At 45.8% G+C, this 144179-nt stretch overlaps 2 protein-coding genes across 2 annotated transcripts; both read right to left on the reverse strand.

Moving 5' to 3' along the window:
* Positions 1-34219: 34219 nt before the first annotated feature.
* TRIT1 (tRNA isopentenyltransferase 1) lies at positions 34220-80765 on the reverse strand (the record flags this gene model as incomplete). The annotated part of the gene is made up of 11 exons (XM_080692497.1): positions 34220-34389; positions 36408-36525; positions 36839-36948; positions 40222-40299; positions 40542-40654; positions 41127-41238; positions 45245-45387; positions 48443-48588; positions 49307-49405; positions 53237-53377; positions 80592-80765. 11 exons carry the CDS (start codon positions 80763-80765, stop codon positions 34220-34222), a joined length of 1404 nt encoding a protein of 467 aa, XP_080548623.1.
* Positions 80766-97612: 16847 nt separating this feature from the next.
* On the reverse strand, positions 97613-102358 carry MYCL (MYCL proto-oncogene, bHLH transcription factor; the record flags this gene model as incomplete). Its single annotated transcript, XM_080692666.1, has 3 exons — positions 97613-98211; positions 101411-101915; positions 102278-102358. The coding sequence occupies 3 exons, from the start codon at positions 102356-102358 to the stop codon at positions 97613-97615; spliced, it is 1185 nt and encodes a 394-aa protein (XP_080548792.1).
* Positions 102359-144179: the final 41821 nt, after the last annotated feature.

Genomic DNA, 144179 nt, shown 5'->3' on the forward strand with positions numbered 1-144179 from the left:
GGATTGTAATTGCACCTGCCCAGAGAGCCTCCCCGCATTCACCTTCTGCTTCACAGGGAGGAGGGGCAGCGCTGACTCCCCAGACAGGAAGACAACAGCCTCCCGCGGCTGCTGGGCGGCTCGCTATTAGCCAGAGAGGCAGCAGCAGCAACGCAGCTGCCACTCCCCGGCAACTTCTCTGTCTGGCGCTCTCCTCCCGACGGTCCCGAGAAAGCCACTCTCCCGTGGCGCTGGCCACTCGGTCTTGATGCGCCTTGCCCAGGAGGTGGAGCTGGACCTTCTAGTGTGCGAGGCAGTGTGGGTTGCATGGAGCCTCCGCGTCTATGGGGTTCGCGATTGGGCTCCAAGCGTTTGCATTCGCATGTCCAGGGGAAGCTGAGTCCAGGCTGGAGGCCTGGGCTTTGGCCACATTTCTTCCCTTGGACTGGTTCTGCCACCTGGGCCAACCACGATCCATCCATGGGCCTCAGTTTACCCTATGCAAAAGTGAGAACTAGAGGGTTAAACCCCTTGATCAAGATCTCTCACCACAAAAGAAAAGGCTAAGTAAGGGAAGTTTAGGAAAATGTGGGGCGGCCAGAATTCTCAGCCTCCCTCTGCCCCCTGGTGGACACCGGCAGCCTAGCAGCCGGCGGCGGTGATCCGCAGAACAGCGACGGACTGACTCCCAGGGACTTGGAGGTTCGCTGTGGTGACCTCTGCCAAGGCTCCCACGCCCTGAGCCCCAGTCTCCATCTGATAAACACCAACGATAATAATATTGGCCTCTTTGGGCTGTTGTGAGACTACAAAGAGATAGTACACGCAGTGGGCTTGGACGGGGCGGGTCCGGCCTGGCCAGTCTGCACAGGCTGATAGATCCCAGACCCGGCTCAAGCACGGTCATCAGCAAAGAATGTAATGACTATGAGCTTAGCAGACACGTTTGTTGTTGGAAACCACAGCTGTTTACACAAGCCGCAAATGGACTCATTGTCTCTGGGATGATCAACCCACCCCTGGATAAACAAACTCACTAGCCTTCTGTATTTTATTAATTTTCTTTGAATACCTAATTTTAATATATTTTCCTTCTTTTGTTTATTCTCTTTCTTGATTAGTCTCTGCCTTTATTGTTCCCTTCCTTCTCATTTTAGGGGTTTGTATAATTGCTTTTTCATCATTCTTAAATGGGACACTTGCCTTATTTATTTATTTATTTATTTATTTATTAAGGTACTGGGGGTCAAACCCAGGGCCTCGTGCATGCTAGGCAAGCACTTTACCACTGAGCCACATCCCTGAATCTTGTCTTTTTTATTTATTTATTTATTTATTTATTTATTTATTGGTATTGGATTGAACCCAGTGGCATTCTACTGCTGGGCTGCACCCCCAGCCCTATTTTATTTTTATTTTGAAACAGGGTCTTGCTAGATTGATGAGAGTCTCACTACTTGCTGAGACTGTCCTGGAACCTGTGATCCTTCTGCCTCAGCCTCCCAAGTACTAGGATTACAGGCATGTACCACCACGCCTGGCCTGCTTTATTTATTTTAAACAGTTTTATTTGGGTATAATTTATCAAAATTACATATTATTTGACTGTCTGACAAGTGATACTATTTGCAGGTACTAATCTATTCATCATTCTAATGACTTCCAAATCATAATGTTGATTTTTATAAATTATCAACATGCTATTTGGATAATGCAGTTGTCATTAGCTAAATGATACCCTTGTCTGAGCCATGGTTTGACATTAAGCCATTCTAACATCTCCATTAAATGAATCGTCTTTATTTGACTTGTACTCACAATGAGTAGAGAATTTTTTTCTTAAAAGCAGTGACATTGTTGATGGTGCTGAAACTTTCCTTAGATTCTGCTGAATTAATTGCAACTGTGTTAAAAGTTCTTCTAACCATTATAATATAGTGTGAGACATTTTTATATTCTGGAGTTATTTATTGGGGTAAATAACATGAGAAGCTCTCCCATCTTTATATCAAACCATTAAAATTATACAGAAAAGTTATCTGTATGGTGGATGAAATTGAGTATTCCTCGAGAAAATTTACTCCATATATTCTCCAGTTTGGTCCATGTGTGTGAGTTTTGTACACAGAGTAGCTCTATTATCAACCAAGTCTGAAGATCGTGAATTCTCGTGTTATCTTGAATTGTTGGTTCTGTTTTATTGATTCTTCTTTCACCTTCAACACAGAGAACTTTGCAAGCATAATTTGGCTACATACCAGGAATCAATAACGACTTGGAAATATTTAAAAGATCATTTTATTTTTTTGTCTTGTTGTCAAGTAACCATATGTTTCATAGAATTTACTAGACGACCCAATCATTTTTATTTTCATTCTTCTCCGTTTCCCCCTCCAGACCCTTTATTTATGATTCTCCCCTCTGCTCTGTGTTCTTGGAAGCCAAGCTCTGTAGACTGCAGGAAGGGGGCCTCCCTCTTCTCTGGTTCTCATTGAATTTGGCCAAGAGAAGGCAATGGAAGAAGACTGGAGTATGGGATAGAAAAGAGTTCAGGATATGTATACCCCTAGGTCCCTCCCTGCCTGTCAGAGGCTGCATTCCACCACCCTCCACCCATCCATCCATCCATCCATCCATCCATCCATCCATCCATCCATCCACCCACCCATTTTTGTGGTACTGCAGACTGGACCCAGGGGCACTCCACCTCTGAGCTACATCTCCAGCCCCATTTCACTTTGTTTTTTTTAGGTTGAAACAGGGTCTCACTCAGTTGCTGAGGCCCTTGCTAAGTTGCTGAGGCTGGTCTTGAACAGTACTGGGATTACAGGCATGTGCCATCAAGCCCAACATATTTCTTTTCATACTTAAGGCCAGAACACCATATAGGTGCCATCTCTTTTTTTTTTTTTTTTTTTTCAGGTCTGAGGATGGAACCCAGGGAGGGGCATTTGACCTCCGAGCTACACCCCCGGCCCTACTTTTTAGTCTTTATTTTGAAACTGTGTCTCACTAAGTTGCGGAGGGCCTCACTAAGTAGCTGAGGCTGTCTGCGAACCGCGATCCTCTAGTCTCAGCCTCCCAAATGCTGGGATTACAAGCGTGCGCCACCACCACGCCCGGCTAGGTGCCGTCTCTTATGTAAGGTTCTGGCAACTCTCCTCAGCTCCTTCAAGATTTGAAGTAATAAGAGTTTTCCACTTCTGCTAGTCCTGAGGATAATTGCTCTGCCATCCTGTGGGTTTCCACAACTTCAAATATCAAAGGCTCCCCCCCGCCCCCCGCCCAGATTGAACTCAGGGACAATCTACCTCTGAGCTACACCCTCTAGCCCTTTTTATTCATTTTGAAACAGGGTCTTGCTAGGTTGCTGATAGTCTTGCTAAACTGCTGAGGCTGGCTGCAAACCTGTGATCCCCCTGTCTTAGCCTCCCAAATACTGGTATACATTCCAGGTATATACCACCCCACCCAACTTCTATTATCTTCTTGAGTTAGATGCTTAACTTACTGACCTTCAGTCTTCTTCTTTTTAAATATACTATTTTTTTTCGGCCGGGCGTGGTGGCGCACGCTTGTAATCCCCGCGCTTGGGAGGCAGAGACAGGAGGATCGCGCAGGTTCGAAGCCAGCCGCGCGCTGGCTTAGGAGACCCTGTTTCCAAATATAAAATGTAAAAAGAGGTCTGGGAGTGTAGCCCGGAGGTAGAAGGGCTTCCAGGAACCCCAGTACCACCAAAAAAAATAAATAAATAAAATAAATATACTATTTTTTTTCCAGTACTGGAGATGGAACCCAGGGGCATTTTACCTCCAAGCTACACCCCTAGCCCTTTTTTGTTTTATTCTTTATGTTGAAACAGGGTCTCACTGAGTTGCAAAGAGCCTCATTAAGTAACTGAGGCTGTCCTTGAACCGTAATCCTCCTGTCTCAGCCTCCCAAATGCTGGTATTACAAGCATGCACCATCATGCCTGGCTTACTAATTTTTTAAGAAGTCTTAAAAAACAGGTATATGAATTTAAAGATTTCTGCATCTCACAAGTATTAACAGCATTTTCCTTTTCATGCGGTAAGAATATTTTCTAGTTTTTATTGTGAGCTTTGCTTTTCCCTGCTTGTAGATTATTTAGAAGTAAATTTAATAATATTCAAGCAATGAGATTTGTAGTAAAGTTTAAAATTAAAGGTCCTCACTAAGGCTGGCCACAAACCGCCATTCTCCTGTCTCAGCCTCCCAAATGCTGAGATTACAAGCCTGCGCCACCACGCCCGGTTCACAATGGCCTTATTTTTAAATAAGGTCACATGCTTAGGGATAGAGGGCTAGGACTTCCATTTTTTCCATGAGGACACAATTCCACCTGTGAGGACCCCGCTGCTCGCCATCATTTCACTTGATTCTCTTTATCAGAAGCAAGTCATGAAGTCCAGCTCACACCAAAAAAAAAGGGGAATTAAACTCGATCTCTCTCTCTCTCTCTTTTTTTTTTTTCAGTATCAGGTATTGAACCCAGGGGCATTGTACCTCCAAGCCACACCCCCAGTCCTAGTTTTTAGTCTATTTATTTTGTGTGTGTGTGTGTGTGTGTGTGTGTGTGTGTGTGTGTGTGTGTGGTACTGGGGTGGAACCCAGAGGCTTTCTACCTCCGGGCTATACTCCCAGACCTATTTTTATACTTTATTTGGAAACAGGGTCTCACTAAGTTGCTGAGAGCCTCACTAAGTAGCTGAGGCTGGCTTCGAACCTGTGCGATCCTCCTGTCTCAGCTTTCCATAGTCTTTTTATTTTTGAAACAGGGTCTCACTGAGTTGCAAAGGGCCTTGCCAAGTAGCTGAGGCTATCTGCGAACTACAATACTCCCGAATACTGGGATTATAAGCGTGTGCTACCATGCCCGGCAACTCTATCTCTTGAAAAGAGGAGTATCAATGAATTTGGGGATATATTTTATGCCCTCAACAACTGTTAAAGAGGATGATATGATTTTTTGTGTGTGTACTGGGGACTGAATCCAGGGGCACTTTTTATTTTGAAACAGGTTTCTCGAAGTTGCTGAGGCTTTTGCTAAGTTGCTAAGGCTGGTCTTGAACAGGACCAATATTAGACAGGATCCTCCTGTCTCAGACTACCAAGTACTTGGATTACAGGTGTGTGCCATCACTCCTGGATAAGCAGGATACTTTTTATTTTGTCTAAGTTGAGCGTGGTGGCACACACTTGTAATCCCAGCATTTGGGAGGTTGAGACAGGAGGATTGCAGTTCATGGACAGTCTCAACTACTTAGAGAGGCCCTTTGCAACTCAGAGAGACCCTGTTTCTAAATAAAGAATAAAAAATAGGGCTGGGGGTATAGCTCGGAGATAGAATGACCCTGAGTTCCGTCCCCGGTAACAAAAAAAATAATAAAAATAAATAAATAAATAAATAAATAAATAAATAATTTTGTCCAGCTTTTCTAGTCAATCACTACCTGAAGGAAAGTCTATACTTTTTTCTTTTCTATTTATTTATTTTTTATTATAAAAAATAAATTGGAACTGGGGTGGAACCCAGGGGCATTCTACCTCTGAGCTACACTCCCAGCCCTATTTTTTATTTTTTATTTTGAAATAAGATCTCACTAAGATATGGAGGGCTGCACTAAGTAACTGAGACTGGCTTCAAATCTGTGATCCTTCTGTTTCAGCCTCCCAAGTACTAGTATTACAAAGCATACACCACCATGCCTGGAACATTTTAAAAATTTCAGACATACAAATAATTTATTTTATACTGATTCTTCTATCAATAAATGTTGGGGCCGGGATGTAGCTCAGTGGCAAAGTACCTGCTTTGCAGGTGTGGTGCTCTGGGTTCAATCCCCGGTTCCAAAAAGACAAAAAAAAGAACCCCTCGCCGGGCGTGGTGGCGCACGCTTGTAATCCCCGCACCTCGGAGGCGGAGACAGGAGGATTGCGCAGGTTCGAAGCCAGCCACGCTGGCTTAAGAGACCCTGTTTCCAAATAAAAATATAAAATATAGGTCTGGGAGTGTAGCCCGGAGTAAGAAGGGCTTCCAGGAACCCCAGTACCACCCCCCCAAAAAAAAAGAACCCCTTTAATAAACGTTCCAGGATCTTCAGACTTTTGGCACAATAATAAAAGATGTTCCAGGCTATAATTCATTATTATTGTTTTATTATTATTATTATTATTATTATTATTATTTCCTTCTCTTCCTACAAGAAAGAAAAGATTCACATTTATAATTTGTTGGTGTTATTGTTGTACTGGGGGTTGAACCCAGGGCATTCTACTTCCAAGCTACACCTTCAATACTATTTTCTTTTCTTTCTTTCTTTCTTTCTTTCTTTCTTTCTTTCTTTCTTTCTTTCTTTCTTTCTTTTCAGAACTAGGGATGGAACCCAGGGGCATTGTACCTCTGAGCTACATCCTCAGCCCTATTTCTTTTTAGTATTTTTATTTTACTTACTTACTTACTTATTTACAGGTCTGGGGATGGAACCCAGGGGTATTCAACCTCCAAGCTACACCCACTGCCCTATTTTTTTATTCTTTTTTTTTTTTTTTTTGCAGGTCTGGGGATTGAACCCAGAGGCATTTGACTTCCGAGCTACATCTGCTGCCCTGTTTTATTCTTTATTTTGAAACAGGGTCTCACTAAGTTGTAGAGGGCCTCACTAAGTAGTAGCTGAGGCTGTCCAGCTGTCCACAAACCGGGATCCTCTGGTCTCAGCCTCCGGAATGCTGGGATTACAAGTGGGCACGCCCAGCTAGTCTTTTTATTTTTTGAAACAGGGTCTCACTGAGTTGTGAAGAGCCTTGCTAAGTAGCTGAGGCTGTCCACAAACCGTGATCTTCCTGTCTCTGCCTCTAGAATGCTGGGATTACAAGCGTGCGCCACCACGACCGGCCCTATTTTATTTTCTATTTTGAAACAGGGTCTCACTAAGTTGCTGGGAGTCTCACTGAGTTGCTGAGGCTGGCCTTAAACCTAGAATTCTCCTGTCTTAGCCTCCCAAATACTAGGATTACAGGCATGTGCTACCATGACCAGATCATATTTATGATTTTTATATTTACTTTATTTATTTATTTATTTATTTATTTATTTATTTTTGGTGGTACTGGGGAGGGAACCCTTCTACCTGCAGGCTACACTCCCAGACCTATTTTATATTTTTATTTGGAAACAGGGTCTCTTAAGCCAGTGAGGCTGGCTTCGAACCTGCGGGATCCTCCTGTCTCTGCCTCCCAAGTGTGGGGATTACAAGCATGCACCACCACGCCTGGCATATTTATGATTTAAAAAAAAAACTTATCACAACTAGTTATGTCTTTATTCTATATTTTAAAAAATTTTTTGTGGTACTAGAGATAGAACCCAGAGGCATTCTACCTCAGAGTTACACTCTATTTTTTTATTCTTTATTTTGAACAGGGTCTCACTGAGTTGCAAAGGGTCTCACTAAATAGCTGAGGCTGAAGCCGGGCATGGTGGCTTGTAATCCAAGCATTCGGGAGGCTGAGATTGGTGGATTGGATTGGGGTTCGCAGACAGTCTCAGCTACTTAATGAGGCTCTGCAACTCAGTGAAACCCTGTTTCCAAATAAAGTATAAAATAGGTCTAGGAGTATAGCCCAGAGGTAGAAAAGCCCCTGGTTTCTACCCCCAGTACCACCAAAAAAAAAAAAAAAGAATAAAAAATAGGGCAGGGGGTATAGTTTGGAGGTAGAATGCCCCTAGGTTCCATCCCCAGACCTGGAAAAAAAAAAAAAAGCCGAGGCTGTCTACAAACCAGGATCCTCCTATCTCAGCCTCCCAAATGCTGGGATTACAAGCATGAACCACCAAGCCTGGCTTGTTTTTAAAGTTTTATTATAAAACTTAAAGGTATGAATATCAAAAACTGCATTCATTGTACTTAAGAATAAAAACAGCTGGGCATGATGACGCACATATGTAATCCCAGTACTAGAAAGACTGAAACAGGAGGACTGTAGGACAACCTCAATAAGTAGCAAGATTTTTAGCAACCTAGAGAGACCATGTTACAAAACCAATTTTTTTAAAGGGCTAGAGAGAGCCAGGCGTGGTGGCATATACTTGTAATCCCAGCATTTGGGAGGCTGAGACAGGAGGATTGCACAGGTTTGAAGCCAGCCTCAGCTACTTAGTGAGGCTCTCAACAATTTAGTGAGACCCAGGTTCCAAATAAAGTATAAAATAGGTCTGGGAGTATAGCCTGGAGGTAGAAAAGCCCCTGGGTTCCACTCCTGGTAGCACACACACACACACACACACACACACACACACACAAAACAAGGGCTACAGATGTTGAGGATGTAGCTGAGAGGTAGAATGTCCCTGGAGTTCAATCCTCATTACCATATAGGAAGAAGAAAAAAAAAATAGATTCTTGGGCTGGGGTGCAGCTGGGCATAGTACGCTTACTCACATGCAAGACCCTGTGATGTAGCCTTCAATTGAGCTTTCCCGGAGGCCGAGACCTGAGTGGAGGGGAGGCTCAGGCAGAGTGTGGTCAGACTCCAGGGAGCAGAAAGGCACAAGGTGATGCAAGCTGGGGCCGTGGAGGGCTCGGGTGGCCATCTGAGATGGGCATTTGCAGGACTGGTCTGGTCGAGCCGCAAGCTGGGTGACCAGTGGAGTCTTGGGATGCTGGAGGGACTGGGGAGAAGGTGGTGCAGCTAGGAGGAGAGAGATGGTGGCATTTCTACCTCAAGCCGGGTGGAGGATAGGTGAGAGGAGTGAGACCCAGCAGGGCTGAATGATGCTTGGACTGGGGGTACAGAGAGAAGGGCTATGGTGGTAACACTTGCTGGGCACTGTCTACACTGTGGCTCAGTACCAAGTGGTTCACATTTGTAAGAGTCATTGACCCTCTTGGCATCTGATGATGTTGCTACTACTATCATCTCCATATAACAGAGGGTTGGGAGCCTTGGCTTAAGTCACAACCAGCTCCCAAGTCCCTGGGAGTCAGTCACTGTTCAGCGCATCAGGGCCCCCAGGCTGCTAGGCTGCCGATGTCCACCAGGGGGCAGAAGGAGGCTGGGAATTCTGGCCGACTCACGTTTTTCTGAACTTCCCTTGGCCTTTCTTTGTGGTGAGCGATCTTGATCAAGGGGTTTAACACTCTAGTTCTCACTTTTCTATAGACTAAACTGAGGCCCAGGGATGGATCGTGGCTGGCCCAGGTGGCAGAGCCAGTCCAGGGCAGAAATGTGGCCAGAACCCAGGCCTCCAGCCTGCTGGCAGCTCTGCCTCCAGCCTCCCCTGGAGGCTCGGAACCCAGCCACGAACCCCACAGATGCTGAGGCTCCACGCAACCCACGCACACGAGAGGGTCCAGCTTCACCTCCTGGGCAAGGTGCAACATGACGGAGTCTCCTTGGGACAGGAGGGGACCATCTGGAGGAGAGACGAGTTCAAGTGTGCCTTCCCATCAGCTTCACAGGGAGGAGGGGCGGCGCTGAGTCCCCCGGCAAAGCTGGGGGTCAGGGGTCAGGGAGCCCAGCCTGCCTCAGGAGGGCCTCCCTCCTGCTCTGGACCTTCCTCCCCCTGCCCCTGGGATAAGCGGCTGGCTGTAAGGCTGGGCTTTGAGCCTGGTCCTGTGGTGGGCGCAGTGCCATGGTCTGGGCCACCCAGGTGAACGAGAGGGAGTGGGATGAACAGAAATGGAGGCCTACAAGCCCACAGAGTCCCTGGATCTGGCCACCCAGCAGTGACCCCAGGGCACTGAGGCCAGGCCTGAGGGTATGGCTTGTGGTGCTCCTGCGTAACCAGGGCACCCCTGGGGAGCAGCCCGCCCTCAGGATAGCCTTGAGGCAGCCCCAGGGATGAGCACTCCCTTCCGCCAGGGGTTCGCTGGGCTGAAGGCGTCCACTGATGATGCTGGGAACGCCTCTCAGGGACACCTCCTGACTTGCTGTCTAAAGTTGTTTGGTCCAGGAGAGAGGAGCCACTTCCAGACTGACCTTTTGTCTGGCTCTGGGAATATGCAAGTCAGGGGCCAGGCTTGATGGGGGAGCTTGGGCCTGAGGTCATGTCTTAGGGCCCCTGCCCCTGCATGGGACCATACAGGATGGGTGCACACAGCACCATTCAGATGAGAAGCAAGTGCAGGGCAAAGTACAGCTCCACGCTGCCCTGCTGAGGGCCCTGGAATGGGGCTGTGGCCACCCAGGAAACCATGGCTGCCTCGAGTCAAGGTGGGCCCCGCACAGGCCCCAGTGGTGCAGTCAGTCCCTGCTGTGCAGGGCTGGAGCAGGGCTTGAGGCTGGTCTGAGCTGCAGTGAAATGGCTCCTGTGTAGACCCAAGCCCCAGAGGCCTTGCTCAGACAGAGGGAAGGGAGCAGGGAGAGGTCACTCCCTCGGGAGGCTGGGTGACCCTCAGTGGAGCTTCTTGTGCTCTGTTCCTAATACAGCCATGGGGAACATTCTAAACTTCCCAAGTCCCAGAGGCCTCCCCCTTTTCATTGTCCCATGTCCCTGGTCCTAAATGCCCACCTGTGATCAAGTCAGCTTCCTCTGCAAAGCCTTTGCTTTTCCACCACTGGCCCACATCTGTCCCATCTACACCTTGGCCAGCTCATTGCTACTAGGTGGGCATCCTGCCAGGGGGACTCCAGGCCCCAGAGCTGAGAATCCACGAGACCTGGATGCCCTAGGGGAGGATGGCAGTGATTGGAAGCCCCAGAGAGTTACCAGGTAGAAACCAGCCTGGAACCTGTGTAGTGTGGGGTGACATCAGGGCCTCCCTCTGAGATGCTGGCCCAGAGCCGCCAGGAAGGCGGTCCAGGCTGGCATCACACCGAGGGCTCTCTGTAGCCTCCTGAGGCCATGTAAGGACCTGGCCTGGCCTGGCCTGGAGGTCAGATTCCTCAGCCGAGGAGCTGTGAGGACAAGAAGAGGCGGCCAGTGTGGCGGGACGACTCCTTTGTACCAGGTATTTTCTCAACGGCGGAGCTGGGCTGCCTGCCAGGTGCCAGGGCGCGGCTCTGGCCTCCCGCCACACCAGTAGCTTTGCCGCCAAGCCCTGTACCTGGCTCAGCTGCTCCTTCCCGCGCTTCCTCTGCCAGGCCCGGCAAAGCCAGGGGCAGGACCTGCGGGGCAGCCAGAGTCGCCCAGGGCTCTGGCAGGGTTCCTGAGCCTGGACAGAAGGGACGCAACCAAGATTCCTCATGATGTCTGGTATTCAAAACTGCATTCCTGCGGGGGAATGGGTTAAAAATACAAAGTCTTACTCCACAAAATGTGATGAAACTGCTGTACTGGATGTGAGTTTTATCTAGCACTGAGTTCCAGCTTCACCGTAGACAGGTCATGCCGCTCTCTCTGCCGTGTTTCCACACCTGAAAAGTGGGGGTGATAGTTGAATCTGCCTCATAGGACTGTTTGAGGACTCAACAATTATCCCATGCAAAGCTCTCAGAACCAAACCTTGGGACACAGTAAGAGCGGTGAAGTGTGTGCTGTGACCGCGATAGTGAGGGAGGAGAACGTTAATCAAGACTCTTGGTTGTCCAGGGGTGGTGCCCACGCCTGTGATCCCAGTACTTGGGTAGCTGAGACAAGAGGATCACAGGTTCGAGGCCAGCCTCAGCAACTTAGAGAGACCCTCCACAATTTAGTGAGACTCTGTTTCAAAAATAAAAAATAAGCCAGGCGTGGTGGCGCACGCTTGTAATCCCAGCATTCAGGAGGTAGCGACAGGAGGATCATGGTTTCTGGACAGCCTCAGCTACTTAGTGAGGCCTTTCACAACTCAGTGAGACCCTGTTTCAAAAATAAAAAAAAAAGACTAAAAAATAGGACTGGGGTGTCGCTCAGAGGTAGAGTGCGAGGACTTGAGTGTCACTCAGAGGTAGAGTGCTCCTGGGTTCCATCCCCAGTGCCGCAAAAAAAAATTTTAATTAAAAAATAAAGCCGGGTGTGGTGGCACATGCTTGTATCTCAGCACTTGGGAGGCTAAGACAGGAGGATCACACAGGTTCAAATCCAGCCTCAGCTACTTAGTGAGGCTCTCAGCAACTTAGTGAGACCCTGTTTCTAAATAAAGTATAAAATAGGTCTGGGAGTATAGCCAGAGGTAGAAAAGCCCCTGGGTTCCATCCCCAGTACCACAAAAATAAATAAATAAATAAATAAATAAATAAATAAATAAGACTGGGGTGTAACTCAGAGGTAAAATGCCCCAGGTTCAATCCTGAGTACACATAGACTCTTGGTCGCACAGAACAGAAATTCACTCAGAGAAGCTCTAGCAAAAAAGGGAATTTAATAATAAGTCTTCAGGGGTGTCACATGGAACTTAAGAGTAGGGTACAATCAGGCCTCAAGAGGAATGAGAACCAGGATCTCAAAAGCCATTGAACCAGGATCTTGGCCGGCCTCTCCCTCCCTGGGCCTCGCTGCCTCCTGTTCCCCTTCATCCACATTTCTGCTTCACTTTTGTCCCTCTCCACTTCCTCCACTTCTATCAACACGTGACAAAACACAGCCAGCTCCCAGCTGTCAGGTCAGGGGACCGGCAAGAATGGGCCCTGCTATAGTTGAATGTCCCCGAGTGTTCAGGTGCTGAGAGCTTGGCCCCCTGTGGCAGCGTGCTTGGGCCTAGCGCCTAGCAGTTGGGCCACTGGGAGCGCTGTCCTCCGAAGGAACTGATGTGCTTCTCATGGGGCTTGCTCAGTGCTCGCCAGAGGAGTGTGAGAAAGCCGCAGGACTGGCCTCTCCAGCTCTCGGGCTTCCTATCTTGCCATGCGAGCTCTTCTTCACATGCTCTGGTCCCTGTGATGCCATCTTCCACTAGTCCTTCACCAAAGCCAAGAGCTCCAGAACTGTGAGAGCTAAAGAAACCTTTCTTTAGCCAGGCGTGGTGGCACACACTTGTAATCCCCGCGCTTGGGAGGCTGAGACAGGAGGATCACACAGGTTCGAAGCCAGCTTCAGCTACTTAGTGAGGTTCTCAGCAACTTAGTGAGACCCTGTCTCCAAATAAAATATTAAAAAGGTCTGGGAGTATAGCCCGGAGGTAGAAAGCCTCTGGGTTCCACCCCCAGTACCACTAAAAAAAAAAAAAAAAAAAAAAAAAAAGAAAAGAAAAAAGAAAAGAAAAGAAAGAAACCTTTCTTTAGAAATTACTCGGCCTCAGCTGGGCATGGTGGTGCATGCTTGTGATCCCAGTACTTGGGAGGCTGAGACAGGAGGATTGCAGGTTTGCAGCCAGCCTCAGCTACTTAGTGAGACCCTCCACAATGTAGTGAGAACCTGTTTCAAAATAAAGAATAAAAAACAGGGCTGGGATGTAGCTCAGAGGTAGAATGCCCCTAGGTTCAATCCCTAGTACTGCAAAAAGAAAAAATACTCAGCCTCAAGTATTATGTTATAGTAATGGAAAACAGACGAATACAGACTGACATATCTGAATCTTAACAGCAAGATTATGGGAGGAAGAACCCACTGGCTTATTATTGAAATCACGCGTTGAGAGCACATCACCTACAGGGGACTCTGAGGAGAAGTACCGGCCAGGCAGGCATCCCCCGAGCACCTGTCCCCATGGCGCTCTGGAGTGGGAGTCGAGAGCCTGGTGCGTCGGTCTTGGCATTGCTGTGGAAGTCCCTTTTTTGCTCCTGTTCACACACTGATCTCCATGGCCTTTTATCACAGCACTTAGGTTGCATTGTAATTATTTATGTACCTATCTTCCTGACCAGGTGGTACTGGGGATTAAGCCCAGGGAAATTCTACCTCCGAGATATACTCCCAGCTCGATTTTTTGTTATTTTGAAACAGGGTCTCACTAAGTTGTGGAGGGCCTCACTAAGTAGCTGAGGCTGGTCACAAAACCAGATCCTTCTGTCTCAGCCTCCCGAGTACTGGGATTACAAGTGTGTACCACCATGCCAGCTTCATTCATTCTTTCAGTATAGTAATTATCCACAGAGCGCCAGCCTTGTACATGAGCAGAGGTGACCCCCAATCCAGGCTCCCTCCCAGGCCTTGCTGTGGTCTTGTGAAATGAACCCGTCTCACTGCCCAGTTCCTCCCAAATCAGGTGCAGGGGACTTTTCCAGGTTGGCAGTGTCCAGCCCCACGCTGTGTGTGATGAGGCTTCCCAGGTTCTAAAATGCTAGGAAAAGCTGGTATCCTTAAGATGCAGCTCCCAGGGGGCTCCGGTGGGCTTCACTTGCGCTGGGTGACTCCAGGGCGGTGACAGGCAGCTGGGAAAATGTAACCTCCTACACTGTTGGCGAGGAGCTCAACAGTGACTTGTGGTCCCTCAGTGGAGGTGACAGAGGTACCTGGAGGCCACAGCTGGTTGCCCACATGCATCTGGCCTGCGGCTGGGCAGCCTTGATGCTCACTTCGCTCCTTCACAACATTTTGGCTTCCATCTCAGACTACTGCTCTGACCACTTCCAAAACCAACTCCTGAGGCTGGGCGTGGTGACGCACGCTTATCATCCCAGTGCTTGGGAGGCTGAGACCGGAGGATCACCGATTCAAGACCAACCTCAGCAATTTAGGGAGACCCTGTCTCAAAGTAAAAAGGGCTGGGGCTGTAGCTTGAATGGCCCTTGGTTCAATCTCTAGTACTAAAACAAAACAACAACAACCAAAACCCAACTCCTGTCCCTATTCCCAGCCTGGTCTCCTAGACCAGCTTCCCTGCACACATGATTGACCAGGTACTTTTCCAGGACTATTATGCTCTACTAAGTCATAAAATGGACACTGCTTTTTACTGAGACCTCTCTTTTGTCCATAAAGTCTTGTACTTGGCTTTCAAAGCTATTCATTAGTGGGGGCCATATTAAACCTAGTTTGTGCCAGGCATGGTACAGCACACCAGCAATGCCAGTACTTGGGAAGCTGAGATAGAATCACAGATTGGAGACCAACCTCAACAGGTTGGCAGACTCTAAGCAACCTAGTGAGACTGATTCAAAACAAAATTAAGAAAAGGGCTGGAGGTGTCGTTTGAAAGTAGAATGCCCCTGGGTTCAATCCCATGTACCTCATACACATTAAAACAAACAAACAAAAAACAAAAAGCACCCACTTTGGAAGCTGAAAAACTAAACATAGTCGTCCTTCCTTCCTTCTTTTCTTTCTCTTTCTCCTTTCCTTCTTTTTTTTTTTTTCAGTACTGGGGATGGAACTCAGGAGCATTCTACCTCCGAGCGACACCATCAGCCCTATTTTTTATTCTTTATTTTGAAACAGGGTCTCACTGAGTTGCAAAGGGCCTCACTAAGTAGCTGAGGCTGGCTTCGAACCTGCGCAATCCTCCTGTCTCACCTCCTGAATGCTGGGATTACAAGTGTGTGCCACCACAGCTGGCTCCTTTCCATATATATATATATATATATATATATATATATATATATATATATTTTTTTTTTTTTTTTTTTTTTTGCTATAAAAATGCTACATCTTAGCCAGGCATAGTGGTGCATGCTTGTAATACCAGCATTTAAGAGGCTGAGACAGGAGGATAATGGTTCATGGACAGTCTCATCTACTTAATCCCTTTGCAATTCACTGAGACCCTGTTTCAAAATAAAAAATAAAAGCCGGCCGTGGTGGCGCATGCTTGTAATCCCAGTATTCGGGAGGCTGAGACCTGGAGGATTGCGGTTCGCAGACAGCCTCAGCTATTTAGTGAGGCCCTCTGCAACTCAGTGAGACCCAGTTTCAAACTAAAGAATAAAAAATAGGGCAGGGGGTGTAGCTCGGAGGTCAAATGTCCCTGGGTTCCATCCCCAGACCCATAAATAAATAAATAAATAATAGGGCAAACAAATGTGAATCCCAGCATTCAGGAGGCTGAGACAGGAGAATCTGGGTTCGCAGCCCCCTTTAGCTACTTAGCGAGGCCCTCTGCAACTTAGTGAGACCCTGTTTCAAAAATAAAGAATGAAGCCGGGTGTGGTGGCACATACTTGTAATCCCAGCGTTCGGGAGGCTGAGACCAGAGGATTGCGGCTCACGGACAGCCTCAGCTACTTAGTGAGGCCCTCTGCAACTTAGTGAGACTTTGTTTAAAAAAAAAAAAAGAATAAAATATAGGGCAGGGGTGTAGCTTGGAGGTCAAATGACCCTGGGTTCCATCCCCAGACCCCCCAAAAAAAAATGAAAAATGAAAAATAGGCCAAGGGTATAGCTCAGAGGTGGAATGACCCTGGCTTCCATCTCCAGTAACACACACACACACACACACACACACACACACACACACACACACACAGCAATGTGAATGCCTCTGGCTGACTGAGGGGGTTAGGCACATACAAGGAAGTATTGAAAAGAAAAAGCACAAATATTAAATTTTTTTTTTTTTTTTTGGCGGTACTGGGGTTCCTGGAAGCCCTTCTACCTTCAGGCTACACTCCCAGACCTACTTTTTTATATATTTTTATTTGGAAACAGGGACTCTTAAGCCAGCGAGGCTGGCTTTGAACCAGCGCGATCCTCCTGTCTCCGCCTCCCAAGCATGGGGATTACAAGCGTGTGCCACCACGCCTGGCTGTATTTTTTTAAATGTTTTCCTTCTTCACACATAACTGATTGTAAATACAATGTCTAGGGTCTCGTTGGGCTAGACACAGAGGTCCCACAGTTGGAGAGCCACAGAGAAGAAAGCCACCAACTGGGCTAAGAGGATGGCAGGGAGGGGACACATGCGCCTGGAATGGATGGATCAGAAAGCCCAAGGAAGCAGGGCTGTGGGGCGAGCATCCCGGACAGCAACACAGGCTGACAGAACAGGGAGTGAGGTAGGAAGAGCTAAGTGCCAAGCACTGCCTCAGTAAGTACAGAGAAGTAAGCCACATTTCCAACATGCTGAAAGTAAGGCACAGTGATATAGTAAAAGTAAGTTACCTGGCCCAAAGATTCCTCCCAGGTGCGCGGTAGAGCCAGGACCCAAGCCTGAGAGGTGTGGCCTCAGAAGTCCTAGAACCCACACTGCCTTGGCTGTGGTGGGGCACATCTGTGACCCCAGGGGCCCAGGAGGCTGAGGCAGGAGAGTGCAGTTTTGAGGCCAGCCTGAAAAACTTAGTGAGATCCTATCTCAAAATAATTTTTTTTAAAAAAGGGGCAAGGATGTAGCCCAGTGGTAAAGCATCCTAGGTTCAAAAAGTTGGTACCCCAGTATCAATGGATGGTGGATGGATGGATGGATGGATGGATGGATGGATGGATGACACAATGCCCCATCTTGAGGCCTTAACATATCTTTGTGTGGCTGGCTGGTGGGAGATGCAACTGAAGAAATAAGCAGAAGAGAGAACTCAGAAGAATGTGCAAGACATTTCAAGAGTGCCTGCAGGCTCTGGATAGCAAAGGGGAGTTAGGAAAAACTCATCCATATAGAGAAGATGCAGTCGGAGGACCATGGATGGGAGGGGCAGGAGGCTGTTGGAATAGCCCAGGTGAGAGGTGACCGTTCTGAGGCACAGTGGCCAGAGGAACAGATGTATCCCTGGAAGGTAACGCAAGTAGATGGAGTGAAGGTGTCCTCAAAGATATCCACATCCTAATCCCCAGGGTCCGTGAGTGTTGTTTTATATGAGAAAAAGGACCTTGCAGGCATGACTAAGGACCCTGAAATGAGATTATTTTAGGGATGTAGAGTTGGCCTATGTAATTACAAGGGTCCTTAACAGAGACAGAAAATCAGAGGGAAGAGAAATGTCTCAGACAATGGGAGCTTAGGTAGAAACAATAAAACTCTAAGCAAGAAATGCAGAGGCCTCTAGAAGTTGGAAGAGACAGGAACAGATCCTGCCCTCAGGCCTCCAGAAGGAACCAGCGCTCCCAATACCCATGTTGGCTCCATCAAACTTCTTTCAGGTTTTTTTTTTTTTTTTTTTTTTTTGGTGGTACTGAAAATTGAACCCAGGGGCATTCTACCTCTGAGTTACACCCTTATTTTTTATTCTTTATTTTTGTTTTTTTATTTTTTTTATTTTTTGGTGGTACTGGGGTTCCTGGAAGCCCTTCTACCTCCGGGCTACACTCCCAGACCTACTTTTACATTTTTGTTTGGAAACAGGGTCTCCTAAGTCAGCGTGCGCGGCTGGCTTCGAACCTGCGCGATCCTCCTGTCTCTGCCTCCCAAGCGCGGGGATTACAAGCGTGCGCCACCACGCCCGGCTTTATTCTTTGTTTTGAAACAGGGTCTCACTAAGTTGTCAAGCACCTCACTGAATTGCTGAGGCTGGCTGTGAACCTGCAATCTTCCTGTTTCTGCTTCCTAAGTACTGGGATTACAAGTGTAAATCACAACACCTGGCTCCTTTTAGATTTTTTTTGTGTGTGTGGGTCTGGGGATGGAACCCCAAGGCATTTGACCTCTGAGCTACACCCCCTGCCCAATTTTTTTTTTTTTTTTTTTTTTTTTTTTTTTTTTTGGTGGTACTGGGGTTTCTGGAAGCCCTTCTACCTCCGGGCTACACTCCCAGACCTATTTTATACTTTTTTTAAAATTGGGAAACAGGGTCTCTTAAGCCAGTGCGGCTGGCTTCGAACCTGCGCGATCCTCCTGTCTCCACCTCCCAAGCACGGGGCTTATAAGCATGAGCCACCACGCCCAGCTTTTTTATTCTTTATTTTGAAACAGGGTCTCACTGAATTGTGGAGGGCCTCACTAAGTAGCTGAGGCTGTCTGCAAACCGCGATCCTCCTGTCTCAGCCTCCAAAATGCTGAGATTACAAGCGTGCCACCATGCCTGGCTCCTTTTAGATTTCTAACCTCCCAAACTGGAAATTAATAAATAAGTTTATGCTGTTTTAAGCACAAAATGATTATTTGTTGCCTAGCCAATACACAACTAATACAGTTAGTTAAGATCTTGTGACCAGGTATTTATTAAAGGAGAGGAAGAGGTCACAGAGTGAGGATGATGACCAGGATTCTGGCTTGGGTGATGAGACTGTTATACGCAGGACCGGGAATAATGTGGAGAGGGACAATGTGGGGAACGGTGCGTCTTGGACTCAGAGCCTGACAGAGCTTGGATGCGGCTGGAGTGCACAGGCTCTCATTTGAAAACTGATGAGATGCCTCTGTGGCCAGGAACATGGGTTGTCCTTTTAGCTCAATATGTGACTGGATGGCAGAGAGTAGAAAGTCTCTCTTAAATATAGTGGGGGGGCACCTAAGCCTCAGTCCTAGCTACACATCCCTCTGTGGCTGTGGATAGGAGACTTATTCCATATAGTAGAAGCCAGATGGGCTCTTCCAAGGAGGTACCTAGTGCATCTCACTAGCCTAAGCCAGTTAGTGAGACCCAGTTTCAAAATAAAAAGGGCTGGGGGTGTAGCTCAGTGGTAGAGCACTCCTGAGTTCAATCTTTAGTACCTGCCAAGAATTTGGCAAGAAAAATAAACCTTATGGGCCCATAAAACTAGACACAAAAAGAGGTAACTAAGCCCAAGTTGGCTGTGGCAAGAGAGGGCACCCCCAGCCCCGGAGGACAGCAGTGAGCCATGAGGGAGGGAGGGAGAGACGGGAGCTCTACATGTGCACACCCAGGAACCCGGTCCTGGGGAAGCAAGAAAGGAAATCCACTTGGACAAAATGGGAGTGTTTTGTAAAGAAACAGAGGTATCTCAGAAACCCCGGGAAGCCCGCTGGGCCTCAGGAGGCAAAGCGGGAGCTGGCGTCAACAGGAAGCTCTTTATCTCCCTCTCTTCCTTTGTCTGGGCTTCACTCCCACATCTGCTTTGTTTCTCCTCTGCAGAGCAGTCTTCTCTGTTTTGCAGGACTGTATTCATATGACAAATATTTATTTTGTGTATATGCCCAATACGCCCAAACACGGTTGGTTCAAGGGGTAGCTTAGACTAAGTTGCAATCAGCAGCTCCTGGGGGAGGGAGTCCACTCGCCGCCTTTGGTCCTCTCCTGCTGGTCTAACATGCTAAGACGCAAGGAAGCCTGTGCTCTAAGGGCTTTCAGCAAACTCCACCAACTCCCATCCCCTTTTTCACAGAAAGACCCTTCATCTCTATGTAAGTTAGTGAATGTGCTTAAAATAAACTGAGGAGAGAGCGCCCCAAGGCAGAGAAACCATTAACATTAACCATGCAAAACTTCTGAGCTCTAGGCCCCGGTTCCAGCCAGAACTTCCTGTTAAACTTTTTCTGGCTCCCACATTCCACATGCTTATTATACCTTTTTAATTTTTTATTTGTTTATTTATTTTGCAGTGCTAGTGACTGAACCCAGAGCCTTGTACAGGCTCAGCAAATGCTCTACCACTGAGCAAGATCCCAGCCCTCCCTTTTATACATTTACAGCCCATTTTCCATGTAACATCCAGACTCTTCTTGTTCTTGTAAGGGAGATCATATTCTTCTACCAGGCAAATACAAGAACTAAAAAAATTCTTCAACTCTTTCTGTTGCAATGAGAATAAAATCCCCAATCCTTACTACAGCCAGCCAGGCTCCCGCTGTGCCAGCTCCAAGCTACTTTGCAGTCTTGGCTTTTGTAGTCCCCCCCATCCACTCTGCAGCCACCCTGGTCTTCTTTCTAGTTCTTGACTATGCCAAGGTGGCTCCCACCTCGGCGCCTCCGCACCTGCAGTTTCCTCCCTCCTTCCTGTTGTACGGCTGACGCCACAGAATGCTCAACGCAAGCCAGGCGTGGTGGCATATGCCTGAAATCCTAGTGCGTGGGAGGCTAAGACAAGAGGATCGCAGGTTCAAGGCCAGCCTCAGCAACTTAGTGAGACTCTCAACAACTTAGTGACACCCTGGTTCAAAATAAAAAATAAAAGGCTGGGGCTGTAGCTCAGAGGTCCCTAGCAATCCGTCCCTAGTACCAGCAGAGCGTGGTGGCACATACCTATAACCAATACTTGGGAGGCTGAGAAAGGAGGATCACAGGTCCAAAGCCAGCCTCAGCAACGTAGTGAGGCTGTCAGCAACTTAGCAAGACCTTGCTTCTAAATAAAAAATAAAATAGGGCTAGGGGTGTAGCTTGGAGGTAGAATGCCCTGGGTTCAACCCTAAACACCATAAAAAAATTCCCAATACCAAAAATAAAAAGAAACCCCAGAAAATGATCCGCCTCCTCTGAGGGTCTTCTCCGACTTTCCGTCTGAAGTAGCAACGAACCACAATACACACACATGCTAACCACTCCCCACCCCACTGCTATTCCCCCCAAGGACGTCCTAAACTCTTTTGTTTGTTTACAGGCATATTTCCCCTCTCTCCCTATTAGAACATAAGCTCCAATTCAAGCAGGGACCTAGTCTGGGTCGCTCTTTGATATTTTCCCAGCAACAGAACTAGTCAGGCACTTGGGAGACAACAGAAAACACTGCGCTGCGAATTTCTTGAGAAGGAACTCGGCGTTTCCTTACCGGGTTCTTGTCTACGGTGAGCGAAGAATGACACCCGCAGACTGCAGAAAGGGGAATAAATGGTTTATTGGAAGCAGCAGGGAATAAGGAAAGATGGCTGAATACCCCAAAGGGGCGGTTGGAACTCTGGGGTCCAGCAGCTGCCTTCAGGACAATACTTGGGAGTAGCCCAAGCCGAATGCAGTCTGCCTTCTTCCAGAGTCCACGTGATCTGCCAGAAAGGAATAGGGAAAGTGGCAGAACACCTCTAGGGTTGTCAGGGCTCCGCCTTCAGGTCACTACCTGAGTGTCGCCCGAGCCAGGGTCCACATGATCTGCCAGAAAAGAGGTGCAGGTCACCTGTAGGAGCCCTGGTCGGCTTTGATGTCCAGCAGAGGCCTCAGGTCACTACCCAAGGGCTGCCCGAGCCAAATGCCTTCATTGCACTCCACCTTCTCTCAAGGCTAACATGACCTGCGAGAGAGAGAAAAGCTCCCCAAAAGGGGAGGGGGTCCCCAAGAGGGAAAAAACCTGATTTGGTGGCCAGTCTGAGCTTTTGCCGATGTCTGCATGTTCTCTTTTGTTTGTGGTGAGTTTGGGATCCCAGGAATTCTGGGAAGCAGCTCTCAGAATTTGCATAGGGTAATTGCAAGTCCTTTGAAGGGTCTCCTTTCAGAAGTGTCAGACTTGCTCCAGTGATGTCTCCTGGGTTTGTTGATTAGTAACCAGATGGTTTTGTGAAGCTTTGGTCCTTCTTATCTTTGAATCTTGGCCCCTCGCCCCTCAGGAAATTAGTTTTTTCTACCAAGGCTTCTTCCCTATCTGCTTATTTCCTTTCTATCTCCTCACCAGCCTGAAGGATGAGCACGGCTTCCCCACCTCCGGCCTCTGTGAACCTGCGCATGCGGGTCCACTTCTCTGGGTCTCTTTCACCATATGCAAAACTGGGGGGATATGAGTACCTGTCCTATGGTCGTTACAATTGAGTAAGTTCACCCACGTAAGGGGCTCAGAAAGGACTTGCGACACAGCATGCCCTCGGCATATGTCTTTACTCTTAATATTCATTATTAATCAAGACTCCATTCATACCCAGGCAGGGTGGCCCAGTAATTTCAGTACTTGAAAGACTGAGACAGGAGGATCAAGGGTTGGAGGCTAGCCTCAGCAATTTAGCAAGACCCTCAGTAAGTTAGCAAGACTCTGTTACGAAAAAATAAAATCAGGCTAGGTGTTTAACTCAGGGGTTACACACCTGCTCTTGGGCTCAATCCCCAGACACACACACACACACACACACACACACACACACACACACACTGTTCTTATTTTGAATTCCTAAAATCAACTCATTCTTCTGCCCTCGACCCTCCTCTTTCCTATGTATGTATGTATGTATGTATGTATGTATGTATTTTATTAGGGGTTGAACCCAGAGGCATCCTACCTCTGGCCTACACCTCCAGCCTTTAAATTTTTTTTTTCTTATGTGGCAATAGGGCCTTGCTAAGTTACTGAGGCTGGTCTTGAGCCTGTGATCCTCTTCTCAACCTCACAAGTACTGGGATTACAGGCGTGCGCCCCTTTTCTCTTATTCTTACATGGGCTTCCTGTTCTGGGAGACCGTGTGAAGTGCATTTTCTTCACTAAATTGCTCTACTGTGTTGGACCTGGCATTTTCTATTCCATGTGGGTTTTATTGAGCAGCCACATCTTTAATCTCCTCCTAAACCCCTCTCATCTCAGGTTATTCTGTTTGTAGGACGGCTGTACTTCTCTAAGCTAATTATGTGCCATCTGAGCTCTATTAATGTCTCAATCAACCATCACTCACATTTCCTTCTGTTCCTGTAGCAGGCATTATTCTGAGGTAGGCAGCCCCTCCAAATCTTTAGAAAAGTCGCCCTCTCTGGATTTTTCCCTTATGCAGTCTATACTTTGAGTGACCAATCATCTCAGTTTGCACGCATGCGTGCGCGCGCGCGCGCACACACACACACACACATTTTTCATACTGGAGATTGAACCAGGGCATTTTACCTCCAAGCTGCACCCCCAGTCATTCATTTATTAATTTATTTATTTTTACTTTGAAACAGAGCCTCACTAGGTTGCCGAGACTGGCCTCAAACCTCCAATTGTTTGCCCCTTTTGAAGGGTTTCCCAGGACATGGGGCTTTCAGTGCTTAAGCCCAGAAAGTAAGTCCCAGGCAAAATGGGATGAACTGGTCTCCCTAGCTCCACCTGTAGACAACATGGAGGAAAGCTCTGCTGCTATGTGTGGTGGTGCACACCTGTAATCCCAGTACTCGGGAGGCTGAGGCAGGAAGATTGCAGATTAGAGGCCAGCCCCAGCAATTTAGCAAGACTCTCAGCAACCTAGCAATACCCTAATTCAAAACAAAAAAAATAAGCCGAGCGTGGTGATGCACGCTTGTAATCCCAGCATTTGGGAGGCTGAGACAGGAGGAACTGGGTTTGCGGCCAGCTTCAGCTACTTAGTGAGGCCCTTTGCAACTCATTGAGACCCTGTTTCAAAATAAAGAATTAGAGCCGGGCGTGGTGGCTCATGCTTGTAATCCCCGCGCTTGGGAGGCTAAGACAGGAGGATCGCACAGGTTCGAAGCCAGCCTCAGCTGGCTTAAGAGACCCTGTTTCCAAATAAAATATAAAATAGATCTGGGAATGTAGCCCGGAGGTAGAAGGCCCCTGAGTTCTATCCCCAGTACCACCAAAAAGAAAAAAGAAAAAAATAAATAAAGAATTAAAAAATAGGACTGGGAGTGTAGTTTGGAGGTAGAATGTCCCTGAGTTCCATCCCTAGTACCGCAAAAATAAATAAATAAATAAAATAAAAAGGACTGGTGGTGTAGTTTAGAGGTAAAAAGCCCATGTTCAATCCCCAGAAACACACACACACACACACACACACACACACACACACACACACACACCCTTCTCATTCCTTTTAGTTCCGGCCCACATGGCCTCCCTCCCACATCCTCCCTGCTGACCTCTCGGACGTTGTCTGTGTTCCTCAAGGTTCTGCTCTGGACTGATTGTCTTCTCATTACACCTCCTGCTTCAAATGACCTCATCTTCCACAGCTTCACATACTCTCAACGCTGATGGCTTAGAGATCCTATCTTCAGCCCAGAGTGCAATCCAGGCTCGACCTGAATATCCAGTTCCTGACTGTACTTCCACTAGAATTCTCTGCAGACACCTCCGTTTCAGCAAGTCCTGAACCAAACGCATCCTCTGCACAAACCTGTTCTCCCACCCAGTGTTCCCAGTTAAGTCCAAGGATGTGGTCCTGTCCTCCCAACTGCTCAAGTCTAAGACCAGGGCCTCATTTTGACCCCTTCCTCTCTTTCAGCACCATTTTATCAAGTCCTCTAAATTCTACCTGCTAGCTGGGCGTGGTGGCGCACACTTGTAATTCCCGCACTTGGGAGGCTGAGACAGGAGGATCGCATAGGTTCGAAGCCAGCCTCAGCTACTTAGTGAGGCTCTCAGCAACTTAGTGAGACCCTGTTTCTGGGAGTATAGACCGGAGGTAGAAAAGCCCCTGGGTTCCACCCCCAGTACCACCAAAAAATAAAAAAATAAAAAAAATAAAAAATAAATAAATTATACCTGCTAGCCGGGCATGGCAGTACATGCCTATAAATCCCTTGGGAGGCTGAGATAGGAAGATCAGAGGTTAGAGGCCAGCCTCAGCAACTTAGTGAGAGCCTTGGCAACTTAGTGACACCTTGTTTCAAAAAAAAAAAAAAAAAGATTGGGGGTATAATTGGAGGTAGAACGCCCCTGGATTTAACCCCCAGTGAAACACACACACATTCACACACACATTCTACCTGCTAAATATGTTAACTGTCCTTCTGCCTCTAGGGTGTCTCCAGTGAATCCATTCTCCAAACTACAGGGTGATCTCACCAGTACACACATGTGATGTTGTTATCTCTGGATTAATGGTTTACAGGGTGCTCTATGACCTGCTTCCTACACACCAGTTTTCTCTGCTAACACTCTACTCCTGGCTCATTCCCATTACGCTTTCTGATGTTTTCCTAGATGCCTTGCCAGACTCCTCTGAATGGCTCAGGTAAAGTCATGTGTGTTCCCTGAACACCTTCATTAGAGCATCGATCGCCTTCCCTGAAGCAGCATGGAAGGCTTGAACTCTTTGAAGACAGGGACCATCTTGTTCTCTGATCTCTAGAACCTAGGATGGCAAAGAGCAAGCACTTGAGTCTGCTGAACACATTAACAAACAGACGTTCCTAATTACAACGCTCTTATCTGTTTATTACATTAGGCTCCCAAAGTGCTCTATGCCTTTATGTTAGTCCAGTTCAAATTACCATGTACCTGAAGAAAAACACACCACTTTTGCTTTTAATGGCTAGAAGCAGCACTTTATAGTAAGAAGAGTGCTCACCAACCAGATAACAGTTCCAGTACAGCTCTGCTACTAACTCTGTGCTGTGGTGGGTGCCTCAACCTCTCTGAAACTCAGTTCAGCCACCCACTGCTATATAATGTGGCTAATCCAGGTTAGCGGTTTATTTTTTTCTTTTTGGTGGTGCTGGATATGGAACCCAGGGGCATTCTACCTCAGAGCTAAGCCCTCAGCCCTATTTATTTTATTTAATTAATTATTTATTTTGCAGTACTAGAGATGAAATCCAGGGGCATTCTACCTCTGAGCTCCACTCCCAGCCCTATTTTTTATTCTTTATTTTGAAACAGGGTCTCACTGAGTTGCAAAGGGCCTCACTAAGTAGCTCAGGTTGTCTGTGATCCTCCTGTCTCAGCCTCCCAAATGCTGGGATTATAAGTGTGTGCCACCATGCTCAGCTACTATTTTTCATTTTGAAACAGGGTCTCACTAGGTTGCTGAGAGCTTCACTAAGTTGCTGAGGTCGGCCTTGAACCTGCAATCCTCCTGTCTCAGCCTCCTAAGTACTGGAATTACAATCATGAACCACCAACACCCAGCTAGATTCATTATTTTCAGTGTGTCCCACAAGGGAGGAGTCTGATCAGAGGGACCCAAGGTTGTGCACCCCAAAGCTGCTCTACTTTGATTTATATTATATATTGGAATTTATGTACGGTTTTATTTGAAGGAAGAAAAGGGAGAGCCATAGCTAAAACAAGTTTGAAACAAACCACTAGCTCACGGAATGCACCTTTTATTTACATTCTGACATTTAAAACAGAGAGCCATGAATGCCACCAGGTTCACTTCTGAAATGTACATAGGTTCTTATTGCAAGCCAGACACATGGCACATGCCTGTGGTCCCCAGCTACTTAGGAGGCTGAGGTGGAGGATCTCTGGAGCCCAGCTTGGGCAACAGAGCAAGACCCCATCTCAATTACAACAACAACAACAACAACAACAACAAATTGTGATTGCAAAAGTTTGGAGAGGGTGGGTCACCATTTTTGTCTGCCATCAAGACCTGACCAGTTCGTGTGCAACCCTACCTAATTACGCAGATCTAGCAGGACACAGACTTTTTTTAACCTACAAATAACCCCTCTGTGAAACTAATGAGGAAGCTTGGGCAGAAGGCACCAGCCCACGTGGCTTTCCTAAGGGCCTTGCCTTCAGGTGGTGCTCACCCAGACCTGGGACCGGGCCCAGCCTCACGCCTGACCACATGCCTTCCTGGGGGCCTTGCAGAGGGAACATGTGCTCAGTAGTTTGCCTGGAGTTCTAAAGACTGGAGCAGAAGACCTGGCTTTCCTGAACTGCACCTACTTACCCTGCATCGCTGCTGTGGACATCTAACCATTTAATCTACTTGGCATTAATCCAATCCCCGCCAGCTTTCGAAAATGCTTTTCCCCAGTTTCACCGTGGCCCTCCATTTCTACCGGAGCGATGGGCTCACCTGCTAACCTGTGGTGAACAACGGAATTCAGTGCCACGCCATCTTTCCCCAGGGTGTTAACCTGGCCCTCAGGTCCAGTGCTTTGCAGTGGAGGAGAGCTGTGAGATGCAAAGGTGTGGAAGCTTGCTATGACCAGCTGAAGAAAGCTAGTTTGAGCTGGGTGTAATCCCAGTACCTGGGAAACTGACAAAGAGCAGACCCTGGTTTTTTGTGTGTTTTTATTTTTATTTATTTTTTTATTTGTGTGTGTGTGTGTGTGTGTGTGTGTGTGTGTGTGTGTGTGTTTGCAGTACTCTTGGGATGAAACCCAGGGGCATTCTACCTCCAAGCTACATCCTCAGCCCTATTCAGCCCAATTTTTTATTCTTTATTTTGAAATGGTCTGAGTGGCAGAGGGCCTCACTAAGTAGCTGAGGCTGTCCGTGAACCACGATCCTCCTATCTCAGCCTCCCAAGTACTGGGATTACAAGTGTGTGCTAGCATGCCCAGCTCAGACCCTGTTTTGAAATAAAAAAAAATAAAAAGGTATAGCTCAGAGGTAGAATGCCCCTGGGTTCAATTCCCAGTACCAGACTCAAAAAATAAAGAAAAAAAAAAGCTGTTTTACACAGAGAGAAGTGCAAAGTCAGCATGCAGAGAAACAGGCAGACAGTGCTGCAGTGTCCAGAGCCCTTGGTGATGGCTGTTCCGAGACCCAGCTGCGCCCTGGCTGCCCTTTGGGGGAGGGGAGGATGCTCAGATGTTTGACTCTTCTTTGGATTCCATGAGCCAATAAATCCTCTTTTATACCTAAATGAATTCAAACCAGCTTTTGGTCCCTTACAAATGAAATAATACCAACCTTGCATTAAATTACTTAAATTCTATGAGTCTGTTTCTTTATTTGTACAAACTACTTGAACATTTTTTTTTTGCAAGAACCCACGAGATATGTAGCTTTGTAAAATTCCTGAGCTATAAATATGTAAGGAGTAATTGTTACGGATATCTGACAATGAAGAAAGTGGCGAGCGTGACCTATATGGAGTTTGGAATTAGCTTCAGCTCAGCCCTGCTGCTAGGAAAACTAGCGCCTGCTGCCCCACAGGCAGCCTCTCTGCAGTGGCCCTGTCTACTTGCCCTCCCCTCTGTCCAGTTGCCCTCCCCTCTGTCCACTTGCCCTCCCCTCTGTCCACTTGCCCTCCCCTCTGTCCAGTTGCCCTCCCCTCTGTCCAGTTGCCCTCCCCTCTGTCCACTTGCCCTCCCCTCTGTCCACTTGCCCTCCCCTCTGTCCAGCTGCCCTCCCCTCGGGCCAAGCCACACGCCCTCCTGGGAGCCACTCCGCCTCTACGCCAACCATTTGGCTTCCGTGGACACTGCTCTGTCTTTTCAGGAATCCACCCAGCCTGGCTGGTGGGTCTCAGGGTAAGCACTGGGCCCAAGCTGCACTAATGAATCACTTTCCTGAAATTTTGTAAAAATTGTAGTAAATACATAAAACTTACATCTTAATTGTGTGTATGTGTTAGTGGGGATTGAACCCAGGGGCAAACTATCACTGAGCTATGCCCCCTAGCCCTTTTTATTTTGAAACAGGGTCTAAATTACTGTGCACTGGCCTTCAACTTGCGATCCTCCTGTCTCAGTCACTCAAGGGACTGCAGGCATGCACCTCCATGCCAGGCTCATCTTAACCATCTTTTAAGTGTACATCCCTTCTTCCCTCAGACCCTGGAAACCATTATACTATCTTGTTTCCAATTTGATAACTCTAAATGTCTTTCATAGATAAAATCATACCATATTTATCTTATGACAGGCTTATTTCACTTGGCAGATGTCCTCAAGTTGATCCACATCATAACATGTATGAGAACGTCTCTTCCTAAGGCTGAGTGGGCCCATCTTACTGTATGCCACATTCTGTCTATCCATGCATCCCCCGAGGGCTGTTTGAGTAACTTCTATTTGGCTATCATGAAGGCTCCTGCTATGAAAACGCTGTGTAACTATCTCTCTGATTCTGCTCTGTTCTGTTTGAGATGTACTTTTTTTTTTTTTTTTTTTTTTGTGGTACTGGGGATAGAACCCAGGGGCATTCTATTTCCGAGCTACACCCACAGCCCGATTTTTTATTCTTTGTGTGTGTCTGTGGGAGGGGGGTGGTACTGGGGGTAGAACCCAGAGGCTTTCTACCTCTGGGCTATACTCCCAGACCTATTTTAAACTTTATTTGGAAATAGGGTCTCACTGAGTTGTTGAGAGCTTCACTAAGTAGCTGAGGCTGCCTTCGAATCTGTGCGATCCTCCTGTCTCAGCCTCCCAAGTGCTGGGATTACAAGGGTGCATACCAGCCAGGATTTTGTCAAGCTTTACTGCTTGAAACATTTTAGAGGTCAGTTCATACAACTCACTAATTTCACATATGGGAAAATAGAGATTTGCCCCTAGCAAACGAACAGAGCTAATTAGTTAAATGAGGCTGAAATTCAGCATTCCTTCCTCAGTAGCAATTCAGTGGAGACTGCAAGTTGTCTACCAAAATCTGTTCTCCCATTCTTTCTCGGCATATGGCTTGACTCCATTTCTCAGCCTCCCTAACAGGTAGGTGTGACCATACGACCAGGCTTTGACCAATGGGAGTGAGCAGACATGGGCCAGCCACTGCAGGGTCTAGGCCATCGGCTGGCAGGTGTGCCTCCTCCCTCTCCCCTCCTACCAGCTGGGGCTATGATGTCCCAGCTTCAAGTACAGACAAGCACAATCCTCCAGAAGATGGAGAAGCAACATGATACAAGGAACTTGTGTCCCCAAATGACCATCTGGAGCAGAGCTGCCCCACTGACCTGGACTGCTCTCTTTAGAAAGGCTAACTCCCCAGAGCTGGTATATGGAAAGAATCAACTGCTTTGTTCTTAAAGCCACTGTATTAAGTCTTTTTTTTTTTTTTTTGTAGCAGCTTAGCCTTTTACCCTAACGAATACAAACTTGCACCTTCCTTTGTACCAAATATTGAGACTAGCTTTATAAATGACCAGTTAGTCAACATTGTAGAAAACAGCCCTAACTGCCCCAGTAAGTGATAACCAAATAATGAAAATTCCTGCCTCGGGCTACTAGCCCAAGACTTCTTCCTGGTTAAAGGGTACTTAATGATAGAAACAGAATACTTAAGAGATCCATTTAGCTTTTATGCTTTTGCAACTAACTCACCAAACTTCTTTACTTTCTCAGGGCTGGGAGACATCACCACTGCATTGATAAAAGCGTGTGTGTGTGTGTGTGTGTGTGTGTGTGTGTGTGTGTGTGTTTTGTTTTGGGGTTTTTTGGGGTTTTTTTTGGTGGTACTGGGGGTGGAACCCAGAGGCTTTCTACCTCCGGGCTATACTCCCAGACCCATTTTATATTTTATTTGGAAACAGGGTCTCACTAAGTTGCTGAGAGCCTCACTAAGTAGCTGAGGCTGGCTTCGAACCTGTGCGATCCTCCTGTCTCAGCCTCCCAAGCACTGGGATTACAAGCGTGCACCACCACGCCCGGCTGTTTTGTTTTTGTTTATAGTGCTGGGGATCGAACCCATGGCCCACATTTTGGGCCTCAGTTTCCCCACCTGTACAAGAAGGTGCAAAGGATTCTCTGATCTCTACACCGATGGTAATTGAAAGGCGCACAAAGCCATTTAGAGTGCAGCAGTCAGAGGGAAGGCCAGGCAGGGCAATGCCACGGACCTGGGTGCGCAGCAACTTCCTAGTGCGGGCCCCGCCCTCCCCAGGCTATCTGCTGCCCGTGATGGACTTCCATCTTGCCAAGTGTGTAGCCAGGAATATGAACACTGGGCTCAAACACAATGTCTTGAACTCAGCAGATGCTTCATAAATATTAGACACTTTGATTTATTTTTTTCCTTTTGGGAGAGAGGGTAAAAAAAATTCCTGAATTCCAATTGCTGTAGAGATAGTAATAAGTTCAATGAGAAGTTACTGCTGCAGGTATTCCAGATGGAAGGAGTAAAGGCTTTTTGAAGTAGGATTATTATGAAAACTAGTTTTTCTTGCTTGTCCATTGAGGTTTTTCAAACTTTAAAATGTATTTAGCAACTCGAGTGAAGAGCATTTCAGAGACTAAGCTTCTTCCCTAAAAGCAGCCAGCGTCACACAGCACTTCACGGCTCACGCATACCAGCCTCACCTCCATTCCAGCCCTCTCTCTTGCCAGCAGCGCCCCTTGGCTGGCTTCATCTCCTCTGGGCCTGCGCCAGTGGGGCCACCTCTCCTCCCCAGGCTGTGAGGAGGCAATGGGCTCAAGGCCCGGCACCACTCGGTTCACAGCAAGCACCCGTCTCCAGGCACAGGAATGGAAGCCGTCAATAAACAGAATATCGCCAGGCGTGGTGGTGCACACTTGTAATCCTAGTACTTAGGAGGCTAAGACAGAAGAATCACAGGTTTGAGGACAGCCTCAGCAATTTAGTGAGGCTCTCAGCAACCTAGTAAGACCCTGTTTCCAAATAAGAAATAAAATTGGTCTGGGGATGTAGCTCGGAGGTAGAATGCATCTGGGTTCAATTCCCAGTACCCCCCATACACAAATAAAAATAAAAAATAAAAATAAAAACCAGAACAGCTAAGAACAAGATAGGGTGGAGACAAGGGTGGTTTCTTCTTTGGTCAGAGAACAAACTTCTGAGAGTCAAATCAGTGAAAGACAGTGAGGCTCTGAAATCCAGCACTGACAAAAGGTCAATCGAGTTACACAGTGCTTTCATCCTACCTTCTTTTCTATGTAGTCTTCTGTGCACAGGTAACAACTCATTTACCAAAAAATGCTTCGGAACGTCCAGCAGAAATGCTTCTTCTAGCCAGATGTGGGGGTGCACACCTGTAATCCCAACATTTGGGAGACAGAGACAGGAGGACCATAGGTTCAAGACCAGCCTCAGCAATTTAGCGAGTCCATGTTTCAAAAAAGAAAAAATGCTCCTCCTTCAATGATTCCTTCCTCTCTACTCTAACCAAAATCTGAGCTTTTACAACATTTAATACTATCACCTAGACTGGTTGCTTATATATACATATGATACATATAAGCTCCTTGTTTTCTTATATATACATATAATACATACAAACTCCTTGAAAATAAGAACCATATAGCCAGGTGTGGTGGTACACACTTGTAATCCCAGTACTTGGGAGGCTGAGATGGGAGGATCACAGGTTTGCAGCCAGCCTCAGCAATTTGTAAGGCCCTCTGCAATTTAGTGAGACCCTGTTTCAAAGATAAAACAGTAAGCCGGGTGTGGTGGTGCATGTTTGTAATCTTAGTACTTGGAAGACTGAGACAGAAAGATCGCAGGTTCACAGCCAGTCTGTCTCTTAGTGAGGCCCTCTGCAACTTAGTTGAGACCCTGTTTCAAAATAAAGAATAAAATACAGCTGTGGATGTAGCTCAGAAGTAGAATGTCCCTGGGTTCAATTCCTGGTAACACTAACACACACACACACACACACACACACACACACACACACACACACTTTTATTTCTTTTCTGTATTCCCTTAAGCCTAGTCGAGGCCATCATATAACAGAATCCTAACAAATACACCTGAGTAAGAATTATTGCTTAATGGGTACAGAGTTCTGTTTGGAATAATTTGGAATAATGAAAGACTTTGCAAATAGTGGTGATGACTGCACAACACCATGAGTGTCATAGTGCTACTGAACTTTACATCTAAAACTGCTTAAATTTATGTTTTATAAGCCAAATGTGGTGGCACACACCTCTAATTCTAGTACTTAGGAGGCTGAAACAGGAGGAGCACAGGTTCCCATGCAGCCTCAGCTACTTAGTGAGGTCCTCCACAGCTTAGTGAGACCCTGTTTCAAAATTAAGAATAAAAAACAGGACTGGGGGTGTAGCTTGGAAGTAGAATGTCCCTGGATTCAATCTCTAGTTGAATAAAATAAAAATAAAAACAGGGCTGGGGATGTAGCTCAGAGGCAGAATACCCCTGAGTTCAATCCCCAGTACCACACAAAAAAATTATGTTTTACATATAAATATTTATTCAATACTACTGGTAGCTTAAGTCACTACAGAAAGAGGGCTTCAACTGGAAATAACAAATCTCCAAAAAAAAAAAAAAAAAAAAACACCTCTCCATTTGGGAATATATTATGTGTCCAATATATATGTTACATAAATTAATAGATGACCCATGAAAAATGTCAAATTTGAGAAAATGCTACCAACTTGATAACGCAGCATACTGTATATAAACTAGATATCAAAAGGGCTCTTGTAAATGTTTTATTTGATTTGCAATAAAAATATAGATCTCTAACTCAATAGAAAGAGTGATAGCAATTATCACAGAGGAGCAGCTCAACAGTCCAAAGTCTTCAGTCTTCAAGTCCCGGTCATGACCATCAGTCGGATTCCCTCCTTCTCGTGGGATGCCAAGAAGTGGTTTGGCTCACTTACTCATCTTACTGGGGCTGGTCCTTCCCTGCTGTTCCTCAAGTCTAGAACTCCTGATTTGTGGCTCACAATATCTCAGTCATCTACAAAAGCATCTGGAGATTAGATATTTTTAGCCAGTGTCAGAGATAAAAAACTTCTTTTAAGGGATGTAGTGAATCCTGGTATTCACCACTAAAAAGATCCTTACGTACAAAAATGTGCAATCTGTGCTTCTCTTTAAAATAGAACCTTTAAGGTTCAAAGAAAAAAAAATCCCACTCTGAACTACTTCATTACCAGACACAACAGCCACACAAGGAGCTGAAAGACCTGCTGTTTCCATTACAGAGAATACGAGCCTTTAAAACCACACACACCACTGTATGGAAGAAAACGGTGGGCTTCCCACACAGCCCTCCTCAGCCCAGCCATGGAGACAGACGTACCCCTCCCTCCTGAACTGGCCCGCCACTTTTGCAAAGGCCACTGGCCATGTCTCTTAAATGCTGGATTCCAGCTCTTCATCATTCTGTCCTGGGGATTCCTTCTCTTTTTGTTCTTTGTCGCAGCCTGGGGAAATACTCTGGCTTTGTATGGTACTGGCAGCATCTAAATCCAATCTTCTTCTTTTCTTCAGTTGGTACAAGTGGGTTTTAGATTTTGTATGTGCTGATAAGAAAAAAACAACCAAACAAACAAACAAAACTCATTAGGATTTTCTAGAATAAACCCTTAAAAGCAACTAAATTTAATTACATAATTTTTGTCTTTAATAATAACAGGTTTGACACATGCATTGGTACAGCTGCTTAGCATCTTTAAGGGAAGAATAAGTCATACAGCTAGCTGGTTTAACAAGCAAGAATGAGCTGCCTACCATCTATCCAGAACTTCCTGCTAGGTGGACCACATCACTAATCCTCACAATAATCTTGCAGGATGGTCTACTCTGCTCATTTTATATTGAGGGAAACGGAAGTTCAGAGATGTCTCACATTTTGTCCATGGCTGCACAGCAGGCAAACTCTTCTCTTAGACCAATAGGCCCCAAAAGAAACCCCTCTTCCCCAAATCAGGTCTCTATGATAAAAGGCTTCATGCAGGAGATACATTTCAACTACCTAGACTAGAAGATTAGAAATTCAAATCTTGTCTGTGCTTCACCAGTGCTACAGGTGGCTCACCCACTCCTGCCCTGGTTTAACACCCCTAGGCCAGGTCACAGAGGCCACGTGAAGGACTAATCCACAGGGCTCCCATCAGGCGAGCATACAGTGCTCGAGAGGGACGGCAAGGGACACCATCTCTGACCACCTCGGCCAGGGTGATATCAGTTGCTGACCTCTTACCCCTAAGACCATTCTCACCTTCTGACTAAACCATACAGGCTCATTTTTACTATTCTGTTCTTTTCCAGGAAAACCTTATCTGGGAACACTTAGAGTGAGAAAGATGAGATTAAATTCTTATATATATATATTTAAAACATCCTTCTTAAGGGTTCAGAAGCAAGCAAAAGTAGGGAAGAGGCTACAAGTCAGAGAACAGTTTACTTGGGGAGAAAAGTCAGCTTTGTTCTCCAGTTAGAGCCTAAGGCAAAAATGGGGCTCTGGCCTGGCTCTCCACCGCAGCAAGGGAGCGGAGTGAGGCCTGGACAGATGGCACTATAGAAGGGCTTACACAGCTAAGCTCACAAAGGCTCTCCCTGAAGGACATTCGACAAATCGAACCACTAAGTTTCCTTTACAAAACAATCAGACACTCTCTTTCCCTTCCCCTTTCATCATTATAAACCAACGACAATCAAGGCTTCTTCTGCTGGCTGGGCGATCACAGCCGTCCCCAGCCTCCGACAATGGAGTCCATTTTGCCAGTTACCAGTTAATAGACCTAATCATTCTATTAGCTGATAGGGGTAGAAAAATCTACTTCTCTGAGAAACCAAGCAAAGCAGTGCTCTGAACAGAAGGGTTCTAGCCGATGGGTAAACTGCAAGACCCACTCTGCCTAACACGTGTTGCTAAAGTCCACATAAAATCAAGGCCATGCGACCGTGGCAGGACAGAACCAGGCTCTAGAGCAGAGGCGCAGAGCCTCAGGGTGGGTGGACCTGGGGTGGTGGGCACTACGGTCTTCATACAGATCTGACAGGCTGCTCTCACAGTTGCTGTTCCATCTTTCATTACAGTTGAAGCCGCCACCAACAGCTTGACAAGTTACCATGAGAAATACCGAGGAGACACCGCTGCTGAAGAATGTGCTCGGGAGGGTAATCACATCTGGCTCCCGCCCAGGTACACTTCTGCCTCTGGTCTCTTGGATGAGTTGCCTGGATTCCCTTACAATCCCACCTTAACTCCACTGAGTTCTAAACATCAAAGGCGAAGAAGCTCCTCTCAGGCAGAATTATGAAGTCAAAGGAAGTCTAGGAAGTTAACTGCAGACCTCTGGGTATAAGTGGTCTATTCCAGCTGGAGCTGGAGGGCGACGGCCTTCCTTTGCATTTCAGAATACAGAGACAACTCCTTGGTTTGGTAACGCCTCCAAGGAATGTGAGCACAGGCCCTTAGAGGAATCTGACTTTACCAATAAGCAAGCTCTAGCACTAACCTCCCCAAGACCTTACATTTCAGGAAGCTGGCACAGCCTAACTTTACCAACTTCTCCAGGCCCTTTGCCATCCCTACCTGCCCATTCGCGGTCTCCAATGATGATTCGATCACACAGCTCACACATATGGTAACTTCTCTTGTTCTCAGTTTCACTGAATGGCATCTTTACTGGAGCGACGGCAGGCTTGTGGCCCTAAACATGGAGTGGGGATGAGGAGGACCGTTCAATTCAAAGCCATGTGAGCATAATTCTCTGATATTATTGGAATGGGGTTTTCCCAAGTGTCCTTTTGCACACCCTGGGGAGCAGGTGGGCTGTGAACAGATTTTAGCAACAACTTTTCTAAATGTGAAAGCAGAAACACAAGCCTCCAGGGATCTAAAAGCAGGCAGCCCTTCTGCTTATTCCATGAAAAGGAGCCTTGGCTCCCGACACAGTAACAGAAGTGTCAGTGAAGGAAAGTGCTCTGAAGCCAGACAAGAGACCAAGCCATGATAATAGTCACCTGGATGAAACTTTGCACGATATCAAGAGCAGGTTCAAGAACAGACTCTTCCCACTTTGAGACTTCAGACACCTCTAAGCCATACACCGGGGGAACACTGGGACCAGGTCCTAATGATGACAAGAAAAAGCTGTGAAAGGTCAGCCTCTAAGACCCAATCTATTCTGCTCCCAGGACTCTAAAACCTAAGGAAAACACACAGGACCAAAGGAATAAACATTCTGACCATGCTATTCATTCTACCATAAACATTAACCACAGTCCAAGGAAAACCTGCAAGACTAACTTGTCTGTGGCCAGTAAGCCTGGCTATATAACCAGAGGCTCAGGTGCAGAATCTTCCTGATCAGTCAAGAAACCAAAATGGCCGGGCGTGGTGGCACATGCTTGTAATCCCCGCGCTTGGGAGGCGGAGACAGGAGGATCGCGCAGGTTCGAAGCCAGCCTCAGCTGGCTTAAGAGACCCTGTTTCCAAATAAAAATATAAAAAATAGGTCTGGGAGTGTAGCCCGGAGGTAGAAGGGTTTCCAGGAACCCCAGTACTAGAAAGAAAGAAAGAAAGAAAGAAAGAAAGAAAGAAAGAAAGAAAGAAAGAAAGAAAGAAAGAACCAAAATGGAGGAACAGCTCTAGTGACCACTGTGGGCTACCACATGAAGACAGCACACCACAGGAGGAAATAACTAAAAGCTTTGAGTTCCACGATATCGTACAGTTCTGGTACTCTGTGGCAAAAGAATTCCCAGGCTTCTTTAGGAGCAGATACTAGTATCAGGTTTGCACATATCCCTTCGGCAGCCTAGCATTCATGAAACTCCTTGATAGCATGCCGATAACCATGGACTGGGAACAACAGCATCAGACAATGAGCAGCTGAATCTGAGAACTGCAAAGATGCCTTTAATTGATCTAGTTGAACCTCTTCTTTTAAGAGCCAGCTCTAGAGGAGTATTCAAGAAACACATGCTGAAAAATACTCTGGAATGGAGATCTGACAGAAGGTAGCAAAAAGTACAGCTACAGGTATTTCACCCACTGAAGCCACCCATGTTTTGAGGGTGTAGACTCTGTAGGTAGTTCCCCAGTCCGTAGACATACTAAACTGCCCAGGTGAAGGCAGCTGTCCAAAGGCAATGAGCACCACTCATGGACAAAGGCATCAAAGGCTCTGGGATGCCAACGGCTGGCAGGTGCTAGCCTTTTGATTGTGCCAACCACAGGTAAGATTCTTTATAAAGTGGACTGGGCTGCACCTGCCACCACACGGAAAGGTGAGACTGGGAGGGCGCAGGCGGCACCCACAGCACACCTGGCCTGGCTAAGCTCTGCACCTGTTTCCAGGCCGCTCTACATTCTCCTTTCTCCTCTACGTCCTTTGTTAGCTTCTGTGCCCTGTCTAAGCACCTTTCAGCAAGTTCTCGGCTCCCAGCTGCTACTTCTGGCCTGGGTCCAAGGCCAGGCTGGGTAGGGAAGTCCCTCTGGCTCCTCGCCAGAACCATATCCCAGCGGACCAGCCCTGACCAATCACAGGTGGCTCCTGACTTACAGGGCAGCTGTTCCTTTCTCTCTAGCACCAGGCCTGTGCTGGCACACACACGAACGAGGAGCAGGCACATGACACACTGTGCCAAAGATGGGAGTTACTTAGGCCTTACTACCACAGAAGGAAGTTCCAAATTACTACAAAAAAGCCTTCTGTAACACACTTATTGTCAGACTTGAGAAGAGAAGCGGCACCTGAAAAGTGCAGTACTAAGCTTCACTTTCTGATGACTAAGACATTCTTTCAATCTCAGGACATGCAGGGAAAGAAGGGTAAGGAGAAGAGAGCAGTCCTGTGGTCCACAACACGGACCAAGGTGTTTCTGTGCTCACAGCAAATACACTGAGGAGCTGGCTTCGCCTGTAACTGAAAGCAGAAGTCTACTGGCAAATGCTCTACAGGGGATGATCCAAAAGTATATTTAAAAAGTATCCACAAGCCGGGTGTGGTGGTGGTGCGTGCTTATATTCCCAGTACTTGGGAGGCCGGACAGGAGGATCACAGGTTCAAAGCCAGTCTCGGCAATTTAGTGAGGCTCTCAGCATCCTAGTGAGACCTTGTTAGACCCTGTTTCCAAATAAATAAAATCGACCTGGGGGTCTAGCCTGGGGATACAATGTCTCTGGGTTCAATCCCCAGAACCAAAATAAAAATAAATAAATAAAAAAGTCTCAGCCGGGCATGGTGGCACACGCTTGTAATCCCAGCATTTGGGAGGCAGAGACAGGAGGATCGCGCAGGTTCAAAGCCAGCTGCACTGGCTTAAGAAACCCTGTTTCCAAATTTAAAAAAATATAAAGTAGGTCCGGGAGTGTAGCCTAGAGGTAGAAGGGCTTCCAGGAACCCCAGTACCACCAAAAATAAATAAATAAATAAATAAATAAATGTGTCCACAAGATAAAACTGGAGTTTCACTTATGCTTAAATTAATCTCTTTTTACTTACATGTACACAGTTTCTACCCCAAGCCCCAGTACCAATGCTGTCTAGCTGACAGTGTAACTAAAAGAAATGAGTATAGACTTTGGAATCAGGCCTGCATTCACTCTCTACCGCCTACTAACTGGAGGATTTGAGACAAGTTATTTAGCTTCCCCAGGCCTTCATTTTCTTATCAGAAAAGATAGGGGGGAAAAAAACCCTTTACACTTTAAAGGTTCAGAAATGCATACGTACCACCAAATTTAGTGTCAAATACAGGGTCAAAGAATGAGAACATCCTTCCTTTTCTTTTGAAAGTTCTGCTCAACTAAAGTCTCAGTTGAATCATCAAGTACAAACCACAAAGGAGATGCTGGGAAAAGTGGCAAAGGTTTAGGCTTTTTTCTCCAATACTGGGGACTGAACAGAGGGACATTATACCACTGAACTACATCTAAGTTGCCCAGACTAGCCTCAAACTTCAGATCCTATTGTGATAGCCTTCCAAGTAGATGGGATTACAGGGTGCCTGTAAGATTTTTTGTGATGATCATCTGGTCCAAGATGATTAGGAAAGCTCCTCATAGAATTCAGATTGCTTTTTAGGTCTTAAACCAGAGCTCAAATCAGCACCAAACACCAACTCTGCTAAGTTGTTGCTGTTTTGCTCTTACCAATATTCTGCCAGGACCATCTGTTCAAGGGATAAGGAAGACTCCTGGATAGAAACTTTTTTTTTTTTCTCCTGAGATATCACACAAACAAAAAATCCCTAACAATCATTTACGCAATAGACTCTTCCCCAGGTCAGGTCCAAAATCTCAGAATAGGTCCAGAACAGGTGCATATTCTGGGCACTCAGAGGACATCTATATTCTATTAAAAATGAGCCCAGGGGATAAAAATAAACATGAGACTTACTGCTCAGAAAGCGGTTTTTAACCCATTGGTTTTGCTTCCGGGCATATCTCTTAGTTACTTGTTTCAGAGTCTGAATACCTGAAAGATACAACAGATATAGGCGCACCCGGCTAAGTACTTCTTTCTCTGCGCAGAGGCAGGCCCTCCCAGCTCAGCAGAAGAGGAAAGCAGCACAACATTGGACTAGATGGACAGCAACCTCAATTCTGAGCTGAGGCAGTCTGGGGTTCTTCTAGCCTCAGCTCCTGCTCAGACCATACGAGCTAAGTACTCTGTCACCCAAGGATGCCCAAGACTAGGTTAGATGGAGGAGTCCACACCTTTCTTTAGAAGCTGGTTACTAGTCTCTGGTGTGCATTTTCCCTCAGTGATCAGGTACTCGTGAAATTCCTTGAAGCCAATTGATTGGAAGATACCATGTTGATAGTCCTGGCTGGGAACAGGAGAGCATCAGCAGATGAGCCATTGCCTCTGAAAGCTAGCAGGGCCTGGGAGATGATCGAGTTCAGCCATTCCCCTCCATAGATGAGGGAACGGAGATCCTGAGCAGTTAATTAGTCTCTGAAATCCTCCCCTCCCTCCCCACCAGCTCCCAGGTTAATTCCTTGAAAAGTAACTTCTGGGAATGTCTGAAAAAAACTAGAAAATTGCAATTGTAACAAGAATACTAGACTTCCTTCCAATAAGACTTGCCAATGCCAAAGACAGAGGCTAATAAACAAGCAAGCAGACCCAAAGCCACTATTCTACATGGTCTTTCAACCATGGGCAAGGAATGGAAGGAGTTAGAGTAATAAGACGTGCTGGCTTAAGAGACCCTGTTTCCAAATAAAAAAGTATAATAAAAATAGGTCTGGGAGTGTAGCCCGAAGGTAGAAGGGTTTCCAGGAACCCCAAATCCTTACCTATCTTCTGAAGTGTTCTTCTGGTTATAGCGTCTGTGAAAATCTCTTAGTTCCTCCAAGAGCCCAGCAGCAAGCATGTCATCCACTCTCTTATCTAGGCGCTCATCTAGAACTTGAAACAAATTAGCCCATGAACCAGCAACATGTTGGAGGTGCCTACTATTCCTTTACATGATGAATGAACAGGCTGCCAAAAAATAGAAAGTTTGTTCAAATGGAACAAAAGGATTCAGATTTCAAAGATTACATAGAAATTCCTATTTACTCACATTTCATATTGCAACTCCAAATAAAAACAGTCAAAGCTGGTCGTGTTGCCCGGCGTGGTGGCACACGCTTGTAATCCCCGCACTTGGGAGGCAGAGACAGGAGAATCGTGCAGGTTCGAAGCCAGCTTTGCTGGCTTAAGAGACCCTGCTTCCACATAAAAAAGTATAAAAATAGGTCTGGGAGTGTAGCCTGTGGGAGTGTAGCTGAAGGTAGAAGGGCTTCCAGGAACCCCAGTACCACCAAAAAAAAAAAAAAAAAAAGTGGTATTTGGGAGGCTGAGACAAGGAGAATCGCAGGTTTGCGGCTAGCCTCAGCTACCCAGTGAGGCCACCTACAACTTAGTGAGACCCTGTTTCAAAATAAAGAATAAAAAATAAAGCTAGGGTGAAGCTCAGAGGTAGAATGCCCCTGGGCTCAATCCCCAGTACAGCAAATAATAATAATAATAATAATAATAATAATAATAATAATAATAAGTCAGAGAGGACAGCCTTACCAAGTAGTGAGACTCCCTAGAGAGACCTTTTTTTTTCAAAATAAAAATAAAGCTGGGCATGGTGGCACACATTTGTATACCCAACATTTGGGAGGCTGAGACAAGAGGATCTGAATTTGAGGCCAGCCTCAGATACTTAGTGAGGCCCTTTGCAACTCAGTGAGACCCTGTTTCAAAATAAAGAATAAAAAATAGGCCTGGGGGTGTAGCTCGGAGATAGAATGCCCCTGGGTTCCATCCCCAGTACCTAAAAACAAACAAACAAATAAATAAAATAGAGCTGGGTGTGGTGGCACATGCTTATAATCCCAGCATTTGGGAGGCTGAGACAGGAGGATCGCGGTTCACGGACGGCCTTAGCTAATTATTGAGGCCCTTTTCAACGCAGTGAGACCCTGTTTCAAAATAAGGAATAAAAAGTAGGGCTGGGGTATAACTCAGAAGTAGAATGCCTCTGGGTTCCATCCCCAGTACCCCTCCCCAATATATAATAAATAAATAAATAAATAAATAAATAAATAAATAATTGCCAGGCGTGGTGGCGCACTCTTATAATCCCAGAGCTTGGGAGGCAGAGACAGGAGGATCGCGCACGTTCGAAGCCAGACACGCTGGTTTAAGAGACCCTGTTTCCAAATTTAAAAAAAGTATAAAAATAGGTCTGGGAATGTAGCCCGAAGGTAGAAGGATTTCCAGGAACCCCAGTACCACCAATAAATAAATAAACAAATAAATAGGGATGGGGGTATAGCTAGGAGGTAGAATGCCTCTGGATTCAATTCCTAGTACCACAAACACAAAAAATCCCAGCTAGAATGAAGCACATCCCTTCTCATCACATAAAGCAAAAGCACACAATCTTATGAAGGACAGAGTACATTCGATGCTCTAGACGTGGCTCAGAGTCCCCCGTTTATCCTTCTTAACATTTGACATATTTATTAATCTAACTTTGTATTATTTTCCGTTTAAGAATCCCCAGATGACACCACGATTAGGAATGAGGAACTTTAGTTCAAAGCTATCTTAGATATATGTATGTTGAACTGAGTCATAGAAAGAAGCAAAGAGTGAGAGGTCATAATCATTAAAGTAAGATGGCTAATCATAGCTTTATTATAAGTCAAATACCATTATTTTATGCTAAATTATAGTATGTTTTTATTTGTAAAATATTTTCATTATTAAAAATTATCTTTTTCAAATTGGGCATGGTGGCACACAGTTGTAATTTGGGAGGCTGAGACAGAAGGATCCGGGTTTGCGGCCAGCTTCGGCTACTTAGTGAGACCCTGTTTCAAAATAAAAAATAAAAATAAAAAATAGGACTGGGAGTGCAGCTTGGAGGTAGAATGCTCCGAGTTCAATCTCAATCTCCAGTACCGAAAATAAAAACTCTGTGAGACTTCAAATTAAAAAAGTAAAATGGGGCCGGGCGTGGTGGCGCACGCTTGTAATCCCCCTGCTTGGAGGCTGAAACAGGAGGATCGCGCTGGTTCGGAGCCAGCCTCGCTGGCTTAAGAGACCCTGTTTCCAAATTTAAAAAATAGGTCTGGGAGTGTAGCCTGGAGGTAGAAGGGCTTCCAGGAACCCCAGTACCACCAAAAAAAAAAATAATAATAATAATAATAATAAAATAAAATAAATTAGCAGCTAACAATTGAAAATAATTTAACAACAAGATTTTACCATTTTAATTTTGCTCCTCTGTATTTCTATCACTGCTACTTCTTGGCTTGCAATGATAGTAACTTTTTTTCTTCCTAAAAAGTTTGCACTTATTGGACTTATCATGTTTCAAGCTACATTCCAAGCATTTTGTATATATCTTATTAATTCATTTATTTTGCAGTGCTTGGAAATAAAACCCAGGGCCTTGTGCAAGTCAGACAAGCATTCTACCACTGAGCTACCCCACACCTCTACAACTCTATATGTATTAATTCATCTAATCTTCAGTACTACTAGGAGATATGTTATAATATTATCTCCATTTTATAAGAGCTGGGGCACAGAAATGTAAACTAGTCTTAACTCACATAGCTCAAAAATGGTGGCGCCAGAAGGTCTTAGAGCCCGTCTGTTAATCCTTACACTACCTGTCTTCATAATAATCTTTGCAAAATGGTCCATGACACTCTCTAGAGAATACGCGTCATCCCTTCTCTCTGTCTCCACAATGCTCTAAATGGATCTAGTCCAGCATTTATCACACTGTAGTGTCCATCTCTTTCCTCTTGCTCCACTAAACTGGGAGGTCCTTAAAAACAGGCACTGAGCTGGGGTAGCTCAGTGGGAGCACTTGCCCAGCATGCATGAGGCCTGGGTTCAATCCTCAGCACCACCACCACAGCAACAGTATGTCCCGTCTCTTATCATCTCTTAAACCCAAGTACAACACAAGATACTTGGCACTTCACTGAATGGTTACTGGGGGTTTTCGGATGAATACGTTACTGCTATCACAGGGCATTATTATATATTAGCAACAAAAACAACAACAGGTTAGCTATCTAATATGTCATTTCCAATTCTCAGGCCTACTGCTTCTAGAATGATTAGTGATTCAGCCTCCATCTGAGGTCATACCTCCTTTCACAAAATTTTCCTTTTTTTTAGGCATAGAACCCAGGGCATTCTACCTCTGAGCTATACTCCCGGCCCTATTTTATCTTTTTTTGGGAAACAGGCTCTCTCACTAAGTTGACGAGGGCCTAAGTTACAACGGCTGACTTCGAACCCGTGATCTGCCCATCTCAGCCTCTCAGGTACTGGAATTATAGGTGTGTACCACTATACTTGGTTAAACCTTTTCTTTCTTTCTTCTGTGCAACTTCTCAGGACAGTAATCTCTCTCCAATTCCATCTATCCCATCCTATCCCACCCCTAGTATTTTATCCTAGTACCAATAGTACACTTTCGTCCTTTTCAGGCAAGTACTTAGGAGAACAGCACTGCACCTAAGCCAACAAATAATAATACTGATGTGTCGGGCACGGTGGCCCTGGCATTCACCCACCTGTAATCCCATAACTTGGGAAGCTGAGACAGGAGGATCAGAGGTTAAGGCCAGCTTCAGCAACTTAGTGAGACCCTGCTGCAAAACAAAAAAATAGGTCTGGGGTGTAACTCAAGGTAGAATACCTCTTGGTTGCATCCCCAATACCACAACTCCAAAATAATAGTAACAACAACAACAACAACAACAACAACAACAACAACAACAACGCAATATAATGGCTATCACTAGTTTAGTGCTTAGTATGAGTCACCCATGGTTGTAAGCATTTTATATACAGTAACTTAGATTATCCTAAATTCTACCTCTGATGGACATCAAAGAATTTTTACCTGTCTTGTCAGCATAAAGCCAGAGGATGCAAGGGTTGGGGAACTTGAGAGGGCCTCCAAGGGGACCACCACCTTCCTCTGCGTGTTGACGACGAAGAAGCTCACTGTGAGGGAGCCCTGTTTCTTCAAACACTTGTAAGCTCCTAAGTTGTTTCAAGGAGGGAAGGGCAAACCATAGAAAGCATCAGGGAATGTTTACTCTCCAGTGAAACAAGGGGAAAGCTATATATTATAGAAGGCCTCGTTTTTATTTTCCTGCACAAAACAAGGTCTAGAGTTACTTCAATCCTAGAGCTACTCAGAAAGCACTCTAAAGAAAACTCTAGGTAAAGTGAGAAATAATACTATTCTTCTAAGCACACGTCTGAAATCAGTAAAACAGGTTTCTTCTCCACAAGTAGAATGGAACTCACTTTCAAGTGAGCAGTGAGAGGGCTTGTTTGGGAGTTTGCACAAGCCAACAAGTCTGGTCTCGCTGGAGCGCCTTTCCCACAGTACAAAAGTATGCTGCATATCCAGCTCATCAGCTTGCGTTTTAAATATGTCTAAAATTAATGAGGAATGCTCCTGGCTAACTCGGTATTCTACCAGCACAAAGATCACTGAAGAAAGAACCGTGTGCTCGTGTTGCCTGTCTGTTATGCTACGCAGCACAGGTAACTGACACCAGCGTCTACACCCTACCACTCCGGTTATTACAACTCATCAGCCGCAAAGGGATCTTTCCCTTCCTGACCCAATTCCATTTCCTGAAACCCTAACACTAGAGTAGAGACCCCTTGTTTTTCAGTATTAATGGTCACTCAAAGAGGATCTAAGAGGAGGAAAAATGTTTAACAGAGGGCTGGGGATGTAGCTCAGAGGTAAAGCACTTTCCTGGTATGTGTGAAGCACTGGATTTAAGCTCCAGGATGTAAAAAAAAAAAAAAAGAAAGAAAGAAAGAAAAAGTAACAAATATAAGGGATATCTTACTATAGACAGGTTAGACTACAGACTCAATCCAAAAGATAAAAGGGCGTGAAAGCACACTCCTGTAATCCCAGCTATTTGGCAGGTTATGGCAGAAGGACAGCAAGTTTGAGGCCAGCCTGAGCAACTTGGTGAGAATGTCTGCAATATATATATATATATATATATATATATATATATATATTTATTTATTTTTTGTCCTAGGAATTGAACCCAGCTCTATTTTTATTCCCGTGTGTGTGTGTGGTACTAGAGATGGAACCCAGGGGCATTTTACCTCTGAGATATACCCCCAGCACTATTTTTTATTCTTTATTATGAACCTCACTAAGTAGCTGAGGCTGTCCACGAACCGCAATCCTCCCATCTCAGCCTTCCAAATGCTGGGATTACACGCATGTGCCACCGCGCCCAGCTTTTTATTCCTTATTTTTAAATGAAGTCTCACTAAGTTGTAGAGGGCTTCATTAAATAGCTGAGGGTGGGCCGGGCGTGGTGGCGCACGCTTGTAATCCCCGCGCTTGGGAGGCAGAGACAGGAGGATCGCGCAGGTTCAAAGCCAGCCGCACTGGCGTAAGAGACCCTGTTTCAAAAATATAAAATAGGTCTGGGAGCGGAGCCCGGAGGTAGAAGGGCTTCCAGGAACCCCAGTACCACCAAAAAAAAAAAAAAAAAAAAAAAACGTAGCTGAGGGTGGCCATGAACCTGCAATTCTCCTGTCTCGGCCTTCCAAGTATTGGGAATAAGCGTGCACCACCATGCCTGGCTTCAAAAATAAAATTTAAAGAAGGGTTAGGGGTATGGCTTAGTTGCAGAGTGATTATTCAGCATGCACAGGGCCCTGGATTCAATCCTCAGTACTCCTTTCTCAGGGAGAGAGTCTAGAGCTTTGGCTTAGAACGGAGTTATTCTTACTAAGGCACAATTCTCAAGCTCATTACTAGTTCAAAAGAAGCAAAATAAGAGGTTAGAAGAAAGACGTGGCTAGTCACACTAGAGAATAATAAAAACCAAGCTTTAGAATCATGTCACAAAAGAATATAAAAATGAGTCAAGTGTAGTGGTACATGCTTATAATCCTAGTACTTGGAAGCTGAGACAGGAGGATGACAGGTTTGTGGCCAGCCTCAGCAAGTTGGCAAGGCCCTCTGCAACTTGGTGAGACCCTGTTCCAAAGTAAAAAGCAGAAAAGGGCTAAGGGTGTAGCTCACAAGTAGAATGCCCCTGGGTTCAATCCCTAGTACCAAAATAAGATAAAATAAAATAAACACACACATATAAATATTTATCATGTTCCCAAGTTTGATAAAAATTATTAAACTATTAAAATGCCTAAAATAAAATGTTTGGATACCACAAAGTATAAACTTGATTAATCTAGAATATGCATTCTCACCAGGGTAATAATGACTTTAAAGGGGTAATAAACTTACAGTGAAATGTGGCTCTCCAAAAGACAACCCTATCTGAAAAGACCTTATTTTTCAGATAAGTTTCAGTGGGGAGGAGGGAAAGTTACAATTACGAAAAAAAAAAAAAAATACTAAAACAAGGATTAAGAAGCACTGATCTTAAAAAAAATCATTTGAATAGAATATTTCATAACCCCTCTCAATACCAGATATTATTACATTTAGTCAGTATAACCATCCATGTTACACTTCGTTAAGTTCTTCATTAGATGTTCTACTTTGCCAGGTGCAGTCATCATGCTCAATAAGGTAGAAAAATAGAGCTAACATAGAAGGCTGCAATTCTAAAACAACCTAAGAAGACATAACCTATGAGTGTCCATGTGCAAAGGTGAGCAGATCTACGAGAGTTTATAAAATCTACCTCCCACTGGGAAGCTGCTGGGGCAGAACTCTGCATTGCACAATCAATTGTGAAATCCAAATCACAATGTAAATGGACTGTGTGCCAGAAAAAATTTATATGAAAACTGTTATACAAGCAAAGATCAAATAGAAAATGAAGCAAGATTACATAGGCCCTAGGGAAAAATGATATTGTACTATGCATTTAAAATGTAACAACAGAGTAGGGTGCAACTATTTACTGAGGGAATTGGACTGAGGCAGTAACTCAGGCCTCTCAACCTGCTGACCTAGAGCAACACACCAATCTCCACTGACTGCTCTGACCAAGCCTCTCCCCGGTCACCCAGGTAAACTGAACATCCACTGCCCCGCTCTCAGGACTCGAGGGCAGCAGGCAGGCCGCCTCACCTGGCCACTTTGCGCTTGTCGTGCGGGTGCAGCTTGGCGGCCATCTCTGGGTCCACCTGGCTCAGGCGTTTGTGGAGTTCGTAGCCATCCTCCTTTTCGAGCTCTACTTTCCGGTCAACTGCTTTCTCAGTGCCCATCTCCTGGGGCTATTGAAAGAAGGTTTAGAGTGAATGTAATTCAACAATAAACACTGAGACAGTATCTGTGCCAGGCACTTTGCTAAGCATTAGGAATACAGAATAGAGATGAATCAGATCTTGCAAAATGTTGAAAGACAAGATAATAGGCCAAAAATTCCAATCCACTGTGGTAAGCGCTCTGAGGCCACAGCAAACAAAGAGGAAGGAGGGCTTACTGCATGAGGAAGTTCTCAGCCACTCCGCTTCCTTGTTGGACGTGCAAACAGGTACTGGGCCTACCGCATTTATTTTAACGTATCTAGGAAGCTAGTCTTTTCAGCAAGGGTGACCAAAGAGTGGACTGATATTGTCAACACGTAACCATTTGGAAAGTCTCACTCTACGCTGTAGCATCTCCATAAGAAAGGTTGGTGTTGGACATCTCTCTGACAGATATGTGCTGCCAGCCAGGAAATGCTGAATCAGACTAATGTACTGTTAACTTACATGGAGATGCTAATTAATCCACACAGGAGCATTTTTCCCACACACAGCCCCTGCCCTCAGGCCAGCCTGGAGGAGGATACTTCACATTGGAGGTGGCATTTGCTTCAGAATATTAAGTAGGAAAATTACAGTTGCTGAGTATAAGAAATAGGCTACAGTTAACCTTCTTCCCACTAAAATTAGCTGGCATGAAAGAGGAATTCGTTTCTTTAGTAAGTTATAAGTGAACTAAACATACCTTGGTATTAACAAGAACTTTCCAGAGCAAAGACTCAATGTAATAATTGGTTCCTCCCACAACAATAGGAATTTTGTCTCGAGCAAATATATCTTCAATGTGAACATTAAGAAAGATCATCATATTTAATATTAAGAAGAGAATCCTATCAGGAACAGGAGGGCATGCCTGTAACTCCAGAGACCCAAAGATTTACACAGAGAGATTGCAAGCTCAATGCTAGCCGGGACAATTGGCAAGACCCTGTCTCAGAACTAAAAAGGGCTAGAGACAGCTCAGTAGTAGGACACCCCTGGGTTCAATCCCCATCCCCACAGGGGGGAAAAAGAGAGAAGGTGAAGGAGGCAAGGAGAGAAAGGGAGAAGGGGCAAAAGAGACAGAAAGACGGACAGACAGCAACTGACTCACTTGGGAAGGAGAGTATTATTAATGCACATTTGTTTGTCCACAGAGCAGAAGTAAAAGGGCAGAACCGAAATGAATCAATACCAGTCTTGAATGTTTTCTATAAGTTCTCAGAATCATTTCCAATTAGTTCTGGAGGGACTTACGTAAACCAAAAACAAATGTATAATGGTAATAGCTTCTAGTTTTACCACTTTTTAGATCTTGCTGTTAAAATCCAAGGAGTATGTGTGTGTATATAGATCTATGTACACACACACACACACACACACACACACACACACACTGGGGACTGAACTGAAGTGCTCTACAATTGACTTACACCCTCCTCCCCCAGCCCTTTTTATTTTTTATTTTGAGACAGGGTCTCACTAAGTTGCTGAGGCAAGCCTCAAACCTGTGATTCTCCTGTCTCAGCCTTCCAAATACTGGGATTACAGGTATGTACACTGTGCTCATCTTAAAATTCAAAATTCTACTGGTACTAAAAGTCAGTTTCACAAGCACAATCACAAGGACTTTCACAGAACCAAGTTCCAGCTGCTCAGGAAGCTACCCAGGTGACACCCAGTGTGTGACTTTGACTTTTTTTTTTTTTTTTTGGTGGTACTGGGGTTCCTGGAAGCCCTTCTACCTCTGGGCTACACTCCCAGACCTATTTTTACATTTTAATTTGGAAACAGGGTCTCCTAAGCCAGAGCGCGCGCGGCTGACTTCGAACCTGCGCGATCCTCCTGTCTCTGCCTCTCAAGTGCAGGGATTACAAGCGTGCGCCACCACGCCCGGCACTTTGACTTCTTAACTGGTCTTTTTAGGCCAAAGTTCTTAGATTAAGTCTTCTACCATTATGGGGTAGCAGTGCACATTTTAGCCACTATAGATTTCACCAGATACACTAAGAGGCACAACTTCTGAGACAAACAGACTTCAACTTCCAGGGTCTGGTTCTAGGGGCAAGTTATTCAATCTCCCTGAGCTTCAATCTTCTCACCTGCAAAATTTCCACGAGTTTTTATAAATAGTCAGTGTATAAATAGGAGTGGTGGGATACTCCTGTAATAATCCCAGTACTTGGGAGGCTGAGGTGGGAGGATCAGAGATTCAAGGCCAGCCTCACCATTTTACCAAGACTTTCAGCAATTTAGCAAGACTTGGCTTCAAAATAAAAAATAAAATAGGGCTAGAGATAGAATGCAACTAGTTTCAATCCCCAGTACCTCCCCATACACACACACAAAGTTAAATGTAACAGTGCATATCAGGCCTCCACTACAATGCCTGAAAATTAGTAAGGACTCAATTTATGTTAGTCATTATTGTTCTTATATCCTGCTACTTTGAATTCTCTTCGGAATCTGTTGAACAGATAGTTATCTGCTTTAACAAGGGCCTTGCTTCTAAGAATAACTAGTTTAAAAAAAAAGACTTTAATATCTAGATAAGAAATCATTTATAGAGATCTCTTTCCCCTTGCCGACCAATCTGTTGGTGGAGTAACAAATCATCTCTATCAGAAGCCCACTAACCCATAAGAGGTTGGGGGTGGGGGAGGTGGGAATAGAGATGTCACCAATCAAGGATCCCAACATTGTCTTTTTGTTTTATTTACTTTCAGTACTGGGGATCCATCCCAGGACCTCGCACGTGTAAGTACTCTACAACTGAGCTACATTCTCAGCCCTGTCTATTCTTCTAAAGGAGAAACAGGCAGGGCATGATGGTGCAGGCCTGTAATTTCAGTACTTGAGAGGCTGAGACAGGAGAATTGCAGGTTTGAAGCCAGCCTCAGCAACTTAAGTGAGGCTCTCGGCAACTTAGTGAAACCCTGTTTCCAAATTAAAAATTATCTTAATTTCAATCCCTGGCACCAAAAAAATTAAATTTAATTTAAAAGTGAAGAGAAACAAATGATCTATTCTCCCTTAAGTACAGAGAACATATAATTACAGAGTAAAATAAAACTTCAGTTATATAAGTAACAAAGGGAAAAAGAATAAGGAAAAGAAAAGAAGAAGGGGAAAATGATGAAATACCAGAAGAGGAAAGTGGAAAAGAGGCAGGGAGCTATAAGATATGGTATTTGATGGGAGAAGGCGGGATTGTTTGTCCAGGCCATGAAACTACTGTGATCTTGGGCAAAATTCTTCTCTGGGCCTCCATATCTAGCACTCTAACCTGTCAACCTAGAAGGCTGACTAAGGGTCTGGGGAAGCGGCTCAGTGGTAGAATGCCTACCCAGCATGCTTGAGGCCCTGGCTGGGTCCCCAGTACCACCAGAAAAGAAGGATGGGGGAAGGGGAGGGGGAAGTGAAAGGGAGGGGGAAGTGAAGGGGAGGGGGAAGAGGTTGTTGACTGAGGCAGGAAGTTCACTTAAGCCCAGGAGTTGAGGCCAGTCTGGGCAACGGAATGAGATCTATCACAAAACTAACCAAAAAGTCTGACTGGATATTTTTTAAGGTAACTTTAGTCTGACACTGATTCTAGGCTCTTCCAAAATTCACAAATCTCCTCACCTATTAGGTGATTGTATGAAGTCTCCCCTGTTGCTTCTGGCCTTTGAAAACCTTAAATTAGCTTTTCATTTTGTATCAGTTCCTTCTGAACAAATGAACTGTCTTACAGTATCAATGACATGATGATATGTATTAATTTGCAAAGGGCTTTCCTATACATTATCTCAAACCGGGTGTGGTGGTGCGTGCCTATAATGCCAGTTCTTGGGAGACTATCAGGTTCTCGAATAGTCTCAGCTACTTAGTGAGGCCCTCTGCAACTTAGTAAAACCCTGTCTCAAAATAAAGAATAAAAAAATTGAGCTGGGGGTATAGCTAGGAGGTAGAATGCCCCTGGGTTCAATATCTAGCACCACAAAAACAACAACAAAATATTCACATACTCAAAGGAGGCAGTTTTAGGATTAGAACACAGATTTTCTTTTTCCTGATTCTTTTTTTTTTTTTTTTTTTTTTTTTTGGTGGTACTGGGGTTCCTGGAAGCCCTGCTACCTCTGGGCTACACTCCCAGACCTATTTTTACATTTTTATTTGGAAACAGGGTCTCTTAAGCCAGTGCGCGCAGCTGGCTTCGAACCTGCGCGATCCTCCTGTCTCTGCCTCCCAAGCGCGGGGATTACAAGCGTGCGCCACCACGCCCGGCTTTTTCCTGATTCTTAAATCAATGTTCTTCTCACTAAATCAGTTCTTCTCAAAATTTAATGTGCTAATTTAATTTTAATTCCCTAATAAGAATCACCTGGGCCTCTCGATAGACTGCAGATTTTAATTCAGTAGGCCTCAAGTAGGACCCAAGGTTCATTTTCCAAGGGTATGCTAATGCTGCAGCCTAAGGACAAGACTCTGAGTGGCAACATCGCTTAACCTTTCAACCTACACACATCTGACGGCAGCACAAACTGGCATTCGTCTTGGGTGCCCCTATGTGAAGACACTGCCACTACAAAGAAAACCTCTCGGCTTGGGCTGTCCACACCCACACAGTCTGGCTGCTGTCTTTCCTTAAGGATATCAGGGCCGTTGCTTTGTTCCTGAAGTCCACCACTGTGTAATTGGTCACGAGAGGATCCACAAAGCTGATCATGTGGTGCTGGCAGATTCTCTGCTCTTGGGCAGAAACCTTGTTGGTGATGATGTCTAGCCCTTCATAGACCTAGGGGGAAAGAAAATTAATGTCAGAAAGTTTCCTGCGTCTGCAAAATGTACACTCAAAGGGTAGAAATAGTGATCTATTCCTCCCTCCCGCCAGCTGACTGCCCGGAAGCACCATATCTACCCTGTATCTGAGCACACAGATCCACAAAACCTGTTACAGAAATAAGAAAATAAGAGCACTGGTTTTCTTTGTTTTGTTTTTTGGTAGTACTGGGGATTGAATCCAGAGGCATTCTTCCTCTGAGCTACTCCCTGAGTCCTATTTTTAATGCTTTATTTTGAAACAAGGACTCACTAAGTTACAGAGGGCCTCACTAACCTGAGGCTGGCCTGTAATCCTCCTGTTTCGGCCTCCCAATTACTGGGACTACAAGTCTGTGCCACCGTGCCCAGGCTACTTTTTTATTTTTTTGGTGGTACTAAGGATTGAACCTAGGTACATTCTACCTCTGAGATACAGCCCCAGCCCTGTTTTATTTTGAAACAGGGTCTTGTGAGGTTGATGAGAGTCTCATAATTTGCTGAAGTTGTCCTCAAACCTGTGATCCTCCTATCTCAGCCTCCAAGTACAGGCCACCATATCTGGCTCGAGGACTGGCTTTTTTTTTTTTTTAATGGTACTGGGGATTGAACCCAGGGGCATTCTACTTTCAAGCTACACCCCCAGGCCTATTTTTCATTATTTATTTTGAAACAGGGTCTCACTAAGTTGCAAAGGGACTCACTAAAAACCTGAGGCTGAGCTGAGCATGGTGGCACACGCTTGTAATCCCAGTACTTGGGAGGCTGAGACAGGACGATCACAGGTTCAAGGCCAGCCCCAGTTACTTAGTGAGATTCTGTTTCAAAATAAAGAATAAAATTTAGGGCTGGGGGAGTAGCTCAGAGGTAAAATGCCCCTGGGTTAATCCTCAGTACCAAAATTAATTAATTAATTAATTAAAAAAGAAAGCCGGGCTTGCTGGCGCATGCTTGTAATCCCAGCATTCGGAAGGCTGAGGCTGGAGGATCACAGTTCGCAGGTAGCCTCAGCTGCCTATTGAGACCCTCTGCAACTTAGTGAGACCCAGTTTCAAATTAAAGAATAAAAAAACTAGGGCAGGGGGTATAGCTCGGAGGTCAAATGCTCCCACGTTCCATCCCCAGACCCACAATAAATAAATAAATAAATAAATAAATAAATAAATAAATAAAACAAGCTGAGGCTGGCCTCGAACCTACGAACCTCCAGCTTCAGCCTTCCAAGTACTGAGATTACAAGCGTGCACCACTACGCCCAGTTTGAGCACTGGCTTTCTTACCAAATAGTAGGTAGTAGCTCAAATTTAAAGATAAGAAGGGTATGTAAATCCATGCCCAAGTGACATCTAATTCTTCAAGATTAAAAAGAGGTTCTCTAGCTGGGGAGTGGTGGCACATGCTTGTCATCTCAGCATGTGGGAGGCTGAGACAGGAGGATCTGTTTGCCGACAACCTCACTACTTAGTGAGACCCTTTGCAACTCAGTGAAACCCTCTTTCAAAATAAAAAAATAAACCGGGTATGGTGGCACACGCTTGTAATCCCAGTATTTAGGAGGCTGAGACAGGAGGATCGCATAGGTTCAAAGCCAGCCTCAGCTACTTAGTGAGGCTCTCAGCAACTTAGTGAGACCCTGTTTCCAAATAAAGTATAAAAAAGGTCTGGGAGTATAGCCCAGAGGTACCATCCCCAGTACCACAAAAATAAATAAATAAATAAATAAATACATAAAAATAAGCAAGTTGCCAGGCATGGTTGCACACACTTGTAATCCCTGTGCTTGGGAGGCTGAGACAGGAGGATCGCACAGGTTCAAAGCCAGCCTCAGCTACTTAGTGAGACGCTGTTTCCAAATAAAGTATAAGAGAGTTCTGGAAGTATAGCCCAGAGGTAGAAAGACCCTGGGTTCCACCACCAGTAACACACACACACACACACACACACACACACACACACACACCAGGTTATTTTATTTATCCAACTTGCCCCATGTCTCCAAAAAGATAACATTTTGTATTGCTCCTAATTCTACTTTAAAATGCTTAGATTTTTTTGTATTTAAACAGTTCTAAGTGGTTTTTAGAATCTGTACAATATCTGTTCCATTTTGTGGGGAAGTGGCCTATCTACAAAGATTCATAAAAAAATACACATATATACACTTTGAAGTCATAACCCCAAATACTGCTGTACTCTGATGGAAACATTGTGATCTATCCAAATTACTGCTTCAGGGGGTCAGCACATACAGTCTAAATACTGGAAGGCAACATCCTGTGTGTAAGCTCTTGATCTGCCAATTCAACTAAAACGTTCAAGTGTACTTTGTCTAAATGCAAGGTCTCAGATGGAGAACAGATCTAAAATGCTAGTTTGTAAATAGGAATGAATGCTTTGGGATTAAATGTTCTCTCTGTAATCACTGATTCTATGTGGAGTACTGAATGAACAAATAATAAGTTCCATAGAACCCACAGAGATGTTAAAAGCATTTTTTATCTCACGTTTCCCTTTACTTACATGGGTGTCAAGTAAGTACAGTACAATGTTATGGTTAGGAAGAAGAACCCTGGCGCCAGGCTGCCTCCAATTAACTCCTGGCTCTGCCATTTGCGAGCTACTTGTTCTTAGAGTACTCAGTTACTAACCTCTTTGCACCTCAATCTCTTATCAGCAAAACAGAGACAATTAATATCTATCACCTAGGGTTATTGTGAAGATTAAATGAGTTAATACTGTAAAATGCACTTAGCTGTAGCCTGGCAAACTGGGAGCACCATGTGAGAGTCATCACATTACTACCTGTATTAACAGCGCTCACTATCATGGCTGCTATCGTACCACCACCTGGAGAAAGGGAAAAATTTTTAGTGCCACTATACTTACTCAGCAAGGACATAAGCTATCTTCAAGCATATCAAACTGTTAAATACTAAGACAACACACAGAAAAAATAATACAGAGCTGTAGAGAAAGTACCAGCTTTGCTTTATTTCATTTAATCTGTACCTGACAATCTAATTGTATTCTTACACCTGAATATTGATGGACTCTTAAATCATAGGGTGTTCTTTTCTACTTATCTTGAACAAGACTTCCTTCTGCCATTAAAGAGTATTGCAAAGTATAGAATACACTAGTGTCTTCCTGTGCAAATTTTAAAAAAAAGAAGAGCTAGGTATGGTGGTACACCTTTAATTCGAGTACTTGGGAGGCTGAGACAGGAGGATAGTAGGTTTGAGGCCAGAGTATGGAAATTTTAGCAAAACCCTCTTTTAAAATATATATATTTTGAAAAATGAAAATGGCTAGCTGTATAGCTCAAAAGGTAGAACAGACCTGGATTCATCCCCAGTACCAAAAAGGGGGTTAGGGTAGGGGGAGCTGGGTATGGTGGCAAACACCTATAATCCTAGTTTTGGGGAGGCTGAAACAAAACAGTCACAGGTTGGAGGCCAGCTCAACAATTTGACAAGAGCCTATAATATGGTTTTGTGGTTATGTTTTGTGCATGTGTATGTGAGGCTGTGACAGGAGAATTGGTGGTTTGAGGACAGCCTCAGCAAGTAGTGAGACTCTTCATTAACCTAGCAAGACCCTGTTTCAAAATAAAAATAAAATAGAACCAGGCGTGGTGGCACATGCTTGTAATCTCAGCATTCAGGAGGCTAAACAGAAGGACCGCCGTTGCTGACAGCCTCAGCTACTTAATGGGGCCATTTGCAACTCAGTGAGACCCTGTTTCAAAATAAAGAATAAAAAATAGGGCTGAGGATATATATATAGCTCGAGATAGAATGCCCCTGGGTTCCATCCCCAGTACCATACAAATAAATAAAGTAGGGCCAGGGGGTGTAGCTCAGAGGTAGGACACACCTCAGTTCAACCCCAGTACCACAAAAGTATTGGGTGGCTGCGTGTGATGGTGCACACTAATAATCCTATAACTTGGGAGGCCGAGACAGGAGGCTCACAGGTTCAAATCTAGCTTGGCAACTTGGCAAGGCTCTCAGTAACTTAGTGAGATCCTATTTCCAAGTAAAAAATAAAATAGGGCTGGAAATGTAGCTCAGAGGTAGAATACCCCTGAGTTAAATCCCCAGTACCAATAAAAGAAAGGAAAAAAAAAAAGTATTGGGTGCACTTTGTAACCGTATCATAATGGCTCTCAGATAAACAGAGTTGAGATTTTAGCACAGTGGTAAGAGCACTTACCTAGCACTGTGCAAGGCCCTGGGTTCTAACTCCAGCACAGAAACAAAAAAAGGAAGGGGAAAAACACCAAAACAAGAAATAGCAAATGGTAACAAGGATGCAGAGAAATTAAAACCCTTGTACACTGCTGTTGGAAAATTTAAATGCTATAACTCCCCCACAAAAACACTGAGGTGGAAGCCCCTCAAGCTTCCAGGCTCTGGGATGGCTCCAGTGCGCTGGCTCTATAGGCTGTAGCTGCCGCCGCTGCCTAGATGACCTCCATGCTGATCCTGCTGATCCTGCTGACCCTCCTGCTGCAGCTGCTGGCTGGAAACAGAGCCTCCTCAGACCTGAGTGCTCTCAGCCTCGGCTCTGAGAACCCCAACCACAAGACCAGGCACTGCGCACAGCCCGTCCTCACACACCTATCTTGTCTTCTTGATGCTGCTACCTGAATGCCAAGTGAAGAAACATCTGATCACAAAAAGGTTAAGTCTTTTCACTTCAACATCAAGTCCCAGGACCAGAAATTAAATTAAAAAAAAAAAAAAAAAGCCAAGTGTGGTGGCACACGCTTGTAATTCCAGCATTTGGGAGGCTGAGACAGGAGGATCATGTTTTGCAAACAGACAGCCTCAGCCACTTAGTGAGCCCCTTTGTGACTCAGTGAGACCCTGTTTCAAAATAAAGAATAGCCGGGCGTGGTGGCGCACGCTTGTAATCCCAGCGCTCGGGAGGCTGAGACAGGAGGATCGCACAGGTTCAAAGCCAGCTTCAGCTACTTAGTGAGGCTCTCAGCAACTTAGTGAGACCCTGTTTCCAAATAAAGTATAAAATAGGTCTGGGAGTATAGCCCAGAGGTAGAAAAGCCCCTGGGTTCCATACCCAGCACAGAAAAAAAGAAAGAAAGAAAGAAAGAAAGAAAGGACGAAAGAAAGAAAGAAAGAAAGAAAGAAAGAAAGAAAGAAAGAAAGAAAGAAAGAAAGAAAAATAGGGCTAGGGGTATAGCTCAAAGTAGAATGCCCCTGGGTTCCAACCCTAGTACCACAAAAAAAAGAAAAAAGAGAAAAAAGGCAGGGCACTGAACAGATATTTATACATCCATTGTCATAAAGCTTTATTGACAATATCCAAAAGGTAGAACTGATCCCAAGTGTCCATCAACAGATGAATGGATAAACAGAATGTGGTGTGTGTGTGTGTGTGTGTGTGTGTGTGTGCGTGCGCGCGTGCACGTGCGCGCACATAATGGAATATTATTCAGCCTTTAAGGGATAGGAAATTTTGATACATGCTACAACACAGATGAATCCTCAAGACATTATTGCTAAGTGAAATAAGCCAATCACAAATACGTAGTCATATAAGGTAACGAGAATATGGTTTCGCTTATATGAGGTACCTATAGTACGTCAAATTCATGGAGACAGAAAGTAAGATGGTGCGTAGCAGAGGCTGAGGGAAGGGGAAAATGAAAAGAGACTATTTTTATGTGTGTGTGGTACTGGGGGTGGAACCCAGGGGCTTTCTCCTCTGGGCTACACTCCCAGACCTATTTTATATTTTACTTGGAAACAGGGTCTAAGTTGCTGAGAGCCTCACTAAGTAGCTGAGGCTGGCTTCAGACCTATGCGATCCTCCTGTCTCAGCCTCCCAAGCACTGAGATTATAAGCGTGCACCACCACACCTGGCTTGAGACTTTTTTCTGGGTACAGAGTTTCGGTTTGGAAGATGAAAAAGTACTGGCGATGGAAGGTGGTGATGGTCACACAAAGGTATGTCCTAATCCACTGAAAATGGCTAAAATGGACAGTGAAAAGGTTAAAATGGCAAACCAGACTTTATATATGTTTTATCACTTTATTTACTTGGTACTAGGAATTGAACCTAGGATCTCACACATAACAAGGACTCATTCTACCACTGAGCTACACTTCCAACCTATGTATATATGATCACAATAGAAAAGATTTACTTTATTTATTTCTGCAGTATTGAGGTTGAACCCAGGGGCATTCTACCTCAGAGCTATAGCCCCAGCCCATTTTCATTTTAAAATACAGTCTACATTATTGTGCACTGGCCTCAAACCTGTGATCCTCCCATCTCAACCTCCCAAATACTAGGATTACAGGATACATGCCACCATGCCTGGCAGATCATAGTATTTAGGGAAAACCAGTGAATATTAGCAATGAAATAACATTTTCAAAAATTATTGAAAGAGCTAGTAATATTCTATTTCTTGAAATGAATATAGTTACAAAGGTATTTTCACTTTTTGATAATGTATTAAGCTGTACACCCTAGCCCTATTTTATTTAAAAATAATAATTATGCCGGGCGTGGTGGCGCACGCTTGTAATCCCCGTGCTTGGGAGGCAGAGACAGGAGGATCACGCAGGTTCAAAGCCAGCCGCGCTCGCTGGCTTAGGAGACCGTGTTTCCAAATAAAAATGTAAAAATAGGTCTGGGAGTGTAGCCCAGAGGTAGAAGGGCTTCCAGGAACCCCAGTACCACCAAAAAATAAAAATAAAAATAAATAAATACAAATAATAATTATTATTATTACTTTTACGGTACTAGAAGCATTCTACCCCAGTCTTTTTAATTTTTTTTTTTTGGTGGTACTGGGGTTCCTGGAAGCCCTTCTACCTCCAGTCTACACTCCCAAACCTATTTTATACTTTTTATTTGGAAACAGGGTCTCATAAACCAGCGCAGCTGGCTTCGAACCTGCGCGATCCTCCGGTCTCCACCTCACAAGCGCGGGGATTACAAGCGTGCATCACCACGCCTGGCCCAGTCCTATTTTTTAGTCTTTTTATTTTTTGAAACAGAGTCTCACTGAGTTGCGAAAGGCCTTGCTAAGTAGCTGAGGCTATCCAGGAAATGCAAATCTCCAGTCTCCGCCTCCCAAATGCTGGGATTACAATCGTGCGCCACCACGCCCAGCTATCTTTTTGTGTGTGTGACACCAGGGATGGAACCCAGGGGCATTCTACCTCTGAGTTATACTCTCAAGCCCCATTTTTTATTCTTTATTTTAAAATAGGGTCTCACTGAATTGCAAAAGACCTCACTAAGTAGCTGAGGCTTGCCGCAAACCACAATCCTCCAGTCTCAGCCACCTGAATGCTGGGATTACAAACACTCGCCACCACGCCCAACCTTTATTTACTTATTTATTCTTTTGAAAAGAGGGTTTCTCACTAAGTTGCAAAGGACTTCACTAAATTGACAGGCTGGCTTCAAACATGGGATCCTCCTGTTCAGCTAAATAAAGGGATTATAGCCGGGTGTGGTAGCACATGCTTGTAATCCCAGCATTTGGTAGGCTGAGACCAGACAGCCTATTTTCAGAAAGCCTCAGCTACTTAGTGAGGCTCTCCGGCAACTTAGTGAGACTGTTTCAAAATAAAGAATAAAAAAATAGGGCAGGGGGTGTAGCTCGGAGGTCAAATGCCCCTGGGTTCCATCCCTAGACCTGCAAAAAAAAATAAATAAATAAAAAAGATTTTTCTTTTATATAGGGATTACAGATGTACATTATTTATCAATTAAAATCATACTGCAGAGTTTAAAAAACAAACTCAGCAACATTTTAAACATCTGCATTAAAAAGTCTCAACGGGTCTGGTGGTGCACACTTGTAATCCCAGTACTTAGGAGGCTGAGACAGGAGAACCGCTGGTTTGAGGTCAGCCTCAGTAAGTAGCGAGACTATCATCAACCTAGCAAGACCCTGTTTCAAAATCAAAGTAAAAATAAAAATAAAAATAGGGCTGGGGTATACCTCAGGAACGCCCCTAAATTCAATCCCCAGTGCCAAAAAAATAAAAAATTAAATTAAAATAATTTAAAAAGTCTCAACAAACCTGGAAACCAATTAATTCTGTAAATGTCCTATTTGGCCCAGGTTAAGATGGCATTCATACTGTAAATACCACAGTCAGGTTCAGACTTTCATTCCCTGCCTAGAACATTATTCCACAGGTCAGGGTGGGTCTGTAGCTGAATGCCTTACAAGTCTCCTATTATACAACTTCAATTATAGTTTCCTGTGGCTCTACCTATAGAACAGCCCGGGTGCTGGGAAAGCTGAAAGGATTGGTGTTATCTTCCCAAAGCAGAATGCCACCCGGTTCCATTTCCTCCTCTCCCAGAGGACACCTGCGATCTGTGTACACAGAAATGACTGCTCACAAAATGCTCCACTTTGCACAAATCACATTCTGACAATACCAAGGGAACTCTGGCTTCTTTGTGAGGTCTGATGACTGGAATATTCGGAGAGGTTTAACTCAGCCAAATATCTAAGAGTGGCTTATCTCAGCAAACATTTACTCAGAGCCTATGATGTGCCAGGTACTCTGTAAGATGTCAGGGAGAAGCCGGGCGTGGTGATGCACGCTTGTAATCCCCGCATTCGGGAGGCTGAGACCAGAGGATCATGGTTTGCGGCCAGCCACAGCTACTTAGTGAGGCCCTGCGCAACTCAGTGAGACCCAGTTTCAAAATAAAGAATAAAAACTAGGGTTGGGGTGTAGCTTGGCGGTAGAATGCCCCTGGGTTCCATCCCTGGTACTGCAAAAAAAAAAAAAAAAAAAAAAAAAAGATAACAGGAGAGTACCTGTCTTCAAAGATTTCAAGCTAGTAAGAGACTAATAAAAGGAGGTAAGTGGCCAGGCGTGGTGGCGCACACTTGTAATCCCCGTGCTTGGGAGGCGGAGACAGGAGGATGGGGTGCAGGTTTGAAGCCAGCCTGGCTTAAGAGACCCTGTTTCAAAAAAAAAAAAAAAAAAAATGGTCTAGAGAGTCTAGGAGTGTAGCCCGGAGGTAAAAGGGTTCCATCCCCAGTACCACCAAAAAAAAAAAAAAAAAAAGGAGGTAAGTGATATAAAAGTTTGAGAGATATTAAGATGTGTGCAGTCTTCTCTAAATATCATAATATCATAACCACTAGACATTTAATATTCTAGACACCAAACTGAATGCTACGGGGAAATACACCTGTTGACTGTGTGTGCGTGCGTACAAGCTACTAGGGGTTGGTCCCAGGGGCACTCTACTTCCAAGTTTCACCTCTAGCCCTATTTATTTTGATTTTGGAACAGTCTTACTAAGTTGCTGAGAGTCTCACTGCTAATTGAGGCTGTCCTTGAATCTTTGTTTCTCCTGTCTCAGCCTCCCAAGTACTAAGATTATAGGCATGTATCACCAAGCTCTCTGATTGAGGGTGTGTGTGTGTGTGTTACTGAGGATTGAACCCAGGGGCATTCTACCTCCAAACTATACCCCCAGCCCAATTTTTTTGTTGGTGGTGGTGGTCTGGGGATAGAACCCAGAGGCATTTGACCTCCGAGCTACATCCCCTGCCCTATTTTTTATTCTTTATTTTGAAACAGGGTCTCACCAAGTTGCAGAGAGCCTCACTAAGTAGCTGAGACTGGCCTTGAACCCCGATCCTCCTGACTCAGCCTCCCAAGTACTGGGATTACAAGCAAGTGCCACCATACCTGGCTGAGGGCTTATCTCTAAACTTAAAACAAATTGGAAGCCGAGAGTGGTGGCGCACACTTGTAATTCCCGCACTTGGGAGGCTGAGACAGGAGGATCGCACGGTTCAAAGCCAGCCTCAGCTACTGAGTGAGGCTCTCAGCAACTTAGTGAGACCCTGTTTCCAAATAAAATATAAAATAGGTCTGGGAGTATAGCCCGGAGGTAGAAAAGCCCCTGGGTACCACCCCCAGTACCACCAAAAAAAAAAAAAAAAAAAATTGGAGCCGGGCATGGTGGCGCACGCTTGTAATCCCCACACTTGAGAGGCTGAGACAGGAGGATCACACAGGTTCAAAGCCAGCCTCAGCTACTTAGTGAGGCTCTCAGCAACTTAAGTGAGACCCTGTTTCCAAATAAAATATAAAATGGGTCTGGGAGTATAGCCCGGAGGTAGAATGCCCCTGGGTTCCACCTCCAGTACCACCAAAAAAATAAAAAATAAAAAATAAAAAATAAAAAATAAAAAATAAAAAAATGGGGGAAAGGCCACAAGGTGGACAATGTAAACTCTCCAAATCAACAGAGCTGAAAGGGCCAGAGGCACTGATGACAGTGAGGGAAATCTACAACAGAGACCAGCAGAATCTAGGCACCGTGTTTTTCAACTGGAGTGGTTTTGTCTTCCAAAGCACATTCAGTAATGTCTGGCAACGTTTTCTATGTCACAGCTCTGGGAGTGGAAGCTATTCCAGCCTCTGGCAGGCGGAGGCCAGGGATGCTGCGAATGCACAGGAGAACCCCCACCCTTGACCGAGAACGAGCGGAGCCCAAATGATGGTGTCTTGGAACTGGGCTATCCTGTCTAATGACATTCACCTTGGAGACTCCCCCAAACCTCTTGGCGCGTACCTAAAGGGCTCACCTATTTAAGGCTCCAAGCTTTCAGGGCCGCCGTGTGGCAGGGTGGCTCTAATGAGCGTGCTGGCCAGCAGTATCCGGAGCACAAGGCAGATCCTGGAGCGCTGAGTGCTGGCTATGATGCCTCAACACAGTGTCCACAAACAAGAGAAAAGGCTGCCCAATTGCTTCCTTCTCTCCATGTTAGCCCCTCCATACACCTTTTTTTTGGTGGGGGGGCTGGGGACTGAACCTAGGGGTGTTCTACCTCTGAGCTATGCCCCCAGCCCTTTTTGCTTTTTTGTCTTGAAGCAGGGTCTTGCTCAATTGCTGAGGCTGGTCTCAAACCTTCAATCCTTCCGTCTCAGCCTAACAAGTACTGGGATTACAGGCCCGCACTACCCACGCCAGATAGTTCTCCATTTTTACTTCATTTCCCTTCCATCCAAATTAGATACTAAAGTCTTTCAATCACCTCTTGCCTCTATGGATTGCATCTTCCTTGAAAACCATAACCTTGGATTTATGGATCAAAATAAGCTTCCCTGCTTGCTGCTCCCTGGAAATCTCACTCTGCAATCATTAGAGTCCTGGACTGCCCAATAACACTTTCCTACTAAACTTCCAAACCAGTAGTGGAAAATTGCAACAATCTGATACCGCTCAGGCTCAGCATCCCGCCTCCACCAATCACTCTCCTCTGGGGCTTCAGCTGCACTGTGCTCTCTAGGACTTTTTCCTATTTCCCTAGACTTTCCTTAGTCCACCACTTATCTATAGGCAATGTCTGTCATGGGACGACAGTGAGAAATGGCAGTCTTTATGGCATCTATCTGACATTTCTGCACATAAACGTCCTCTGGATTGACTCCTATGGCTTCTACAACCATTTTCGTGTTAGTAACCCCTGAAATCCATACCACAATCTAGTTCTCTCTTCTGATGCCAGACTTGTATGTATATGCAACTGGACATTTCCATCATCAGGCATATAGAGCCACGAAGAGGTTAACAATAAGGAGTCTGAAAGTGGCTTGCCGGGATTCAGGCCCTGGCTCTACCACTTGATAGCTAAGTAACCTTTGGCAAGTTATTTAACCTCTGTGCCTCACACTGAGATAGTCAAGCTAACTGTCTTACAGGGTTAACAGACATACCAGAATACTAGGAGTTAAAAAACAGATCATTCTTCAAGGCTACAAAGTTAAGATAACACACCAGGAGTGGAGAGGTTGAGGCCCTCCTTATCTCAGCCTTCCAAGAGCTAGGACTACAGGTGTGCCACTTCTCCCCAAACCCCTGCCCCAGAACAAATACTCTTAAAAACAGTATGGCAACAAAATGTAGTATGTGCAGCTCAACACAAAAAGACAAACAACCCAACCTAAAAATAAGCTAGGATTTGAATAGATACTTCTCCAAAGATACAAATGGCCAACAAACAGCATCATTCCTCTTAGGGAATTGAAAATCAAAACCAGAAACCAACTTCACACCCTCGAGATGGCTGTAATGAAGAAGGAAGGACTGGCTGAGGAAAATGTGGAGACATATTGTTGGTGGGAATGTAAAATGGTTCAGCCTCTGTAGAAAAGAGGCAGTTTTCCTCAAGGTTAAACAAAAAATTACCTATCTTCCAGTTCTACTATTAGGTATAGTTCCAAACTAATTAATAGGTACTCAAGCAAGTTCAGACATACCTGTGTTCATGGTAGCCCTCCCACCGTAATTCCTTCTGCGGGGACAGTGCTAGGAATGAACCCTGGCCTTGCACACGCTAGACAAGTGTTCTACCACTGAGCTTACCCTACTCAAGCAGCACTGTCTGCAATTAGCTGAAAGGTGCTAATGTACATCAAGAAAGGAGCAAGCTTAGCCGGGCGTGGTGGCGCACGCTTGTAATCCCAGCATTCGGGAGGCTGAGACCAGAGAATCGCAGTTTGCGGCCAGCCTCAGCTACTTAGTGAGGCCCTCCGCAACTCAGTGAGATCCGGTTTCAAAATAAAGAATAAAAAATAGGACTGGAGTGTAACTTGGAGGTAGAATGCTCCTGGGTTCCATCCCTAGTACTGCAAAATAATAAAAATAAAAAAAATAATAAATAGCCAGGCATGGTGGCGCACGCTTGTAATCCCTGCACTTGGGAGGGGGAGACAAGAGGATCGCGCTGGTTCGAAGCCAGCCTCGCTGGCTGAAGAGACCCTGTTTCCAAATAAAAAATATAAAATAGGTCTGGGAGTGTAGCCCGGAGGTAGAAGGGTTTCCAGGAACTGCAGTACCACCCCCGCCAAAAAAATAAATAAAAAGGTAATAAAATGGAGACATAGCTCAGAGGTAGAATATCCCAGGGTTCAAACCCCAGTATCAAAATATATATGTATGCATTCTTTTAATGTACAGTCTTCTTTTTTAATTTTTGGTAGTGGGTATTGAACCTGTGGGACATTCTACCTCTGACTTATGCCCCCAGCCCTTTTTATTTTGAAACAGGGTCTCTCTAAATTGCTGAGCGTCTCACTACTTGCTGAGGCTGGCCTCAAACCTGCAATTCTCCTGTCTCATCCTCTCAAGTACTGAGATTACAAGTGAGCACCACCTTGCCCAATTATTGTACACAAATTACACACAGTCAGAATGTTAAGGAAACTCTGGAAAGAGGACAGACTGTAACACATGAATCTAACTATCTTTCAAATGTCAGATATAGTTTTGCTGGGGAGGGGAGGAGCTGACCAAAGAAACTTTGTAAAACATTATTACAGGACACTGTAAAGCTAAAGACAAAACTGTACACACTGTACTCTAGTTGGTCAAGCTATTTCTCATAGGAGTAACCTCGGAAGAGTGTTTCAGGTTATATAAATAAGTAAATATACTGTAGGCAATGACAGCCAGATTTCTTACTCTCCAAGAAAGAAGTCACAAATAAGCCAACTGGGAGGCCTAGAGTAAACTCTATGGGCCTGGATTAGTGCTACAAATTCCAATATAAACTCGTGCCTACTCTTTATTTATTTGTGTGTGTGTATGTGTATTGGTAGGGATTAAACCCAGGGGTGTTCTACCTCTGAGCTACATCCCCATCCCTGTCTTATTTCTTATTTGGAATCAGAGTCTAAGTCGCTGCGGCTAGCATTGAACCTACAATCCTGTCTCAGTCTCTCAAGTATTAGGATTATAGATATGCTCTACCATGCCTGGCTTTTTCATGCTTACTTTTATTTTATTTATTTATTTATTTATTTTATTTATTTATTTATTTTTTTGGTGGTACTGGGGTTCCTGGAAGCCCTTCTACCTCCGGGCTACACTCCCAGACCTATTTTTACATTTTTATTTGGAAACAGGGTCTCCTAAGCCAGCGCACGCGGCTGGCTTCGAACCTGCGCGATCCTCCTGTCTCTGCCTCCCAAGCGCGGGGATTACAAGCGTGCGCCACCACGCCCGGCTTACTTTTATTTATATATGAATAAATACATAAATAAATATAGGTATGTGTGCATATGTAGATTAATATACATCTTTTCTTTCTTTTTTGTGGTGCTGGAGATTGAACTCAGGGACATTCTATCTCTCCAAGCTATACCCCTAAAACTATTTTATTTTTTATTTGGAAACAGGATTTCACCAAGTTGCTGAGACTAGCTTCAAACCTGTGATCCGCCTTTCTCAGCCTCCCAAGTGCTATGATTATAGCCATACAACACTGTGCCCAGCACATACTTGTCTGTTTGCCTTTCTTTCTTTCTTTCTTTCTTTCTTTCTTTCTTTCTTTCTTTCTTTCTTTCTTTCTTTCTTTCTTTCTGTGGTACTAGAGATTGAACCCAGAAGCATTCTACTTTTGAGCTATATTCCCAGCCTGATTTTTTTTTTAATTTTTTATTTGGAAACAGCATATCACTAGGTTGATGAAGGTCTGTCCTCAAACCTGCAGTCCTCTCGTCTCAGCCTCCCAAGTACTAGGATTACAAGCGTGCACCACTGCACCCTCTAACATACTTGAATTTCTAAATTCTTCCCACTGAGTGGGACCAGAAGCATCTTATAGTAATAGAAAGTAAAAAAAAAAAAGTGTACAAGTTAAACAAAAAGAATATACAACTGGAGTTAGGGGTATACAGCTTGATAGTAGAGTACTTGACTTACATGTGCAAGGCCCTGGGTGTGAGTCTGAGCCACACACACACACACACACACACACACGTATATTGTGTGTATCTGTGTAAAATATGCTGCTAGATTATAACCCAAAGAAAATAAATGCCCATAATTATGTAGGTAAGTGGTATAAATAAATGGAGAAGGGATAAGTCTTCTTTACAGAATTCTAACAATGAGTAGGAATGAGGGAAACAACCACAGCAATTGTGAGACGATTCACCGATGATGCTAAAACTGGTGCTGAAACTTATGAGTTAGGTGATCTGCATAACCCCTAAGTATCCCCCTAAGATAAGCATTATTTACTACAGTGTTTTTAATATACATCCATGAATTCTTTGATATTCCTTCTCCCAGAAATTGAGGCTTAATTCTCCTCCCAGAAGTGTGAAACAAAACTTGACAACTATTTCTAACAAGTATACAACTGGATACAATCATATTATGGAAACAGGAAGACAAAATCGTGAAAAGGTACAAATCATGACTTTACAGGGTAGAGAACAGGCAGACAAGACACAACCTTAACCAAATGATCAACTCGTAATAAGCTTTGTTGAAAGGTACTTTGCTTTCTGTGGTTTTCCCAAAATACAGAACACCAATCTAATCCTAAAAAACCAAAACCCAAATTGAAGGACATTCTAAAAAAGACCTAACCAAAGCTGGAAGTGGTTGTGCATGCCTCTAATATCAGTACTTGGGAGGCTGAAACAAGAGGACTGCAGGTTTGAGGACAACCTCAGCAATATAGTGAGACCTTGCTTCAAAATAAAAAATAAAAGGCTAGAGATATAGCTAGGAAGTAAGTAGAATGTCCTTGGGTTCAACTTCCAGTATCATTCACACACCGTATCCAAGGAAAGCCCAGTGCCGTGCCACATGCCTGTAATCCTAGCTACTCAGGAGACCAAGGCAGGAGGATTACAAGTTCAAGGCCAGCCTGTGCAACTTACTGAGATCCTGTCTCAAAATAAAACTAAAAAGAATGGGATGTAGGTTAATGGTAGAGCTCCCCTAGGTTCCAGTCCCAATGCATTTTTTTAATTATCAAGGACATAATAAACAAAGAATGAAAAACTCTTTTAGATTAGAGGCTACTAAAAATACGAGGACTAAATGCAATATGGGATCCCAAACTGGAACCTGAAACAAAAAGGGGACATTAGTGAAAAAACTGGTAAAATCCCAAACTACAGTTTAGTTAATAGTATCATAGATAGGTCAATTTCCTAGTTTTGACAAATGTGCCATGATGATGTGAGATGTTAATATTAGAACAAGCTAGGTAAAGGCTACAGTTTCTGTGTAGCCTTGCTATCTTTTAAATTCTTGCACCAAGCCAGGTGTGACAGCACATGACTGTAATTCCAGTACTTGGGAGGCTGAGACAGGAGGATCAAAGGTTTGAGGACTGTCTCAGCCACTTAGTAAGACCTTGTTTCAAAAAGAAAAATAAAATAGGGCTGGGGGTATAGCTCAGAGGTGAAATGCTCCTGGGTTCAAGCCCCACCATTACAAAAACAAAACATTATAAAAAAAAAAAAAAGCCTCTTGTGCATATCTACAGTTATTTCAAAATTTAAAAACTAATAATGTGAACTGGGTGTGGTGGCACATGCTTGTTATCCCAGTACTTGGGAGGTTGAGAGAGAAGGACTGAAGATTCGAAGCCAGCCTCAGCTACTTTGCGAGGCCCTCCGCAACTTTGACCCTGTTTCCAAATAAGAAATAAATTCAAAACCTGTAATCCTAGTACTTGGGAGGTTGAGACAGTAGTATCACAGGTTTGAGGACAGCCTCAGCAAGTAGTAACTCTCATCAACCTAGTGAGACTACATTTCCAAATAAAAAATGAAAGAGTGCTGGGGGTGTAGCTCGAAGGTAGAATGCCTCTGGGTTCAATCCTCAGTATTCAAAAAAAAAAAAAGAAAAAGGAAAAAAAGAAAGGAAAGAAGAAAGAAAGGAAGCAAATCAGGCTGAGGGTATAACTTGGAGATAGAATGCCTCTGGGTTCAATCACTAGTCCAAAAAAAAAAAACTAATAATGTAGAACAAGGGTTTTAACCTCAGTACTCTTGCTATTTTGGGCCAGATAATTCTTTGTTGTGCTGGCTGTCTTTGTGGGGGGCTACTGGAGACTGAACTCAGGGGCATTCTATCTCTGAGCTAAACCCGTGAACCTATTTTATTCTTTATTTTGAAACAAAGTCTAAGTTGCAGAAGGCCTCATTAAATTGCTGAGGTTGGCTTTGAACCTGTGGCCTCCTGTCTCAGCCTCCCAAGTACTGGGATTACAAGTGTGCACCACCATACCAGGCATGGGGACCGTTTTATGCCCAACAGGATGTCTAGCAATGTCTTTTTTCTGTACTCACTTGATGCCAACAATCTACCTCCTCAGTTATTACAACCAAAAATATTTTCAGATTACCAAATGTCTCCTGGAAGGCAAAACTGCCCCAGACTGAGACCACTAATGTAGAGTTATATATATTAACAGATAAAGATAGCCATAACTGTGTGTGTATGCATGTGAGCATGTGTTTGTATGTTTTATTAGGGATTGAACGCAGGAGAATTCTACTCCAGATGTTTTTATTTTAATTTGTATTTTGAAACAGGGTCTCACTAAGTTACTGGGCACTGGTCTCAAACCTGCAATCCTCCTGTTTCACCTTCCCAGATATGGGAATTACAGGAGTGTACCACCATGCCAGGCTCATAACATATTATTATGAGGAAAGAAACAAAAAGCTGAATATAAAACAGTCAACTTATGTATAATACATACACAGAAATATGTAGACAAATTTCCAGAAGAATGCATTCCTTTTTTTTTTTTTTTAAACAGGTCTGGGGATGGAACCCCCAGGGCATTCTACCTCCAAGCTACTCCTTGCCCTTTTTTTTTTTTTTTTGCGGGTCCGGAGATGGAACCCAGAGGTATTTGACCTCCGAACTACACCCTCTGCCCTATTTTTTATTCTTTATTTTGAAACAGAGTCTCACCAAGTTGCAGAGAGCCTCACTAAGTAGCTGAGGCTGTCCTCGAACCGTGATCCTCCGGTCCCAACCTCCTCAATGCTGGGATTACAAGCGTGCACCATGCCCGGCTTTATTCTTTATTTTGAAATAGAGTCTCACTAAGTTGCAGAGGGCCTCACTAAGTAGCTGAGGCTGTCCAAGAACTGATCCTCTGGTCTCAGCCTCCCAAATGCTGAGATTACAAATGCGCGCCACCATGTCCAGCCAGAAGGATGCATTCTAAGATGCTAAAAATGGTAACCCCTGCCAGATGCAATGGTGTACATTTGTAATTCCAGTGACTCAGAAGGCTGAATCAGGAGGATCAAGTTTGGGGCCAGCCTGGGCCACTTAGCATGACCCTGTCTCAAAATAAAAAATAAAAAGGACTGGGGATGTAGCTCAGAAGTAAAGTACCACTGAGTTCAATCCCCAGTACCAGAAGAGAAAGAAAAAAAAAAAAAAAAAAAAAGAAATTACCTCCAGATGCTCAGGCCATGTTATTTTCTTTTTACTTTTGAGTGTTATTTGAATTTTTTTCCCTTCTTTCTTCTTCCTTTTCTTTTCTTTTTTTTTTTTTTGGGGGGGGGTATTGGGAAACCTAGGAATATTCTACTTCTGAGCTACACTCCCAGGCCTTAATGAAAATTATTTATTTATTTATTTATTTATTTATTTATTTATTTATTTTTGTGGTGCTGGGGATGGAACCCAGGGGCTTTTCTACCTCTGAGCTACACTCCCAGCCCTATTTGTTTATTCTTTATTTTGAAACAGGGTTTCACCGAGTTGCAAAGGGCCTCACTAAGTAGCTGAGGCTGGCTGTAAACCGTGATCCTCCTGTCTCAGCCTCCCAAATGCTGGGATTACAAGCGTGTGCCACCACGCCGGCTTAAAACTCTTTATTTTGAAACCAGGTCTTGATACGTGGTTGTACAGTGGCCTCAGACCTGCAATCCAGTCTCCTGTCTCAGCCTTCTAAGTACTAAATGAATTGTTCTTTTCCTTTTTTTTTTGGGGGGGGGGGTATTGGGGATTGAACCCAGGGGCATTCTGCCTCTGAGATACACTCCCACCCCCTTTAGTTTATTTTCCACTTTGAACAGGATCTCACTAAGTTGTTAAGGCTGTCCTCAAATCTGTAATCCTCCTGTGTCAGCCTCCTAAGTACTGGAATTACAGGCATACCCTGCTAGTCTTAGAATGTTATTTTCAGTAAGCATGTCTTTCCCCCCCCCCCAAACCCCGAAAGGCTTATCTTTGGTGAGTTTTGTTTTGTTAATACTGTTTCCAGTTCAATTACTATTGGTTCTGTTTTGAAAATGCCAAGAGCTACCTCTTCTTCCCAACTCCAGCCCTTCCCATCTAGGCTAAAGTAACAATACTAAACTGTTTTCCTTCTCAATCTGTCACCCTCCACCCAGCTACCAGGGTTACTTCATGAAGTAGATTTACTATCGCTTCCTTGTTTGAAACCCCAAACCTCACGGCCTGGCTTTTAAGGGCCTCAGCAGTTTGTTCCCAGGGTCTGTATTTTTAGTTTCACCTCCTACCATTGTCCCTCAAGTATTCTCTGTTCCAGATAGTTGCTGGCCATTCCCTGAAAACACACAAAAGAACTTGCACTTTTACCCTTCCCTCGCTTTGTTCACGCTGTTCTTTTCGTAGAGAATATCCTTCCTCCTGGGCCTGGTGATAAAATATACAAAGTGTTACACAGGAAAATGGATGAAGGATGAATGGGTAAGTAAATGGAGGTGCTAAAGAGAAAATAAAGGACAGCACAGAGATAAGGGTTCAAGAAAGTAATTTCTGGTAGGTAAGTTAACAATAGTACCCACCTCAAATGTCTGTAGTAAGGATATTAAATATATATCACATATACCAAGCCTTTAGAACAGTGCCTGGTACCTATAGTACTCGTTATTTTCAGTGTTATCGTCTTCTTTATCCGTTGTACCGTGGTGAGGGCTTGAACTCTGGCTTAAACAACAACGAAGACAGAGTAATGAGCCTCCTGCTCAGCATCAGAGGTCCAAAGGTAAGCTAAGGGGCAAACGGGATCCTGGTGTGTTTGAAATGTATCTAAAGAATTCAACAAACCCCACCAGAACCCAGCTCAGCTAAATCACACTAGAGCATATACACGAACTCCTATACACCCCAAGTAATTTTTTTTTGTGGTCCTGGGGGTGGAACCCAGGGCCTTCTACCTCTGGGCTACATTCCCAGACCTATGTTATATTTTATTTGGAAACAGGGTCTCACTAAGTTGCTGAGGCTGGCTTCGAAACTGCATGATCCTCCTGTTTCGGCCTCCCAGATGCTGGAATTACACGTGTGCACCACGCCTGGCTTCAACAATTTGGGAGACACTCAACAACCTAACAAGACCCTGTTTGGTTTTTGTGTGTGTGGTATTGGGGGTGGAACCCAGGGGCTGTTCTACCTCCGGGCTATACTCCCAGACCTATTTTCTATTTTATTTGGAAACAGGGTCTCACTAAGTTGCTGAGAGCCTCACTAAGTAGCTGGGGCTGGCTTTGAACTTGTGCGATCCTCCTGTCTCAGCCTCCCAAGAGCTGGGATTACAAGCGTGCGCCACCACACCCGGGCACCACAAGTAATTTTAACCTTTCAAACATATTCGTGTGTGAAGCGAGCTGCCGCAACACCCTGCCCCAAGCACTGAAGCGCCAGGGCAGCACCTCCTCTCAGGAATCCAAATCTGCAGGCCTCACTTGTGCTTGTCTGTGGTTTCCCACTTGGCCAGTCACTTCCCTTTCCTTATACAACATGGAAGGATTGACTTCAACGTTCACCCCATAGCTACAGACAAGTGGCCATATATGTACAACCTACCTACCCAATTTAATAATGTAGCCAGAGGAAAACTCAATTTATTTACAGTGGGGGTGAACCAAAGGACCTACAAACTAATTTTATACACATACACCTATGTTAGACGAGTCAAAAAAATTGAGATTTCCTTCTCAACATCATCAGTCAGTCCTTTTATTTTTTATGCTATTCATTTATTTACTTAATACTGGGAATTGAACCCAAGGACTTTCTACCTTTTTTTTTTTTTTTTTTTTTTGCAGTACTGGGGATGGAACCCAGGGGCATTTTACCTCTGAACTACACCCCCAGCCCTATGTTTTATTCTTTACTTTGAAGGTCTCACTGAGTTGCAGAGGGCCTAAGTAGCTGAGGCTGTCTGCGAACAGCAATCCTTTGGTCTCAGCCTCCCAAATGCTGGGGTTACAAGCGTGCACCACCACACCCGGCTCCCAACCCTATTTTTTATTCCTTATTTTGAAACAGGGTCTCACTGATTTGCAAAGGACCTCACTAAGTAGCTGAGGCTGTCCTTGAACTGTGATCCTCCTGTCTCAGCCTCCTAAGTACTGGGATTACAAGCATGTGCCACTATGCCCAGCTAACTTTCTACTTCTGAGTTACACCCTCAGCCAACAAACCCAGCAGGCTCAGTTCTTTTAAAAGACTGCCCTGCTAGTTACGGCAAAAAGCTTCTAGACAGGTCCTAGCAGGTAGGTAGGTAGGTAGGTAGGGGTGTGTGTGTGTGTGTATGTGTGTGTGTGTGTGTGTTATTGGGGACCAGAACCCAAAAGCCCGGGGCATTCCACATCCAAGCTATACCCCCAGCCCTATTTTATTTTTATTTTGAAACAGGGTCTCACTAGGTTGAGAGTCCCACTACTTGCTGAGGCTGTCTGTCTCAACCTCCAAGGATTGGAACTACAGGCGTGCACCACCACAAGCAGCTATGTACTTTTTATTTCATGTCCTTTTAAGACACTGTGATCCATCATCCCACCTCTCCTTTTATATCCCTCCCCCATGCATCCCAGGTCTCCCTTGAGCACTATCAGACAGACAGTCCTTCACTACAAAACACTGTTCCTAAATTATGTCCCAAAGCAGACGAAAAGAACACAAAGTTCCACATCTATTAGATGACACATACCCTGCTTACTAGTCAGACTGCCAAAAAGCATTTGCTTCTCCTCTCGTAGGTCTAGGCAAACACAGAGGGAACTGTGCTCCTACGTCTGACTGGGGACTTGAAGAAGTGACGCATCAGCGATGTTTCCTCTCTGTCAAGCCCAGCAGCACACTTTGTTTATTTACTCTTAGCATATAGTTGGTAGCCTGTATTTTCAGGGGTCGTTGTACACATTTGGCAAGTGCCTTCAAGTTTCTCAGTACAATATTTCATCCGGTCTCTGAAGGCAATGCATTGTACCTTGAATGTACATGCCAAGAAGACAGCTCAGACTGAAAAGAAGACCGTCAGTATCATCTTCCTGCAATATATCACCTCTACAAAGGACTTAGAAGACCTAGATCCAATTCCCAGGTGTCCAAGAGTCTTGCAGTATGACCTCTAGTCAGCTCTTTAATCTTTCTGTACCTCTATTTTTCCATCCCAGAAAACAGGGATTGTATTACTGGTCCCTCCTTGAATCAGACTCTCACTACTGAATGAGTAGTGAATATTTACGGTCCTATATTTTATGAAACAAACAGTGTTTAGAAAAATAAGAATACTATGTACAGAGGTTGTTCACTTTTGTCAGACCTGTAGAAATCCACAGCCAAGCTCAACAAGAGTCAGTAATTTCTCAGAAAGTAGTTCTGACACCCCACTCCACAATCCATATGCATAAGAATAATGGGAAGCCAGAGGCAGGCAGCCTGTAATCCCAATACTTGACAGGCTGAAATAGGTGGAATAGGTTCAAAGCCAGCCTCAGCAACGCAGTGAGATATCAACTGAGCGAGACCTTGTTTCCAAATAAAAAATAAAACAGGGCTGAGGGTGCAACTTGGAGGTAGAATGCCATTAGGTTCAGTAACCAGCACACCCCCACAAAAAATAAAAACAATAAAAACAATAAAAAATAAAATAGGGCTGGAGTTATAGCTCAGGTAGTATACTTCTCAGTTCAATCCCCAGTGCAAAAAAAAAAAAAAAAAAAAAGTACCCTTTAATAAAATATTTCACCAAATGTTTAGGATCTGTGATATCATCAGCACTACATGAGGTAGTGTCCTACTGACATGGCCTGGTCTACAGTGAGCAACTTTACCCTTATGGTACACAGCTACAAGCAAAGAAACATTTCTGTAATGCAGTAGCCATTACAGAGCTATACCCAATCCTCACTTCCAGAACTCAATAAATTAAATAACTGTAAAATTAAGTTGATTTATTAAGAACACTTTCTTTTTTGCAGTACAAGGGATAGAACCTGGAGCATCGTACCTCCAAGCTATACCCCCAGCCCTATTTTTTAGTCTTTTTATTTTATTTATTTATTTATTTATTTTTGCAGGTCTGGAGATGGAACCCAGGGACATTTGACCTCTAAGCTACACCCCCTGCCCAATTTTGTATTCTTTATTTTGAAACTGGGTCTCACTAGGTTGCAGAGGGCCTAAGTAGCTGAGGCTGTCTGCAAACCGGGATCTTTCGCGAACTGGGATTTTTGGTCTCAGCCTCTGAAATACTGGGATTACAAGTGTGTGCCACCACGCCCAGCTTAAGAACACTTTCTTGATAGAACTACTGAGTATACGGGAAGAGGCCTGAGCTAAGAGAGCAAGCCACGTGACTATGTAAGAGCAAAGGTTCCACCAGGCAGAAAACACGAGTGCAAGAGCCCTGCATCAAACACCCCCTCCTCTGGGGTGTCCTCGGGCCCTTCCTACAGTCCCCTTCCTCTTTACCCCCGGCAAACACTAGCCAGCTCAAAATGACAAAAATTATAGATCAGTAGGACTGGAATACTCTTAGCCAGACGTGGTACAAGGCTGTAATCCCAGTACTTAGAGGGCTGAGTCAGAAAAGTCAAGATCGCAGTTTCACAGCCAGCATCAGCAACTGAGGCCCTCTGCAACTTAATGAGACCCTTTTCAAGATAAAAAATAAAACAGAAATCCAGCATGATGGCGTATGCTTCTAATCTCAGTACTTGGGAGGCTGAGACAGGAGGATCACAGGTTTGCAGCCAGCCTCAGCTACTCAGAGAGGCCCTCCACAACTTAGACCCTTTTTCAAAATAAAGAAAAAAAATAGGGCTAGGTCTAGAGCTCAGAGGTAGAATGCCCCTAGTTTCAATCCCCAGTACCATAAAAGAAAAATAAATAAATAAAATAGGGCTGGGGGTGTAGCTCAGCAGTAGAATGCCTCTGGATTCAATTTCAGTATGACAAAAAAAAAAAAAATAAAAATAAAAAGAGAGAGAGAGAGAGACAAAAGGATGTTCTTTCTAAACCTTCACCATCTTAGTCACCTCCCATTCCATAATATCTCTACCTTCCTATTGAACAGGCTCTTTTTTACTACTTCTAAATCTTCATGTTCTTTCCTTTGATCTGACTTTTCTTCTTTCTCACCTATCTGAACTTTTTTCCCCCCTGGTACTGGGAATTTAACCCAGGGGCATTCTACCTCCAAATCACACCTCCGGGCTACACTCCCAGACCTATTTTATATTCTATTTGGAAACAGGGTCTCTTAAGCCAGCAAAGCTGGCTTCGGAACCTGCACAATCCTCCTGTCTTTGCCTCCCAAGTGCGGGGATTTTAAGCGTGAGCCACCACGCCCGGCCTCCAGCCCTTTTTTAATTTTTTATTTTGAAATGGTCTTGCTAAGTTGCTGAGAGTGGTCTCAAACCCTCCTGTCTCAGCTCACAAGTACTGGGATTACAAAGGTACAAACCATATGTCACCAAGCCCAGCCAACTTGACCTATTTTCAAGCCCTTTTTAAGAGAGTTTTCCATGACTCTGCTAGCCTTCACTGGTTTCTCCCTTCTTAGGAATTTTTAATATTTAATAGTCTATCATAAAATTTACCACTTATAGCCTCAATTCTCCCAGTCCTGTCCACATCGCAAAGCACCATAAATATCTTTGTCCAATTATTAGATCTACCCTGTTTCATGTTTAGCTCAACAATACTCCTTAAGTACAGGGATTATGGTCTTGTCTCTACAATAGAATCTTGCAGAAAATATTAACTTTCATACTACATGTCAATTATATGTTATGTGTCATATACTTTATTTCATTTAATCATCATAATAATGTATTTATTGGAACTCAGGATGAAACCCAGAGGCCTTCTACCTCTGGGCTGCATTCCCAGACCTATTTTACTTTTTATTTAGAAACAAGGTCTTGCTAAGTTGCTGAGAATCTCACTAAGTTGCTGAGGCTAGGTTTGAACCTGCAACCCTCCTGTCTCAGCATCCCAAGTACTGGGATTACAAGCCTAAGCCACCACACCCAGCTAATAATGTTGTATTACTGATATGATTTTTCCTACCTTACAGAAGAAACAAAGGCACAAAGAAGTTATAATCTTGGAAAAGACAGAGCTTTTAGCTAAACTCTATTTCTGAAAGCCAGCATAAAGTAGGCTACAAATAAATGTTTGTCGAATTATCTTTTTGTTTCATGTGTACTGATGGTTTCGTCAGCCCAAATACACTAATAAGGGAGCCAAGCATGCAGGCGCACAGCTGTAATACTAGTACTTGGGAAACTAAGACAGGAGGATTGGAGGTTCAAGGCCAGCCTCAAGCATCTTGGCAAGACTCTGTTTCAAATTTAACAATAACAAGGCCAGGCATGGTGGCACACGTTTATAATCTCATCATTTGGGAGGCTGAGACAGAAGGATCACGGTTCGCGGACAGCCTCAACTACTTAGTGAGGTCCTTTGCAACTCAGTGAGACCTTGTTTCAAAATAAAGAATAAAAAATAGGGTTGGGGATCTAGCTCGGAGGTAGAATGCCCCTGGGTTCCATCCCCAGTACTGCAAAAAAAAAAAAAAAAAAAAATTAAAAATACATAAATACAGTTGGGGGTGTAGCTCTGAGGTAGAGCATTCCTGGATTCAATCCCCAGGACCACACACAAAAAAAGTTAATTTTAAAAATAAAATAAAATAGGCCGGGCATGGTGGCGCACGCTTGTAATCCCCGCGCTTGGGAGGCAGAGACAGGAGGATCGCGCAGGTTCGAAGCCAGCCGCGCGCGCTGGCTTAGGAGACCCTGTTTCCAAATATAAAATGTAAAAATAGGCCTGGGAGTGTAGCCCAGAGGTAGAAGGGCTTCCAGGAACCCCAGTACCACCAAAAAAATAAATAAATTAAAAAAATAAAATAAAATAATGAGGGTAAAAATCATGCCATGGGGTTTATGCAGTGAAGTGAAGGAAAGAATTGCCCTTCCTGGTGAGTACACATCAGGTGCTAGGTTTAGTAATAGGCATTTTGTGTCCAGCATCTAATTTATTCTGTGAATAGTCAAGGAGTGCTTCTCTTTAACAAAGAGCTGTTGTAATTCCTCCATTAGATTCACCCAAAATGTCACCCACTTTCAATCAAGCACAAATACCCCCACATGTAATGAGTGCTACAACCTCTTTGCACCTCCAGCTCAAGGAGAACAAAACCCCCTCAACTTGGGTCAGCTAATAGGGTTAAAAAACCTTAGCTAGGCTAAGCATTTCCCACACGCCTGGCCTTCTTCAGGGCAAATCATCTTGTTCTTCAATTCAACATTCATGATCTCATTTATTAAGCACTTCAGCCTCGTGAAGTAGGTGACGTTTCCTCCACTTTATAGACAAATAAAACAACAGCCAAATAAAGGACGTTGTTAATCTGAAGTCACGTGGCAATGGCAGATTCTATACCAGAAGTCAGGTCTCCTGACTGCCCTATTCCACTCAAAGAACAGACACTCAGAGGAGGTAGCTGATTTATCCTGGTCTCACTGGGTTAGAGCTAAAATAGCAAAAGCTCTGAGATAATCTTCATTTTAAAAAATATGCACTGAGCCAGGCGTGGTGATGCTTGCCTGTAATCCCAGTATTCGGAAGACTGAGATAGGAGGATCACAGGTTCAACACCACACCAACCTCAGCAACACCGGGGGACTCGCAGCAACCTCGCCAAGGTTTGAAGGTCGTTTGCTAAAGGCAGGATACTTCCTGGCTTTATATCCCAGTCACACACACACACACACACACACACACACACACACACGCACGCACTGGACGCCCATATGCCAACCTTGTAGGTTCAAATACCATCTCCACCATTTACTTGCTATGTGACAGAGAAAGTCCCAATACCCTCATCCCTAAATGGACAGATAATAATAGTATCTACTAAGAGTAATGTCATGGGAAGTTAAAGAGGTGACATACGGTGGGGACCTAGGAAATTCGGGTTCCCTTCACCTACACCCTGTGGCCCTGTCTCGGGTTCACCTCCTACGACCACGCGCCTGGGTGTCCACTCCTTTAGAGGCCTACACTCGACCTCGGGATTCCCACGCTCGGGTCAGCCACACTGCCATACCTGCATGGAGTCAGCGCTGATGATCTCGCCACCGAGCCGCTGGCCTAGCTGCAACGCCAGGGTGGACTTGCCAGTGCCCGTAGCCCCGAGAATCACTACAAGAGGCAGTGTCCGTTTCAGGCCCTGAAGCCCAGAAGCCACAGGAACTGCTCGTGCCGCCGCCGCCGCCGCCATCTTGGCGACCTTTGCGCATGCGCGGGAGCAGCTGTCTCCATGGCAACAGTCACTGCGCCAGCGCGGATCTCAGGCGCGGCGGGGAGGGTGTCGAGGGAGAGGGAGCTGTGGGACAAAGGTCCCGAGCTTAGGAAGCTCGCGATGTGGCTGCCATCAACTAGCTCAACTACCTGCTCTCTTAAAGCCTCATCTAAAATAGGTCTGTTTATTATTCTTTCATGACACCCAATTCTTTTTCTTCACAGCACTAATTGCAATGTAAAATGAAGTATTGGCCTCTTGTTTATTGTCTGACTTCTACTCTAGGCTTTTGGTTCCATAGAGACAAGGGACAGATTCTTCCTAGGTCATTGTTGTATGTCCCATACTTAGTACAGTACCCGGTACGAAAGACACCGGATAATAGATGGATGGGGAAATAACTTAACTATTAGTGCTGGCTTTAGTGAACTCAGAGGCGTGGCATTCTTCAGAATCAGACCTGCCCAGTTCTCAGGCAAGGGCGGCTGCTCTAACGTTTTCGTATCACAGTACAACTTCAGACACGATCCGAAGGCAGGACAAAACTTTCCATCCCGTTGGCCAAAGGATGCACGGAAAGGGTGACAACAGAAAGGCAAGTAAACAACAACCCACAAAATTAGCAGAGAAATAGAAGTCAAAAAGGATACAGTAGTAACAACCCTCGGATTAAAGTCAGGTTGGGAAAAATCAGGACCAGAGAGGACCAAAGTTCAGGGCATCCCAAATGCCCTTTTAAGAAATGGGTTTGGTAGCTGGGCTTGGCGGCGCACGTTTGTAATCCCAGCAGGAGTATAGTGGTTTGCTGACAGCCTGTTTAGTGAGGCCCTTTGCAACTCAGTGAGACCTTGTTTCAAAATAAAGAATAAAAAATAGGGCTGGGGGTGTACCTCTGAGGTAGAGTGCCCCTGGGTTCAATCCCCCATACTACAAAAAAAAAAAAAAAAAAAGAAAGAAAGAAAGAAAGAAAGAAAGAAAGAAAGAAAGAAAAGAAAAAGAAATGGGTTTGGAGCTAGGCATGGTGGTGTAATTCCAATACACAAGTAGTGAGGTTCTCATCAGCATAGTTGGACCCTGTTTCAAAAAAGAATAAAATTGAGCTAGGGATGTAGCTTGGAGGTAGAATGCTCCCGAGTTCAATCCCCAGCACCACAAAAACATAAAAATAAAAAGAGTTCTGGGGGTGTAGCTTGAATGTAGAAGGCATTTGGGTTTAATCTCAGTAGCACACACACACACAAAAAGGGCCGGGTGTGGTGGCACAAATTGGGTGTGGTGGCACACAGCTATAATCCCAGTGCTTAGACAGGAGGATTGCATGTTTACAGCCAGCCTTAGTAACTTAGTGAGGTCCTCTTCAACCTAGTGAGACCCCATTTCAAAATAAAAATAGGGCTGGGGTATAGCTCAGAGGTAGAATAACCCTAGGTTTAATCCCTAGTACCACAAAATAAAAAATAGAGAGATGACATTAGAATCAGATGAACCTATTACCACCATTAACATTTTTAGTGATGGTGACTGAACCCAGGGCCTCCCAGATGCTAAGCAGTCACTCAACCACTTAGCAGCAACCCTATCTCCTAACTTTACCTACAGACTTCAATGTTTCTTATCTTTAAATTTCTCTCAAAATTTCCGAAGGAGAAAATGCAATAGTCTGAAAAGTGCCTGCTACATTGTCCAGGTACTTAACAACCACCATTTCTTTACTTCCCATCTGCCTCCCTAAAGAGATAAGAGCAGCAGTCTAAGGGCAGAAAAAAATTTAGTAATATGTAAAAGTGCCTAAATACCTATTCTGATAACCCCTGTATTAGCCAACACAAGAGGTCTGTAACTGGAAATGAAACTCAGCATAGACATTGCCTGGCTTACATGAGGTTCTGGTTTTAATCTCCAGCACTAAAAAAATAATAATTAAAATTAGGAATTATAATTTATTTCTCCCTGTTATTTGTTCTGTCTAGCTCTCAAGGCAGACCAGGATCCCTTATGCCAAAAGACCAAATTTCCTATGACCCCTAGAAATTTAGAGTATATGACAAGCCTACCAGGAATGACTGCCAACCCATTTCTCAATCACTTGAGTCTGCTTAGGCATAATGGCCACCCCTGCAGACTCAATCGGAACCTTGCAGCCATATCTCTTGTTTGGAGAATACCCGTTCCCAATTCTGGGTCTCCAGGACCTCCTTTTCCCAACCCAGCCTGTGTTGATCAAAAGTCTCATTCTCTCCAATTTGTGGTACCCGCCTGGGGCTGGGTTTAAAATGGAGATGTGTGGCCACATATTGGCAGACACTCTCACATGATGGTTGTTAACTGTAAAGCCTTTGCCTGGAGACTTTCAGAGGGTATGGTTACCATGACAACCACCAGAAAGATGGCAGGCCAGAGAAATGATAGAAATAAAGGGAAAGGGAGGCTGATTTCACGACGACAATCTGATGATGACAGAATCTGCTCACTCAGACAGGATAGCACTGTCCCAAGTCCTGACCAGGTGACAGTTACTAGAGAGCTAGAAAAAGAGGAGGGTGGAATTTACCACCAAGAGACCAGAAGAGGAAGAGGCTGGTTACCAAGGCAACTGGAGAGAAAGGAATGAAAAAATAGGGCTTCACCACAGCAGCAGAAAATTGCTTCTAGCCAAGCAACACAGGACTGTTGCTATAGAAACAAAGAGAACAGGGATCCTGTAGACCAGGGGGAGAATTATCACTGAAATGCTGAGCAGGAAAAACTCCTAAATCAGAATGGAGCTTGTGATCCAAAACAAATGAGAAGAAGTAAGAAAAACTTAGCGCCAATTTCTACCAGTCATGCCAAAAGAAAATGGTAACACATTTTCAAAAATGCCTTTGGATATTTTATTCATAGCTCTGCTTGTTTACTTAATGGATGTCACTGAAAACAGTTCCTGAAAGATATTTTGTAACTTGAAATTCTAATCAGAGACATTATATTCAAGGAAATATTAGGAAATTGAAGTCTATGACCAGCTCATAGGTATTTCTAAAACAACAATATGAAACCCTGTGGTGGGAAGCTTTACAGGGTAATAAGAAGAAAAAAGAAGGCAAAAGGAGTCAGGAAAATTATTAATATTTCTCTCTTTCTCTCTCTCTCTCTCTCTCTCTCTCTCTCTCTCTCTCTCTTTTCTCTTTCTCCCTCCCTCCCCCCCCCCCTCTCTCTCTCTTCAATAGTAGGGATTAAACCCAGGGCATTCTACCTCCAAGCTACATCCCCAGCCCTGTTTTTTATTCTTTATTTTGAAACAGGGTCTTACTAAATTGTGGAGGGAGGGCCTCACTAAGTAACCGAGGCTGGCTGTGAACCTATGATCCTCCTGTCTCAGCCTCCCAAGTACTGGGATTACGAGCGTGCGCCACCATGCCTGGCTGGCACACTCTATTCTGAAAGGAGGCCTGAGAGGAAGGAGAATCTCTCAAGTGTATGTGTATATCCAGAGAAGAAGGCTACAGACGTCTATCTCCAATATACTCTACGCATTACAGATTATTGTAGGCAAAGTAATCCTAGTTTGTTGTTGTTTTGTTTTGTTTTGCAGTACTGGAGATCAAACCTGGGGCTTCTCACTTGCTAGGTAAGCACTCTATCACTGGGCCAAATGCTAAACCCCCAAATCCTGTTTGTTGTTGTTTTGTTATTGCTGGGGTTGGATCCAAGGGCATTCTACCTCCCAGCTACACCCCCAGCTCTGTTTTATTTCTTATTTGGAAACAGGATCTCACTAAGTTCCTGAAGCCTTCCCTAAATTGTAAAGGCCAGCTTCGAACCTACACTCCTTGTCTTAGACCCCCAAGTACTAGGATTATAAAGAAATCGTGTGTGTGTGTGTGTGTGTGTGTGTGTGTGTGTGTGTGTGTGTTAGTTACTGGGGATCTAACCTGGGGGCCTTCTACGTCCAGGGTATACTCCTAGCCCTATTTTATTTTTTATTTGGAAACAGGGCCTCACTAAGTTGCTGAGGCTGACTTTGAACCTGTGATCCTCCTGTCTCAGCTTCCTAAGTACCAGGCACGTACAACCATGCATGGCTTGAAATTCTGGTTTTATTAATTAATTTATTTATTTATTTATTTTTGTGGGTCTGGGGATGGAACCCAGGGGCATTTGACCTCCAAGCTACAGTCCTTCCCTATTTTTTTATTATTTATTTTGAAACAGGGTCTCACTAAGCTAGAGAGGAACTCACTAAGTAGCTGAGGCTGTCCATGAAATGAAATCCTCCAGTCTCAGCCTCCCGAATGCTGGGATTACAAGCGTGTGCCACCACGCCCAGTTGAAATTCTGTTTTTCTGTAAAAATGCACTGAGCATGGTAGTACATGCTCGTAATCCAAGTACTTGAGAGGCTGAGACAAAAGAATTGCATGTTTGAAGCAACCTAGCGAGGCTTTCAGAATTTCAGAATTTTAGAAATTTAGATCAATTCCAAATAAAAAATAAAATAGGCTGAGGGGATAGAGGTAAGATGTTCCTGGGCTCAATCCTCAGCACAATACATACAATCATGCATGCATACATACATATATACATACCAAGATAGGTTCATTCTGGGAGAGCATATCTCTCTCTTCCAGATATACTCAGATATCTGATATCTCTTCTGGTTTTATTTACTTATTTATAGTACTGAGGATTGAACTCGGGGGCATTTTACCTCTGAGCCACACCCCCAGCCCTGTTTTATTTTTATTTTGAAACAGGGTCTCATAGTTTGATGAGAGACTCACTACTTGCAGAGGTTGTCCTTGAACCTGCGATCCTGTCTCAGCCTCCCAGGTACTGGGATTATGTACATGTGTTACCATGCCCGGCTCTCTTCCTGGTTTTAAATGCAAAATGCCAAGATAGGTTCATTCTGAAAGAGACTATCTAAAAAGTAGGAGGTGAGGAATACTCAAACTACTTAGAGTGTAATAATTGCCTGTCCTTCTGAAATTCCACCTAATTTTCACCCCAGTGTATGTGTTGTACCTTAGGGCAGGCAAACAGTCAAGCTGGGTCTCTCTACACCTACCTTAACTTTTTTAGGAAAGGGGGAATGGACATGGAAATATGATAGAAAGAGAGAGAGAGAGAGAGAGAGAGAGAGAGAGAGAGAGAGAGAGAGAGAGAGAGGTTGGGGAAGGTAGGGAGGAAAACCTGGATGATGATTCCACAGCTGTTTACTGTATTATTTTCTATTCTCTGTATACTTCAAATAATTTTTTAATTGGAAAAAGAAAGAAGGTTATAGGAAGAAGGCAGAAGGTAAAGCCATCAGAATAGAAGGGCTGTTAAAAGGAGATCATTCAGAAGGCTCATTCGAGCCAGCCCTGTTGGCCTCTACAACTTAGTGAGACCCTGTTTCTCAAAAGATAAAAAATAGAGATGGGGGTGGAGCTTAGAGAATGCCCTGGGTTCAATCCCCAGTACTGCAAAAATAATAAATAAAAATAAAAATAAAATTGTGCTGGGAATGTAGCCTGGAAGTAGAATACCCCTAGGTTCAATCCACAGTATCACAAAAAAGAAAGAAAAAAAGAAGGCTCTTAACTTAAGATGGAATTCTAAGCCAGGCCAGTGGCCCAAGCCTTTAGTCTCAGTACAAGAGAATAGCAGGTTTGAGAACAGCCTTAGCAACATAGTGAGACCCTCAGCAACTTAATGAGACCCTGATTCAAAATAAAATAAATAAGCTGGGCGTGGTGGCACATGCTTGTAATCCCAGCATTTGGGAGGCTGAGACAGGAGGATCTCGGTTCGCAGACAGCCTCAGCTCTTAGTGAGGCCCTTCACAACACAGTGAGACCTTGTTTCAAAATAAAGAATAAAAAATAGGGCTGAAGGTGTAGCTCAGAGGTAGAATGCCCCTGGGTTCCATCCTTGGTACCGCAAAAAAATAAAAACAAATAAATAAAATAAAACAGGGTTGGAAGTAGCTCAGAGGTAGACTACCCCTGAATTCAATCCCCAGCACAGCTTAAAAAAAAAAAAAGAAAAGAAAGGAATTCTAGAGAATGATGTGGCCTTTGGGGAAGGAAGAAGAAGATGCCAGAGGAGGCCCAAAGCATCTGTCTCCAAGGTAAGAGAAGGAAGTTGGGTCAAAGACAAATACCAGCCTTTGGTACAACCAAAGATGCCCTTATGGTCCAATCCTTATGTTAACTAGGTGCTTCAAATAAAAAATATTTTCTGTGGGAGATACAGCATGATGAATTTGGTGCTTCCATAACAAATTGCCATAAAGTAGACAACTTAAAACAATAGAAATGTATTCTCTTGCAGTTCTGGAGGCTAGATGTCTGAAATCAAGCTGTTGTCAGGCTGTGTGCCCATGTTCCCTCGAGGGAAAGAGCCTTCTTTGCCTCTTCTTGCTTTGGGTAGTTGCCAGCAATTCATATTCATTCATACACACTCTCTCTCTCTCTCTCTCTCTCTCTCTCTCTCTCTCTCTCTCTCTCTCTCTCTTTATGCTGGGGACTGAACTCAGGGGCATTCTACTTCCGACCTACACCCCAGTCCTATTTATTTAATTTGTTTTGTGGTACTGGGGATGGAACCCAGGGGCATTCTAAGCTACGCCCCAACCCCTTTTTTTATTCTTTTGTTTGTTTGTTTTATTTTGGTGGTATTGGGGGTTGAACCCAGGGGCTTTTCTACCTCTGGGATACACTCCCAGAACTATTTTATACTTTATTTAGAAACAGGGTCTCACTAAGTAGCTGAGGCTGGCTTTGAACCTATGCGATCCTCCAGTCTCAGCCTCCCAAATGCTGGGATTATAAGCGTGCACCACCACGCCCAGCTCCCCCAGTCATGTTTAATTTAATCATTTTTTTTTTCTTTTGTAGTGCTAGAGATCGAACCCAGAGGCATTCTACTTCTGAGCTACATCCCCAGCCTTTTTTATTTTTTATTTTGAGACAAGTCTCACTAGGTTGCTAAGGCTGGTCTCAAACCTGCTATCCTTCTATCTCAGCCTCCCAAGAGTACTTGAGATTATAGACATGTACCATCACACCTAGCTCCTATTTTTTTCTTTTATTTTGAAACAGGGCCTCACCAAGTTGCTGAAGCTGACCTTAAACTTGTGATCCTCCTGTCTCAGCCTCCCAAGTACTGGGATTATAGGTGTGCACCACCATGCTTTCTAGCATTTATTTACATTCTTGGTTTATGACATTCTTCATTCTCTGCCTCTCTTTATTTTTTATTTATTCATTTATTTTATTTTTTTTATGGTACTGAGGATGGAACCCATGGGCATTTTGCCTCTGAGCTCCATCCCTAGTCCTTTTTTTTTTTTTTTGAAACAGGGTCTCACTACATTGCAGATGGCCTCACTGAATTGCTAAGCCTGGCCTCGAACCTGTCTCAGCCCCCTAAGTACTAGGATTACAAGTGTGCACCACCATGCCCGGCTTCTGCCTCCTCTTCAAGATGGTTGTTTTCTCTACCTTTGTGCCCATGTCTGAATTTTCCTTTACTTAGGACACCTTCACTGGATGTGGCTTACCCTCATTCCATATGTCCTCATTTTAACCTGATTCCACCTGCAAGGACTATTTCCACTAAGGTCCCTTTCACAGGTTCTGGAAGGATGTGAATTTTAGTCAGGAATGGAGTGGGCAGTATTTCCCACAGTACAGTACCTATAAGCAATCACAATATCTTGCATTTTCTTAAAATTTTTTACTACTGGGGATTGAATACAGGATTGTTCTCTGAGCTACACCTCCAGTCATTTTTACTTATTTATATTTATGTGTTTATTTAATTATTTATTTTGCAGTACTGAGGATAGAATCCAGGGACATTCTACCTCCAAGCTACACTCCAAGCCCTATTTTTTATTCTTTATTTTGAAACAGGGTCTAAGTAGCTGAGGGTGGCTGCAAACCTGCCATCCTCCTGTCTCAGCCTCCCAAGTACTGGGATTACAAGTGTGTGCCACCAAGACTGGCTCCTATTTTATTTTTGAAATAGGGTCTTGCTGAGTTACTTGAATGCTGGACTCAAACTTGCCATCCTTCTGTCTCAGCCTCCCAAGTACGAGATGACAGGCATGCGTCACCATCTCTGGCCATAACATCTTATGTTATTTTGATGAATTGCTGTTTCTATTGGTAAATGGCCAATTCAAATTTAAGACATTAAAACCACTCCAAGTAAGTGAGGGGAAGAAAGAGAGTTGAGTTTCTTTGCTTTTAACAGTTCTGACTTCCTGGCTCTTTGGAACTCCAGCCTCTACTCCTCTGGCCCCTTCTCTTTCTCTTGGCTTGGCATTTTAGGCCTTACTCATCTTTCTATCTCAGTGAGTCTCCAGCCTGTGTCTTCCATTCAACACCTTTGTAATCTCCAATGTCAAATTTCCAACGTTCTGTTGGGCACTTCATTGTGAATGACCTTATCACCTCAATCTCACTGTGCTCCAAACCGCAATCAGTTTCTTCCCCAGTTTCCTTATTTCAGAGAATGACAAGAGGATGTTTGCTTTTGACAGGATCCCCTTAGAAACCTAGCCCAAGCCTAATTTTGTAAAACACTCAAGACTACCTAGCTAGCCAATCAGATCAGATTCTCCCCCTCTCCCCAGATTTGATATAACTTTCTCAACTGCTTCTCCCTAAAGCTATTCCCTTAACACCTTCTTCACTTAGGCAAATACTGCCTGTACCTCTAGTCGGGGTTTTAAGTCACAATCTCAAACAAGTTCTTTTTTTTTTTGGTGGTACTGGGGGTAGAACCCAGGGGCTTTCTACCTTCGGATTATACTCCCAGACCTATTTTTATATTTTATTTTATTTTTTTTATTTATCTATTTTTTTTTTTTTTTTTGGTGGTACTGGGGTTCCTGGAAGCCCTTCTACCTCCGGGCTACACTCCCAGACCTATTTTTTATACTTTTTTATTTGGAAACAGGGTCTCCTAAACCAGTGCGCGCGGCTGGCTTTGAACCTGCGCGATCCTCCTGTCTCCGTCTCCCAAGCGTGGGGATTACAAACGTGCGCCACCACACCCGGCCTTTATATTTTATTTGGAAACAGGGTCTCACTAAGTTGCTGAGAGCCTCACTAAGTAGCTGAGGCTGGCTTTGAACCTGTACGATCCTCCTGTCTCAGCCTCCCAAGCGCAGGGATTACAAGCGTGCGCCACCACGCCCGGCTCAAACAAGAACTTTCTTGATGACTCCACTAAAGTTCTCTTTCCCTTCTGAAACTATAGCTCTTGCCTGAGATAGATATTGCCTTTTTTGTGTGTGACCATGTTTGCACACTCATAGACTTCTAGAGGGAAGAAATCCTAGTTTCTTCTATCATTGCAAGCACTGTTCTATACCGTGTTCCTTTTTTTGATACTGGAGATTGAACCCAGAGGCATTCTACCTCTGAGCTACACCCTCAGTCCTATTTTTTATTTTGAAATAGGGTCTCAAGCCGGGCGTGGTGCTGCATGCTTGTAATCCCAGCACTTGGGAGGCTGAGACAGGAGGATTACGCAGGTTTGAAGCCAGCCTCAGCTACTTAGTGAGGCTCTCAGCAACTTAGTGAGACCCTGTTTCCAAATAAGATAGAAAATAGGTCTGGGAGTGTAGCCTGGAGTAGAAAGCCTCTGGGTTCCATCCCAGTACCACAAGAAAGAAAGAAAGGAAAGGAAAGGAAAGGAAAGAAAGAAAGAAAGAAAGAAAGAAAGAAAGAAAGAAAGAAAGAAAGAAAGAGGAAGGGAAGGAGGGAGGGAGGGAGGGTGTCTCACTAGGTTGATGAAAGTCTTACTGTCTTACTGTTTGCGGAGGCTGTCTGCAAACCTGCAATCCTCCTGTTTCAACTTCCCAACTACTGGGATTACAGACATGCCCACCATGCCTGGCCTATGCCATGTTCTAAGTATGACCTCATGATTCCACCACCTGCTTGCATGTTAGTGATACAAATTCCTAGCCCTAACTTGTGCAGTCATCTTGATAATGGTGAATAGACACATTCAAGTTTGAGAATCCTGTTTTACCAAGATTTAAGAGTATTTGGGGAGTGGGTACTAAGGATTGAACCCAGGGTGTTCTACCTCCAATCTTTTTATTTTTATTTTGAAACAGGTTCTCCCTGAGTTACTGAGGGTAGTATCGAGCCCATGATCCTCCAGTCTCAGTCTCAGCCTCCCCAGTACTGGGATTTCAGGTGTACACCACCTTGCCTGGCTTGCTTTAGAGTATTTAATAACTGAATGAAGTCACTTGGCTCCATGTCAGCTTAAAGGCACCACAGTACCTAGTGAGGAGCAGTGGAGAGTCCGTGTGTGCAACAAAGTCACAGACACCAGATATGGCCTTTGCTCACCAAGGGCCATGGACACTGGGGACTTATCGGGCTTACCTCTTTGCCCTCCCGCCCTCCTCTTCCTATCTCAGTCTCCTGGCTACTCCTTCCCTGGTAATTAACCACCCCTTGAGGAATTAATGTGTATATTCCAGTTTAAATACTCCTGGGATAATTTCTTGCTTTACCAATTCCTTTTGTCCATCACCTTTCAAATAGGTATGCCTTGGTAGCATGATTTAAATAACACTAATTAATAATTGAGCACCAACTATTGCTCACAACCACCCAGTGAAGCAGGTGCTATTATTTATACGTATTTTATAAATGAGGAAACCGGAGCCAGGCAAGGTTAATAACTTGCTCAAAGTCACACAGCTAGAAAAACGCAGAGCCAAGATTTGGAACTGAGATTGGTTGGGCATGGGCAATCGCTTAACCATACTGTTTCCTGCAGGTTTAAAGGCAATCCAGCCGGGCGTGGTGGCGCACGCTTGTAATCCCCACGCTTGGGAGGCGGAGACAGGAGGATCGCGCAGGTTCGAAGCCAGCCGCGCTGGCGTAAGAGACCCTGTTTCAAAAATATAAAATAGGTCTGGGAGTGGAGCCCGGAGGTAGAAGGGCTTCCAGGAACTCCAGTACCACCAAAAAAAAAAAAAAAAAAAGGCAATCCAGTATTTACAGGGCACCTACTGGACCCCTGGCACTGAGCCTAATCGTCTAATAACACACCTGATTAGAGACTTTAAGAACATATTTACATTTCCTTGCCAAGAGAATGGTAACATTAATACTTCTGATCCCTGTGGTGGGAGCAGTTCTAAATAAACAGACATTAACAAAAACAGCCCAGTGGGTTTACAGGTGAAATGCCCACACACCAAGGGAACATCAGCTACACATTTAGACATCTTCCTCTCCCCCTCCCCACTCACTCAGTCATCAGTCTTTTCCCAGGAGTTATCCTTGGAAAGGAACTTCTCCACCACTCCTATCCCTTCCAGATCAATCTTCTCTTTAGAGGGGAGAACCCTTCTAAAATGAGTATTGTGGAATTTCCTGACCTTAGGTGCACTTTAGACAGATTCAGCACATCTAAGATAGTTCAACTTGTCTCAAAATAATTACCAACGGGGGGGAAGATTAAATAGCACCTTAGCCTTTTATTGTCTAATAGAGAGCATGACCTCTCTTTCCTACAGCAAGCATGACTTCTCAGCTGCCCCTTATTGTCTGTCGAGTTGGGCATGTAGGCCCTTAGGTATACTATTCAGAGGCAAGTCTAATTTGTAGAAACTGTTCATTGAAATCCAGGAATAAACTCTTGGCTATTTTCAGACAAAGATAGAGGTAGGAGTCTGTAAAAATGAGCTAGAAAGGAGCTTAAAATACTTCACATTCCAGAAACACCCTCCCGCCCCCCTTGGAAATGGCTTTATTCCCACTCCTTTCTCAGCAGAGTTAGCTCAAAAGAGCTGAAGCTTGGAATCAGGCAGCTGGTTATGGCTGTGTAGGCTTAGACAAATGGCCTAAATATCTGAGCTTCAGTGTGCTCATCTGTGGAATGGGGCTGATACCACTTTGCTCGCGAGGTTATTGTAAGGATAAAGATATGCAAAGCAACAGTGTTTGTATCCAGGAGTTCCCATCATTTCATCGAATGCCCATGAACTCTTTAAGGTCCAGTAAAGCGAAAGAAGCCCTACACATTAGTCTCTTCAAAACTGGGCCTCAAGCCCTGCACGCTTGTAATCCCAGCACTTGGGAGGCTGAGACAGGAGGATCGCACAGGTTCTAACCAGTCTCAGCTACTTAGTGAGGCTCTCAGCAATTTAGTGAGACCCTGTTTCCAAAAAAAAAAAAAAAAAAAAGGTCTGGGAGTGTAGCCCGGAGGTAGAAGTATACCCTGGGTTCCATCCCCAGTACCACAAAAATAAATAAATAAATAAATAGGCCTCAATAAAGGAGAATAGGGCTGGGGGCATAGCTTAGTGGTAGAATGCTCTGGGTGCAATCCCCAGCACTGCAAAAGAAGAAGAGCCAGGCATGGTGATGCATGCCTGTAATCCCAGTAGTTGGGAAGCTGGGACAGAAAGATTACAGGTTATTTATTTATTTTGGTGGTACTGGGAATAGAACCTAGGGGCCTTCTACCTCCGGGCTATAATCCCAGACCTATTTTATATTTTATTTGGAGACAGGGTCTCTTAAACCAGCTGAGGCACGCTTGTAATCCCCACACTTGGGAGGCAGAGACAGGAGGATCATGAAGGTTCGAAGCCAGCCGCGCTGCCTTAAGAGGACTTGTTTCTAAAATAAAAAAGTTTAAGCCGGGTGTGGTGGCACACGGTTGTAATCCCAGCATTCGGGAGGCTGAGACTGGAGGATCACGGTTTGTGGACAGCCTAAGCTACTTAGTGAGGCCCTCCACAACTTAGTGAGACCCTGTTTCAAAAATAAAGAATAAAAAAATAGGGCAGAGGGTATAGCTCAGAGGTCAAATGCCCTTGGGTTCCATCCCCAAACCCACAAAACAAACAAACAAAACAAAATAAAAAAGTATAAAAATAGGTCTGGGAGTATAGCCCACAGGTAGAAGGGTTTCCAGGAACTCCAGTACCACCAAAATAAATAAATAAATAAATAAGAAAATAAAATAGGGCTGGAGGCCTAGCTTATAGGTAGAGCACCCCTGAGCTCAATCCTAGTACCAAAAAAAAAGAAAAAAGAAAAAAAAAAAAGAAAAAATAAACCAAAAACAAGAGAAGAAAAAGAAAGGCAGATTGTTGGGAGTTTTAGGAAGAGCTCCAGTAATTCAAGTCTGTTAGATCTGACACCTTCTTTGGTTTGGAGTTGGTGACCTAGGGGAAATGAGGGTCAAGTGGTGAGTTTACCTGACAAGAGACTGAGCTTGGGATCAGCTTTTACTAATGTGACTCTGAGCAAGAAAACTCTCTGGGCACAAGTACATGGTTTTCACAGTCCCAGAGGGGAACTTTGGAGCTAGTAAGTGGCAGGCACAATGACGAGGGGGGGGGGGAGAAGCTACAGTGGTGGACTTCCACACACACTCCATGCTGACCAAGCAAGCTGATAGGTCCTGGTTAAGACCTCTGGCTCTGGAGACAGTCAGCTGGCTTCAAGTCCCAGCTCACTTACTCACTAGCTGGGTGAACTTCGGTAGTCCTGTTTACTCTCAGAACCTTAGTTCGCTCATCTCTAACCCTGGCGTGTGGCTGGTGGGGCGAGATGTGGAGTGAGCACAGTGCGGACACATAGGCAGTGCCCCATGGGGAAGAGCGACTAGAAAATTCTCCCATCGAGCATTTACAGCAAGTTTATGAAAACTATGGGTAGTAGAGAAGAGAGCTTTAATTCTCCCTTTACTCACTGAGGGAGAAAGAGAAAAAAAATCACATTACATCAAAAATCCTCAGAGAATTATTGAAAAGACATTCTACAAAAGGTGATCATCATACCACTAAAACAAAAACAGTCCCATCCTAAAGTATGTATAAGGCCTGGCCAGGCATGGTGGTACGGGCCTATAATCCTAGCTACTAAGAAGGTCGAGGCAGAAGGTTTGCAAATTAAAGGCCAGCCTGGGAAACACAATGAGACTCTGTTTCAAAAAGAAAATGAGAAGTCACACATGGTGATGCATGCCTATAGTCCCAGTACTCCGGAGGCTGAGATAAGAGGATTCTAGGTTCAAAGCTAGCTTCAGCAATTTAGCAAGATCCTGTTTCAAAATAAATAACATAGCCTGTACCAGGCATGGTGGTGTACGCTTGTAATCCCAGTACTTGGGAGGCTGAGATAGGAGGACTGCAGGTTTGAAACCAGCCCCATCAATTTAGCAATACTCAGCAAATTAGGGAGACCCTGTTTCAAAATAAAAAAGGATTGAGGATGTAGCTTGGAGGTAGAATGCCCCTGGCTGGATTCAATCCCCAGTAACCCCACACTAAATAAATAAATAAATAAAGGTGTATCACAGTGGTAGAACTCCCCTGGGTTCAATCTCCAGTAAAACACACACACACAACACATGCACACATATACACAGATCTGGAGAGATAGCTCTGTGTTAGGACATGTATCTAGCATGTGCAAGGCCCTGAGTTTAGTCCCCAGAATTGGGGGAGGGGAAAGCATATATATATATATATATATATATATATATGACTTTATAGTTTAGAAAACAGTTTAAAGTCTAATATTTCATTTAATACCCACAAACCCCCTGTGAAATAGCATTTATTCCTGTTTTGCAGATAAAAAAAAATCAAGACAGAAAGGCAAACCTAAAAGGCCTCAGAAGTGGTGGAGGGACTTCAAGCCTTCTAATTCTGCACTCTTTGCAGTTCCCAAGAGAATTTCATTTTCACCAAGTACTGAGCCTACATTGTTTAGACATGTCTGAAATGGCATTTCAGGAACCCAGAGTGGAATGACCAGGTTAGCAACATGGTTGGAGAAATGCAGCCATCTGGATCACTTGTGGCTTCCCTGAAATAGTTTTCCTTGGTTCGGGGGGACTCAGATGGCATAAGCTGCCCCCACTCAGGCATATTTGAGAAATCTTTTATTAGAAGATGTCCAGAAGGCAACAGTTTAAAATCAGGCAATTGAATAATCACAACTAAATACAAAATTGCAGGTAAACTTGCCTTTCAAAATAAATCAGACCCTTGCAAACAAGAGAATTGCCCAAGAGTTTTTTCTTGTACAAAAACAGTTAACACCACTTTGCAAAAGGCATACAAAAATACAGTATTAAAAAAAAAAAGACTCCCCCCAGTAAAATACCCAGCAGCAGCTTATAAAACACAAGCTATTCAGGTGAGACATCAGTAACCTGTTCCTCACCTGTCCTCCCATAAAAGTCAGATGGCTCCTGAAAACCGCACTCCAGAAGGCAGAGCGGCTAGTTCCAAAACTGGAATTCTCTGAGGTCAAAAAACCACCTCAGAAAGAGACCACCACGGACAGAAGGTTTGGAAGTAGCAACTTTTTTCAGAGCCACAAATAGTGTTCCCCTGCCCACCACTTCCAAACCCAGAGCCAGCAGAAACCTGGGCAGAGTTGTAGACATCCTTCTTCCAGGCCAGGCTTAAGGGGTTCCTGAGGTTGCCCACATGACACCTGCTGGGTTAGGTAGCTTTCCCAGGTTGGAGGGTGCACCTGGATTCCACTCAGAGCTACGGAGTCCAGCTGGGGCAAAATCCTTCGTGGTTGGCTGAGCAGAGCTCCTGGAAGTGCTTTTACAACTCACCAGGAAGCAAGTCTACCTTCTGGAGAACTGGATGAGTCCCAGCGGCTCTCCTGAGAACCTCAGTAAGGCCCAGATTCTGGGAAAGGGATCTGACTCATGACAAGCTGGCAGAAAACCAGGTTGGTAGCTGCAAAGCCAGCAAGCCCCTCAGAGTTGCTCGAGGACAGGTTTGCAGGGTTCCAGCAGAACTTCAAATGGAGTCAAGACTGAGATGAGAGGCAGGTGGGAAAGAGGAAGTGATACAGTGCCTTATACCTGCCTTGAGGAAAGATCCCACGATGGACCTCAGATGCCCTTTGAAAAATACCCGGATGGGGAACAGAGTTCATGAGCCTCGTCTCCCAAGGCATCCCCAGGCCTCAAGCCAGGCCCCATTTCCGTAGGTCTGGTGGAAACATTTCTGACCTGTGGGAAAGGGTGCTGTAGAGCCCATTGCATAACAAAGACTGAGACCAAAAAAAAAAAAAAAAAAAAAAAAAAAAAAAAAATCCCTTGTGAGGACAGAAAGGTCCCTCCCTTAGAGGAGAGGGCCCAGAGAGCTGAGACAAAGAAACTAGAGGCCTAGCTCTTTAAATGTTCTCAAGGTCGCAGCACTGAGAGTGAGGGGAGGGGTGTGGCCTAACAACATATATATTAAAGGTTTGCACTCCTCAGGTACTGTAAAGTGTCTGACAGTGAGGTAATGGTCCTTGTTGATGAAGTCTGTGAGCGTGTCTTCACCCAAGACAGTTCATGTGTCTCCTGGAAGAAAGAAGCCTCAGGGAGAGCATCCAGGCCCAGCTGTCCTTGTGTCACCCCGGAGACACCAGTGGGAGCATCCTTTCCTAGCCTACAGCTCCTGCCGAGTGTGAGATTTCATGCAGGCTGGAGCCCCCCCCCCACGCCCACCACCTGTTGCATAGCATCTGTCAGCCTTTTCTTCAGAGCTAGCAAGCTAGCAAGCTAGGCAGACCCCAAGGCTTCTCAGCCAGCCGCCTGCTGAGAAGTCAAAGGCGCCAGAGGACACAGCACTCCCATGAGTCAGGGGAGAGGGAGAGCTGGTTTTCAAAGTTTCCAAGAATGCAAGCCCTTATTGTACGTGCACTGGCTGCAATGCATTCTGGGACCTACTGTTTAGACAGGCCCATTATAACCAAAATGTGCAAATTACTAAAAAGGAGAGGGAGTTTAAAAAATAAACTTGTGTCTTTGTAAGACACAAGAGTCAGGCTTTTTGGTCAGTTAGTAGCCACTGAGGTACGCTATTCTTTTCTGCAGTTGCTGTTGCCGACACCGGAGCTGCCTTTTCTCTGTAGCCATCCTCTTCTCAGCCCCCACCAGGGCTTGCAAGTATTCCAAGGCCTTGCTTAGGATGACTACTTTGGGGGCCTTGGAGCAGCTGGCCAGGGTGGGTACCTGGTCTCTCAGGGCCAAGAACCGCGAGCGGAGGTCATTCCGCCTTTTGCGCTCTAAGAAGTTATGGTTCTTTCTCTTGGTCACGTCCTCAGTATCAGAACTGACAGGTTTGGGGTGGCCGGACTGGGGAGCCTCAATTTCCACAGGTGGGGGGCTCATAACCTCCTCCTCCTCCTCATCTTCCTTCTCCTCGGGGGCTTCTCTCTCCAGAGTCTCTTCTTGGGGGCCCCTCTCAGCAGCCTCTTCTTGGGAGCAGCTTTCTGGGGGAAACCGGGCAGCATAGTTGTGCTGCTGCTGATGGATGGAGATGTGAAAGTGCTTCATGCAGGGATCCAGGGGATCTGCTCGCACCGTGATGGTGACCGGCTTCCGTAGACCTAGAGACTGTCGCTTCTCCACCGTTACAACGTCAATTTCTTCGCCTTCTGTTCAAGAAGGGAGATCAAGAGAAGAAACACATCCCATGAGCATACGTATAGACCCTATAGCTTAGCTTTCTATGCTGGGGCTTGGGAAGGTGGGTAACATTTTCCCCATTTAGATATCAACAAATTGAAGGCAGGCAAAAAATGTCTGATTTGTTTGTACTGAAGTAAGGGAGGAGTGAAGGAAAGGAAGGGAAATAAGCAAGAAGGAAAATATTCTCCAATTTCCTTTTGCACAGCAAGGCTTAGATAAGAACAAAAGGCAGACCCAAGCCAACAGCCCCCACTCTGCAAAAGCTCTCCCCTCCCCCACTGGGGGGGATGAAGAGAAAGAGCTACCGGCCTGGGACAAAGTTTAGCTATAAAGATCTTCCCCAGTCGGGCTCTTTCATGCCCCATCAGAATTGTAAATGAGGGGTCTGTGGGCAGAGCTGCCCTTTGTTCCTGCCCAGCACAGCCTGCACTTGGGAATTGTTACTTTTCACAAGTTATAAATCCTATTATTCCCCCACCTCTCTATTCTGCCATCCTTTCAGTAGAAGGTCCGGAGAGGGAGGGCTACAACCATCCCTCCTCACCCACAGAGGGAGGGAAGGGTTTCCCTTAGGAGCATTTTGCTCCTGGGTTCAATGGGTTTCTAAAGTCATCCATCATTTATAGGTCGCTTGCCCCACCCCCTTCCCTAGACCACAAGAGGGCTGGATTTGTAATTGCAGGTCATGGAAAGCTGTAGGAACTTCACAAAGGTACAGGCAACCATCTCCAAGCTACCTGCATCAGAGGCAGAGAATGAGCAGCAGAATAACCCAGATACAGGCCTAAAATGCCAGGGACCTGCAGCCACCTGGACCTATCCCTACCACTCCCTGGCCGGAAGGGTCTACTAGACTGCCCCAACCAGGGGAGAAACAATTGGGGAAACATAACCCCCCCTACTGCCTACATTATTTAGCCCCTACACAGAAGGCCACCTTAATGCATTCTGTCCCCGACAACAGAAAAGCACCAGTTCACAGCCTCGTTTGCATATCAGGAAGCTTGAGCCCCTTTGTCAGGAAGGCTTCCATTGTGTGGACAATCGCATTATTTCTCCATTAATAAAACCTGACCATTCAGCCCTCCAGGCCCCAAAGCCTGTGATTGGCTAGCTAAACAGTGTTCAGAATGCTGCTTTACCCAGCCCCCAGCCCCTATTGGCTGAGCTCTGCCGTCAGTCACACTCCCCCCCCACCTCATTGTTTGCAATCTGTTGCATTTTGTTCTAGGCCATGTGGCCTGAGAGTGAACCAGGAGCCCACAAACAGGTTCAGGTTAAAGGGCAGGTCAGAAAATGATTCAGGAGGCTTCCCTACACCCCAAACCTTTAATTTTCAGTGTTAAACCTTTTGGCTGGGACGGCTCTAAGGAAGAAATAATTTAAGACATTATTCTCCTTCCAAAGAGCATAATGTCTGACTCTACTCAGGAAATACCCACAGTAAGATAATCAAGTTCAACCCCCTCATTTGCAAGGGGAGAAACTGAGGCCCGGGCTCCAAGTCCATATCACTGTTTTAACATTCAGGATCTGAGTAAACTAAGACTTCTAAAACAATGCTCTTCTGACTCTGCCACTCCAGCCTTTGTAGAGATATATCTTTATTGGTTTCTTGATTTCAGGATTCTCATTCCAGCCATTAAACAAACACAAGCTCTTAGCTTAGAGAGAAAATAGGTTTAAAATGATTTTAACACAGTGGATCACACAAGCAACTTTTAATTCTTCTTGTTACTCTCATTCTTCCTCCCCAGGAAAGTGTCTGACAATTTTCATATGCTATTCCCCAGTTCTCTTTGAAATGTTCATGTAGAAGTTATACTTAAAAGCTACACCGAGTGGGGTGTGGTGGGGCAGCCTATAATCCCAGTACTTGGAAGGGTAAGACAGGAGGATCACAGGTTTGAGGCTGGCCTTGGCAAATTAGCGATACCCCGTTTCAAAATAAATCAGGCTGGGGATGTAGCTCAGAAGTAGAATGGCCCTGGGTTCAAGCCCCGTACCACCCCTCAAACACTGTAAACAGCTACAGAGTCTTCTCTGTCCTAATGTAAGTGCCACTAGTCTCAGCCTGCACACTGTAAGAGCATCCTTTCCAGCATTTCTGATGGGTACAGAATTCTAAGACGATGGGATAAGAACAATGTAGTCTGGTGGCACAGTATGCCCTCAGTGAAGTATGCACTTATATCAAGGAGGGAAGGGAAGGGCCTGGAGCTCTCGGGCCCTGACCCCAGTGTGTAGCCCGGAGGCTGGCACAAAGTGAGGGCCAGTGAACAGTTGTTGAATGCACAGGAGCAGCTGAAGCCCACACACGTATTGGCCAAAGCGGCAGGCAAGAAGTTGCCTTTCTCAGACTGGTGACCACAAAGACCTTGTAAACATCCATGCAGACCCTCTAAACATCCAGGACGAGGTGCCTGATTGGAAATGAAGATTGGTAAAAGAAGCTGGCTAGATGGCAGGAAGCTGGGGCTCACATCTAGTGATTTCCTATCTCTTATCCTCAGTTTTTCCATCTGTTCACAGGGAACATTTACTCCTCCCCTACCTGTCTCAGGGGCTGATGATGAAATGCACAAGTGGTAAGGAGTGGGAGGTGCAGGGGGAGAAGGCATTAGTGGAATTTAAAGTAAAACAGGCAGGAGACCTAGGGGTGTGTGTGTGTGTGTGTGTGTGTGTGTGTGTGTGTTTAAAGGATGAAGGCTTTGGTTTGCACAAGACTCCTCAGTTTCTTCTCTCCCTAGGGGAGTGTGAGTTTCCCAGGAAAAGAGGCAGGGGGAAAACAAAACAAAACAAAAAACAACAAACTTCAAGCTTGGAGTGACTCTAAGGGACCCCTTTCAACCTCCCAAGGACAGAAATCCCCTACAGTCCAACCCGAGTATTGTCCTCTCTAAGCGCCAACCCTCACCACTTCTCCTTGGTCCCCTGGGGCTCCAATCATCAGTGGGACGCTGGCTCCCTCCCCACTTCTCCAAACTGTTTACCAACACACCCACGTGCCAGACAGACACTGCTGGGGGCTACACCAGCAGCTTTAGCCTGGAAAAGGGGAGGTGACCCCGGAGGGCTTGAGAAGAGCCGGCGCTGACCTCAACAGCGGTAGAGCTGTGGCTGCCCACGGTGCCCCCCTCTCAGGTGGCCCGGGGCGGTCCTTACCCGAGTCGCTTGGGCTCTCGGACCCCGAGCAGGCTTGGGTCTTGGGCTCGCCCAGCTGACAAGGGGTGGCCGGCGCCGAGTTGCCGGCTTCCAGCGTGGGAGTGCAGTCCGGGGTGGCGGGTGGCTTCGGCGGGTTCCCCCGGGGCGCGCCGGGGGCGAGCCGGTCGCTCACGGCTCTTTCCAGCCGTTCTCGGGCGGAGAAGCCGCTCCACATGCAGTCACGGCGGATGATGGAAGCGTAGTTCCTGCCCCAAGCTTTCGAGTGACCCCGAGATTCCGCTTCGTCCCCGGCGAGCCCTCCGGGCCAAGGCTCCGGGGGACCAATCCCAGGGGCTGGGTCCCCGGCGCCGGGACCCGAGCCCCAGGGCGGCGACGTGGGGGGCGACGGCACCAGCTCGAATTTCTTCCAGATGTCCTCGCTGGGCGCCGTGGAGCGGTAGAAATCCTCCCCGCAGTCATAGTCGTAGAAATAGTGCTGGTACGAGTCGAAGTCCATGTCCGCTCCCTGCGGGAGGGAAGGGGGACGAACTGAATGGGGTGCGGACGGAGGGGAGAGGCGACCCCAGGTCCCGCGGCACAGCAGGCTGCAGGGCGCTCGACCCTCTCCACACCCGCCGGCTCGCAGCCGCCCGCGCCCGGCCCCCGCGTCCCGGGAAGCCCGGCCCCGGGTCGCCGCGCCGAGCGAAGCCCTGGCGGCGCGGACCGGGCTGCGGGGAGCGAGTTCAAAGCAAACTTTGCCAGCGCCGCCCGGAGCTCAGCTCCCAGGCCCGGCCAGGCCGGGCGGGGGCGCGCTGTGCCCAGAAGGCGGCCCGCAGCCCGCTCGCCCCCCGGGACCCGCGCCCGCGCCGAGGCCACCCGCAGCCTCACCTCGCTCCCGCCGCCCGCCACCTGGAGCGGAGCGGCTCCCCGCCGGCCCCGGGCAGCCCGGCCGCCCGCACACACGCACATGCGCGCCGCCGAGCGCGCGCCCGGCACCCAGAGCGCGCCCCCCCGCGCGCGCCCCCCGCCTCGCTGGCGCACGGCGGCCCGGACGCTCCCGGGATCGGCGCGGGAGCGCGAGCTGCAGGCGCATTGTTTCCCGGCTGCCTTATATCTGGTCGCGCGCCCCGGGCCCCGGGGCTGGGGGGTGGGCCCGGCGGGACAAGCCCCGCCCCGCCCCGCCCCCTCCCCGCAGGCGACAGGTGGGGCTGCCCCACCTCCCGGCCGCGCTCGCCGCTCCTCCGGGTCCCGGGTCGCCTTCAAATAAATTGCACGCCGGGGAGAGCGGAGCAGCAGGGGAGCTGCCGCCGCCGCGGTGGCCTGGCGGAGGAGCGGCTCTGTTTAAAGAGGCGCCGGCGGTCCCCGGCCGGCGGAACTGAAGCCGCGCTCCTCGCCGCTCTGGGCGGGGAAATGGGGCTATTCTCCGCCCCGGCCCGCGAGCCTACTCCCTCCCGCGCGCCCCGCTGGGCTCAGGTGCGTCGGACCTGCGGCGCCGGGGAGGGGAGGGGGCAACCGCACCTCCATCGCGCCACCTGGCGGCCCTCCGCCCTGGACGGGGGTTCGTCCTGGCTCCAGCTTCATCAGCTCTTGGCCCAGGTCTTTGGCTTGGTGACCCACCCGAACCTGGGCAGCAGTGAAGCAAAGTGAGGATTCTGGGCTCTGGAGCCCGCAGCGTAACGTTTCACCTGTGAAGTGAGGGGATGGTAATACTTCACAGGGTTGTTGGGAGGATTTAAGAAGACAGAACACCTAGGTAAGGGGACTCGGCCAGGAGGGGAGGCCAACGGCACTGGCTCAGACCCCCCCACACACATATGTACTCACACACACCCCTGTTGCCCATAGTCAGGGTACTTTCACTGTTCTTGTTCACTCTTATGACCCCAGGCAAGGTCAGGGCTGAGATCCATCCCCTCCCTGACCATCCCCTCCATTAAATAAAAAAGCACTCAGTAGGAGCTGTTATAGTAGAGGAAAGGGAGTGAGGTCTGGAAACTGTTCAGGCCCTTGGTTTGTCATTTGCTAGCTGGGAGACCAAGCCATTTAAAGCATTGCCTATACTCAGGAGACTGAGACAGGAGGATCACAAGTTTGAGGCCAGCATGGGCAACTTAGTAAGACCTTGTCTCAAAATGAAGAATAAAAAGGGCTGGAGGTGTAGCTCAGTGGTAGAGCACCCTTGGATTCAGTCCCACGGCGGGAGGGGGCCCTGAGATTTAGTTCCATCAAAAGTAATTTAGGATAGCAGCCAGAACAGTCTTCTACCGGGCATCAGTGTGTGGTGTCTACTTACCCGCCTAATTGCCTGCCTTCTCCCCCATCCCCCACCCCTTTGGTCTAAGAACAGGGCACTGCTTTGGCTTCCCAGCAGCAGGTGGAAGGAATATCTAGGTCTGGTGTGGCTGGAACAGAGGACATGAGGTGTGGGATGAGGCGAGGCTGGGAGATGCTTTGTCAGGGCTAAGGCGCATCTGAAGCATACCCGGAAGGCAGAAACTCTTACTGGCTTCATAATCTCTGCACCTAGAGGAGCTACTGGCTTGCTGCATGGCCCACCAGCCAACCAGAGTTCATGGAGACAGCCTGCATGCCCCGCTCCGTGTCGAACCGGAAGGTTCTTAAGTTTGGTTGCAGCCTTGAAGCAGAGGGATTGGATTGCCTTTTGGTGACTTGTTCTCTGGTTCATAGATGTCTGGGACAGATTCAGTACCAGTCAGGGTTCTTGGTTATAAATGACAGACACCACCCTCAGGCAAATTTGAGCAGAAAATTACTTAATTGAGAGAATTTGGGGTATAGAAATCATGGGATGCTCAGAATCTATGCTAGGAAAATGGGCCTTCTTTATCTACACTGTTACTCAGCAGCTTCTTCCCATGGCTTTCTTGTTGTAGATGATAACTAGGGGCCAAGTTGGAGGTGCCTTCCTCCCAAGAAGTTGGAAAAAGGCAGCTGGATATCATAGTGCACTCCTGTGAACGTGGAAGGATGAGACAGGAGGCTCACACGCTGGAGGCCAGCCTCAGCAATTTAAGGAGACCTTGTTTCAAGTGAAAAATAAAATAGGGATGGGATTGTAGTTCAGAGGTAGAAGGCCTAGGTTCAAGTCCCAGTACAAAAGCTAAGCAAAAGTAGAGAAAGGGCAGTTTAGCTGCCTTCTGAGAATTATGCTGCTCCTTCACTTTGCATATTTTTTGTCTAATGCCTAGCCTCTGCAGCTGATTATAAGCTTAATGAGAGCAGGTAAAATGATGGGGTCTGCTATGACCCCAGAGCTTACAGCAGAGCCTCGTACCTGGGACATGGGTGCTTAGTAAATGTGTCACCTGTTTGAACATAGACCTTTAATGCATTAACATAGATCTGTGTCAATCTTCCTGATGAAGACAGAGAACTCTCTGGTGTAGTCTGGACTAGCCTGATTAAAGATACAAATGCAGTGTGAGGTGTGGTAGCGTGCAATTGTAGTCCTAGCTACTCGAGAGGCTGGGGTGGGAAAATGATTTGGAGGCCGGCCTGAGCAACATGGTGGGACCCCATCTCAAGAAAACTAACTAGCTTGGTGTGGTGGTACACATGCGTAATCCCGGCACTTGGGAGGCTGAGGCAGAAGGATCATAGGTGTGAGCCCAGCCTCAGCAACTTAGCAAGGGCCTCAGCAACTTAGCAAATTAAAAGGACTGGGGGTGTAGCTTAGAGGTAGAATGTACTTGGGTTCAATCCCAGATCCCCCCCCCAGAAAAAAACATGAAAATGAACACAACACAACAAATATATTAATGTAGCTTAAAAAAAAAAAAAAGTAATGCCAGTGGGGGGGCTTTGGGCAGCCAAGGAAGCCAGAGAGCACAGAGAATTGCCAAGGTAATCACCAGCAGTGTCCATCCTGTCACTCTCTGGGGATGAAGTTGCTGTTCTAAGAATAGGGGAGATGGAGGCATCATTCTTTGAAGCCACCCAAATTCCCCCCCACTTCACTCATGCTCTGGATCACCAAGCAACCCTCTGCAAACCATTCTGTTCCCCATGTCGATCCGCCCACAGGGAGCGCCTGCATTCCGCAGTGAACAGGAAGATCCAGTCTGCTTCAAAGCCCTGTTTCCCCTTATAAATTAATGAATTGGCATCTGATTTGAAATATCAGTCTCATGAGCCTGCTTAATGTGTGTCTGTTCTGTGGAGATGCTGCTGCTTTTAGGACTAACAACTGTGGTTTCTGAGCTAATGTCTGGACTCAGAGAATGGTGATAAATTCACCAAGGTAACAAATGCTACCCTAGAGATATCCAATTTATCTGTAATTTTTTATTTCCTTCAATTTTCTTGAAACTTTTTCCCACGGAGGCATTTTATTTGTATTATATCCCTAGAAAAAGAATCCCAGGATTTTCCCTCCTATATAGTTTTTGTTTTTCTCACTTCTTTGTGGTCCATAATGCCAGCTGAGGTTGTCATTGCAATAAAATCAGACTGAGGAGAGGGATCTACCGTTTTCTAGAAATCAGACTGAGGAGAGGGATCTACTGTTTCCTAGAAATCAAACCGAGGAGAGGGATCTGCCATTTTCTAGATCGTTGAGTTGCACATCAGATATATATATATAATAACTCCACACTTTCTTAACCTGCCAGTGAGGTCCACAGCAATAATCCTAGCACTCTGATCATTGATGATTTCAAATTAGCAATGGAGCTATGCTTCACCATCACAGTTAGAAACTGGACAATGACTTTGGAGCTTAACCTGATAAGAATCTGGCATTTACCTTTGTTTCTCCTCATTGTGGATGCTTTCATGTGCATCATTATGGCAGCAGGAAAGAGGTAAAACATACATATGCTTTGTTTTTCTACTGGGGATTGAAACCAGGATGGGTATCTTCTGTTAAAAGATGTTGATAGAAACTTAAAAAATAGATTATCTGTATTGTTCATTAAGTAGCTAAGGCTCTCCTCAAACCTACAATCCTTCTGTCTCAGCCTCCCAAATATTGGGATTACAAGCATGTGCTACCACACCTGGCTAAAATATACTTTTTATTTTATTTTTTGGTGGTACTGGGGATGGAACCCAAAGAATTCTACCTCTGAGCTACACCTCCAGCCCTATTTTTTTAATTTTAATTTTAAATTTCTTTTTGTTTTTGTTTTTGCAGACCTGGGGATGGAACCCAGGGACATTCTACCTCAGAGCTATACCCTCAGCCCTGTTTTTTATTCTTTATTTTGAAACAGGGTCTCATTGAGTTGCAAAGTACCTCACTAAGTAGCTGAGGCTGTCCTTGAACCGTGGTCTCAGCCTCCCAAATACTAGGATTACAAGCATGCGCCACCATGACCAGCTTCTTTATTTTTATTTTGAAACAGGGTTTTGCTAGGTTGATGAGAGTCTCATTCCTTGCTGCAGCTGTCCTCGAACGATACTCCTATCTCAGCATCCCAAGTAGTGGTCACCATGCTCACTTAAAATATACTTTTAAGGCCAGGCGTAGTCCCAGCATTTGGGAGCAAAGACCAAAGGATCACAGTTCATGGACAGCCTCATCTCCTTAGTGAGGCCCTTCACGACTCGGTGAGACCCTGTTTTTTTTTTTTTTTTTTTTTTTTGCAGGTCTGGGGATGGAACCTAGGGGCATTTGACCTCTGAGCTATACCCCCTGTCCTATTTTTTTACTCTTTATTTTGAAACCAGGTCTCACTGAGTTGCAGAGGGCCTCACTAAGTAGCTGAGGCTGTCCACGAACCGCGATCCTCCAGGTCTCAGCCTCCTGAATGCTGGGATTACAAGCGTGTGCCACCACGCCCGGCTGAGACCCTGTTTCAAAAAAGAAAAGACAGCCCGGCTTGGTGGCACACGCTTGTAATCCCCATGCTTGGGAGGCGGAGACAGGATCGCGCAGGTTTGAAGTCAGCTATACTAGCTTAAGAGGCCCTGTTTCCAAATTTTTAAAAAGTACAAAAATAGGTCTGGGAGTGTAGCCCAGAAGTAGAAGGGTTTCCAGGAACCCCAGTACGACCAAAAAACAGAAAAGACTTGCCGGGCGTGGTGGCACACGCTTGTAATCCCTGTGCTTGGGAGGCTGAGACAGGAGGATTTGCATAGGTTTGAAGCCAGCCTCAGCTGGCTTCAAATATAAAATTCCCACAGAGGCTTTCAGCAACTTAGTGAAACCCTGTTTCCAAATAAAGTATAAAATAGGTCTGGGAGTATAGCCCGGAGGAATATAGCCTGGAGGTAGGAAGCCCCTGGGTTCCACCCCCAGTACCACCAATAAATAAATAAATAAACAAAAATTAAAATTAAAAAAATAAATAAAAGACTAGCTGGGCGTGGTGGTGCACGCTTATAATCCACGCTCTTGGTAGGCTGAGACCGGAGGATCGCACAGGTTCAAAGCCAGCCTCAGCTACTTAGTGAGGCTCTCAGCAACTTAGAGAGACCCTGTTTCTAAATAAAAACATAAAAATAGGTCTGGGATTATAGCTCAGAGGTAGAAAGCCATTGGTTTCCACCCCCAGTACCACCAAAAAATAATAAATAAATAAATAAATAAATAAATAAATAAATAAATGACTAAAAGATAGGGCTGGGGGTATAGCTCGGAGGTACAATTACCCTGGGCTCCATCCCCAGTACTGCAAATATACATGTATAAAATACACATGTATATTTTAAAAAATCAACTAGGCATATGATAAGGTGTAAAAGAACAAAAAGATAAAAGCCAGCCAGGTCTAGTGGCACACACCTATAATCCTAGTACTTGAGAGACTGAGACGGGAGGATCACAGGTTCTCAGCTAGCCTCAGCAACTTGGTAAGGCCCTCTGCAATTTAGTGAGACCTGTTTCAAAATAAAAGAATAAAATAGGGCTGGGGGTGTAACCTAGAGATAGAGTGTCCCTGTGTTTCATTCTCTAGTACCCCCCAACACACAGTTTTTGCCTGACTTTTCACCTCTGATTCCCACTACAAAAGTCTTTTATTTATTTATTTTTTGGTCCCTAGTATTATTTTCCATATTTTGAACAATATAGATAATATACTTTTTCTGACTTTTAAGTTTCTATTAACATTCTTCAATAGAAGATAGCTCTTCTGTTTTCCTTTCCTCCACCTGTACTTGGTCTTTTCTCTTCTCTTGGTAGAATTTTATTTTAATTTATAAATATTCAATTCCCACAGTATTTTTTTTTATGGTACTGGGATGGAACCCTTCTACCTTCGGGCTACACTCCTAGACCTATTTTTTTATATTTTACTTGGAAACAGGGTCTCTTAAGCCAGCGAGGCTGTCTTCAAACCTGCGCGATCCTCCTGTCTCTACCTCCCAAGCACGGGGATTACAAGTGTGCGCCACCATGCCCAGCTCAATTCCCACAGTATTTAAAAACATTTTTTTAGCCGTACTAAGGATAGAATCCAGGGGCATTCTACCTCCAAGCTGCACCCCCAGCATGATTTTTTATTCTTTATTTTGCAAAGGGCATCACTAAGTAGCTGAGGCTGTCCTTAAACCACAATCCTCCTGTCTCAGCCTCCCAAATGCTGGGATTACAAGCAGGCACCACCATGCCCAGTTTATTTTTAATTTTGAAACAGCATCTCACTAAGATACTGAAGACCTCACTAAGTTGCTGAGGCTGGCTAAGAACCTGTGATTCTCCTGTCTAAGCCTCCCTACAGGCATATGCCACCACACCCAGATTTATACATTTTTTTCAGAGTTAAATTATCTCACTTTTCTTTTTCTTAGATTTCTATGTATCCATTATGGATTTAACCCTAGCCATTCCCGCCAGAGCTACAAAGAACACTTTATATGGTGAAACAGACCACGTGACAAATCTATCAGGTACATATTTTTTTCTTGGAATTATTCCTCTTGGAACACTTTATCTTCCTGTTCCAATCAGAACTTACTGGACTCTTGGCCTGCTTCATAATTGTCATCTTGCAATTTCCTTTCACCATGATTCTGGAAATTCCCTCTGCTTCTCCCCTGTGTTGTATCCTCTGTTTTCTGGGGCTCATTTCTTCCTCTTTCTTGTTGTACTTCCTCATTCTGGTAGAGCACATCATCCATATATGCCTGGGAAAGGATACTTGGAAAGTAAAATTTTTGAGACCTTGCATTTCTTAAATTGTCTGTATTATACTTCACCTTTAGTTGATAATTTGGCTGGGTATAAAATACTAGGTTAGAAATAACTTCCCCTGAGAACTTCACAGGTTTTACTGTCCTGTTGCCTAGTAACCAGTGTTGTTATTGTGAAGATTAATATCATTTGATTTACAAGACCTTTGAATGTAACCTATTTTTCTTTCTTGAAGCTTTTAGAATGTACTTTTTGACCCTGGCATTCTGAATTTTTTCAATGATGTGCTTTCATGTGTGGGTCTGTTGTAATAAAGACTTTGAGCAGAGTGAGCTGTTACATTATCTGTAACCTCAGTATTTGGGAGGCTAACACAGAAAGAACATAGGTTTGAGGCCAATGTAGGGTGATTTAGTGAGACCCTGTTTCAAAGTAAAAAAATAAAAAGTTCTGGGGTATAGAACACCCTTGGGTTCAATCCCTGATAGAAAGAAAAATGAAAGAAAAATAGGTAGAAGGGAGACAAAAGGGTAAGGAAAATATGTGTGGTTTTTTTTTTTTTTTTTTTTTTTTGGTGGTACTGGGGTTCCTGGAAACCCTTCTACCTCCGGGCTACACTCCCAGACCTATTTTATATTTTTATTTGGAAACAGTGTCTCTTAAGCCAGCGAGGCTGGCTTCGAACCTGTGCGATCCTCCTGTCTCGGCCTCCCAAGCGCGGGGATTACAAGCATGCACCATCACACCTGGCTGGAAAATATATCTTTAAACTAAAAGTTCCACATAACTTTCTTCCTCAGTTCAGATTCTTCTTCCAGGCCTGTCACTCCCAAATTTCTTTAAAATCTATAAATTTTAACTCACAATCTTAGAATAACATAAATTCACTCATTTATGAAAATTACCCCGTGCATTGCTAATTATCCTACATAATAAGTAGATTAAGAGCTGGGCGTGGTGGTGCATACTGGTAATCCCAGTTCTTGGGAGGCTGAAACAGGAGGCTTACAGGTTCATGGACAGCCTCAGTTACCTAGTGAGGACCTCTGCAACTTAGACCCTGTTTCAAAATAAAGAATAAAACATAGGGCTGGGGCTGTAACTCAGAGGTAGAAAGCTCCTGGGTTCAATCCTCAGTACTGCAAATAAATAAACAAACAAATAGGTAATTAATTAATTAAAGCTGGACATGATGGCACATTCCTATAATCCCAGTACTTGGAAGGCTGAGACAGGAGGATCACATGTTTCTAGCCAGCCTTCACAATTTGAGGCTGGCTTTGAACCTGTGCGATTCTCCTGTCTCAGCCTTCCAAGCACGGGGATTACAAGCGTGCACCACCACGCCCGGCTGGTGAGACCCTATTTCAAAATAAAAAAATAAATAGGGCTTGGATATAACTTAGAGGTGGAATGCCTATAGGTTCAATCCCTAGTACAATAAAGAAATAAATAAGGTTAGGGATATAGCTTGAAGGTAGAATGTTCCTGGATTCAATCTCCAAATTAATTAATACAAAAAAGTAATTAAGCAAAGAGAGATTCAATATTTTAAGAAATTTACAATATAGGGTACTTACTAATCAGATAATGAGTACTACCAATCAGATAATGGAGACCAATCAGTCTAAGGATCCAGATAATTGCCAGACCACCATAAGCCATCTGTGATCACCAGATTGATATCCCCATGCCTACCCCTACCAAATCTCCTTTGAAAGAAGAGCCTGAAAACCCCCAAGGCATGTATCACTCTCATGATATCCCGTTTTCTTCCTTGAATGTGTCTCCGCTGTTCTAATTAAATCTTTGCAAGCCGAGTGTGGTGGCACATGCTTGTCATCCCAGCATCTGGGAGGCTGAGACAGGAGGATTGAGGTTCACAAACAGCCTCAACTACTTAGTGAGGCCCTTTGCAACTCAGTGAGACCCTGCTTCAAAATAAAGAATAAAAAATAGGGTTGGGGGTGTAGCTTGGAGGTAGAATGCCCCTGGGTTCCATCCCCAGGACTAGAAAAAAAAAATCTTTGTCTGTGCCTATAACTGACACATCCTTATATCCATTTCTGTAACCCCACTTGTCCTGAGTTGATGTTTTCTTTCCTGGGAACTCCTCGGATCTCCTCTAGTGACAAGGGCAGTCTTGTAAAGACTATCATTAACCTGTGAAGCCAGATAGTCTCTGAATTGCATCACCGCATCCTTTGGCACTCTTTGTTTTAAGCCTCTTAATCTGGAAACCCATTCACTCTCTAGTTATTTCTTTGTATAATTCCCCAGTCCCTCCATTTTACCCCTTCTCTATAAAAATCCTGCTAATCTTTTCTTATCTTTTCTCTCATTGTTACATCGTTACCTTTGTGCGTTTTGTTTGATTTTCTGGGAGTTTCTTAGTTTTCAATCTTTTTATTTCTTTTTTTATTTAATTAAAAATAGTTTTTTGCCGGGCGTGGTGGCGCACGCTTGTAATCCCCGCGCTTGGGAGGCAGAGACAGGAGGATCACGCAGGTTCGGAGCCAGCTGCGTGCGCTGGCTTAGGAGACCCTGTTTCCAAATAAAAATATAAAATAGGTCTGGGAGTGTACTCCGGAGGTAGAAGGGCTTCCAGGAACCCCAGTGCCACCAAAAAAAAAAAAAAAAAAAAATAGTTTTTGCGGTACTGAAGATTGAACCCAGGGATGTTCTACTTCTGAGCTACACCCCCAGTCCTATTTTTTATTCTTTATTTTGAAACAGAGTCTCACTAAGTTGTGGAAGGCCTCACTAAGTAGCTGAGGATGGCCACGAACCTGCCATCCTGTCTCAGTCTCCCAAGTATTGGGATTACAAGTATGCACCACTAAACCTGGCTTCTCCAAACCTTTTATTCACTTACAATTTTTAAAAATTTTAAACTATCTTTAAGACCTTTTTATTTTTGGTACTGAGGATTGAATGCAGGGTCTCCATCCCTAGCCCTTTTAATTTTTTTTACTTTGAAACCAGGACTACGTTGTTGATGGCCTTGCTAAATTACCATACACTGGGCCACTGGCCTCAAAACTTTGATCCTCCTGTGTCAGCCTCACAAGTACTGGGACTACAGGCATGTACCACTGCACTAGCTAAGACCACGTTTATGTTGTTGTTGTTCCCTAAATGGCCCCTTTTTGTAGCTTCCTATTCTTTTTCCACAGACACAGTTGTTTCCCTTTTTGCCTCTGAGGCTATTAATAGATTTTTATATTAAAATTTTTGAAAGCAGCCAGGCGTGGTGGCGCACGCTTGTAATCCCGGCATTCGGGAGGCTGAAACCAGAGGATCGTGGTTTGCGGACAGCCTCAGCTACTTTGTGAGGCCCTCTGCAACTTAGTGAGACCCTGTTTCAAAATAAAGAATAAAAATAGGGCAGGGGGTATGTCTCGGAGGTCAAATGCCCCTGGGTTCCATCCCCAGACCCGCAAAAAAAAAAAAAAAAAAGAGAAAAAGAAAGAAAGCTTTTCTTACAGTTTCCTCTGAATTCTCCCCTTCGTTTTGCACTTTTTTTGAGGCCTTCATCAAGCATGTGATGCCCCTTGCTGTCCACTTTTGTTTCGATTACAGAGCAAGGCGTTAAAAGCTGGTTGCAAGCTCCACATGTGTTTGGACCAAGGGTGTTGACTATTGAGTTTCACTAGCGAGCCGTCAGGCAGGTATGGCAGTTTTACCAAGGGGAATCCTCAGCTGTCAGCTCCTGGGTATCTTTCAATTTTCCCATATAGCTGTCCTCTGTACCAGGGCAAGATTATGAGCCTGGCTGCCTGCCAGTCTTCTGGGAACCAAGAGGGGAAAGAGGATGAGGGGGACTTAATGGTTCAGCAAATCCCCCTGATTCAGTACAGCCTGTTGCTCCTATTCTCAGCTCTGCCCGGCATTCACACATCCATACCCTCTCAATTCAGATTACCTCCTGCCAGGTGGGAAAAGGGCAGTCACCTGCCATGGAGGTCAGGGGAGGGGATTTAGGCATCTAACTCCTTATACTTTTACTCATTTCTGCCCCATCCGACAGCCTTTAAGACGTACTCACTGCTTCCAGTTTATGAGCTGTTCTTGGGTTCTAATGCACTAGTGGAATTTCTTCATCTTTGTTCTTCTTCCTCCCCCTCCTGCTCCCCCTCCTCCTCTTCCTCCCTCTCCTTGTCCTTGTCTCATAAATTGCTGAGGCAAACCTCCAACCAATAATATTCCTGTGCAGATTCCCAAGTACTAGGATTGCAGGTGGGTACCACCATGCACAGCTTGCATTCACTATCCATAATATTTCTAAGGTTTATCCATGTTGTACGGCAAGTGTGTGTGTGTGTGTGTGTGTGTGTGTGTGTGTGTGTGTGTGTATTACTATAGATTGAACCCAGGGGCATTCTACCTCTGAGTTATACCCCATCCCTTTTTTATTTTATTTTTTTATTTTGAAAGAGGATCTTGCTAAATTGCTGAGGCTGTCCTCAAATCTGTGATCCTCCTGTCTCAGTCTCCTATGAAATAAGATTACAGGTATATGCCATCATGAAAGACTCGTTTGATTTAATTTTCATATATGGTATGAGGTATTGGTCCAAATTCTCTCTTTTTGTCCATGTGAGTTTAAACTTTTTTTTTTTCTTTTGAAGTTCTGGGGATAGAGTCTAGGGCTTTGCACCAGCTAGGCAAATGTTCTACTGAGCGATATTCCCAGCCTTTTTATACATTTTATTTTGAGACAGGGTCTCACTAAGCTGCCCAGGCTGGCCTCTGACTTGGAATCCTTCTGCCTCAACTTTCCAAGTAGCATGCACTACATACTTGGCTTAAACTCATCTCCCCTCATTCATTTGCTGACATTTGGGTGGAATTTTAGGAGTGGAGATGGGACACATGTGATCAGTCCTCATATTTAGCCAGAAATCTGTTCTTCCTTTCAAACTGCAACAATCCTTACTTTCATTAAGCAGATTCCTGAGGCAGGTGGTCTGAGAGGGTTTTCTGGAGGACTGAAATTTGATCTGAGCCTTAAAGATGTCTAGGATTCCAGTAGAAGTAAAGTAATGAAGGTGGGAGAGGATGAGAAAAGAGAATTCAGAAAAGGGCAGAGGGAAGAGAGAGAGAGGGAGAGAGAGGGAGAGAGAGAGACAGACAGACAGACAGAGACAGAGACACACAGACAGTCCGGGCTTGGAAGATGGCTTTCGAAGAAGGGAATGCAAGTGCAATGCAGGAGGGGTGTCCTGAACCCCAGCTCTGCCTCTGCTCGACTCCAGTGTATCCATGTGTCCAGTACATCAACGGTCTCCATCAACCTTTCCCCAACAGGCTATGAGTTGTGTGAGAGTTAAATTCTATTTTTTTTCCTTTTTATGGTACTGAGAATTAAACCCAGGGGCATTCTACCTCTGAGCTACACCCCCGCCTTATTTTTTATTCTTTATTATTTTTGAAACAGGGTCTCATTGAGTTGCGGAGGGCCTCACTAAGTAGCTGAGGCTGGCCAAAAACCTGTGAGCTTCCTGTCTCAGCCTCCCAAGTACTTGGGATTATAAGCATGCACCAAAACTGGGCGTGATGGCACACACGTATAATCCCAGCATTCAGAAGGCTGGAACAGGAGGATCGTGGTTCTCAGACAGCCTCAGCTACTTAGTGAGGCCCTTTGCAACTCAGTGAGACCCTGTTTCAAAATAAAGAATAAAAAATAGGGCTGGGGGTATAGCTCAGAGGTAGAATGCCCCTGGGTTTCATCCCCAGTACTGCAAACAAAAATAAACAAGCAACAAGCTGAAAGTTAAATTCTTTTTTTTTTTTTGGGGGGGGGTGGTACTGGGGTTTCTGAAAGCCCTTCTACCTCTGGGCTACACTCCCAGACCTATTTTTTATACTTTTTGTTTTGGAAACAGGGTCTCTTAAGCCAGCATGTCTGGCTTCAAACCTGCGCAATCCTCCTGTCTCTGCCTCCCAAGCCCCGGGATTACAAGCATGCGCCACCATGCCCGGCATGAGTTAAATTTTTATACTTTATTTGGAAACAGGGTCTCACTAAGTTGCTGAGAGCCTCACTAAGTAGCTGAGGCTGGCTTTGAACCTGCACAATCCTCCTGTCTCCACCTCCCAAGCGCGGGGATTACAAGCGTGCACCACCACGCCCGGCATGAGTTAAATTCTTAACATAAATTGGGTCTTCCCAATTTCCTTTTGTTTGTGTGTGCACATGTACGTGCATGTGTGTATGTGGTACTAGGGATTGAACCTACAGGCACTCTACTTCTGATCTACACCCCCAGCCATATATATTTTTTTAATTATAGAGGGCCTTGCTAAATTGCTGATGCTGGCTGGAATCCTGGGGATTGAACCCAGAGTTATTCTACCTCTGAGTTATACCCCTGCACCTATTTTATTTTGATACAGGGTCTCACTTAGAAAGGCTAAGAGCCTTTCTAAGTTGCTGAGGCTGGCCACGAACCTGTGATCCTCCTATCTCAGCCTCCCAAGTACTGGGATTACTGGGATTACTGGTATGTACCACTATGCCCAGCTTTTTAAAGAATTTTGAAACAGGTTCTCACTAAGTTGCTGAGGATCTAAGTTGCCGAGGCTGGTCTCGAACTTGCAATCCTCCTGCCTTGTCCTCCCAAGTACTAGTATTACAGTGTTAGCCGCCATGTCCTGCTCCAGTTTGCTTTTTTAGAGATGGAATTGAGCAGGGTGTCCCCCCTACCTGAAAGGCTGATGTAGCCAGCCTGAGCTGCCACGTGGCAGTAAGATAAGGTTTTTGAGGAGCTCTGAAGCCTGAGATAATGCCTGAAACCCAGGGGGGCTCCTAGTGCTGGCCCCCTAGTGCCTAAAGACAATTGTGAAACTGTAGGGATTCTCTCTAAGAAACTCTTGGCATGAGTGATGACAGACTTATTCCACTCTGCTCTGGATGCTGGGCTCTGGGCACAGGTGGAGCAAGAGATCACCTGGAAATGACTCTTCTGTCCACTAGAGGGAAACCCAGGCTAGAGAGATGGGGCCTAGCAGGCCTCTAAGGCTGGAGGAAGCCAAGGAGCCACAGTCCCAGGACCTGAGTGACCTCGGTCAGTGCTGTTCTAGAGCTGGCTTGTCTGCTTGGTGAGAGCCAAGGGTGGTGGTTTCAGGAATTGTGGGAGTTGGTAATTAAACATGATCATTAAAAATTAAGTTATATGCCAAGCATGGTACTGCACACTTATAATCCCAGTATTGAGGGGTTAAGATAGGAGAATCACAGGTTCGAGGACAGTCTCAGCAAGTAGTTAGACTCTCATCAACCTAGAGAGACTGTTTCAAAATAAAAATAAAATAGGGCTGGGGGTATAGCTCAGAGGTATAATGCCCCTGAGTTTAATCTCCACTAACCCCCCACACACAAATTAAGTTACATAAATTTATTCTTAAATCAACTACATTAAGAACAAAGTAGAAGCTGGAGGCAGCGGCACCTTGCCTGCAATCCCAGTACTTGGGAGGCTGAGACAGGAGGATAGCAGATTTGAAACCAGCCTAAGCAACTTAGTGAGAACCTGTTTCAAAATAAAAAGGGCTGGGGGTGTAGATTGGAGGTAGAACATCCCTGGGTTCAATCCCTAGTACAAAAAAAAAAAAAAATGTAGAGACTACAAAGTCATCATCCCCTAAATGTTTAACTCTACTATGACATATTTGTTATAGTGCCCAACTGTTAATCTAATTTTTTTTTTTTTCAGTACTGGGGATGGAGCCCAGGGGCATTTTACCTCTGTGCTACACCCCCAGCTCTATTTTTTATTCTTTTTTTTTTTTTTTCTGGGTCTGGGGATGAAACCCAGGGGCATTCTCCCTCCAAGCTACACCCCCAGCTCTATTTTTTATTCTTTTTCTTTTCTGGGTCTGGGGATGAAACTCAGGGGCATTCGACCTCCAAGCTACACCCCCTGCCCTATTTTGTATTCTTTATTTTGAAACTGGGTCTCACTAAGTTGCAGAGGGCCTCTCTAAGTAGCTGAGGCTGTCCGTGAACCGTGATCCGCCTGTCTCAGCCTCTCAAATGCTGGTATTACAAGCGTGCGCCACCACGCCCGGCGTAAACTTTGCTATCTTCAACTTGGCAATTGGCCATGTTCACTTGATGGAAACCCACAAATGCTACAAATCAGGGTTCCCCACCCCCCTCCTCACAACCCACAGCCCCAGGTCGCGAAACACTTACCAGGACATCACTGTTGAGGCCTTTCCCACATCAGGCGTTCTGAAAAGGAGTGGGCTTTTTTTTCCCCCAGAGGTCTGGCTAGAAACACACTGGTGTCCCTACAGAAGGATTCCCCATTTCAGCAGGCAGAGGTTGCTGGAGCTTCCCTGAGGGGAACAGTTGTGGGAGTTTGGCCTGGAGGCTTTGATCACCTGACCCCTCCACCTAAACTTGGTGCTTCAGTGCACAGACGTGCCTTTCTGCTTGCCTATCAATGAGGTGAGCTTCTAGATCTTCCAGTGCTAGAACAGGTTCCCCCATCAGAAAGGGAGCTTCCTGGGGCTGGGAAGCCCCAACCCTTGGGTTTCTATCCCTCCAGCCTGGTTCAAGTCCTTGAGACTAAATACTGGGGAACAAGATACACAGAACCCTGCAGAACAAGAAGACAAGGAATCAGATCTAGACCCCCCACCCCAGCTGTGCCTACCACCTGGGCAAGGTACTTAACCAGGCTGGTCTTCAGTCTCCTAACTTGTTAGACGGGGAGAATACTACTAGTCCTGCCTGGCATTGGGAGGGTTAAATGAGATCATCCGTACTAAACTTGCGCCTGTCTGCTTCCATACCATGGTTTAGGGCAAAGGGAGATGCTGAATTAAACCGGCTGAGGGCCAGTCTCAAAGATTGAGGGTAAAGCGTGGTGGTGCACACTTGTAATCCCAGCATTTGGGAGGCTGAGACAGGAGAATCGCGGTTTGCTGACAGCCTCAGCTACTTAAGTGAGGCCCTTTGCAACTCAGTAAGACCCCGTTTCAAAATAAATAAAAAATCGGGCTGGGGGTGTCGTTCGGAGGTAGAATGCCCCTGGGTTCCACCCCCAATACCGCAAAAAAATAAAAATAAAATAAAAATAAAAATAAATAAATAAATAAAAGATTGAGAGTGGGAAGGACTAGGAGGTAAGGCCCCTGGTCACACAGCCAAGGAGGTAGATCCTGGGACTGGACGCAGCCCTGTGGTCAGGACTCTGCCCACAGCTCCATGCCTGACACGGGTGCCTGGTCCATTCTGGCCTGCCGGACCGCCATCTCTGCCAGGACCTGGGGGCTGGGAAAGCGGCTGCCGGACGTAGCAGGCCCAGGCTTAGCTCAGGAAGCGGGGGCTGTCCTGCAGCCTCAAAGCTGCGGAAGGGAGGGAGGGAGTGGCCGGCACCTGCATTGTCCGAGCCCCGCTCCCTGCCGAGCAGCCCAGCACGTTCTTGGCGCGAGGCTAGGAGCCGGCTGTGGCTCTCAGGCAGGTACTAACTGGACCCGGAGATAGCTGCGCTTTTATTCATTCATTCCTGCCTGCACTCGTTCCTGCACTCATCGCTTACTGAGCTGCAGCAGGGGTTAGTGCACAAAAACATAGTCCCTGATCTCACACTTCGTGGGTTCGCTGGGTTCGCCGCAGCGCCGCGGGCTGGGTTCCTCCCTCCACTGACTGGCTGTGGAGCTCCGGCGAATGACTGAACTACTCTGGGCCTCAGCTGGTGAGGGTATTATTTGTAATCCTAGTATTTGGGAGGCCGAGACAGGAGGATCCGGTTTCGGGGCCAGCCTCAGCTACTTAGTGAAGCCCTCGGCAACTTAATGAGACCCTGTTTCAAAAATAAAGAATAAAATAGGGTTGGGGGTGTGGATTTCAGAGATAGAATGCCCCCGGGTTCAATCCTCGGTGCCACAAAAAAAGAAAAAAAAAAGAAAAAAGAAAAGAAGAAAGAATGGCAGTAGTGCCACTGCAGTGGTGGATTAAATAAAGTGTGTGTGTGTGTGTGTGTGTGTGTGTGTGTGTGTGTGTGTGTGTTACTGAGAATGGAACCCAGGAGCATTCTACCTCCGAGTTACACCCCCAGCCCTATTTTATTTTTATTTTGAAACAGGTTCTCCATAGGTTGATGAGAGTCTCATTACTTTCCTTTGTGGTACTGAGGATGGAACCCAGGGGCTTTTCTACCTCCGGGCTATACTCCCAGACCTATTTTATACTTTATTTGGAAACAGGGTCTCACTAAGTTGTTGCGAGCCTCACTCAGTAGCTGAGGCTGGCTTCGAACCTGTGTGATCCTCCACTCTCAGCCTCCCAAGTACTGGGATGTGCACCACTACACTTGGCTGAGTCTCATTACTTGCTGAGGCTGTCCTCGAACCTGTAACCCTAGTGTCTCAGCCTCCCAAGTACTGGAATTACACCATTCCCAGCTGATTGCCAACATTTAAAAGTTATGAAATTTCATCTGCAACTTAGATTTTGGCTTCTTTTGTAACAACTAAAGATCTGGAGGGCTTGTGTTTTATAAGCTGTTGTTGAGTGTTATGCTAGAGGCAGTCTCTTTATAACCGTTTATTTTTGTGTGCATTTTGCAAAGTGGTGTTAATTATACAAGGAAAGAAAAAATAAAATAAAATAGAACCTCTTGGGCAATTCCCCTGTTGTAAGGCTCCAAAAGGCAAATTTATTTTCAAAGGCAGTTTTTTTTTTTTTTTGGTTGAGACTCCTGATTGGCTGATTCTTTAAATGTTGCTTCCTGGGACATCTTCTTCTAATAAAAGATTTCTTAAGCATGTCAGAATGGGGTACCATATGCCATTGGAATCCCTTGAAGGCCTTTGAGTCAGCACAGTTGGGCCGAGAGTCAAAAGAAGTTAGGGACTGGCTGGCAGCAGCGCTGACCTGTGGAAGTGGGGTGGAGCAGACAGGTGACAGACAGGTGGTTAGAAAGTAGGATTGACAGGCTGTGGGCTGTGAGGAGATGAGGCTGACTTAGGGGCTCTGGCCTTGGAGAATGGCTGGGAGGCAGACCCACTTCACCTACCTGAGGGTCCAGAGGAGGGGTCTGAGGGTCTGAGGGTCTGGGTCAGCCATGACAAGATTGGTGGGGGAGCGGGTGCTCTGGAGAGGGAACTGGGCTTCAAATTCATCATGGGTAAGACATAGATTGGGTGGGATGGGCCGGGCCTGGGGAGTGGTAAAAACACTCCCTGCATTGTGTGTGAAGAGCCAGGCTTAGGACAGGCCTTGTGATCTATCATTTTTTTTCTTTTAATCTGTGGTATTGGGGATGAAGCCCAGGAGCATTCTACCTCCAAGCTACATCCCCAGCCCGATTTTTTATTCTTTATTTCGAAACAGGGTCTCACTGAGTTGCAAAGGGCCTCACTAAGTAGCTGAGGCTGTCTGCGAACTCCAATCCTCCTGTCTCAGCCTCCTGAATGCTGGGATTACAAGCATGCCACACACACACACACACACACACACACACACACACTCACTCACTCACTCACTCACTCACACACACATACACCCCCATGCAGATTCATTGATTCTTTTTTTCCCGGGTCTGGGAATAGAACCCAGGGGCATTCGGCCTCTGAGCTACACCCCCTGCCCTAGTTTTTTTTTTTTTTAAATTATTTTTGAAACAAGGTCTCACTAAGTTGCAGAGGGCCTCACTAAGTAGTAGCCGAGGCTGTCTGCGAACCACGATCCTCCGGTCTCAGCCTCCCGAATGCTGGGATTACAAGCATGCTCCATCATGCCCCGGCAGATTCATTGATATTTAACAGATCATGTTTAAGGGAGTTAGAAAGATGTTAAAGGAGAAGAGCTAGGTCCAGCTGCCTCCCCAAGTGGTCTTACCCTCCAGTCTGCAGGGCTGGGCCTCTCCCCAGTACCTCACCCCAGAGGTGGACTGAGGAACAGGCAGGGAGGAAGGATTCTGATTGGAGGTACAGGGCAAGGGGGCGGGGCAAGATCCCGGGCAAGTTCAGGATGGCTAAGTGCCCTTCAGCAGCTCCTTCCTGCCCTCCAGGGCCACTGGGACAGTGCTGGGAAGGAGCTCAGAGGAGGGGCCTTACGGGCTGGAGAGTGAGCAAATAGGACACCCAAGACATCCTTTTGAGCTGTGAGGAAGTTGAGAGGCCAGAGGTGCTTGGGGCTGCCAGGCTGGCTTCTCAAACTGCCCGGGGTGGGGGGGGCACCAGGCTGGCTAAGGCAGGCTAGGGAGCCCTACCCCTTGGCCAGGTTGTAACTCATCCCTGAGGGAGGCCAGTATCCTGCTGGAGGTCTGGCACGTTGGCTCTCACTGTGTGCCAAACACCCTTGTCCATGTTCAGTCTAACCCTCAGGAAAATTGGATGGAAAAGCCGGGCGTGGTGGCACACACTTGTAATCCCAGCATTTGGGAGGCTGAGACAGGAGGATTACGGTTTGTGGACAGCCTCAGCTACTTAGGCCCTTTGCAACTCAGTGAGACTCTGTTTCAAAATAAAGACTAAAAAAATAGGGCTGAGGGTGTCACTCAGAGGTAAAACGCCCCTGCCCCTGGGTTCCATCCCCAGTACTACACACACACACACACACACACACACACACGCACGCACGCACACACGCACGCACACACAATCGGATGGAGAAAATACAATTTTCCCCATTCTATAGATGAGGAAACAGAGGCTCCAAGAGCAGATTGCGTATGCCAAGGCCACACGGTTGGTGAGAAGCAGGGCTGGCAGGACCAGCCTGGAGCTTGAGCTCTGTCCCTTTGGTTTCTCCTGAGGTAGCCCCACTCTGGCCATAGTGACCTCTCAGCCTTGGGCCTGAGCCCAGATGATGTCGTGTGTGTGTGTGTGTGTGTGTGTGTGTGTGTGTGTGTGTGTGTGTGTGCTGGGATATGTCCAGGGGCACTCTACATCCCTAGCCCTTTTATTTTTACTTTAAGACAAGATCTAAGCCTGGTATGGTGGTACACGTTTGTAATCTCAGTACTTGGGAGGATGAAACAGGAGGATGGCAGGTTCAAGGACAGCCTCAGCAATGTATCAAGACTCTCAACAACCTAGCGAGACCCTGTTTCAAAACAAAACAAAAACAAAACAAAACAAAAGAAGGGCGTGGTGGCCCATGCTTGTAATCCCAGCATTTGGGAGGCTGAGACAGGAGGCAGTTTGTGGCTAGCCTCAGCTACTTATTGAGGCCCTTTGCAATTCAGTGAGACCCTGTTTCAAAATAAAGAATAAAAAAATTGGGCTGGGGGGTGTAGCTTGGAGGTAGAATGCCCCTGGGTTCTATCCCCAGTACTGGGAAAAAAAAAAAAAAAAGACAGGGTCTAAGTTGCCAAGGCAAGCCAGAAACTTGCCATGTTCCTGCCTCAAACTCCTGCGTAGCTAGGATTACTCGTGCGTACCACTCTACCAGGCCCCCAAATGTCTTGCTAGCCTTTACCCTCTCCCTCACACCCCACTTCCAATGGTCACCACATCCTGTCAGTCTTGGTCCTCTCTAGATCTTGCGTCTGTCCCCTTCCCTCGACTCTCCCTTTGAGCTTCCTGCCTTTGCTGTGACATCAGGCCCCACTCTCCTCTCCCCACCTTCCCGCTTTCCCTCTCCCTTAGTCCCTCCACATCAGCAGCCAGAGGGCTCTTCTACAACATGTCTGCCCACGTCACCGCTCTTAACTCCTGGCAGTGATATCCCCTTGCCCTCTGGATAAAGTTCAAATTCCTGAGCAGCTCACCAGATGCTGTGGGTCCTCATGGCCAACCTCAGTGGCTCATGCCCGGTGCCCCGCTTGCCTGCTGTGCACTCCAGCCAGACAGGAAGCACACCCACCTTCAGCTGCACAGGCCCTGCCTGGGACTTTCTTGCCCCCTGGGCCTTTGCTTCGGCCACTAGTTCCACCGGCCACACTCTCTCATGCATCTCTGCCAAATGGTGTCTGCCACCTTCAAGCCTAGTGCCGTGGAGGGCCCTTTTACCAGAGCCCAGCGCACCTTGGAGTCAAGCACTCTGTGTGTCTCTGTATCCCCTGCTGAACAGTGTGGCATCCTGGGAGTTCTGTAAGCCTGCGGCAGGAGCACCTTTACCTGGGTTCCCACCCTTTCCCTCCAGGCTTCAGCTCTGGGTTCGGGCCCCCTCCCCTGGCCTGGGTCTGTTCCAGCGGGGGTGGCAGCTCCGGGCCTGCCTCCTGGCTCCCCTCCAACTCCCAGCCTAGCTCTGACATGCCTCAAGCTTTGGCCCAGCGTCCCAGACTATTATGGGCTTAGCTTGTGGCACTGGGACCAAACTCCTACACAGTCAGCTGTTTCTCTCTCTCTCTCTACTCTCCTCCACCAGAAGTTCCTGCCTCTGTGCTCCCAATCAGAGGAGTTGAGGAAGAAGCCCAGGACAGAGCCCTATAAGCCTAGGATCATTCTCCCTGCCTGGAGCCGCCTTGCTGTGGCCCCACAGCTGGACCACAAGGCACTTGTCAGTGCTGTGGGGACAGATCTGGTTCAATGCCTTTCCTGGCTGTGAGACTGTGAGCACCTTTTTGGGGCCTCAATTTTCTTCTTTATAAAATGGGAATGTCTCTGGGCGTGGTGACGCACGCTTGTAATCCCAGCATTCGGGAGGGTGAGACAGGAGGATAGCAGTTTGCGGACAGCTTCAGCTACTTAGTGAGGCCCTCCGCAAATTAGTGAGACCCTGTTTCAAAATAAAGAATAAAGAAATAGGCCGGGCATGGTGGCGCATGCTTGTAATCCTCACTCTTGAGAGGCGGAGACAGGAGGATCACGCAGGTTAGAAGCCAGCCGTGCTGGCTTAAGAGACACTGTTTCAAAATTTAAAAAAGTTTAAAATAGGTCTGGGAGTGTAGCCTGGAGGTAAACGGGCTTCCAGGAACTCTAGTACCACCAAAAATAAAATAAAATAAAATAAAGAAACAGGACAGGGTTATAGCTCAGAGGTCAAATACCCCTGGGTTCCATCCCCAGACCCTCAATAAAATAAAATGGGAATGTCAGTGGATAGGAAAGAGATAGGAAATAAGGCCACAGAGCTCTGGGTGCAGGGCCTGGCACGGGGCAGATTCAGGCGGATGGGCTGGCGAGCCTCTCCTCCTCCCTTTTCCCCAGGTCTGTGGGCCAGCTCCTGGAGGTGCCCTGCACGGTGCCATGACACTGAAGAACCTGGTGTGGCTAATTTTGGGCTGCTGGCTAGGACTGTTGTCCTAGGGCATTTTGGACAGTGGGGACAGAGCTGAGGCACTGTCCTGGATCCCCTGCCCAGAACTCCATGTCCCTGACGTCAGGGCAACACCAGTTCATAGGGCAGTAGGGGAAAGTGCAGTCTTCCCTTTTTGCTATGGCACGAATAAATAGATATATTTGAGCTGGAGAATAGGAGTGCTTCCTTCTGCCCTCTGAGTGCCTCATAAGTCTCTGTCCTGGCACAGTTCGGAAGGCAGATTCCTATGGATAAGAACCCTTGGGGACCTTGTAATGTGGAGATGAACATGTGCTGTGAGTGCGCATGGTGGGTGGGTACAGATGAGGTCGCGTGCTCGCCCACATTAGAACATCGTGTATATAGTGCATATGTGTCTACATGCAATGTGTGTGTTAGACCGCGCGGGTCTATCCGTGCCGTGGGCAGTGAGAGGGCCCTGTCTATATGCAGCGCATGTGTGCTGAATGTGGCTTCGGGTGAGAATGACTATGTGGAGACAGAGGATGTGGGTATGTGGTGTAAGCAGTGTATGTTGTGAGTCCATATGTGACACGCGTGTCTTTTTGAGGAGAGACTAGGTGAGCCGGGAGCTCTGCAAGGTGGTGGGCAGGTGCCGGAGTGTTTAGGATTCGCTGCTGAACTCTCTGAGGTGGCCTGAGCCCAGGTCACTGTCCACTTGCAGGAACAGAGAAGGACAGCGGGGCAGAGCCAAGGGGATGGAGTTCATTCCTCCAGAGAGCCAGACGCTCCACGCCCAGCTGGCTGCCCTGCCCTGGTGTCTGTGAGCACGTCACGGGAATAAACACAACCTTTGGAAGTCCTACAGTGTGTCTGGGGAGGATGCACCTGCTGGCAGTCTATGTGGGCTCAGCACCCCACAAAGCGGCCTGCCAGTCACTGGGGCCAATGTCCTTGTTGCCACTGGCCAGTGCTAGGTTCTTGCATCACTGCACCAGCTGCACTGCTTCAGAGTGTCCTTGCCAAGGGCATGTGGCCCAAATGCAATTCCAGTCCCTTGGATCTTGAGGCCTGTGAGGGGGTTAGAATTTAGGCCCGTGTGTGATGGCGCACGCTTGTAATCCCAGCGTTGGGGAGGCTGAGACCGGAGGATTCACGGTTCACGGACAGCCTCAGCTACTTAGTGAGGCCCTCTGCAACTTAGTGAGACCCTGTTTCAAAATAAAGAAGCTCAGAGAGGGACATCCCCAGACCAGCAAAAAAAAAAGAAAAGGATTTAGGGACTAGAACCAAGCCAAAGCCACACCCAGGCTGCTGATCTGGGGAGGAACCTGATTTTAAGTGGGGCGTGCATGGCCCTGCTCCACCTCTAGGTGTGTCTTTTTTTCTCAGAGGGGGTTATGCCTTTTGCCCCAGAATGACTCCTTAAAAATTATGATCCTAGCCTGGTGTGGTGGTGAACACCTATAATCCAGTACTTGGGAGGCTGAGACAGAAGGATCAAAGGTTCTAGGCCAGCCTCGGCAATTTAGTGAAACCCTCAGCAACTTAGCAAGACTCTATGTCAAAATAAAAAAATAAAAAGGGCTGGGAGTGTAGCTTGGAGGCAGAATGCTCCTTAGTTCAATTTGCAGTCTATCATCTATCTATCTATCTATCTATCTATCATCATCATCTATCTATCTATAGAGCTGGGGTTGTAGCTCAGGGGCAGATGCCCCTGGGTTCAACCCCCTGTACCAAAAAAATAAAAAATATCTTGACATCTTGACTGTGTATCCTGTCCCACCCCAAAACACATTCCATGCAGCAGAAACCCTGGACCACTGTATTTCCAACGATGCCTTTTGCAGCCCACTGCCCGAACACTCCTTTCTACCTTGCTAACTTGGACTCATCTCTCAAAAGTCAGGTTAAGTTGTCAGCTGGTCAGGATGATTTGCTCAGCACCTGTGATTGGCGTGGAGTATAAATTGTATTTTCCAGAATCCCTTGCAATTATGTGATTAAGTGCTGGCCAACAACTTGTAGAAAGAAGTGTTTTGTGCAACTTCCAGGAGCTATTTTTAAAGGGAGAGTGTGCCATTTTTTACCCTTTCCTCCTCTGGGCTGGCTGGAGTGCAGACCTGAGGACTAGAGCTTGAGCAACCACGTCAGATGATGAGGTAGGAGCAGCGTGCTAAGGATGACGAAGAATGGTGGAACAGTAAAATGGAAAGCATGGGGCTCTGGTGGCCATGAGCCATCATAACAGCTCTGGGCTAGTCATTTCCAAACTTCTAACCAGTTGTAATGACCATGATTTGGGGTTTTCTGTCCTCTGCAACCAAATCTGAGCCTACCTGATATACTTTCCTTGAATTAACTTTTTCCTTCTGTCCCTTCAGCTCTCTCTGCAAATGCACTATATTCTTTTGTTTTGTTTTGGGTACTGGGGATTGAATCCAGGAACATTCTACCTCTGAACTGGACCTCTAGCCCTGCTTTTTTTTTTTTTTAAATAGGTTCCTCTAAGTTGTGGAGGGTCTCACTGAGTTGCCGAGGCTGCCTTCAAACCTGGGATCCTCCCAACTACTGGGATTACAGGTGTGTGCCACCACACCCAGCTTCCAACAAACTACATACAGATTGCCTGGTCCATCTGCTCACTAGACTATGAACGCACAAGGGTAGGGGCATATCATCTATCTTTGTGTGGGAGGGGTCCTGAGAATTGAACCCAAAGATATTCTACCTCCAAGCTACACCCCAACCCTATCTTATTTGTATTTTATAGTAGGATCTTGCTAAATTGATGAAAATCTCACTACTTGTGGAGGCTGTCCTTGAAACCACAATCCTCCTGTCTCAGCTTCCTTAAGTACTGGGATTACAGTTGTGTGCCACCATATCTGGCTCCCTGTCATCTTTCTTTCTTTTTTCTTTCTTTTTTATTTATTTATTTATTTATTTATTTATTTATTGCGGGTCTGGGGATGGAACCCAGGAGGATTTGACCTCCGAGCTACACCCCCTGCCCTATTTTTTATTCTTTATTTTGAAACCGGGTCTCACTGAGTTGCAGAGGACCTCACTAAGTAGCTGAGGCTGTCCGCGAACCGCGATCCTCCAGGTCTCAGCCTCCCAAATGCTGGGATTACAAGCGTGCGCCACCACGCCCAGCTCCCTGTCATCTTTCAAACTCAGTATTTAACAAGCCAAAAAATGAATAAAAGAGTGAAAAACACATTCGGGCATCCAGCTATGGTCGGGACTATAGATTTCAGTTTCTTTGTATAAATATTGTCATTAAAATGGTGGGAAAGTATGGGGCACAGAGAAAAGAGAACTAAAGGGGGGACCCCCTGAACTCTATCATTGAAAGTCATGTGGAAAAGACAAGGCCTTAGGATACGGTGGGGAGCGAGGAGCAGAGAAGCCAGAGAGCTGGCAAGGACCAGGCAAGGACTGCGGAACCCACACGCGATCCCAGTTTCCTCCAGTAACTCACAGTGGCCAGGGACAGGAGCAGAGAACGGAATCTTGTGGCTCTGACCCAGGATGGGGGCAAAGCAAGGTACTGGTAACCCATCAGCCCTGTAGGAGGAAATACAGGGATGGACTAGGTGGGGAGAAGATGGAGGGTGAAAGTCCTGGTGGTGTTGGAAAACAAGTGATATGGAAGGAAATGTGAACGTGAGCCAGCTGAGGAGAATTTTATTTTATTTTATTTTTTTGTGGACTAGAGATTGAGCCCAGAGACATTCTACCTCCGAGCTATACCCCCAGCCCTATTTTTATTCTTTTTTTTTTTTTTTTTTGCGGGTCTGGGGATGGAACCCAGGGGCATTTGACCTCTGAGCTACACCCCCTGCCCTATTTTTTATTCTTTATTTTTGAAACCGGGTCTCACTGAGTTACAGAGGGCCTCACTAAGTAGCTGAGGCTGTCCGCGAACTGTGATCCTCCTGTCTCAGCCTCCTGAATGCTGGGATTACAAGCGTGCGCCACCACACCCGGCTTTATTCTCTATTTTTTTTTTTTTTTTTTTTTGGTGGTACTGGGGTTCCTGGAAGCCCTTCTACCTCCGGGCTACACTCCCAGACCTATTTTTACATTTTTTTTAATTTTGGAAACAGGGTCTCCTTAGCCAGCACGCGTGGCTGGCTTCGGCTGGCTTCGAACCTGCGCGATCCTCCTGTCTCTGCCTCCCAAGCACGGGGATTACAAGCGTGCGCCACCACGCCCGGCTTTATTCTCTATTTTGAAACAGGGTCTCACTAAGTTGCAGAGGACCTTGCTAACTTGCTGAGGCTGTCCATGAGCCTGCAATCCTCCTCAGAGTACAAAAATTACAGGCATGAGCCATTATGCCTGGTGAATTTGACATTTTTAAAGGGTATAACTAGAGCTGGGTGTGGTGGCACACTATTGTAATTCCAGTACTTGGGAGGCTGAGACAAGAAGACCACGGGTTCGAGGAGAGCCTCAACTACTAATTAGTGAGGCCCTTTGCAAATCAGTGAGACCCTGTTTCAAAATAAAGAATAAAAATAGGGCTGGGATAACTGGGCGTGGTGGCACATACTTGTAATCCCAGCATTCGGGAGGTTGAGACCAGAGGATTACAATTTGCAGACAGCCTCAGCTACTTAGTGAGGCCCTCTGCAACTCAGTGAGACCCTGTTTCAAAATAAAGAATAAAAAAATAGGGCAGGGGGTGTAGCTCGGAGGTAGAATGCCCCTGGGTTCCACCTCCAGACCCCCCCCCCCAAATAGGTTAGGGGGTGTAGCTCGAAGGTAGAATACCCCTGGGTTCCATCCCCAGCACTGCAATAAATAAATAAATAAATTAATTAATTAAAGCTGGGTGTGTAGCTCAGAGGTAGAATGCCTCGGGGCTCAATCCCCAGCAACACACAAACACACACACACACACACACACACACACACACACACACACACACAGTGTTGGTGACTGACTTGTTCTTACAGTTCTTTTTGTGTGTGTGTGGTACTGGGCATGGAACCCAGGGGCTTTCTACCTCCGGGCTACACTTCCAGACCTATTTTATACTTTATTTGGAAACAGGGTCTCACTAAGTTGCTCAGAGCTTCACTTAGTAGCTGAGGCTGGCTTCGAACCTGTGTGATCTTCCTGCCTCAGCCTCCCAGTCAGTCCCTGGGTATTCTTAAAGGTTTTGCATTCATTTGATCATTTCATGAATAAGCTCTAGGCATTCCCTCACATGTGCCCAGTAGTGCGTCAGCCAAAACACATTTCCTAATATTTCCCAACACTCTACGTATCTACTCAGCCCTCTGTGCCTTGCTTAGATTGCCCTTCACACCTCAGCTGCCTGGAGAACTTGTAGTTGGAGCTCAGTTAATGCCTGGTCTCTTCAGGACACTTGCCTGCTGTCTGGGAATGTAGCTTAGTGGTAGACCCTTTGTCTAGTATGTGTGAGGTCCGGATTCAAGTCTCAGAACAAATAAAATTAAATTAAATTTTAAAAAATTAACCTGGGTGTGATGGTGCACACCTCTTATCTCAGTACTTGGGAGGTTGACAGGAGGATCACAGGTTCAAGAACAGCCTCAGCAGTGTAGCAAGATCCTGTTTCAAAATGAAAAATTAAAGAGCTGGCAGGGGAGCTCAAAGGTAGAATGTCCCTGAGCTCAATCCCCAATGCCACAAAAAATGAAAATTAAAAATAAGAACAAGCCAGGTGTGGTTATGTGCACCTGTAATCCTTGTACTTGGAAAGCTAAGACAGGAGAATTGCAAGCTTGAAGCCAGCCTCAGCAACTTAGCGAGACCCTATTTTAAAACAAAAACAATAATAAAATTAAAAAGGACTTGAAGTGAGGCTCAGAGGTAGAGTGTCTGTGGGTTCAATCCCCAATACCAAAAAGAAAAAGAAATTAAAATTTAAAAAATAAAAATGAAATTAAAAAAGGCACCGGCCTGGGCTCCCAGGCTGGGTCAGAGGCCGCCTCTGGGTTCCCGCATGCCCAGGGCCATCTCATTGCACAACTCTTGGGGGAGGACCGGTCATATGGACCCCCAGCATTGCACAACGTGGCTACTGTGCCCCTATCTCTTGTTTCCCTCTATCATAATTTTTATCACACTCTTACTATAATGTTTTATTTACCTGTTTACCTTCCTGCAGACTCTGAACTCCTAGAGGACTCTGGCTGACACACAGTTAGGGCTTAGTGAACGCTGGCTCCAGTGTGAAGGGATCCTGGTCTAGTTCCCGCGTCCTGAGGTCCCAGGCTGGCTGGGGAGATGAATGACCCACGGCGGTACACGAAATATGGTGAGAATTAGGCATCGCCAGAAGTTCACAGCTCCTTTTCAAGGACAAACGAATAGAGCTACAAGGGACGAAGCAGTGGTCAATATGGGACTTAAACAAGGATAGAAAGAACAGGGAGGTACTTAGAAAGACAAAGGCCCCGGCCAGGTGTGGTGGTGTGCACTTGTAATCCCAGTACTTGGGAGGCTGAGACAGGAGGATCGCAGGTTCCAGGACACCCTCAGCAACTTAGCAAGACTGTTCCCAAATAAAAATAAAATAGGGCTGGAGGTATAGGTCAGAGGTAGAAGGCCCCTGGGTCCCACCCTCAGTACCACAGGTAGGAAGGAAGGAAGGAAGGAAGGAAGGAAGCCAAAGGCCCAGCTGGGCATACATGCTTGTGATCCTAGTCCTTGGGAGGCTGAGACAAGAGGATCACAGGTTCAATGCCAGCCTCAGCAATTTAGTGAGGCTCTCAGCAACCTAGTGAGACCATTTCCAAATAATAAAATCAGGCTGGGAGGTACTGCCTCTGGGTTCAATCCTCAGTACCAAAAAACAGAAAAGAAGAGCCGGGCGTGGTGGCGCACGCTTGTAATCCCAGCATTTGGGAGGCTGAGACTGGAGGATTGTGGTTCGCGGACAGCCTCAGCTACTTAGTGAGGCCTTTCGCAACTAAGTGAGACCCTGTTTCAAGAATAAAGAATAAAAAATTGGGCAGGGGTTGTAGCTCGGAGGTTGAATGCCTCTGGGTTCCATCCTCAGACCCGCAAAAAAAAAAAAAAAAAAAAAAAAACAGAAAAGAAAAGAAAACCAAGGTTCCATACTACTATAATGCTCTCTCTAGGGGTGGGAAGAACTCTAACTTCTCACCCCATGATATTTTATTTATTTTTAGATACTGGGGATTGGACCCAGGGACATTCTACCTCTGATCTACACCCCCAGCCCTATTGATTTTTTATTTTGAAACAGGGCCTCACTAATTTGCTGAGGCTGGCCTTGAACCTGTAATCTCCTATCTCAGCTTCCCACATATGGGATCACAGGTGTGCACCACCATGGCTAGCTCCCACCCCATGATTTGCATCTGGCAATGTAGGACCAAAGTGGAGCCATGACAGGCTTCATCCATACAGTAAACACGCTAGGCCTAAGTTCAGTTTCCCTAACAGTCTAATGTAAGTAAAGTAAGTGCTGTAAACTCTTATAGGAACATTTGGTATCCAAGAGGGACCATCCCGGACTGATGCTCCTTGCCAGGCTTACTTTGTGGTGTGGGCATATAGTGCTAGGGATTGCTTCCTGGGTATTCTACTTCTGAGGTACACCTCCAGTCCTATTTTACTTTTTATTTTGAGACAGGGTCTCACTGAATTGCTGAGGGCCTAAGTTGCTAAGGCTGGCCTTGAACCTGTGGTCCTTCTAATTACTCTCTCAGCCTCTTTATTACTGGGATTGTAGGCGTGTGCTACCAGGCCTGGCTTTGCTAGGATTATTTAATTTATTTTTTTTCTCTTAAATGGGTCTCATTTGCTGGGCGTGGTGGCGCACATTTGTAATCCCAGAGCTTGGGAGGCTGAGTCAGGAGGATTGCACAGGTTCGAAGCCAGCCTCAGCTACTGAGTGAGGCTCTCAGCAACTTAGTGAGATCCTGTTTCCAAATAAAGTATAATATAGGTCTGGGAGTATAGCCCAGAGGTAGAAAGCCCCTGGATTTCACCCCCAGTACCACACACAAAAAAGTGTCTCATTTTGTCTGCTCATAGGCCTATATTCCCTTAGAACCTGTAGAGGTTACAGTTTTGGGATCTCAACCAGAAAATGATGGAAGGGATAGAGAAATTAAAAAAAAAAATTATTGGTACATTGTAGTCATATTTTAAAAGCATGGTAGGAGCCCAGTGTGGTAGCTCACTCTTGTAATCCCAGTACTTGGGAAGCTGAGACAGGAGGATCCAGGTTCACGGCCAGCCTCAGCTACTTAGTGAGGCCCTCTGATACTTAGTGAGACCCTGTTTCAAAATAAAGAATAAAAAATTGGGCTTGGGATATAGCTTGGAGGTAGAATGCTCCTGGGTTCAATCCTTAGCACCACAAAATAAATAAATAAATAAATAAATAAATAAATAAATAAATAAATAAGCATGGTAGTCAGGAACACAACCTAGAAGCAGAGGGTTCTATCCAGAGGCTCTTACTGTAATGGTTTCGGGGCTGGAATTAACTCAATGGTAGAGCATTTGCCTAGCTAGCATGTGTAAGCTCTTGGGTCCCAGCACTTCAAAAAAGAAAAAAAAATTTTTGTGTGTGTGGTACTGGGGGTGAAACCCAGGGGCCTTCCAAGTCCAGGCTACACTCTCAGACCTATTTTATACTTTATTTGGAAATAGGGTCTCACTAAGTTGCTGAGAGCCTCACTTAGTAGCTGAGGCTGGCTTTGAACCTATGGATCCTCCTGTCTCAGCCTCCCAAGCGCTAGGATTACAAGCGTGCGCCACCACGCCTGGTTTGAAAAAAAAAAACTTTTTTTTAATGTTAGTACATGCAGAGACCAGATTACAAGGCCTTTAGGAAAGTGTCTCTCTCCCTCAATATAGATTTATTTATTTATTTATTTATTTATTTATTTGTGGTGGTACTGGGGTTCCTGAAAGCCCTTCTACCTCTGGTTACACTCCCATGGGCTACACTTCCAGACCTATTTTTATACTTTAATGTGGAAACAGGGTCTCTTCGAACAGGCTGGCTTCGAACCTGCGCGATCCTCCTAAGTGCGGGGATTACAAGCGTGTGCCACCACGCCCGGCTCCCTCAATATAGATTTATACTGTATTATAGCTGAGAATAAACACTTTTGTAGGGGTGTGTGTGTGTTCCTCATTTAACCATCCCACTTGCTCCAAAAGGCCAAATGAGAACAATGAGGAGGTGTAGCTGATCACTTCTTATTGGTAGAGACTTTAAAGGGATAGGACCTTGAGGACCAAACTTGCCACACCTACCGTAGGCTGCTACAGAAGCCTGTTTCCTGCACCCCTCCATCCTCCTGCTGGGAGACTATTCTAGACTGAGTAATTCAGACTTTGGGAAGTATTCTGCTGTTTCTTATCCTGTTGATTCTGCCCCAGGTGGCTTGGGGGTGAGGTTTCCTGCATAGAACTAGCTGGAGGTTTTGCCTGTGGAGAAGTGAAAAGGAATTCTCTTTCTGGGTGTGTAGAGAAGGAGGGTCTAAGACAGGGGAACTCAGTGAATCCAAAAGGGACAGCCTGCGAAACAGCTTACCAGGTTTTGATTGGTTACGCTCAGGTAGTTATGTGACATGCGCAATTTGGGGCTATTTCTTCTAATTGTATTGGGTTCCTGTCCCTTCAGTGGTCCACGGCAGGCACTTGGGCTGTGGGTTGCTGCTGCAGAGATGAAAGGTGAGGCAATCAGAGATGATGCCGCAGGCCATCTTGGGGAGCTCTATGTGCAGAAAGAAGGTGTGGCCAGCAGTGTGGAGGAATCCTGCTGGGCAGGAGGCTCCAGAGCAGATGTGGGAGGGAGGGAGGAAGGGAACAGAGTACAGAGCAGTCCATTCCAAGGGGGAAGCAGTCCGGTGAACTAAATGGTACAGCGGAGGTTCAAGTGAGCCCAGCAATGGCCTCTTCTGGAGCCTAAGAGCTTCAAGCCCCACAGCAGGGTGTGTGTGTGTGTGTGTGTGTGTGTGTGTGTGTGTGTGTGTGTGTGGTGAGCCCCCTCAGCACAGCTCCAGGCCCCTCCCACCTGTCCCACAGAAGCCAGGCTGTGGGCTGCACGTGGGCTTTCTTGCTGCTTGGTGTTCTGGGGAAAGGTCCTGATAACAAGCAGGCCAGCCACTGGTCACCTGAGGATACTCACATGTGCCACTTGCCCTACCTCTCACCTCCCACTTCCTCCTGGTGGCCAGGGAAGTCCTTGGGCAGCTCAAGGAACTGTTACCACCTTCCCTGGGGCCCATTTTCCTAGGAGGGGCAATGCTGAGTCTCCAGGAAGCAGAGGGGTGAATGGGGGGCTCCCGAAGCCACAACCCTTCCTCCTGTGACACCCATTTCCACTCCCACCCAACATAAATTCAGAGTACAGACATCATAAGACAAGAGACCACAGCTTACAATTTAAGGTTTAGAGCACTGAAGTCCAGCCCAAAAGCCTACACAGACGCAGAGCTCAGAACTCAAACCCATCCCAGTGCTTTTAACACTGCCTAGTGCTTAGAACCCAGAGCCCAAGCCAGCCCAACCCTAGTTCAAAGTCCAGAGCCCAGAACTCAAACTGCAAAAACCACAGCACAACTTAGTCCCAGCCCAAAGTCCAGCCCATGCCAAAGATTAGGGCTCAGAAATGGAAGTCAAGGCCAGGAACTACACCCCAACTCAAAGACCCAGAGCCCAGAGAGTCCAAATCTCAAAGCTTACAGGGAAGCCCACTTTCCAGGTCAGTACCCACCCGAAAGACCAGACCTCAGGACAGACCCCATCTTAACTCCAGAACTCAGAGTCCAGCCTAACAGTGAACGTGGCTTAGAACTCTAAATCCAGCCCAGAACCGAGCAGCTCCTTGCTCTTCTTCCTAGAAGCAGCCCCCAAAGAAGAGATCCAGGCTACAAGCTGGGGAGAAGGGATTTCAGGTCTCAAACCTACTCCTGGAGGAGGAAGCAAGGAGCTGGTGCTTGGGTGGGGAAGCTGAGATGAGGCAGGCAGGTGTCCTGTGATTCTCCCAGCCCTGGTCTGGAAGGTCTATCATGGGGGCTCAGGCCAAACGACTGGGGCTTCCTCTGCAAGGGCTGCCCCTCAGACCCCCAGAGGGACAGGAAGCAGAGTCCTTGTTCTGTGGCCTTGGGCAAGTCCTTGTCTCACTGTTCCCAGAAAGGAAATCAGAAGGTGCTTTATTTGGACCCACAGACCCAGAAAGGGATTATTTATTAGAGATATTCACTTCATTCACTTATTCTTTTACCCATCAAGCATTTATTGAACACATATAACAGGTGATTTTAAACAGGACAAAAACCTTTGTGTGGTGTGTGCGCATGTGTATGCGTATGTGTTACTGGGGATTGAACCCAGGGGCATTTGACCTTTGAACTGTATCCCCAGCCCTATATTAATTTTTATTTTGAAACAGGGTCCCACTGAGTTTTGGAGGGCCTGGCTAAGTTTTAAGGCTGGCTATGAACCTTTGATCCTCCTGTCTCCGCCTCCCAAGCATGGGGATTATAAGTGTGTACTACCATGCCCGGCCAGATTTGATTTAAAAATTCACCTGAAACTGGATGGAAGGGGACCGGTGAGCCTCGCCGCCAGGATGGAGTCGGGGTCTGGAGATGCCGCACAACAGCGTCTTCTCTGTGAAGCAGATGTGCTCATTCTACTCCTCTGCTCAGGGTCCTCTCCATGGCTTCCCACTGTCTTCAAGATGAGGATGCAAAGCCCCTTCAGTCTTAGCCTCACAGCCTACGGGTTTCTCCTCCAGCAAGAGCCCAGCCAGCCCAAGCTGCTCCTGGTTCTGTCCCCACCATCCTCCATCACACCTCCAGGTCTGTTCCCTTTGCCTCACACGCCCCTCCCCAAATCAGAACTCCTACTCACCCTACGGAGCTCCGCTCTACCATCACCTCCTCCGTGAAGCCTTCTCAGACCTCCTCCCCTCAAACAAAATCTAGTGCTCTCAGTTCTAAGTTGTTGTTGTTTGCTTGTTTATTTTTGTGTGGGGGGTACTTGGGATTGAACCCAAAAGCATTCTACAGTTAAGCTACACCCCAGCTTGATTTTATTTCTTATTTGGAAACAGGGTCTTGCTAGGTTGATGAGAGTCTCATTGCTTGCTGAGGCTGTCCTTGAACCTGTAATTCTCTCCTCTCAATCACCCAAGTACTAAGATTACAGGCGTGTGCCACCTCACCCAGCTCAGTTCTGAGTTTTAAATCTCAGAACATGGCAAGAAGATCATTTTCCTGACGTCTTTGAGTCAAAGACGAATATCCTGTCAGTTAGGGAAAGGATAAAGGAAAGAAACTATCATATATCGAGGGGCACTTGTAAGGTTTGTTTTGCATGTACACGTTGTCTCACCAGATCCTCGGGCTTTATTACAAATCAGATAAATGAGGCTTGGAGAAATTGTGACATGCCCAAAGCCACACAGGTAGCCAGAGACAGAACTGGATTCAAACCCTCATGAGCTCAACCTGAGGTCCCAGCGGAGGCCATTATCTCTTGCTCAATCAGCATGAGATCACAGCATCATCATGAGGAATCTGAAACAGCCACCAGAAGCTGGGGGGCCTGGCTTGTCACCGTGGAGGAGGGACGCAGCCATGGCCTAGCACTGGGTTGCCCAACACGCTTTCCATGCAGATGGACACAAAAGAAGCCCAAAAATGGGGGCAGGACTCCAGGGGCTTCCAAAGCAGGTTCTGCTCCTGGTCAGCTGACGTGAGTCCAGACTCTTCTAACTGTAGGAGGCTCAAGGCCACAGACCTAGGTAGGGCCTCTTTGCAGGAAAGTGGTGTGAGCATGGGGAGGGCAGAGTTATAGCCAGCCAGGAAGGGAGAGGTATTGCTCAGGCACCAATCCCCGCCTTCTCCTCAGAGGCCAGGCTCCTTCTGGGCCCTTGCTCAAGGAGCACCTCCCTGGCCTAAGGGGCCCCAAGGCCACCTAGGAGCTTCCTAGTAGCACTGAACCATGGCCTCAGCAGCGTGGCTCTTCCAGCCAAGACTGACATCATCTGGCTTCTTCCACTCCTTTATTCTCACCTCCCTTAGCAGGCAGAGCAAGGCGCTCCCTTTTTTTTCTTGGGAGGAGGACTTGAGACGTCTAGGATGAGAAGACTCTGAGACATTGGTTGTGGCAGGCAGTGATGAGGACATCAAATGTTCCAGGGGCTCTCTGGGCCCTCTCCGTGCTCCTCAGCCTCATGAGAACTGGGCCCCTCACCCAGCCCTGAAACCAGCACAGGCCTCCTTGTGGAGGGTCCATAGCCTCGTGAGTCCAGGTGGACCCGTCTTGAGGCCTCTCCTGCTCCACAATTGCCTAACCAATATCCTGCCAGGAATGGCAGCCTCAAGTGACTTAAAGGGCTCTCAGAGACTTCCTCCCCAGAGAACCTCTTCTGCCCTGCCTCCTCCCCACCAAGGCAAACAGAGGGGCAAGATGGGGAAGGGCTGAGGCATCCCCAGCACGGCAACTATTCCAGGAAATCCTTGCTCTGGGCCTGCCCTACCCTGACCTCTTCAATCTGGCTATTCCTTTAGAACACCACCACCCAGGATGGAGAGTTGCTAGTGGCTATTGAGCTAAGTGTGTTTCAAGGCATGGGCTTGGCCCCTTTTCTCCAGAAGGTGGTACATCTGCCAGTTAAGGACTGAAGAGATCTTCTCACTGGATAACAGGTTGCAAGCTACTGCACCAAGCAACACTGGCAAGCAGGTTAAACTTTTTTTTATTTTTTTGATGGTGGTGGTTCTGGAGATTGACCCTAGGGGCATTCTACCTCTGAGCCACACCCTAGCACAATTTTTTTTTTTTTTTTTTTGGTAGTACTGGGGATTGAACCAGGGGCATTCTACCTCTATACCCCAGCCCTATTTTTAATTAAATAATTATTTGTGGTACTGGGGATTAAACTCAGGGACATTCTACCTCTGATCTATACCCTAGCCCTATTTTTATTTTTATATTTATTTATAGTACTGGAGATGGAACCCGGGGTCATTCTACCTCTGAGCTACACCCCTAGCCCTATTTTTTATTCTTTATAATAAACAGTCTCACTGAGTTCCAAAGGGCCTCACTAAGTAGCTGAGGCTGGCTGCAAACAGCAATACTCCTGTCTCAGCCTCCCAAATGCTGGGATTATAAGCGTGCACCACCATGCCCGGCTTTTATTTTTATTTTGAAACAGGGTCTCACTAGGTTGATGAGAGTCTCCTTGCTGAGGCTCTTCTCGAACCTGTGATCCTCCTGTCTCAGCCTCCCACGTACTAGGAATACAGGCGTGTGCCACCACGCCTGGCTACTATTTTTTATTTTGAAACAGGGTCTTGCTAAGTGGCTGAAGTCTCACTAAGTTGCCGAGGCTGGCCTCAAACCTGTGATCCTCCTATCTCAGCTTCCCAAGTACTAAGATTAACAGGTGTACACCACTACGACCAGCTTCCCAGCCCTATTTTTAATTTGAAACAGAGTCTTGCTAGTTTGCTCAGAGTCTCACTAGGTTGCTAAGAGTCTCACTATATTGCTGAGGCTGGTCTTGAACCTGCAATCCTCCTGTCTCAGCCTCCCAAAGTACTGGGACTATAAGTGTGTGCCACCGTGCTTGGCTTCTGGCAACAATAACCTAGCACCAACTCTCCACAGCTCTACCTGGTAATCCTGTGCTGGTGGCACCTCACCACACAAGAAATACCACCAGGAGACACCAGACTTAAATCTAGCCCCTAACTATTAACAAGCAAAATTTCCTTCAAGTGGCCTTACTTTTTTTTTTTTTTTTTTTAGAAAATATATATTTTTTTTATTGGTGCATTATATTCATACAACTTATTGGGGTAAAAAACTTGTGTGTACAAACATGTACTCATCGCTGATTTAACCCCTACCCAAATATCAAGTGGCCTTACTTAGTGAGGCTTTACCCAAGGTACAAGTAATGATAAGGATATAATAACCTTTGAAGTGCTTACTATGTACCAAGCACACTGTTGTAAGTGTTCCACTTAATTCTTAAGCCAACTTTAGGACAATTATTATCTCCATTTGGCAGGTGAGGAAACTGAGGCTTGAAAAGAGACTCGGTATTAACTCAAGAATAAAGTGTAATAATAGAGATGGGCTAGGCAGCCATGTCATCCACCTCTGGGATCTTTGTGCTTAACTCCCCTCTCTGCTTCCCAGGAAGCTCATGGGGCCTGGTGGCCTCCGCAGGGGTCTCTGAGGAGAATGTAGGAGAAGCCTCCTGATGGGCCAAGGAGGCCCCAGGTGCCCCATGAGAGCGGACAGGTGGAGAGCACCAGCCGAGTTCTTGTATTCACTGGTCCTGGCTTGGAGGCCTGGCTAGACTCAGAAAGTGCAAAAGTGGCCAAAAGTGGCGTTGATGGCAGGGGTGACTCACCTCAGGAAGAAGAAGCCCTCGGTCTCCCTGCTGTCCTAGCTGGTAAGGATGCTGTCTGACCACTAGGGATTGGAATCTCAGCAAAGCCCCTTAGGCTTCAGGTCCCGGGGTGTGGGGTGAGCAAGCAGGAAGGAGTCATGTGAGCAAGTCTGTAGGCACTTGGAGGAAATGCACCAAGCTCATCTGGGTTTGTAAAATTTAACTCCTGTCCTTCCGCCCCCACCCTCTCTGTAATAGGGATTGAATCCAGGGTGTTCTACCTCCGAGCTATAACCACAGCTTTTTAATTTTTAAAAATTTATTTATTTTTGTGGTACTGGGGGTGGAACCGAGGGGCTTTCTACCTTCGATCTATACCCCCTGCCCTATATTTTTTTTTTTTTTTGCGGGTCTGGGGATGAAACCCAGGGGCATTCGACCTCTGAGCTACAGCCTCTGCCCTATTTTTTATTCTTTATTTTGAAAAAGGGTCTAAGTTGTGGAGGGCCTCAGTAAGTAGCTGAGGCTGTCCATGAACCGCAATCCTCTGGTCTCAGCCTCCCAAATGCTGGAATTACAAGCATGCACCACCATGCCCAGCTTATTCTTTATTTTGAAACAGGGTCTCACTGAGTGCAAAGGGCCTCACTAAGTAGCTGTGGTTGTCCGTGAACTGCGATCCTCCTGTCTCAGCCTCCCGAATGCTGGGATTATAAGCGTGCACCACCATGCCCGGCACTTATTATTTTGAAACAGGGTCTCACTAAGTTGTTGAGGGTCTCACTAAATTGCTGAGGCTGGCCTCAAACCTATAAACCTCCTGTCTCAAGTACTGGAATTATAGGCGTTTGCCACTATGCCAGCTCTACTTCTCTTAGCTTCAGGCTTGTCATCTACGGAATGGTGGTAATTAAAAGACCCCTCTCTGCTGGGCGTGGTGGCACATGCTTGTAATCCCAGGGCTTGGGAGGTGGAGACAGGAGGATTCTGCAGGTTCGAAGCCAGCCGTGCTGGCTTAAGAGACCCTGTTTCCAAATAAAAATATAAAACAGGTCTGGGAGTGTAGCCCGGAGGTAGAAGGGTTTCCTGGAACCCCAGTACCACCAAAAAAAAAAAAAAAAAAATTAAAAAAATAAAAATAATAAAATAATAAAAAAGGGGCTGGGGGTGTAGCTCAGAGGTAGAATCCCCCTGGGTTCAGTTCCCAGTACCAAAAAAGAAAAAAAAAAAAGACCCCTCTGCAGCAGTGCTGTAAGGAGTAAACGAGATGGTATACATACAGCAAAAGCACTTAGCAAAATGCTTGCGCAGCATATAGCGAAGGCTCAGTGGTCAGGAGCTGTTGTATTACCAGCACCCTGATCCAATTAATAGTGAATGAATGTCTCTAGTGTTATGAGTCTCTATCCTGACCAACAATATGGATGGTGAAGTAGAAGTTACAAGGAGCAGGCTGAATCTAAACTTACAGTGAAAGAAAACACTGGGCAATAGAGCTAGCATTCAAAACAGTACTGACAAGCTGGAATACGCAAGATGACATTGTTCTGCTGTGAGCTTGAAGACACTACACAAAGCTGAGGATGGAGAAAGAGACCTGACTTGACCCCAGCTCCGGTGAAAGGGATCTGAATGATTTAGTTGACTACAACCTGATGGGAACTAATCATGGGAGAGAAAGGCTCTGCAGCCCAGCAGTCTTAGGCTGCATTAACAATGTGTCGTGTCCAGACTGGGGGAAATAATAGGCCTATTGTGCTGGCTTGGTCAGGCCATATCTGGAATCTTGCGTTGCTACACTGACACACTGGAATCAGGCCAGAGGGGGACCAGCTCAGCCTCAGCTCCCAGGCACTCGTGCTAAATGCTTCCTATGCGTTTTCTTGTTTCAGCTTCCAAACAATCCTATGAGGCAGGTCCTCATAACGTCCCTGTCTTACACAATGAGAGGTTAGAGTTACCCAGGATCAACCACACAGCTAGTACACAGCGGAGCCTGGGCTCCTCTCTGCTTGCACTGAGGAAGACCAAACACTGACTCACTGCATGCATGCATATGTACACATATACAGACATATATTTTGTTGTTTGTTTGTTTGTTTTTGTTTTGGTGATGCTGGGAATTGAACCCAGGGGCATTCTGCCTCCAAGCTACACCCAGGCCCTATTTTATTATTTATTTGGAAACAGGGTCTCATTAAGTTGTAGAGAGCCTCACTAAGTTGCTGAGACTGGCTTTGAACTTGTGATCCTCCTGTCTCAGCCTCCAAGTACTGGGATCACAGGCCTGGGCCACCTTGTCTGGCTTGTATGCACATTTGAATAGCTCCTACAAGGAGTCAGCCCCCAGGCTTGTTAGTAGGATATAGAAATGAAAAGATGTCATTTCTACCTTCAAGGCATTCATGACCTAGTGGAGGATCTGGATCACTTGTGAAGCAGTATGATTTTCTGACAATGTAGATTTTAGGGCTAGAAGGAATCATAGAGCCCACCTTGGCCAACTCAAGCCCAGGAAAGGGAAGGGAGCGAGAACAATGTCACACAGCTCATGGTGGAGAGGTGGGGCCAGCCCCCGAGCTTTGCGTGGTATTCAATTGGCTCACTTTTGCTCAGCAGTGGCCAAGAACTGTGTGCCTAGAGGGTTTACTATGACACTCAGAGGAACTTGGAGTAGCCATCCTGGAGTGGCCAGACATCTCTCTTCCCTGCAATCAGAAGAGGAAGGAAAGAAGGAAGGGGAGGAAGGCAGGCAGGCAGGCTGGCTGGCCTGATGATGAGGACCATGAGAACAGGGGTGGGTGGCCCTTGCAGAATCCAGCAGCCCACTTACTAATAGAACTGACCTCTATCTACCAGGTCTCCTGAGTATCTGGGAAGAGACTGGGGCAACATTGGCAGACCTGGAAAAAAAAAAAAGATTTCTCTTTTCTGGCATCTGTGCCTGACTTCTGTTCTAGACTAATGTCCTCCCACTTTCTTTCAAGGATTACTCTGATTGCTCTGAAAACTTCCCTTGATTCTTTCAACCCAGATAACCTCTGTAGCCTTTTGTCTCGCTGGGCTTCGTGTTGGGGAGGCACATGTATTCCATTCAGCCTTCTGTCATTATGCTGAGAGGGACACAGGGGTGGCTAAGAGCAAAGACTTGCTGGGCATAGTGGCGCATGCCTGTAATCCCAGTACTTGGGAGGCTGAGACGGGAGGATCTCAGTGAGACTCTCATCAACCTAGTGAGACCCTGTTTCAAAACAAAAACGAAAATCGGGCTGGGGATGTAATTAGAGGCAGAATGCCCCCTGGGTTCAGCCGGATGTGGTGGCGCCCCGTGCTTGGGAAGCTGAGACAGGAGGATCGCACAGGTTCAAAGCCAGCCTCAGCTGGCTTAAGAGACCCTGTTTCCAAATAAAATATAAAATAGGTCTGGGAGTGTAGCCCCGAGGTAGAAGGGTTTCATCCCCAGTACCACAAAAAAAAAAAAAAAAAAAAAAGGAATGCCCCTGGGTTAAACTCCCAGAGCCACAAAAAATAAAAAATAAAAAGGGTTGGGGTGGCTGGGCGTGGTGGCGCATGCTTGTAATCCCCGCGCTTGGGAGGTGGAGACAGGAGGATCACGCAGGTTCGAAGCCAGCCGCGCGGGCTGGCTTAGGAGACCCTGTTTCTAAATAAAAAAATATAAAAAAATAGGTCTGGGAGTGTAGCCCGGAGGTAGAAGGGCTTTCAGGAACCCCAGTACCACCAAAAAATAAAGGGTTGGGGTGTAACTTAGTGGTAGAGTGCCCCTGGGTTTGATCCCCAGGAACACACACACACACACACACACACACACACACACACCCCAGAGCTAAGACTTTGGGATCAGACAAAACAGTCCAGGCCAGGCTCTGACACACAGCAGCTGTCCCATGTCCCTGAGTCTCCCTTTCCTCAGCTGTAAAATGGGGATAATAATAGCACCAGCCTCAGATGGTGGTAGTGAGGGCTGAATGAGATCATGTTAAGACTGGAGGAAGCTACCCATAAAAGGCCATTAGTGACTGGGCTCTTCACCACAGCCCGGTGCTTCCTGCTGACAGGGGAGTTGCCTCCTCAAAGTGAAGGACCCCATAGAAGCCAAAAGCAGGA

This window comes from Muscardinus avellanarius (assembly GCF_963383645.1).
Source record: "Muscardinus avellanarius genome assembly, chromosome: 3".
NCBI classification, from domain to species: Eukaryota; Metazoa; Chordata; class Mammalia; order Rodentia; family Gliridae; genus Muscardinus; species Muscardinus avellanarius.